Genomic DNA, 122,296 nt, shown 5'->3' with positions numbered 1-122,296 from the left:
CTCTGCTTTCCCTCCCCCACTGAGAAAGAGACCACGGCTAAACCCAGTCGGAGAAATGAGAGTATATTGTACAAGGAAACAGATTCTATGTAACACAACAAATACAGGTATTTTACAATATATACAGGAATATACAGCAAATGAACTCAACCAGAAACCAGACCCCCCACAGAGGGGGCTTCCCCCTGTGCCCCCTTCAACCCCCTACCTCCCTTCTCCCCCAAAAGAGGTAGAAGAAGAGACGAGGACAGTTAACAGGGCAGGAAAGGAATAAAGGCCTTGCACAGGAGTTAGTATCTTATCTTAGTTGGCCAGAATCCCAGAAGCAGATCCAGCCGAAAGGGACAGCGAAGGAAGGAAGACTGAGAGAAAGTTCCCAGCTCCCCCAGGTCCAATCTGACCTCCCACAATCCTACCAATGAAATTCGTTTAGAAAACCGAAATATTTTACAAACATTTAGCCAGTGTGCCCCTTCCTTAAAGGCACAGCGTCAAACGGCCACAACCACCACTCTCTGGGCTCGGATCTCCCGCCAGTGCCTAACTCATTGCAGTGTGCTCCCGTCCAAGCCATGGGCTGACAGCTTGGCCAGGAGTTTGCTGGGGGGGATGGTGTCAAAGGCCTTGCTGAGGTCCAGGTAGACTACATCCATAGGCCTCCCCACATCCACCAGGCAGGTCAACTGATCAAAGAAGGAGATCAGGTTGGTCAGGCATGACCTGCCCTTCCTAAATCCATGTTGGCTGGGCCTGATCCCTTGGCCATCCTCTAAGTGCTGTGTGATTGCACTCAAGATGACCTGTTCCATAATCTTGCCTGGCACTGAGGTCAGGCTGACAGGCCTATAATTCCCTGGCTCATCCAACTGGCCCTTCTTGTGGATGGGCACAACATTGGCCAGCTTCCAGTCCTCTGGAATGTCTCCAGTGAGCCAACACTGCTGAAAAATGATGGAGAGCAGCTTGGCCAGCACATCTGCCAGCTCACTCAGCACCCTAGGATGGATCCCATCTGGCCCCATGGACTTGTGGGGATCCAAGCGGCTGAGCAGATCTCCAACTACCCCATTCTGGAACAGAGGAAAACTATGCTGCTCCCTGGCTCCTTCTGCCAGCTTTGCAGGCCATCTGTCTGGAAGACATTCTGTCCTGCTAGAAAAAATTGAGGCAAAGGTGTTAAGTAACTCTGCCTTTTCCTCATCCTTTGTTACAACGTTCCCCTCCGTGTCCACCAAGGAGTGGAGGTTTTCCTTGCCCTTCCTCTTGCTATTAATGTATTTATAGAAGGACTTTTTGTTGTCCTTCACAGCAGAGGCCAGTCTAAGCTCCAAATGTGCTTTTGCCACCCTAATTTTCTTCCTACAAGACCTAGCAACATCCTTAAACTTTTCATGGGTTGCCTCACCTTTCTTCCAAAGATGATACACCCTCTTTTTTTCCCTTAGTTCTTTTAGAAGTTCATTACCCATCCAGGCTGGCCGTCTGCCCCAGCGCCTTATCTACCGGCACATTGGCACAGCCTGATCCTGCGCCTTCAAGAGTTCTTCCTTGAAGTAGGCCCAGCTCTCCTGGACCCCTTTGTTTTTAAGGGCTGTTTCCCAAGGAACCTTCTGAGTTAGTTCCTTGAGTAGCCTGAAGTCTGCCCTCTGGCAGTCCAGAGTGGAGGTCTTCTTGCTGCCCCTCTTAGCTTGACTAAATACTGAAAATTCAATTATCTCATGATCACTGGCCCCTAAACACCCTCTGACCACCACATCACCACCAGCCCTTCCCTGTTGGTGAAGAGGAGGTCAAGCATAACCTTACCCCTGGCAGGCTCATGCAGCACCTGGGATAAGAAGCTGTCCTCCATGCACTCTAAGAACCTCCTAGACTGTCTCCTCTCTGCTATGTTAAGATCCCAGCAGATGTCAGGCAGGTTGAAGCCGCCCATGAGAACAAGGTCAGGCAATCTTGAGACAGCCTTAAGCTGCCTATAGAATGACTTGTCAACATCTTCTTCCTGGCTGGGTGGTCTATAACAGACTCCAACCAGGATGTCAGCCCTGTTGGCCTTCCCTCTAGTTCTCACCCACAGGCACTCAACCTGATGATCCCTGATCTCGAGCTCAATGGCATCTAGTGCCTCCCTGATGTACAGGGCCGCCCTTCCACCCCTTCTTCCTTGCCTGTCTCTCCTGAAGAGCCTGTAGCCATCAATTGCAGCAGTCTGTGAGTTGTCCCACCACGTCTCTGTGATGGCAGCTACATCATAACTTTCCTGCTGCAGCAAGGCTTCCAGCTTCTCTTGTTTGTTGCCCATGCTTCGTGCATTAGTGTACAAGCACTTCAGCCGGGCTGCCGGTTTCACCTCTGGCTCTAGCTTATCACCCCCAAACTCCTGCCTGGGGGGACTGGTTTCAGCCCCTTCCCCCTTTGAATCTAGTTTAAATAATTCCAGTTGAATTCTTTCCACCGATTCCATTTTCATCACCCCTTCAGCACCTTCACATCAGCTGTGGCTGTGTATTTGATTCCTTCCCCTCTTAGCACAGACTTTTCAAATGTTATCACTTCCTCTTCTAAAACATCTGACAATCTAACTTTGTATTCAATTAAAGAGGGCAACAGGGTGAGTCTTTCCACCTAGGATTTGAACACCAGGAGAAATGTGCTTGTTCCAGAGTAAGCACTTAGCTCACCTAAAACCCTGGCCTTGGAGGGATTTTCAAAGGTGCTGTGTGTTGCACTTGTGTGATCCTGGAATTCAAATGGATACACTGTAGAGCCACAAGTCCTTTCTTAACCTCTATTCCCAATCCATGCTATTTTATGGTAGTGTTAATGATTGACCACACTTTCCCTCTTGCAGACAGTGGTTTCTGGTGGGAGGCAAGAAGGGAAGAAGTCAAACATGCTGGGCAAGACCACTCTGTAGAAAGAGACTTATAAGGATATGGGTTTTTAGTGTCTTTTAAGACTAAAACTGGCCAATGTGATCCCCATCCACAAGAAGGGTCATATGGAGGAACCTGGAAACTACATGCCAGGCAGCCTGACCTCAGTGCCAGGCAAGATTATGGAGCAGATTATCTTTGCGACATTGACTGCACACCTGAAGGATGGCCAAGGGCTCAGGTCCAGCCAACATGGATTTAGGAAGGGCAGGTCCTGCCTCTCCAACCTGATCTCCTTTGTCCATGATTTTGCCATCAAGAGAGACAAGGTGAAAGGTCCTACCACAGAGATCCAGTTTCTGGGAGTGCAGTGGCAGGATGGACGCCGACACATTCCAGTGGATGTGGTAAATAGAGTCTCTACCATGGCAAATCCCACGAACAAGCAAGAAACTCTACGTTTTTTGGGGATAGTGGGATTTTGGAGACTACACATTCCTGGATACAGTCAGATTGTGAAACCTCTGTATGATGTGACTCGAAAGAGGAACAGTTTCCACTGGGGACCTGAACAACAAGCAGCCTTTGACCAGATAAAGCAAGAAGTAGTTCAAGTAGTGGGTCTGGGACCTGTCCGAGATGGTCCAGACATCAAGAACATTTTGTGCACGGCTGCAGGTGACAATGGTCCAACCTGGTGCTTGTGGCAAAAAGCTCCAGGTGAGACACGTGGACGACCTCTTGGTTTCTGGAGTCGAGGTTACAGAGGTTCAGAGGCTAATTACACTCCAACAGAGAAAGAGATTCTAGCTGCCTATGAAGGAGTGAAAGCAGCTTCTGAAATGATTAGAACTGAATCACAACTTCTCCTAGCTCCCAGATTGCCAGTTTTGAATTGGATGTTCAAAGGCAAAGGTTCCACACCACATCATGCCACAGATTCCACCTGGTCTAAGTGGATGGCTCTGATAACACAGAGAGCTCAAATGGGAAATCTTGAAAGACCTGGTCTGGTGGAGGTGATCTCAAGTTGGCCTGAAGATGCCAGCTGTACCAAACGTCCAGAGGAGAGAGTAATTCGTGCTGAGGAAGCTCCTCTTTACAATGACCTTTCAGATGATGAGAAGAAATATGCTTTGTTCACAGACGGTTCCTGTCGTCTCGTCGGGAACAAGCGAAGGTGGAAGTCTGCAGTGTGGAGTCCGACACGCCGAGTTGCAGAGGCGAAGGATGGAGAAGGAGAATCCAGTCAGTTTGCAGAGGTAAAAGCTGTCCAGCTAGCTCTCGACGTAGCTGAAAGTGAGAGATGGCCAAAGCTTTATCTCTACACCGACTCATGGATGGTAACCAATGCTCTGTGGGGTTGGCTAAAGAACTGGAAGAAGAATGGCTGGCAGAGGAAAGGAAAACCCATCTGGGCAGCTGAACTGTGGCAAGACATTGCTGATCGAGTCGAGAGAACTCCAGTGAAAGTGAGACACATTGATGCTCACATTCCTAAGAGCAAAGCTACTGAAGAACAGCAGAGAAATTTAACTTTAACTGAAAGAGTTTAATTTCAGACTGTTGTGCAGCTACAACGCGCCCAAAGGAAGAATCCCTGAGGAATCTACAGTGCACGAACCCTGAGAACCCTGAGAGCCCTGAGTCAACTGAGAGTCCCTGTGTTCCTGTTTACCTTTTCTTCACTTCATCTGCGGAGAGACAAGCTGGTTTCCATTTTCCTATTTCCTGACTTTTTTGGACTTCTGAATCATCTACATCTGAGTATAGCCGGAACGGACTATGAACTTTGCTCACGAACTGTAAATATTGTTTCCGATTAGATGGACAGTGCGAACGACCAATGAAATTATTTAGAAGGGGTGGACAGCCAACCCTGCATCACCCAATAAGTGTGACCCGGACCTTCTGCTGAAACCACCCCTCGGACAGGTTTAGCCTCTCCTGAGGGCGAAAATACCCAAACAGTTTTACCTAACAGATTCTTTTCTCTAACAACAGGAACTCTATCCCCTTCTACTCTCCGTAGCAGATCTGATGTGCCGGTCCAGCTTGGTTCACTGAACCTCTACTATTCACCAGCCAGGTTGCTTGTGCTAAATGTTTCTCCCAGGTTCTCAAAGATCCACCTCCCATGGCTTTGAGAGTGGTCTTCAACAAACCGTTGTAGCGTTCGATCTTCCCTGCAGCTGGTGCATAGTAAGGAATGTGGAAAATCCACTCAATACCGTGCTCTTTTTCCCAGCTCTTTACAAGGTTGTTCTTGAAATGAGTTCCATTGTCTGACTCAATCCTCTCTGGAGTTCTGTGTCTCCACAGGATCTGTCTCTCCAGACCGAGAATGGTGTTGCGTGCAGTTGCGTGTGGAACTGCATAAGTTTCCAGCCATCCGGTGTTTGCCTCTACCATAGTAAGCACGTACTGCTTACCAGAATGAGAACGTGGTAGAGTGATGTAGTCAATCTGCCAGGCTTCACCATATCTGTACTTGGACCATCTGTCACTATACCACAAGGGCTTAATTCGCTTTGCCTGCTTAATAGCAGCACAAATGTCACAGTCATGGATGACTTGTGTGATAGCATCCATGGAAATGTCTATGGTAGCACACCATTTGGCCTCTTTGGATTCCAGCTCATACTGGAGTTCCATCATGTCTGGTACTGCTGCACTCATAGGTGGTGTTACTTCATTCAGGGCTTGGTAGTCCACTGTCAGACGCCAGTCTCCATTCGGCTTTCGCACAGGCCACACTGGACTGTTGAAAGGTGAATGAGTTTTGCTGATGACTTTCTGACTCTCCAACTGACGAATCAGATTCTGAATGGGCAACAAAGAGTCACGGTTGGTTCTGTATTGTCTGTGATGCACAGTCTGAGAAGCAACCGGCAATTTAATGTCCTGAATCTTGTGTTGTCCCACAACTGCAGATTCATCAGAAAGCTCAGGTCTAGCAGACAGCTTCAGCTTTTGTCCATCCATTTCTACAGAAGCTACTCCAAAAGCCCATTTGTGACCTTTAGGGTCCTTGAAACGCCCTTCTCTCAGAAAATCAATTCCCAAAAATACAAGGTGCATCAGGTCCGGTCACAACTGTATGCTTCTTCCACTGCTTACCAGTTAGACTTATATTAACCTCCACCTTACTTAACTCTTGAGATCCACCAGTGACTCCCAGAATACTTATAGACTCTGATCCCTGATAATTTGATGGCAATATGGTGCACTGAGCTCCTGTGTCAACCAAGGCCCTGTACTTCCGAAAGTGTGAAGTGCCAGGCCACTGGATGTACACATCCCAATAGATTCTGTTATCTGTATTACCCCTCTCCTCCCCCTGGCGGGAGGCAGGGCACCCCTAATTATGGGGAACATTTCCACAGGTGCAACGAGCACACTGTGCAGTGTTAGAACTGGAGCCACTGTTGGAGCTGTCATCGTTGTCCTGGGGAACTGTGGAAGTAACAGCTACCCTTCTGGTATTGCTACCCTGGGTTCTGCCACTTTGCAGTTCCCTCAGTCTCCTGAAAAGATTAGAAGTTGGTTGACCATCCCACCTGTTCATGTTCTCACCAAACTGATCACGCAGAGTTATCCAAATAGTCCTACGTGATTGCCTTGGTGGTCTGTTTTGGTTTGGCCTGTTTTGGAATGACCTCCTTGGAGGATGTCTATTCCTCACAGCTGAAACCTGCACCCACCTGGAGGAAGAATTGGAATTATCTCTTTGTGCCAATTGGTATATAGAATCTTTGATTTCATCCTTCAGCTCTCTCATGCAATCCTTTATCTCACTAGACAGAGCTTTAATGGCTGAAACCAAAGAAACACGTGTCATGCTATCATCCAATTGTTTTAGTTGATCAGTGAATTGGCCAACCATAGGAGGATCTCCACCATAATTTCTTGCCACAATTCTGCTTGCCAAAATGTTTGCATAATTGGAGGGAGCAAGTTTGATAAGCTTTTTAGCAAGACCAGCTGCCACAGGAATGTCATCAGGATTCAGAGTATCATGGTCACCATAGAGTATCTCTCTAATGGCAAACTCTCTCAGACGCTTAATTCCCTCATCTATGGTAGTCCAGGGCTTAGGATTCCATGGAAGGTCATCTCGGGAAGGGTATCTCAGAGAAACCGCCATTAAAAGGCGTATCCACAGATTAACCTTACCGAGAATCTTGGCTAGATGTCTATCTATTCCATTATCCTTTGAGAGAGTTCCTAGCTGAGCTGCTGACTTGTCTCCAACTGTTAGAGCTGGAGCACCTGTATCATAACACCTAGCAAGCCAAGATAGGATGGGCTCCTTATCTGCTCTGAGGTAATCTTTGCGGACATTGCGAATCTCCTCCCTCGGTGACGAGCATTCGGTGATGTCATCTTGCTCTCCATCTATCACATCTTCCTGAACCTTTTGTCCCCATAATCCTGCTGTCACTCTCCTAAGGACCTCTTTAAGCTGAAAAGCACCACTGCCAGCTGCTGTCTTAGCTGCATCTCCATCCTGTGATGATCTCAATAACTCAGCTATATCTCTAAGACAAATCTCTTCATCACCAGCAGGCCCTTTCCTAGCAGAGGTTCCCTCACCAGGATCATCCTGTCTAGCAGAGGTTCCCTCACCGGGATCAGCCTGTCTAGCAGAGGTTCCCTTACTGGGATCGGTCTCCTGCTCTTCTCCTCCATTAGCTCCACTAGCTCCTGGATCAGCTTTGGCCTTTCCACCTCTGGTCTTTAAGACTGCTACTTGTTTAACTGGAGCTGTGTTTGAATTTACAGCCATCCTGATAGAAGCTGACAGGTCCTGATCTAAACCAGCCGCTGTGGGGGCCCCTTCCGGTCCTGTCATGGCGGACGGAAATGACCTTGCCTCATTACCGGTCGCCATCTTGGGAATGGGAGCCGCCCCTGGCTGCTTGCCAAAGTCAGGGAGCGGAGCATTTAACGCAGCTTTTCCAATAGGTTTTGCTATTTTTCTAACTGACGACGCCCCTTCCTTGTCACTCGGGGACTCTGGGGCAGATTTAGAGGAACGCCTACGCTTTCTAGATTTTTGCTTAATCACAAAACATGGTCGAGAAACCTTTTTCTCTCTATGTAGAGCCCACAGCAGACACACAATAATTATCAGCAACAGCAGGATTACACCCATCAAATAAATCACCTTAAGATCCCAGCCAGCACTTAGAGTTACTCTTTGACCTCCTGAAGCGTTAAACTCCCTTATCTCGATCGGCAAAGTGGAAGATGTTCTATTGCCGTAATTAGTGAGCCGAAAAAAAACCTAAACAACGTTGATACAACAGCTGGATCCTATGCATAAACCACAAATAGATTTTACGCATTAAATATTTACCTATCTGGTCTAACATCAACCCGATGCAGTACCGGTAGACCAACATGCCACAGAACGAGAAGAATAAACGTTCTAAAACCCAGAGCACCTTCATTTTGTTTCTCCAGCTGAGACAAGCAATAAATCAACTTAATTACTTAATTACCCGGCCCCACGTTGGGCACCAATAAAAAAAGGAGTGTGATGGTTTGAAAGGAAAGGCTCTGCTTTCCCTCCCCCACTGAGAAAGAGACCACGGCTAAACCCAGTCGGAGAAATGAGAGTATATTTTACAAGGAAACAGATTATATGTAGCACAACAAATACAGGTATTTTACAATATATACAGGGATATACAGCAAATAAACTCAACCAGAAACCAGATCCCCCACAGAGGGGGTGTGGCCGTTTGACACTGTGCCTTTAAGAAAGGGGCACACTGGCTAAATGTTTATAAAATATTTTGGTATTCTAAATGAATTTCATTGGCCAAGGATTGTGGGAGGTCAGATTGGACCCGGGGGAGCTGGGAACTTTCTCTCAGTCTTCCTTCCTTCGCTGTCCCTTTCAGCTGGATCTGCTTCTGGGCTTCTTGCCAAGAGATAAGAACTAACTCCCTCCCTGTAACAGGCCTGTCCTCTTCTTCCCCTGTCCTGTTAACCGTCCACATGTCTTTTCTACCTCTTTTGGGGGAGAAGGGAGGTAGGGGGGTGAAGGGGGCACAGGGGGAAGCCCCCTCTGTGGGGGGTCTGGTTTCTGGTTGAGTTCATTTGCTGTATATTCCTGTATATATTGTAAAATACCTGTATTTGTTGTGTTACATAGAATCTGTTTCCTTGTAAAATATACTCTCATTTCTCTGACTGGGCTTAGCCGTGGTCTCTTTCTCAGTGGGGGAGGAAAAGCAGAGCCTTTCCTTTCAAACCACCACAGGGGGCTTCCCCCTGTGCCCCCTTCACCCCCCTACCTCCCTTCTCCCCCAATAGAGGTAGAAAAGAGATGTGGACGGTTAACAGGGCAGGAAAGGAAGAAAGGCCTGGCACAGGAGTTAGTATCTTATCTTAGTTGGCCAGTATCCCAGAAGCAGATCCAGCCGAGAGGGACAGCGAAGGAAGGAAGACTGAGAGAAAGTTCCCAGCTCCTCTGGGTCCAATCTCACCTCCCACCTCCTTGGCCAATGAAATTCATTTAGACTACCAAAATATTTTATAAACATTTAGCCAGTGTGCCCCTTTCTTAAAGGCACAGCGTCAAACGGCCTAGGATCAGGTGACCCATCTGGTGGATGTGGGGAGGCCTTTGGATGTAGTCTGCCTGGACTTCAGCAAGGCCTTTGACACCGTTCCCCACAGTAAACTGCTGGCTAAGCTGTCAGCCCCTGGCTTGGACAGCAACACTCTGTGCTGGGTTCGGAACTGGCTGGAGGGCTGAGCCCAGAGAGTGGTGGTGAATGGTGCCACATCCAGCTGGCGGCCAGTCACTAGTGGTGTCCACCAGGGATCAGTGCTGGGCCCCATCCTTTTTAATATCTTCACTGATAACCTGGATGAGGGGATTGAGTCAGTCATCAGCAAATTTGCAGATGACACCAAGTTGGGAGCAGATGTTGAGCAGTTAGAGGGCAGAAGGGCTCTGCAGAGGGACCTCGACCAACTGGACAGGTGGGCAGAGTCCAACAGGATGACATTCAACAAATCCAAATGCCAGGGGCTGCACTTTGGCCATAACCACCCCATGCAGAGCTACAGGCTGGGGTCAGAGTGGCTGGAGAGATGCCAAACAGAGAGGGACCTACGGGTGCTGATTGACAGCTGTCTAAACATGAGCCAGCAGTGTGCCCAGGTGGCCAAGAAGGCCAATGGCATCCTGGCCTGTATTAAGAATAGTGTGGCCAGCAGGAGCAGGGAAGTCATTGTGCCCCTGTACTCTGCACTGATTAGGCCACACCTTGAGTACTGTGTCCAGTTTTGGGCCCCTCAGTTCAAGAAGGACATTGAGATACTGGAAGGTGTCCAGAGAAGGGCCACGAGGCTGCGGAGGGGTCTGGAGCACAGCCCTGTGAGGAGAGGCTGAGGGAGCTGGGGTTGCTTAGCCTGGAGAAGAGGAGGCTCAGGGGACACCTCATTGCTCTCTACAACTACCTGAAGGGTGGTTGTAGCCAGGAGGGAGTTGGTCTCTTCTCTCAAGCAACCAGCACCAGAACAAGAGGACACAGTCTCAAGCTGTGCCAGGGCAAGTTTAGGCTCGAGGTGAGGAGAAAGTTCTTCACTGAGAGAGTCATTCGCCATTGGAATGTGATGCCCAGGGAGGTGGTGGAGTCACCATCCCTGGAGGTGCCATGGTCTAGTCATGAAGTCTGTGGTGACAGGTTGGACTCTGTGATACTGTAAAAGTTCGCAGCTGGCATTGGGTTGGAAGGAAGTCTCCAAGGGCATCTTGTCCAACCCCCTGCAGGCAGCAGGGACACCTCCAGCTAGAGCAGGCTGCACAGGGACACAGCAAGGCTGAGCTTGGATGTCTCCAAGGATGGGGCCTCAACCACCTCCCCGGGCAGCCTGTCCCAGTGTCTCCCCACCCTCACTGTGCAGAACTTCCTCCTGATGTCCAACCTAACTCTGCCCTGCTCCAGTTCTAAACTGTTGTTCCTCATTCTATCACTCCAAGTCCTTCTGAACAGTCCCCCCCAGCCTTCCTGCAGGTCCCCTGCAGATACTGCAATGCAGCTCTAAGGTCTCCCTGGAGCCTTCTCTTCTCCAGGCTGAACAGTCAAAAATTCTTCAGTGGGAGCTAGTAAGGTTGAGAAAGACCAGACCAAATAAAGTCTTCTAAAATAATCCAGATCTTACCTAAATACTTCAAATATTTCTTCTTGTTGTTTTTTTCCCTTGCATATTTGACATGGAAAAGGAGTATATATTGGTTCTGACTGTGGTATTGTGCAACCTATGACCTCCAGCCTTGAAACTATAAACTTTTTTTTTTGGTAATAGGATTGCCATAGGAAGGATGGTTGTGCTGGGAAAGACCACTGCTCTTGGTATTAGCTCTTGGCACTGCTAACAAGCATTGTTAGAGGATGGAGTGAAGCTAAAAGAGCAGGAGCTGTGGAAGAAACTCTCACTCAAGGTTCTGCTCAGTTTGCAAATTTTATTGTGCAGCATCTGCAGCACTTGGTAGTAAAGATCTCCTTTCCAGAACAAGCCAGACACAACATCCCATTGCCCCAACACCACAGTCCCAGAAGACAGGTTCTCCTCTGTCCCTGACTCCTTTCACCAATGAAAACCCAATCCAGCGACTGCTTTTTGTTATTTCCTTATCAGCAAAGTGCAAAGCAGGAAGAAAAGCCAGAGCATGACATGTCATGTAGCAATGAGTACAAAGAGTGAAGCCATTCCTACCAGGTTTTGCAACAAAAATGGGAGTATTCAGAGACCCGGATAGAGAAGCAAAGAGGCAGACATTCAGATTGGCTTCTCCAGGGAAGGAACCAGTCTTTTTTGTGTGTGTACCAGTTACTCTTGAGAACTCAGTCCCACTGAAACCCAGCACTCATTCTCCCTGCTGTAAATAACTGCAGGCTGCAGACACACAGTGTGGGCTTTGCTACTGAAAAAGGAGCACTTCCCCTTCTCTGTAGATTAGCTCCCTCATGACTTCCTGCAGCTCTGCTTTCTTCACTCCAGCCTTCTTTCTGTTTTGACATATCCCTGCTTATCCCAGTGGAAGAATCTCCCAAATCCAGGCAATGTAGCCGATGACCAAGCAAGAATTTTGGCTTGAGGTGATAGGAAACTTGGGTAGTTCTCTAGCATAGTGTCTTCTTTACACCAGGACCTCTTCACTCCTTCACACCTTTTTTCTCCTGATGTAGCAATGACTTGTCTCTCAAACACAAAAACCCAAACCAAAGCAAACCAACAAGCAACAACAAGAGACTGCAGGAGGCTCTGTGAGAGACAACTGTGGTCATCAGCTTCTCAAGAAAGCCCTACTTGCCCCTATACCCTGTACATTCTCTCAAGTTTGTTTGTGAGAGAAGGATACCAGAGAGAAGCATACCAGTTCTGTCTGCTGATAGCAAGGTATCTTCTTCCACTGGATTAAAGAGATGGACTCCTCATCTGGACTGAAACTCCTTCTTTGGGAAAGCTCAGCAGCACTGACTTGTCAGCAGGAACAGCTAACTTCCACGCAAAGCTCTGTCTTCTGCTCTCTCAGTCTCACAAGCGTGCTGGCCATCTGAATCTCCCACACTCACTTCCTCAGGTAACTTTGAAGGCCTGGGTTTGCTAAGGGAAAGAGCAGCTCCTTTGGTTTCAGTTTTCAGCTACTAATTTGCAGGGTCTGACAGAGATCTGATTTCTTTAGACATTATGTTTAACTCTTTCTGGTTTTTTCTGCAAAGGCTTACTTCAGCAGCTGGAGAGCACCACCAAGTGCATCTTGCACCCTGCACTGTAGATGAGTATTTTTTTGAACACACATTTGTGCTGTTTGTGGAATAATGGATTCTCTCTTGCTTGATAAGGCTTCCGGGCACTACAGTAACAAAAGATCAGGATGTGGAGTGAAGAGTTTGTTATTAAAGCCTAGTAACCACCATCATTGAGCAGTTCCTCTGTGGTAGGGCTGTTTGTCGCTTCTTCCCGCGGTAGTTCAGATGGTTGAACTCCTCCATGACCTGCAGCATGGTCTTTCCCTTGGTCTCTGGCAGCACCAGGAAGACAAAGATAGCCATGCACAGGCAGTATGTCAGGAAAATGATGAAACAGAAACTGCCAAGGCCTTCCTATAGCAAAAGAAAGAGACAAAAGGTCTTTATATACATGGAGTGTTTCTTTTTTTCTTATGGTATGGCCTTTCTGGGTTTGTAGTTGCTAAAAAAGCTTGGTCAGGGACCCAGCAGATGTTTGCTGCCACCATGGTGAGGTGAGTTAACTCTCCTGTTTTAAAGGAGGCAGGTCATGTGCTAAGCAGACATTGAAAGTCTTTGCCTGACAAGTCAGAGAAAGGCTGAGCTTCAGTTTACTCTTTCTTTCTGCTCCATCCTTCTCAGTGCTAGGCTGGGGAAAGGACATAGCACATTAGCTCTGTCCCTCCTCACAGTGCAAAACTGCAAGGGCTTTAGTTTCCTGCCACCTACTAGTGCTCTGTCACATCTCTGGGACTGCCCATTTCCTACATTAACCCCGAAGGAGATGCACATACAGGACAGGGAGGGGAAAGAAGGGAGCCCCTCATGACATCCAAATCACATCTGACAGTGTTGGTGCCTCTGTCACCGCTTCTGTTTGCCACAGTCACGCTCCAGCTGAGCGCAGAGTTAGCAGCACTTTGAGGGTTTGCTGTGCTTTCACTGGAGTAAAGAGGCCATCAAAAGTGCAGTTAGTTTGGCCTCTGTCCTTTGCATGAAGTGTTGAAAAAGAGAACCACGCTCTGGGCTCCAGAACCATGCTCTGATCCCCTCTGAACTGAAACCAAACAACCTACTTGCTTACCACAATGAAGGGGAACACAAATCCAAGGATGAAGAGTAGGATCCAGCCTACAATGCCATTAAAAACATAAGCAGCTGGTCTGTATGATTGAATAAATATTTCTGTGAGCAAGGGGCATAATACTCCAGCTGAAAAAAAAAAGTTAGAAAAAAAAAAAAAGGAAGTTCAGAAATTCTGCAAGGTGCTTCTGGAGCTTACACTTCAGATCACCACACAAATTAATGATTGCAACTGACCTGCAGATGTTTGAGGTGCTGCTTGGCTCTTCAGGAGGAAGGCATGTGGGAATGCAATGTGAAATGAAGTTTCAATGTGCAATGTGCTCTTGTGGCCAAGAAGGCCAATGCCATTCTGGGGTGTATTAGAAGGGTTGTGGTTAATAGGTTGAGAGAGGTTATCCTCCCCCTCTGCTCTGTCCTGTTGAGGCTACATCTCAACTATTGTGTCCAGTTCTGGGCCCCTCAGTTCAGGAAGGACCTCAGGGAACTGTATGAAAGAGTCCAGCACAGAGCCACAAAAACTATTAGGGGAGTGGAACATCTTCCTTATGAGAAGAGCTTGAGGGAGCTGAGGGCTCTGTAGCTTGGAACAGAGGAGCCTGAGGGCTGACCTCATTAATGTTTTGTGGTGGTTTAGGCTGGGTGCTGGCCCGCATGCCACTGCACAGACCACACCTGGGATGTCCCAAGGGGTGGGCCCAGTGCAGGGGGTGGTCACAGGAAACCAGGTATTCATTCCCATAATGCCCTGCTCCCCTATAATACATCAGTGCAGGGTCTTCACTTCCTCTTTCCTCCCTCACCAGTGCCTAAGTAAAATGGCTGAGCTGCCTCCATTGGGCCTGCCCAGGCCCAAGGCTGGGTTGTGGGGGGGAAAAGAGCTGGGGGGGAGGTTGGGCTTTGGGTGTACCCCCAGGTGGGGATATGGGGGGGTTTTTTGGATCTCTCTCTCTTTGTCACAGTGCTTGTGGTTTTCTGTAAAACTTTCATTGTTTTTCCACTTAAACTTTCCACCATTTTTTGCAGTCCGTTTGTCTGAGTCGTTATTTTTGCCCGTGGTGGGAGAAATTGGCCTCCCAAACCACGACATGTTTATAGAGATGTGCAGGGTGAGTGCCCAGAAGATGGAGCCAGGCTCTGCTGGGTGATGCCCAATGACAGCACAAAGGGCAATGGTGGAAGTTGAGGCATAGGAAGTTCCATGGAAACATGAAGAATTTTTCCCCTATGAGGGTGACAGAGCCCTGGAGCAGGCTGCACAGGGGGGTTGTGGAGTCTCCCTCTCTGGAGATATTCAAGACCTGCCTGGATGTGTTTCTGTGTGATCTGCTCTAGGTGATCCTGCTCAGGGGTTGGACTGGATGCTCCCTTGAGGTCCCTTCTAGCCCCTGGCATTCTGTGATTCTGTGAAGTTTTACCTCCTATCACAGCAAGGGAGTGGGGAACATCTGTCCTGCACTGAATCAGAAGCAGGGGGATTCATGCTAACTCTGGACCACTTATGCCTAGAACCTCTCCTAAAGGCTGTGGTGAAGAAAGAATATGTACATTAAACCATTCTAGCAGAAAATACCAACCTGGCCCAACACCAAAGCACATGATGAAAATAAAGATGAGTGCAGCAGAGCAGTATGGTACCCAGGAAAAGGAGTCCTGTGGTAGGAAACGGCAAGCAAACAAAATCAGAAATGAAAATAGTATTTATCCAGCTCCATCAGAAACATTTATCACTGCTAAGTATGTCAGTGCTTAAGCATACATCTGTTTACTGCCAGAAACTTCACAAGGAGATGAGAGTCTTGTCAGTGAGCATGGCTGTGTGAAGCCATGGACACGACTGGGAACAGACCTCTGTTAGTGTGATAATTACCCCAAGGATACTTCTGCTCCCACTAAGAAATTGATTTGAGGGGAAGGAAATAGGAATGGTATCTGCCATGTGATAACAGATGAGGACAGGACACATCTCTAACACCTGAGTGGGGTCTTACCTGTAGTGAAAGCGTGGTGGTGAGGAGCCCTAAAACCAAAGCCATAACTGTGTAGCTTCTCCACAGCAGGGTCTTCCTCCCTGCACGCTCAATCAGGAAGCCCTGCAACCAGGAGGACATATTGTCAGCTCCAAAGGAGGCAAGCTCTGGTGAGCTGCTCCAGTCAGGCATCTCTGGCTCTCTGCCCCCAGGCCGGGCATCTCTGGAGTCAGGGACTGGGATGTGGTACCTCTTCTGGAGAGTGAGTAAAGACATTGGGGGTGACAGAGCAGGACCAGGAGCTGCAGGGAGCAGGGGAAGGTGGGCAGCTGCAGGGCTGCCTGGAGAATTGCCTGGGCAGGGGAGGCCTGAGGTGGCACTCTGCAGGCAAAGGACAGCCAGGGAAGAGAAGCAAGGAGTAAATGCTTGCACTGGTAATGGCCATGAATCCTACAGCATGAGTTCCACTGAATAGTGGGCACAGGGACTGTCATCTGCCCTTCCTGCAGGAGGGAACTGGGAACTAGGACCGGCTCAGGGTGAGTGGTGATTTTGAGGGAGCAGCTTTCCTGTCCTCCAGGAAATGGAACATAAATGCTCATGTTCTCAGGGTGTGTGGAGACAATTCTGTGTGACCTCTGCTAAGTATTATGGTTGATTAGTTGTAGCAGTTTGATTCCTGAAGCTGCATTTCCAGCAGTCCTAAAGACTGACCTGAACCACATAGCACAGCAAAATGAAACTCAGCCGAGGATCCACTTACACACAGAACCGTGGTGAGGATCTCGGTGATCCCAACTCCCAGGGAGACATAGTGGGTTTGATCCGGGGGGATTCCAGCCTTGATGAAGATATTGTATGCATAAAAGTAAACCTAGAAAGCAGAGAAATGCATGAAGGCTGTACCCATCTGGACACATCTACACTAGCTTCTCTCTTTTGCTTTTCAACAGAGAAAAATTAATTTGGCCTAAAGAGAAAACCTCCTTGAAAACTATTCCTTGATGTTTTCATGAAGCTTATTTGTGCAGAACAGCTTTTATTAGCAGTTCTGTTTTGAACTCAGTAACGAAACAGACCTTTTCTTCTTCTTTTCTTTGCTCTTAGCATTGCCTTTGCCTTATGTTATAGGTTAGAATTCTGACATCTTTCACTTGTTTTAGTGAGCCCTTTGGGTGAGGAGCACACAGAAATGTAGACAGTACATGCTAACCAAATTATTGACATTATCTTTTTCAGTGATTTGGATCATGATTTTTTTTTTCCCCCTGGATTTAAGCACTCCCAAAGTGTAAGAAATCCCACTGTTAACATGCCCAGTTTCTTAAGGGTATAGTTCCTGCTGCAGTAGTGGGGACAGAAAGGTGTCTTGTGAATCCTGAAGTCTTTCTTATTTGCAAAATTCATCTGAATTTGGAAGCTTTTATGCTTTTGCTAAGAGTTCATTTTATATAATAACTGTTTCAACACTCATTACTACCTACTGAAACAGGGAGATCTCCACAGCAAAGGTGGCTATCAGTAACTGTCACATACATTACTGGGATGTTGTCATTGTCTATGCTCTGAGAAGGAGCAGAGTTCAAGAATGGAGAAAGAAACCCAAAGAGGTTAAAGGATGGAAATGCAGTGTCAGTGTTCGTTACAAAGCAGACTCAGTCTGTACTGGAATGGATGGGCAGTTTTGGGCAGGACATTCTGGAGTTCACATACCCAGGGGAGGTTGTGCTGCTCTCTAGTTGTTCTGTGTCTGAGATTTTATCGTATCCCCTCCCTTCTCTCATCATAACAGGGTAATCCATAGAGATGCCTTCAGATGCCACTTACTAAAACAGTTCTTGACCTGGCCTAGTTGGAGATGTCCCTGCTCATTGAAGGGAGGCTGGACAAAATGACCTTCAAGAGTCCTTTCAACCCAGTGCAATCTGTGATTCTATAACATATCCCAGGTTCAAACTTCCATGGGGAAAAAATGGCAATAAACTGTAACACCAGATCCCTCTCTACAGCCAGTGCTGCAGCCAGCATGGTACTGCTTGCTGCAGACCCAAGGATCTGTTAGCAATCTAGAAAGCAGGGAGAAGGAGCACACCAACCATGTTGGCACCAATTAACTGCATGCAGGAGGAGACCAGGAAGAGAGTGATGAGCTGCCAGCGGACAGATCGGTCACGAATCAGGTCACAAACACTCTTAGCTTCCTCCCCACAGATAGCTTCTTGCTCTGCCACCATGTCATCTATTTCGGCCTTGTGGTCACCATTACCCCAGAGCTGCTTCACAGCTGGAAGGAGAGGAAAAGAGAAGATGACTCCTTGTCCAGGCTCACCAGTGCAGACTTGACTTCAGAGCATTGTTTTCTGCCTTGCAGTGCCATATTTGAGCTTTGAGCTGTTTGCATGTGTGAACTTTCTAGAGACCTGGCTTTGAATTAGACACAGATCCAGTTCACTGCTGTTTTATGGATCTTTATGGGTGTATTTCATACACATAAATTTTTGACCTTACCTGTGGCCAATAGCTGCTTATGGGCTCTCAATGTAAATCACACCCTTACCAGTCCCTCCCCAAATATCTTGCTGCTAAAGGTGCAGTTCTAGGGCACACATTAAAATGCAGAGAGGGAAACACCTCCTGCATCAAAAAATAAGTCTCCATGCACAGAGTTTTTCTCTTTGATAGCTAAAACCCCTCAATGGCTGTTTCTCTGCTGATGTCAGCAGTTGCTGTCAAGGTTACTGAAGAACTGCAATGTTACAGATAGGGCATGGCAGGACAGAGCATCTGTGACCGTTTTAGGCTGTGCCTTTAAGAAAGGGACAGTTGCTGGAACACTTTGGCTTGATGTTTTGGTGAAGACAATGAAAACATGATATTCTAAATTAATTTCATTGGTAGATAGGTAAAATGCAACTTTAAGTTTTAGTTCTGTTTGAGTCTCAGTCAGTTCAGTTCTCTCTCTTTTTCTGCCTGTTTCTCTGCTTCTCTTTGAGCAACAGCTGCAGGACAGAGCTGACCTTGAATAACAGATAAGAAAAAATAATTCTTTTATGCGCTTTGAGCTAACAGAATTTTCCTCCTTGATAATTACCTTTTCTCTCTCAAACCCCTTTTTGGGAAAAAAGGGAGGAAGGGGGAGAGAGGGGGTACGGGGAGGGGAACCCTCCTCTGGCAGGAGGAGGGAGTTTTGTTCTGTGTTACTTTCTTTGTTGTATACTTCTGTATATATTGTAAATACTGTATATTGTGTATATATTCACTGCACCTCATCCTGCTTGTAAATATAGCTCATATCCATTTTGCTTCTCCGACTGAGTTAGTTGTGTTTTCTTTGTGGGGGAGGGAGAACTGAACTTTCTCTCACCACCACAGCATTCCTTTCTTAGAGCCAGAAAGTGCCATATCCACACCCCCACTCATCAGGGCAGAGTCTGGGGTGGTGGAAATACAGGCTCTATGTACGCATGTCCCTGGGAGGGTCCTGGCAGAGGGCAAGGGAAATACTAGTGCCAAGAGAGCACCAGTATGAAACCAGAGGAGGCTGTCTTTCATTAAACCTGAAGGTGGGTTGAGAGCTGATCTTTTTCCCAACTCCATCTCTTTTCCAGCCTTTACTGTTTTCCACAGACCAAAGCTTTGTGGTCCATGTCCTTACCTTTGAGGCATGCCTCCTTGTCCTTTTTGTCAATGAGCAGGTAGCGAGGAGAGTCTGGGAAGAAGGGGAGGGTGAGAAGCTGAATGAGGGCAGGAATTGCGTTGGTTGCCATGAGAACAGGCCAGAGATCATCTACTCCGAGAACCTCCCTGAAACAAAACCAGAGCTGAGCAACCATGCAGCTCTCACCCAGGAATCTCCAGCATTTCTCAGCCTAGAAAGTCTCAAGGGGAGCAGAAGGGAGAGCAGCACAAGAATTGTTGTTGCCACCTGTTGCTCAGTGGTGAGCACAGCAAGGCTGGCTGCATCCTCCTGCCACAGCTGAAGGCCCACAGGAATGAACACTGTCCTGGCACAAGGGCTGAGGAAAGAACCTGTGGTGGCTTATCCCTCTGCTTCTGAGCCAAAGGGTGCCCAAGTTACAATGAGGACATTATCCAGGGGTAATGAGTCTGGCACTGACTGCCCCAAACAGCAGCTGCTGTGTTTCCTAATGAGAACTATCTTTGAAACAGGACAGGCAGAAGAAACCTGTGCACAAAGAACCTGTGCTGGAGGCAATGAATCCACCATAGCTTTCAGGTTGTGTGTGTGTGCTCAAGGAGAGGATGTGCCAGCCTGTGTGCATGCTCAAGAAAGTTTGGATGAATCTGATATTCCCTGATATGCCTAAAAGAATGGCAACTACAGGCCATTTCTTAGAAAAGATGGATTTCTTTCAACCCACTGAAATCTATTCAGGTCTTTTATTCTCTGTATCTCAGTCTGTCCTCATTAGGAAGCAATGTTGTTCTCCAGGACTAAATATTTTATGTGATTTCTGTTTGCCAAGCCTTTAAGTCCAGCATCTGGGCTGAGCTAATTCAGCCTGGCTGCTTAGGGTGCCCTGAAAGGAACTGCACGTTTGCCTGCCCATAGGCTTGCCCTGATGTCTGCACAACTTTTAATAACAGACTGCCTGAAATGGGTCTCATAGCCACTTACTTGAGCCCCAGAGCAAACCCTGCAAGCTTCCCAATGGCAATGGCAGTCGAAGCTGTTATGGCAGTGAGCCCCCGGAGCTTCTGTGGGGCACATTCCCCAGCATACATCAGGTGGATGTTCAGACCTAAACCTGCAAGGGACAAGTGACTGTTAGGGCAATTCAAACATTATGAGGAGACAGTCCTGGGCACAGCATATTGGGTTAGGCTCTGAGACACATTTTTTATCATGCCGAGTGCGTGTGTGTCTGCCTGACAGGAAGCATGTGCCTAGCACCGTGGCCTTTTGGCTGAGGGTTGCCCTAAGCAGGTGCGTTCCCTGGGATGTCTGCTCCTCAGCAGGCTGGCCTTCTCTTGCAGTATTTCCTACAGACACATGTACAGGATCACAGGATGCTAGGGGCTGAAAGGGACCACCAGAGATCATCAAGTCTAACTCCCCTGCCAGAGCAGGACCATAGAATCCAGCACAGGTCACACAGGAATTCATCCAGATGTGGCTGGAAAGTCTTCAGAGCAGGAGACTCCACAACCTCTTTGGGCAGCCTGTTCCAGTGCTCTGTGACCCTCACAGTGAAGAAGTTCCTTCTTATGTTGAGGTGGAACTTCCTGTGCTGGAGTTTCCATTCACTACCCCTTGTCCTATCACAGGGTGCAGGTGAGCAGAGACTGCTCTGCCCCTCCCTCTTGACCCCCAGCCCTCAGATATTGATAAACATTTATTAAATCCCCTCTCAGCCTTCTCCTCTCCAGACTAACCACCCCCAGGGCTCTCAGCCTCTCCTCATCAGGCAGTGCTCAGTCCCTTCAGCATCCTTGTAGCCCTCCCTTGGGCTCTCTCCAGCAGATCCCTGTCCCTCTTGAGCTGGGGAGCCCAGCACTGGATGCAATACCCCAGGTGAGGTCTCCGCAGGGCAGAGTAGTGGGAGAGGAGAACCTCCCTGGATCTGCTGGACACACTCCTCTTAAGACACCCCAGGATCCCTTTGGCCATACAGAACTGCTGGAGCTCCCCGTAATCTCAGGATATGCATTTCAGTGTCCCCACAGGATGCCACATGCCCTATTTTGTGCTTGAGACCAACAAGTTAACAAATGCTATACATTCCATTTGCTCAGTGAATGGATATTTATCCTCTCAATAGACTTTCCCCTCCCTCCCCCCGCCCCCAGTTAGTATAGTATGACCTTTATCCAACTGCTCAGGGATCAAAACCACTGGCAGAATGTAGCCTCCTGAGGGGTCTGAAATTAGAAGTGCCCAGCTAGAAAACCATTCCCTTGCCTGTGTTATGGAAGGCAGTATCAGCAAGCAGGAATAGAATAGAATAGAATAGAATAGAATAGAATAGAATAGAATAGAATAGAATAGAATAGAATAGAATAGAATAGAATAGAATAGAATAGACCAGGTTGGAAGAGACCGTCAAGATCATCGCGTCCAAGCCATCACTCAACACCATCTAATCAACTAAACCATGGCACCAAGCACCCCATCAAGACTCCTCCTAAACACCTCCAGGGATGGTGACTCCACCACCTCCCTGGGCAGCACATTCCAATAGCAAATCATAGAGAGAGTCCCTATGAAGAATTTCTTCCTCATAGAATCATAGAATCATAGAATCATAGAATCAACAAGGTTGGAAAAGACCTCAAAGATCATCAAGTCCAACCTGTCACCCAGGACCTCATGACTACTAGACCATGGCTCCAAGTGCTATGTCCAATCCCCTTTTGAACACCTCTAGGGATGGTGACTCCACCATCTCCCTGGGCAGCACATTCCAACAGCTAACAACTCTCTGTGAAGAACTTCCTCCTCATCTCCAGCCTAAACCTCCCCTGACACAGCTTGAGACTGTGTCCTCTTGTTCTGGTGCCGGTTGCCTGGGAGAAGAGACCAACCCCTTCCTGGCTCCAACCTCCCTTCAGGTAGTTGTAAACAGCAATAAGGTCTCCCCTGGGCCTCCTCTTCTCCAGGCTAAACAATCCCAGCTCCTTCAGCCTCTCCTCGTAGGGCTTGTGCTCAAGGCCTCTCCCCAGCCTCATTGCCCTTCTCTGGACACCTTCAAGAGTCTCAAAGAGACTCAAGAGAGGCATGAGGTGAAGTTTGCAATAGGCTACAAAAGTAAGATGCGAAGTGACAAAGTCTGAAAATATCCAGCCTAAACCTCCCCTGGCACAGCTTGAGGCTGTGTCCTCTTGTTCTGGTGCTGGTTGCCTGGGAGAAGAGACCAACCCCCACCTGGCTACAACCTCCCTTCAGGGAGCTGTAGAGAGCAAGAAGGTCTCCCCTGAGCCTCCTCTTCTGCAGGCTAAGCAACCCCAGCTCCCTCAGCCTCTCCTCACAGGGCTGTGCTCCAAACCCCTCCTCAGCTTTGTTGCCCTTCTCTGGACACCTTCCAGCAACTCAACAGCTTTCCTAAACTGAGGGGCCCAGAACTGGACACAAGAGCAGCAACAAGAGATCAGCTTTCTGTAGAGTGAGTGTGGTGGGTTAAAGTTTGCCATTCCCATTAACTAAGCATGACCAGCAAGCTGTATTTACAAAGCAAAAACTACATTCTGCAATGGAATGCAATGAATATGTAGAAAATATTCAGCATTTACAATATTATACAGGTATTTACAATCAGAAAACAGCATGTAAACCCCCTGGGGAAAATTACCAGGGAAGCTGCTCCACTGCCTCCCTCAAAACCTCCCAAATCCCCTTGTACCAAAAGAGAGAGAGAAGCTGGAAGAAAGTAGTGTTAGTCTTATCTCAATGTCAGAAACGTTATCCTCCCAGCAGAGCAACCACACCAGAGAGAAAAGAAGGAATGGGGATGAAAATAAAATGTGAAAGATTGTTAGGGTACCTCTGTGTCCATCCCACACATTCTGGCCAAGGAAATTCATTTAGAATAATCTGTTACTTTCCTTTTTACACCCAACTGTCAATTATTTGTATTTTTCTACTTTTCTGCTTGAAATCTGCAGCTAATTTTTAAAGGCATAGCCTAAAACTGCCACAGTAAGCCTGCTCCCCTGACATATTGAGTGGTTCTTGGCCTTTTCACAATTCAGCAGCACTTTTGGAGTGAGAAATGGAGGTGTCACACAGGATTAATGTAACTGTGTTTGTGTTTTCTTGCTGGGTTAAAAGTGTGTTCAGCAGCCAGGCCCTCTGCAGACTTCAGCAAAATGCATGGTCCATACCCTCAAGTCTGGTGAATCCTTGTGACCCTCAGACACTGTTCACCCAACTGTTTAATGCCATAGCTAGGAATGATACCTTACCCCCACACACTCCAGAAAACAATCTTCCAGCAATGATCATCTCAAAGGAGCCACACAGCCGGCTGAGTCCCATCAGAGCTGCGCTCAGTAGAGCAGGGATGTTGGCAAAGAGCATGGCCTTCTTCCTGGAATCCATTTAAACTCATGTGAGCATAAACATTGCCCAGGTGTCAGGCACAGCCTAACAGGAGTGGCACAAATGGTACCATGCTACAAAAGCTCTCTGCCAGCTTCTGAGATTAGCTGCAGTGAAGGAAATGGGAATGGGGAAACTTTGTCATGGACTGATAAATTAGTTGAAGATTTTGATGCCTCTAGTGGAGCTGATATCTATGCTGAAGAACAAGATTCATGAGTGGTTGGTTGAGAAACTGACTTTAGAGTGCATGTGCTCCTTGAGTTAATTCTTTGGACTGGGTTCACTTACTGGGGAGAGGGAAGGATTTTCTGCATGGTCACTGGCAGATTTTGCTACCCAGTTTCTGTACCAGACTGTTCTGAAGCAGTGCTGGGCTGCTCACAGTGCCACTTTATAAGCAGCCTTTCTCCCAGGACACAGCCACTTATTTTTGCAGCTGTGGGTGTAAACAGAAAGCTGTATGTAATCATTGTTCCTACCTTCCAAATCTAACAGACAAATAGCCAGCAAACAGGGAGCCTAGAAGTCCACCGATGCTATAAATGGACACCACGAAGGACCACATCAAAGTAATCACATCCTCACGGGGGGAGGAGCCATACCTCTGCAGCCAGGTCTCACGGATGAAGTTTTTGATGTACTGAAAAAAACCCAACAGAAACCAATGGACTCAGTCAACATGTTTGTGCAGAGGCACACCTCTTTGACTTCTCTTACCTACTTACAGCCTATTGCAGTACCTTTCTGTCAACACCTTGGTTGAAATCTTAGCCCCCAGTGAAACCGAAGGGGGTTCTGCCACTAACATCCCTGGAGTTAATGTTTTAGCAACAAGGTGCAATGAATAAATCAATGAATAAATGCAGCACTATTAAACAGCAACTCTGAGTGCTGCTAAGAGAGTGGCAGGTTGGTCTTCCGTTTATGTGCTAAACACTGATTGTTTTGCCACCTTCTTCCCGACCATTCCTGTACCTCTGCCTCCCATCCTGTCTGATGCCTTGAGTGAAATCCAAGTTTGACTTCAGCTGACTTCAGTGAGATCTGGATTTGTTCCTCAAGGTAGCCCATAGTGGAGTCTGTCTGACCTACTCTTTGTAACTTCCATGGCATTCTCAGTCTTGATGAGGTGTCCCAATCTGGTACTAGCATGATCTCAGTGTCCTTGGCACCATTTAGGATGGACCAACACCTTCCCTAATTTTCCAGCTGCAGGTATTCGTGCTTACTTCAGCTCTAAAGCTACAGTTCTTCCCTTTCCTATTACACCTCACAATGGCTTAGACCTAGTCTCTGTGGCCAAGCACATGCTTCAAGGCACTGCCTGAGCACTGGAAAGAGGAGGATGTCTTGTGAGCAATCCAACTCAGTAAGGGTTTGGCTGTCTTTACAGACCCCATTCATCTTCCCCTTTCCAGTTCTGTCACATCACACAGATGTGAGAACCCAGTGAAACACAAGAGCAATAGCAGCTACTCTTAGAACCAACTAACCAGGGCAAGTCTAGTTTTAAGAGCATTAATTGTAAAGTTAGTGATTTAATCTAGAGGCAGGAATGTATGAGGACACTGAAATCCACCTTAGTAGCTCAGGTTTTTGAGTTGGCCATGCTTACCTCAGCAGGAGAGTTGATAATGGAGATCTGCAATCCATATTGGGAAGCTCCACCGATGCCCAGGACAACAACCAGGAGTAGGAGATTGTAGCTCATTTTCTGACAGGAGTTTAAAATAGCAAACAAAGCTGGTACAACTATTCAGACATGCCCCCAGCTGCCCTGTTTTCCCTCCAGCACCTCTAACAGCTTGGGCAATGCCATGCACCTGCCTCTAAGACCAAGAAGCCAGCACACGGTGCAATAGAAGACCACAGCTACTAAAGCACAGGACATTGAGAAATTCAAGGAGAGACAAAGCTCACAGCTGTTTCCAGAAGCCAGTTACACACTTCAGTGCTTCTGTCTTCAGCTCTGGCAGTCTTAATCTGCACTATCACAGGGTAACTGGTTGTGGGAGCATGGTGTATTGTGCAGCTATTGTGGGCACGATTTCCATCTGTTTGTCCTTCCTCCTCCTCCTCTACCACTTGTTTGCTCACCTAGATGAATATTTTGCTCAGTGACTTGGCTGAGACTAGATAAACTTTTGGCAATGGAAGGGCATTCCTAGTTTCCCTTTCTTAGAACTGTATCTGAGAGCAGCCCTCCCCCCCCCCCACTCCCCCACCCACCCCCCCACCCCCCCGCAAGCAGTGCTGTGGTACCTGCGTAGCCCATCCCTCCCACTCCCACCTCTCTCTATTACTGCGTGTCCTAGCACTGTTCTGCCCAGCAAGGATGGCACAATGCTGCACATTTATCTCTAGAACAGACTGTGTTCAAAGGCACTGCTGAACAGGGGCAAGCTGATTTCTGGTCAGATAAATGCCATTGTTTGAACCAGCAACAAATTTAGGCATGCCGCAACCTCGCTGGCTTCAAAGGAGTCAGCTCTGACTAAATTTGGTATTTGGCACATTTCCTATGTTAAATGACAACAGCCTCATGTTTGTCAGCTCACTAGGAAGCAATGAGAGTCAGAGACTCCCCTGCTAGACATCACTGTTACCCTGTGTGCCACACAGCAGCGTGGACCTCCCCATCAGCAAGAGAATCAGCAAGCCCTGTTCTGAGTGCAAATGTTGCTTTGCACCTGCAGCAAGTCCCTTACTGTCGTCCCTACTCTGTACTACAACACCACTGCTCACATTTCCTCCTGCATCCCATGGCTGACTTTTCCAGTCTTGTAGATTTTAAATGCAAGAAGATTCTTTTAAACTTAATGTTAATCTAAAATTGCTTGTTAAAACATGTCTGGGTTTCTTTTTGCTTTGGTACCCATTCCTGTGCTTCCTTGCCTGGAAAGAATTGTTTTCCATCCCTCAGTGTTTACGTCTTTCAGGTAGTTTGTTATTCATAATTCTTTTATTCTGGAGGTCTTTTTCAGTCTGACAGCCCTCCTCCATCTATTATAGAATCATAGAATCATGGAATCAGTCAGGGTTGGAAGAGACCACAAGGATCATCTAGTTCCAACCCCCCTGCCATGGGCAGGGACACCCCACACTAGATCAGGCTGGCCAGAGCCTCATCCAGCCTGGTCTTAAACACCTCCAGGGACGGGGCCCCAACCACCTCCCTGGACAACCCATTCCAGGGCTTCACCACTCTCATGGGGAAGAACTTCTTCCTCGCATCCAACCTGAATCTCCCCACCTCCAGCTTCATTCCATTCCCCCTAGTCCTATCACTACCTGAACTGTGCAGCTTTTCTTTGTTGTTGTGCTCTGCCCCCTCCCTGGAAGTGTTCAAGGCCAGGTTGGATGAGGCCTGGAGCAACTTGGGCTAGTGGAAGGTGTGCCTGCCTGTGGCAGAGTGGGGTGGAACTAGATGGTCTTTAAGGTCCCTTCCAACCTAAACCATTTTATGAATCTATGACTCTTCCCCTGTTGTGTATCAGTCATTGAATGTAAATGTGCCCTTGAATCCAGCTTGCTTTGCTCTTCAAAAACAATTCCTTGCAAGATATTTGCTATCTTTCAGATATGACCTCATACTACTATTTTAACCACATCTCTGATTGATTTTTATTTCTGAACTTAATTTGTGCCACAGGTCTTTTAGAATAGCACAAGGGGGTGGGGGGAATGTGCTGCAAAAATTCTAGGTGGGGGAGAAGATAAACATACACCAACTTGCAGGCAAAGGTGGTCATCTCCACTTGCAGGCTTCCCTGATGCTTTCTTTGGTAATTTTGGGAAAGTTACTCTATCTAGAGAGCAAAAGGAGCCTGAGATAATATTCCAACACATCATTTCCTTCTTTCTTAGTGTTTACATGTGTTTTGGGATGAAATCCTTGGTGTTTGGTTTGCCATTATGGAGCTGGTTACTGATGAAGCTGTGGATCATTTTGGTGAGTTGTGCATCCATGCCAGGTCACTAAGGAAGAAAAACTCCAGAAGCAGCTGACACAGAGTAAGAGCTGCAGGAATAATGGACAATTAAAAAGGCACTGATGGAAGTCAAAGTCCAGGGGGACTGGTGCAAACTAGAGTGGACTGGATTGGACAGCCCAAGTCATAGGCTGAGTAATCAGTTACCACATTTAAGGGAAAAGTCCCTCCTCCTTTGAGCAGCAAAGCCCTCTGAAGCCTGACTTGCCAAGCACAGCGATTCAACTCTTTAATGATGGGATCAATTGGCACTTCCAGGGCAACAGTCACGGCCTGTTTGTTCCGAATCTGCGTCCCTATGACATAGAGTAGACATTAGGAAAGAAGAATGGAGTCCTGACTGTTAAATAAAAAAATTACATCTTTACTTTTACCCTCAGTTCTCAAAAGGCCTCTTAACTGAGCAGTATCCAAGATGGTTCTGTTAAGAGGCTTTTACAAGTTATTCAAAAAGCCTGGGGGAAATTCCTTCTGCTGAGTGGCTGCACTTGGTGATTCCCCAGGCTAGGATGCTGTTGTCTTCAGTATCTGGAAGAATCCCAACCCCAGCTGTGTTGGAAGTGAGAAGTGGCTTGTGCAGATGAGCATTGGCTCAAGACAGCAGCAATAGTTTTTGTCTCTGGTGTTAATGGTGCCTTGAGTGCTGGGTTCAGTTTTGGGGCCTTCACTACAAGAACAACATTGAGGTCCTGGAGCAGGTCCAGAGAAGGGCAACAAAGCTGGGGAAGGGTCTGGAGAAATGATCTTGTAAGGAGTGGCTGAGGGAACTCGAGTTGCTTAGTCTTCATAAGAGAAGGCTGAGGGGAGACCTCACTGCTCTCTGCAACTCCCTGAAAGGAGGTTGGAGTGAGGTGGGGGCCATTCTCTTGTCCCTATTAGCAATTGACAGGACAAGAGGAAATGGCCTCAGGTTGCACCAGGAGAGGTTTAGGTTGGATAATAGAAGGGCTCTCAAACACTGGCACAGGCTCCCCCAGGGAGGTGGTTGAATCCCCATCCCTGGAGGTGTTTAAAAGATGAAAGCGATGTGGTGCTGAGGGTCATGGTTTAGCACCAGCCTTGGTAATGATTCCATGATTATATTATTTGATTCTAAACATTAATATGAACTATGAGTCTCTAAGGATCACCTTTCCAGGTGTATTTTTGCCTCACACTTCACATGGTAAGAAAGCTGACCTGAACAAGTGTCATCTGTTTTTTTAAAGTTGGAGGTGTTTTAATTCACTAACAATTAACCAACTTGTTAAATGCGCCAATTACAATGTAACCAATGAGACCAATTAAAATATAACCACTGTTCATCTTTGCTTAATCAGTGTAAAACCACACCTGATTTCAGGCCATAATGAGAAAAACTGCTGGAATTAGTGTTTGCTGACACCATGCACTCAAGGGCCGGCTCAGAGTCAGGAAGTCAGGTAAGGCTGTACCATTTCTGACCAGGCTTGTTTCATCCTGCCAGGTGTCACAGCCGCTGTCCTGCCAGGGTTCTGGGGAAAAGGCATGACAGTGCTGACTCATGGAAGCAGGCACAAAGCTGGTCACAGTGAGGACCTCTGAACACAGAAGGACTTCTCTCAGTTTCAGTCAATTCTTCTCTGACCTGTATGTCCCAGCAGCCTCTCCCTCTGCTCAGGTGGTCTCTTCAATCCATCCTCTGCTTCCTGCCTGTGTCTTCTCTACTGCCTTGTCTTCTTTGCTCCAGTTCTGTCTCCTGTCCTTCTCTGAACTTCACCAAAGGAATGTCAGAGTATTTTGATAGCATCATGATGATATCAGCACTTTTTGCTTGGACTGTGTTTTACTCTTTCATAGAATCATAGAGTTGTTAGGGTTGGAGGGACTTCAAGAATTATCTAGTTCCAACCCTCCTGCCATGGGCAGGGACACCTCACACCAGATCAGGTTGCTCAGAGCCACATCCAGCTTGGCCTTAAAACCCTCCAGGGATGAGGCTTCCACCACCTCCTTGGGCAACCTGTTCCAGTGTCTCACCACCCTCATGCTGAAGAATTTCTTCTATCTGGTCTTCAGCACTCTCTCCAAACTATAGAAAATAAAAGTACTTCTGCAATTCCCATCTCCATGGACTCTTAAATCCCACATATTTCAAGATCTCAGTGTTGTTCAGGAACAGAGACACCTGCTCTTGCCCATGTCTGTATATGAATGCCCTCTAAAATAGCAACCATCACAATGAACACAAGTTTAGTTTTATTTTTCCTACATCATAAACCTTAGGTAGTGGAAGAGAGTTCTTGTGCAGGCTCCTCTTCTGAGAAGGAGATCTGGAAAACACACTCTGGAAACATTTGCAGTCCTGCAAATGTGCATCAAAAATGATGTCTTGTTTTCCTTTTTTGTGATGTAGCTTTAAAAGAGACTTCAGTTACTTATTTGGCAAATCTCCACCTTCTTCTTTGCTGTAACCAGCAGCAGTGTTGGGACTTCCACACAAACAAAGCCAAAAGAAAAGAGGTGGCTTAGTTATGATTTTTTTGAAAAGAAACTTCAGCAGTCAAGCCAGTGCCTGTGCAAGGCAGCAGCAGATGAGGAGTGAGGCCCTGCTCACCTAAAAAGAATCACTGCCACATCTGGATCCTTTCCAAGATGGAGACAAGAAGCAGAGAATGTTCTGCTGCGAGTTTCATCTCCACCTCCAAACTACACTGCTGCCAGGGCAGCTCCTCACCACACCTTAACCTCAGCAGGGTGCAGGCATGACACCATACAAAACACAGCAGTGAAAGCAGCACAAGCTGGGCTGCAGAATTACTTGTGGTTTGCAACGCAGGACTGGCAGCCGACAAACAAGGCACGAAGAAAACCAGCCCAGAAAAAAATGAGTCTGCAAAACAATGCCCAAAAGTCAGTTGTACAATAAGCCACTTAGCAGCTTTCTTCCTAATCCGTGTCACATGTTTTTTATAGCTGAAAATAATGAACTGCTTGCCATTGCTCAACAAGCAGGGGTCTATCTGAAATCACTTAATAACAGAAACAACAGGGAGCACCAAGACAAGGCACTGAGAATTTCATCTGCTGTCTGAAAGCAGAACTTAATTGCATTAATTTCTGTGCTAGACAGCCCAGATTTGGGAGCAAGGGAAGAAAATCTTCTGAGAAGGATGTGATTGTTTGGGTGGAAGAAAGAAGAGGTTTGCTGCAGCATTGTGTGGTATTGTTTGAGGCTAAGAGAACTAGGCATCCTTCTGTCACTCTCTAATATGAATTTAAAGGTCTTCATGTGTTATTTAGCACTAAAAACAGATCATGAGGCCTTTGCTGCCATTTACCAGTTCAAGTATATCTTTCCACGGTGAACTCCAGAGCAGTATCTTCTCCCTAACCCTACTTCTCTCTTAGCGTCCCTGCAAGACAAGATAGCCACAGCTGAATTTTCCCCCAGATGCCATCCTTCTGTTCTCCTACAGGGGGGTGGATTTGATTTCTTCAGGGCCTTTATAAAACCCTGCACGGCTCTGAGCGCTGAGGTTCCGCTTGTTGAATTCCTCTGAGATTTCCAGGAAGGACTTCCCCTTTGTCTCAGGAAGGAAAAACCCAACATAGAGTGCAGTACAGATGCAGACCACAAGGAATGGGATGTAGCAGAAATGAGCTAGAGTTTTCTGAGGAGGAGGAAAAAAACAACAACACAGTGTTGGTGACATTCGGTACAATGCTAAACAGGCCTCTGACCCTGGCACCTGCAGCGACTAACTTCACAGTATTGCTGTGGACCCTGGTGAGGGCCTCACATGTCTGGTCCCCAGCACAGCTTGGGGGATTTGTTATAGCCAGAATGGCTCAGAATGGGTTGTGGAGTTCTGTTCCCTTTTGTTTCAGGAATTACCTCAGGGGATGGTGCTAGAGCCCGGCCATGGGGAATTACATCACATCTCTAGTCCCAGCTGTTCTCAGCTGAAGATAGAGGAGGAACAGCAGTCATCCATGCCCCAAATTAATCTGCTTCCAGCCTCACATCCAGAAATCACTGCAGGGAACATGGAGGAAGTTTGTGACCACTTTCCTCATACAGATCCCTGTCTTGGCACTGCTATCTTGCTGTGTGTCTGGACCTTGTGATACTCCAGGCCCTTTCTCTTTTCCTGGTCACTATCAAAGCCTCTTTCTTGCAGAAAACACTAGAGAGCTGCTTTGCCCTAGGAACCCACCACAATGAATGGAAAGGCTGTTCCAACCAGAAATAGGTTGAACCAGAGCAGAGCGCCACAGATCATGTAAGCAGCTGGCCGGGACATTTGGTCAAAAACCTCTGTGGGCAGAACTCCTGTCACACCAGCTGGAAAGAGAAATGCCAACAGAGTCAATAATGTTGTTGACATTGTATTAAAAACAAGAGAACATGTGATAAAAGGCAATCCCAACATGCAATATATGAGAACAGCAAATTATTAGCTAGGAAATTATTCTGACTAGTCAGCAATGCCAGAACAAAGAGTAATAGAGACCAACTGCAGCAGGGAAGAGCTGAAGGTTACATGTTAAGGTCTGGCTGCTTATTTGAACTCTGTCATGTCAGAATGAGCTTCTGGGAAATGTTTTGTAAACCACATTATTCTCAACAGGACCCAGCTGTGAGAGTATCTTGTAATTAATTCATTCCTATGACACTGTAGGGACTGGGACAAGAAATTACTGCCAACTCATGTGGCAATTTGGTGCTTTTCTTACCTGGCTTCCTTCAAACCCACGTAAAAGAAGAGAGCCTCCCACATACCCACATAGCTGCACAGACACAGCCTGTGTACTGCTCCCACAACCACACAAACTAAGGGATTCTACCACAACAATGCATGTTATCAGCTAAAAAATGGATGTGGAAATTGTTCTTCCAGGTATCAATGAGTAAATGATGTAGCCATCAGCCTCTGGGGTTAAAGTGAAGCATTAGAAATGCTGCTCTACCACCCTAAAAGGTTGGGCAGAAAACCACAACCTCACCCATTTAAGACAAGAATCACCTGGAAGAGCCATCAGGAGATGGAGAAACGGCATAGAGAATGGCATAGGCTGTCCCTGCACAACACTGACTTACCAGGGGCATGCAAGCCCCCTGGGAACCGCTGGCAGAAATTGCCTTATTGCTTTGAGCATGCTGTGGCTAAGGAGGGCCTCAGAGTTTCCAGAACCCAAAAGTTTCAGGGAAAGCACTGAGGGAACTGACCTGGTCCGATTCCAAAGCTCAGGATATAGGCGAAAATGCAGGCCATGCTGAGATAAGGCATCCAGCTGATCTGAGTCTACAGCCACAGAGACCAACAGAAAGCCAGTGAGGGCACTTACACTGACCTGCTCCCACTAAACAGCCCAGGCATACAAAAGGCAAAGCCCAACTCCACTGCACTAAAACAGCCCAGTGGAGTTTGTTACCTGCTGGCTCAGAGCAACCATGAAGACAATGGCCCATCCTGCCATGAAGAGGTATCCACCCAGGAGCAGTGGCCTCCGACCTGCATAGTCTATAATCATGTTCTGCACAGAGCAACACAGTGACACAAAGCAGATCTTTAACTTGTGCTGACATTTCCCATTTGCTTCCTCTTCCCATTTCAAAACACCTGCCTAACTTGTTCTACTACTACTTTATGGATGTTATCCACTTCTCAGCAAAAGAAGGATGGAACACTGACACAGGTTGCCCAGGGCGGTGGTTGAGGTCCCCTCCCTGGGGATATTCGCGGTAAGGCTTGATGAGGTTCAGAGCAACCTGATCTAGTTGTGGATGTTCCTGCTGACTCTGGGGAGGTCAGACTGGATGAGCTTTGGAGGTCCCATCCAGCCTGGACCATCCTGTGATTCTATAAGGAAAAGTCAAAGGAAAGAGTCTGCTGGCAGGAGTCAGGTAGGGATGGTGTTCAGGAGAGGTGAGAATGTCCCAGCTGCAGCCAAAACTCTGCCACTATCTATAGTGACACAAAGCAAGAGTTGTGGGGTTTGGAGATTTCAGACAGTAGTGATGGTGCAGTGTCTGGCAAAACAATGTTTCAGCACTGGTTAGGCCACACCATGAGTACTGTGTCCAGTTCTGGGCCACTCAGTTTAGGAAAGATGTTGACGTGCTAGAACATGTCTAGAGAAGGGCAACAAAGCTGGGGAGGGGTCTGAAGCACAGCCCTGTAAGGAGAGGCTGAGGGAGCTGGAGTTGCTTAGCCTGGAGAAGAGGAGGCTCAGGGGAGACCTGAAGGGAGGTTATAGCCAGGTGGGGATTGGTCTCTTCTCCCAGGCAACCAGCACCAGAACAAGAGGACACAGTCTCAAGCTGCCCCAGGGGAGCTTTAGGCTGGATGTTAGGAAGAAGTTCTTCCCAGAAAGAGAGATTGGCCATTGCATTGAAATGTGATGCCCAGGGAGGTGGTGGAGTCACCATCACTGGAGGTGTTTATGAAGACACTTGAAGGGGTGCTTGGTGCCATGGTTTAGTTGATTAGATAGTGTTGGATGATAGGCTGGACATGATGATCTCAAGGTCTCTTCCAACCTATTCTATTCTAAAACACCTCTGCATTAACCTGTCTGGACACGAGTGCTGAGAACCTGCCTGGCTGCTGGGCACAAAAGGCTTCTTTGGCAGGGAAAGCAAAGAAAAGCTCAAATCTAAGAGCCTCCTTGGAGTCAGAAAGTGCATGAAGAGTCTCACACAAGTGACAGAGGTGATGAGCTCACAGCTCCCCGTGCCGATTACAACATATGGGATGGTGTCCGGGGGAATGCCGGCCTCCTTGAACACGTACGCCGCATAGAAGTACATCTGGGGAGAAGAGAGGAGAAAGCAGTGAGGGGAAACATCTGACAACACAGCCCACTGCTGTTCCTGAAGGACCACCCAGAGAATGACTCACCTGCTGCCATACAGACTGCTTTGACAGTGCTCACAGAATCAACCAGGTTGGAAGAGACCTCCAAGATCATCAAGTCCAACCAATCACCCAACTCTAACCAATCAACCAGACCATGGCACTAAGTGCCTCATCCAGGTTTTCCCTAAACACCTCCAGGGATGCCGACCCCACAACCTCTCTGGGCAGCCCATTCCAATGGGCAATCTTTCTTTCTGTGAAGAACTTCTTTCTAAGATCAAGCCTAAACTTCCCCCTGCACAGCTTGTGACTGTGTCCTCTTGTTCTCTTGCTGGCTTCCTGGGAGAAGAGACCAAACCCCACCTGGCTACAACCACCCTCCCAACCTTGCCTCAAGGACAGGCATACTTTGGCAACCCAGCAGCTGAGGCTTGGAGATGTCCCTAGGCAGAGCAGACCACTACAGATCCCTCTGCTGCAGCAGGAGTGCTGCCAAGAGCCTGCAGTCACCCAGCACTGCTGCTGGCTGCTCACCGAGTCGTTCCCACACAGCTGCATGGCACTGCTCAGCACAACGATGCTCAGTAGCTGCCGCCTCAGAGACTGGTTCTGGAAGAGCTCCCAAGGGTTCTTTGCTCTCTGGCCTTTAACAGCAGCCTTCTCAGCAAGCATCTCTTCCAGCTCTGCACTCAGGTCACTATTGCCTCTGAGCTTCTGCAGTGCTGCAAGGACAAGAGAACCTCTTATCCCCTGAACTTTACCTTCAGTTTGCCTGCTCTGCAGGGTGAAGGATTGAGCAGCAACTGGTGGCTACAGGAAACTGTGTGGCAAAGTCTGTGATTGTGGTGGTACCTTCACAGAGATGGTGTAGCTGCCTGAAGGATTTGGAGGGAAAGGTGTGCAAATCCTTCACCATTGTTTGACAAGAGAATATTTCCAACCAGTGCCATTTAGGCAGCTGTGCTTCTGACTCAGATCTCAAGTGGCTTCTCTGGGAAATGCAGGCAATTAAGATGTTCTTGGTAGGCAGCACATTTTTCCCAGAAGCTAATTCCAGCCACTCAGTATACAGGGATTTGTATGCTGCAAATCTAAGCAAATCTTTTAATATGAATTGGCTTCAGATGTGGTCATGAGCTCTTCAACCAGCAGCTATTTCACTTCAGAGTTACAAAACATATTTGCCATTGTGGACACCAGTCCCACCTTTCAACTGTCATCCTTTTATAGGAAGATCCTTTCACTTACCAAAATAGATCACAAATATTTAAGATTCTGGAAAGTTCTTTAGTTTGGAAGGGGGAAGTGACTGTATCTGGAACTTGGCACAACCCTTCCTACATTTCAGACTTTGGGCACCATTCTCAAAATGCTGGGGAACAAAAGCAGGATGCAAACCAAGCATTCAGAAGGACCAGGAGTGTTTATCCAGACACACACCCAGCCACTACCTGCTGCATCATCTACAGCAATTCCAAACACTGATGGTACCACCTATTTTGTACAGACCAGATAAGGTCCTCTGCTCCAGAAACACACTATCCATGGAAGCAGTGCCATGGGGATTAAAGCTTTTATGTTCAGCTAAGGCTGACAGAGTCAACAAAGAGAATACTTGTGTTGGAAAGAAGTCTACATTTCAATCTGCTTTGGGCTGAATACACTGGAGTGAACGTTGAAAATATGCAGTTAACCCTCCTGTGGTTTACCTGCCCAGTCAGGAGATCTCAGATGCTCAGTGAGAGGCTCTCAGGCACCCTAAACTCACCAGAGATGCAGGATTCCTCATCTCCACGGTCAATCAAGAGATATCTGGGACTTTCAGGGAGCCAAGGCAGAGCTGTGAGCTGGATCAGGGCAGGCACCACATTGCTAGCTAAAAGGAATGGCCAGCTCTCCTCTCCTCCTAGGAGCTCCCTAGAGAGAAAGAGAGAGAGAGAAAGAGAGAGAGAGAGAAAGAGAGAGAGAGAGAGAAAGAGAGAGAGAGAGAGAAAGAGAGAGAGAGAGAGAAAGAGAGAGAGAGAGAGAAAGAGAGAGAGAGAGAGAGACAGAGAGAGAGAGAGAAAGAGAGAGAGAGAGAGAGAGAGAGAGAGAGAGAGAGAGAGAGAGAGAGAGAGAGAGAGAGAGAGAGAGAGAGAGAAAGAGAGAGAGAGAGAGAGAAAGAGAGAGAGAGAGAAAGAGAGAGAGAGAGAGAGAAAGAGAGAAAGAGAGAGAGAGAGAGAGAGAGAGAGAGAGAGAGAGAGAGAGAGAGATAGAGAGAAAGAGAGAGAGAGAGAAAGAGAGAGAGAGAGAAAGAGAGAGAGAGAGAAAGAGAGAGAGAGAGAAAGAGAGAGAGAGAGAAAGAGAGAGAGAGAGAAAGAAAGAAAATAAACCCAACAGAATTCCCACAGCACATTTTATGACCTGGCAAGAGCCCAGCAGCCTCTGCTGCACATGGGCACTGGAAAAGAAAGGAGAGAGGTGGTAAAGAAAAGGAAACACAAAACACCGGGGAGGGGCGTATTAAGTAAGTATAAATTTGGCTTCTTGCTCTACATTACCTGAGTCCAACAACCTGCCCCAGCACCAAGCCCAGGGCTGTAAACGATGCAGATGTCAAGGCCACAGCTCCTCTGAGCTTCTTTGGGGCACTTTCTGCCAGATACATGGGCTGAACGTTCATGCTGACACCTGGGCAAGGCAGACAGATACTGACCTCAGCTTGCAGCTTGCAGATGAGGACTAATGCAGTCACAGAAGCATAGAATGTTAGGGGTTGGAAGAGACCTCCAGAGATTGAATCCAGCCCCACTGCTAAAGCAGGACCACCTAGGGCAGATCACACAGGAACACAACCAGGTGGGTTTTGAACATCTCCAGAGAAGGAGACTCCTCCTGAGGTTGCCAGCTGGACTCTTGTGTTGTGGACCATGTAATGGCTCATCTAACAGTGCTTATGATTTACCCAGAGCCTCAGTTTCACTCTCACTATTATCTACTCTCACTATTATCTACTAAACAGCCATTTCCATACTCCTAAGTGGCAGTGGATAATGAAACTGAAAGCTGCCAGGGCCTCAGGCTGGTGGTCTTCTCAGCACCAAATCCAAGGTTAGAAAAGAAGTTTCCATCCTGTCCCTCATTTTGAGGGGATGATCATGTATTAAAACATTTGTGTACACTTCTTAGGAAGAAGGGTGGTGAGATTCTGGAACAGGCTGCCCAGGGAGGCTGTGGATGCCTCCTCCCTGGAGGTGTTCAAAGTCAGGTTGGATGAGGCAAAGTCTAGCTGAGAGGCATCCCTGCCCATGCTGGGGAGGTTGGAGCAGATGATCTCTGAGGTCCTGTCCAACCTGAGCCATTCTGGGATGATTCTATGAATCATTTTTTCCTTGGATGAATTTCTAAACACTTCAATGTTGGTGCTTAGGCTGGTGAGTGAGTGACTGGCAACATTCCTAGAGGCAGATGGGGGTGGATATTCAGCTCATTTTCTCCCTAAGCTCCCCTCCCTGTGTGCAGAGGACCCACAGACACCCTCTTGTGTATTACACAAAACACCTGCCTGGGTCTGCCTTACAAACAGCCCTTGGAAGCAAAGTGTGACACCTGTGTGGACATTCATGGACACACCCGTGCTCAGACCTGCTGCTGCATGCCTTAGATCAATCCTGGTTTAACCTATCCTGTTTCTAACTGCTGCTTGGTGTCACATTTGTCCTGTTCTGTTTCTCATGTCACCATACCTGCATTCACACCAGTAAAAAACCTGCTCAGCATAACCATTTCAAAGGACTTTGCCATCCGGCTGAATCCAGACAAGATTGCAGCTACGATCACAAAGACATTGTTCAGCAGCAGGGACATCTTCCTGCAGAGAGAAAAGAGACAGTGCTGAGGGTCAGGTTTGGTTACCAGGGAAAACATTTCACCTGGCAGATCCAACCTGCCATGCCTGGTAGCCCAGGGTGGGCTGCTCAGCTCGGCCACAGCCTGGTTCCTCAAAGCCCTCTGTGAAGGCTCTGTGTGCAGACGGCAGATCAGCAGCTTTGGTGTCTCATTCTGAAAACAGGAATGAGCATCAAGGATCTGCATGGCTGATGCAATGAGAGTCATCTCCAGCTACCAGCACAACCATAGGGTGTCCCTGCAGTGCTGCCTTTAGACACTGAAGGCATCGTACAGCCCTCACCCAGATTTCCTGGCTCTCCACTCAGAGTTTCCCTTTGGAGTGAAGTATTGCTTCAGAAAATTGTGTGTGTCTGGGGCTGAAAAGGAGAATTTGTTGAAGCAGGCATTCTCATGTAATGGTAGGAGCCTTAGGAAGCTTGTGTCAGAAAGTTTGTGTCCCCCAGCAGGAATTTCTGTCCAAAACCATGAATTAAAAAAAGAGAGCTCTCTACTGACCCATAACAGCCAGTAATTCCCTCTGCTCCCAGCTCACTGCCCCATCTACCTCTCACAAGTCAGGCCTCTGGTCTCTCATTCATGCTGGGCTATAGGGGTATATTCCAAAGCACTACAAGGGGACATCTCTAAACTTTTCAGGAGATAAGGAAACCAAATCCTTTCCAGATCTTCACAACTATGAAACAAGTGAGCCATGGGAGACAGAACTCCAGCCCCAACCCCAGACCTGATGCCTGCTTCATCATACAGGAAGAACCAACCAAAGTGATAGTACACAAAGGAAGATTCTGAGGTGAAGGGAGGCAAAATCTAATATCCTATTAGCTTCTGTTAGTAAATGTAAGTGGCTTGGGGTAGAGCTGTGCATGAAAGATAAGTGAGGAGAGGTGTTTTCCAGAGACTCAAGCATGGGAGGTGGGGAAGGGGGAAAAGCAGCTGTAATGGTTTAACTTCCTGAAATATTTCAGCCAAAAAGGTGGATACACAACCTGTGGGGCATGAGGACCTGCTCTTTGTAAACCCCTTCTGTTTCTCCTGTGTCCTTCCTATCAATTCCCACAGCTCATTTGGAAGAAAAAATCCCTGGCCTGTTCTGTCATAATTTCCTATTTCAAAGGGTGGCAGAAAACTGGGGACAAAAGTGGTGGTGATTCTGGAGATGGCTCCTGTGCTATGAATCCTTGTACACTGCAGCTGGGGCAGAGAACGATGTGAGGTAACATGGGGAAAAGAACAACTCCCCGTGGGGTTTGGAGGCATGAAATGATGCCACAGGTGGCTTCTCCCTGCAAATCCATATCCCTCTTACCTTCCCAGCATGATGGCCATGGGACCAGCAACAACAGCCCCGGTGAGTCCTCCCAGAGGGTATGCAGAAACAGTGAAAGACCACAGCAGCAGGATCATGTTGCTCTCCAGGGGAACGCCTGTGCGCTCCAGCCAGGTTTCATTCATGAATGTCTGGATGTACTGGGAGGGAAGGACAGTGCTGCATGACCACCACACAAGAGATGAATGACACTGAAAAATGTAAAGGCTTCCAGATCAGTGCATCTGTGACTCTGTTCCTGCCTCCAAACCTTTGGTTGAAAAAGGGCCTCCAGTTCTTAGCTGTGTTTTTAAGAGTGTACAGCTGTGGCTGTTGCAAAGTTGTGCTTGGTTTGTCTCTGTCTGTAGCTCTCTTGGATCGTTTAAATCTATTTCATGGGCCCAACTTTGAATTGAAGGGGAAAAGTCCTTTTCAAAGGATGCAGGGTGGAAAATGTTCAAATTAGAGTTGCTAATCCAACTGAACCAAAGCTTTTGAATAAATTGTGACACTAGGTCCTGCTCAAGGGTAGCTCTTGGCAACTTCAGATGTGAGTTATGCATAGGGAACAATACATCCTTCCCACCTCAGCCTCAGTATTAGCAGACTGTGTGTTTTCAGTGGCAGAACACTGTTTCTGGCCAGGGTGAGGACACTAAGGAAGTGTCCATCTCAGGAGGAGGCTCTCAGACCAGCAGTACTTACTGAAGTTGGAGCATTGATGATGGAGATGTTGTAACCATACTGGAAAGTGCCTCCAATCCCAGCAGCACATATTGTCAGGATCAGGATCTTGCTCTGAAGCTTAAGAAGATGGACAGAAAATGTGTAGCTTCTTTGCACAGAATGAAATGGCTTAACAGACATTTGGGCCATTCCTACTTGGAGAGAATCATAGAATCAACAAGGTTGGAAAAGACCTCAAAGATCATCAAGTCCAACCTGTCACCCAGGACCTCATGACTACTAGACCATGGCTCCAAGTGCTATGTCCAATCCCCTTTTGAACACCTCTAGGGATGGTGACTCCACCATCTCCCTGGGCAGCACATTCCAACAGCTAACAACTCTCTGTGAAGAACTTCCTCCTCATCTCCAGCCTAAACCTCCCCTGACACAGCTTGAGACTGTGTCCTCTTGTTCTGGTGCCGGTTGCCTGGGAGAAGAGACCAACCCCTTCCTGGCTCCAACCTCCCTTCAGGTAGTTGTAAACAGCAATAAGGTCTCCCCTGGGCCTCCTCTTCTCCAGGCTAAACAATCCCAGCTCCTTCAGCCTCTCCTCGTAGGGCTTGTGCTCAAGGCCTCTCCCCAGCCTCATTGCCCTTCTCTGGACACCTTCAAGAGTCTCAAAGAGACTCAAGAGAGGCATGAGGTGAAGTTTGCAATAGGCTACAAAAGTAAGATGCGAAGTGACAAAGTCTGAAAAATCCCTTCAGATTGGTAAATTTGCTCTCCACAGCAGAGTAGTGCTAAAAACTCATTGCCATCCACAGGGAACTTGGGGCAAAGGTCTGCCAGTGTCCTTGGTCAGCTCTATATGCTGACACAAAGCAAGTGCAAACCCAGTAACCGCTGGTCAGGACTGGTGTGGGAGCTGCAGTTAGTTCAATTCACTATGAAACTCTATACTCACAGGATGAGCTATTCAAGAAGCATTGCCAAGCTTTGATGACTTCTGCCTCATTTCTAGTTAAGCTCTACTGGATACACCTTCTCTGTGCCATGGGGGAGCTTCCCATGGCTGTGTATATCCAGTGCCTTTCTGCTTCACTGATGTTATTTCTCCTACCTTTCCATGGTAAGGACACAGGTTTCAGTTCAAACCAGAGTGTCTTTCCTGTGCTGCTTCTCATGTGCAGAGCAGACAAGGTTAAATGCTGAACTTCCTCATGACACAGCTACTCCTACATGTTCTTGTGTTTAGCAGTCTGTAATTGTGTCAGCAACCAGAATTTTTTCTGCATCTTCAGTATTACTATACAGGTAAAATAAGTGACAGATGTGGTGCTCTACCACATTCTGGCCTCCCTGAGGTCATTTCTCCATCACTACTGCCCATGCTTGTATTGCTAATACCACTGCTGTGCCTTCAGAAGCAGGGGCAGGAGAATGGGGATGCTTTCATGGTACGAAAGGGAGGTCTCTTGACTTCAAGAAGGCTGTAGAATAGGCTGTCCTGGCCAGCACAGTATGGCAGCTGACTGGCAGGCTTGTGAGCAAAACAATGCCTCTTGTTTCCTGTCACAGTAGGATGTCCTCAATGCTACAGTGTGAGTGCAGCAGAACCACACTGGGGTGAACTGTGGAGAGCCAGGGGGGATGCTGTGCAGAAAATGGCTAAGCAGTCTGACTGATCTGTCCTCCTCTGTGGTGATGTTTGTAAGACTCAAGTCACTCTCATCACTTCTGCCTAGACACTTTCTTGTGTGGCTCTGCCTTCCAACTGACCTGCAGATCCCACAAAGGAGCACAGCTGAGTGGCAGCAGCTGAGAGCCTTCATGTTCCCCTGACCATCAGCCAACTTCCTTTCCTTGCTGCAGCCACAACTCCCGGTTGCTGCTCCTCTTTCTATGTCCCCCCCACCCTCCTTGTCAATTCATGCTTATTTTGTGCCTCTCCTTTGCTTTCCCCATCTGACTGTGAGATCCTTTGTCTGGCAAGCTGCACTCTGATGGTGTCCTTGGACTGGGAGCACTGTTCCATGGCTCAAGACCTCTCTGAGATTGCTAAAGGCCTCTGGCTTTTAGCCTGGCAGCTCCTGCACAATACTGTGGTTGGTCCAGGGCCAGGATGGCCTTTGCCAGCCTCCTGCTTGCAAACCCCTGCCAGTGGGACAGCTCTGTGGGTGACGTGAGTTGGCCATTCTCCAGTTAGTAAAGGGCACCTCAGGCTAGACTGTTTTTTGCTACATGTATATGACCCTAGTAACCCTGAGAATAACTTAAGAGAAACCAAGGCTAGGGAGCTCTTTCTGCTCTACCTGGTCATTTTCTTCTTACAAAGCCACCTACCAAAGAAAAGGAAAGTTTGCTCTTGTCTTGCTACAGCTCTAAAATCACAGCTTCAAATGATCTTAGATTTTTTTCCTTTTCTCAAAACCTTTTATTATAGATAGCTTCCACATCAACCTGAGAAAGGACCCTCTCCCAGGATACAAATGAAGCCAGGCTGTTCCAACTCTGCAGCAAGAAGAGGCTGAGCTCTCTCCTGTCCCAGTAAGAAGCAGGTTCATTTTGCTTGCATTCCCTTGGCTACACTACTGCTTGTTACTGAGACCTGAGCCAGGATTGTGCACCTGCTGCCTCTGCTCTTCCCAGTTATTCTGCTTCTCCAAGTGAAAGGGATTTCTTCACCTTACGACAGCACATTTCTTTTTCAGTCACACTCCCTACTAACTCTTGCTCATTTCCCTGCTTTCATCATAGAGTACACCCCCTGTCAGGTCCTGCATCACTGAGCCCACTGGCCATGGGCTAAAGGAAACTGCTTGGTTTCTCCCTTCAGGAGCCACCAGACAGTTCTGTGCTCAGAGCAGAGCTGTATTTACAGGATGCCTTTCCCAAACCTTCCTCAACACCTGGCTTCTGCACCACTGTCCCAGCCACTGTGGTGGCACAGCCAGGAGAGCCATCACTCTGTCAGCTTTAGCCCAAGGACACTCTGCAAGAACCTGGCAGTACTTCCACAGCCTTACAGAAATGCAAATTCAAAAGCATGAGCAGTCAGCAATAATAGTAAAAGAGATGATTTTTACCAGTCTCTGCAGCTTGGTCATTCTCTTTGGTAGGTTTCCCTCTGTCTGCCAAAGCCTCTGGCACTCTCAGCCGTGCTCTGAAGGATTATTTAAATCTCCAGCCTAGGAATGTGTATTTAGTCACCCATTACATTGGGATAAGACACTTGACTTGGCAGGTGTTTTGCCAGCTCATTTACATTCTCAAAATAGGGCTGCACCTTCACTAGCAATTCAGCCTCAGCCCTTTTGTTCAAGGTACCTGACAGCCTGGGGAAATGATTCTGCTACAGCCAGAGCTGTCTAAAGCCTCTCAAGGGCCAAAATGGTTAAACTCCCTCGCCAGGAGCCTGGCACAGTTGCCCACTGGTGCTTGTCTAATTGTGATCAGAACAGCAGCAGATTACAGCTTTCTTTCTCACTGTATTTGCCCTGGAACTAAATTTAGGGTCTGAAAGACAAACCAAACTATTTCTCTTAGTCCTGTCAGTGACAGGAATGGACAAACCCCAAACCTTTCAAATGTCCTTTCACTGCCCTCCTGTGTGTGTCCTGGTGACACAGAGGCAGTGCAGCTGCTACTGACAAGGGGCTGGGCACTGATGTACAGGGGCTGCAGTCCTGCTCCCTCCTCAGAGCCTGGCACAGAGCAAACAGCAACACTGCCAGCACTCAGGTTTTTCACCCAACAATTACCTCTGACCTTCATGTCACAGGAGGCAGAGGGCTGTGCTTACATGTGCTGACACCTCTGCTGTGAGCCCATGCTGAGGGAGCTGGGGGTGTTCAGCCTGGAGAACCTTAGAGCTGTCTGTCAGTAGCTGAAGGGATCCTGCAGAAAGGCTGCAGAGAGACTTCTGCTGAGGGTGTCTGGAGACAGGACAAAGGGGAAGGGTTTGAAGCTGAGGCAGAGCAGGGTTAGACTGGAGCTGAGGAAGAAGTTCTTCAATGTGAGGGTGGTGAGACTCTGGCACAGGCTGCCCAGGGAAGCTGTGACTGCCTCCTCCCTGGGGGTGTTCAAGGCCAGGTTGGATGAGGCTTTGAGCAGCTGAGTCTAGTTGGGAGGTGTCCCTGCCCATGGCAGGGAGGTTGGACTAGAGGTCGCTGAGGTCTCTTCCAACCCATCCCTTTCTATGGATCTATGATTCCATGATGATTCTATGACTTTTTGCTTCCAAAGTGCACAGTACATACTACACCACAGGGGAGGTTCTCCTGCTCTCTGATCATCTTTGGGGCCTCCTCTGGACCCACTCCAGCAGGCCCTCTCTTGTGTTGAGGGCTCCAAAGCTAGACACAGCAGTGAGGGCAGAGGGGCAGAATCCCCTCTCTCATCTGCTGGCCACGCTGCTTTTGCTGCAGTCAGGATGCAGTCTGCCCTCAGCCTCCTCTCTCCAGACTGAACACCCCCCAGCTCCCTCAGCCGCTCCTTGACCAATGATCTCCAAACCCCCCCTCCAGCCTCCTTGCTCTTCTCTGGACATACTCCAAGACCTCAGAGTCTTGTACCTTTGCTGGGGCTCAGTAGAATTTTCTAGACTTGATACTGGTATGAGTTGCCTTGTTTCATAAAATGTTTTCATTCCAATCCTTGGGTCTCCTCCTCTCCCCAGTCCCCTTTCTCTGCTGGGGAGGTGTGAAAGAGCTGCTGGTAGGTATCTGGAGGACAGGAGTTCTCCAGGCCTTCAGACCATTAGTGCTGAAGGTTTTCTGTGCCACAGATGTTTATTTGGCTGTTTTCTTCGCAGAACACCTCATATACACTCAGCTGTCAGAAAAACACCAATGGTCCACTTCATTTGGTGTTCTTGAAGGTGCGCATCACTGATCAAGTTGTTTCTTCAAACCACCAGGCTGCTGGGGGGTTTCCTTTTCTGAGCACTGAGCTCATGGGCATCTTTGTCCTAGCAGAACTGTGAGGCTGGGCAGCCAGCAAACCTCACACCAAGTCACCTGCCAGGAGCTGCAGTGCAGCCTCCAGCTGGGAGGACAAGAGAAAGGGATTGGTCTTGTTGCTGACCCAGGCTCAGGTGCAATGCAGGGCTCCAAACTCCATCGCTCTCTCACAAAACGACCTGGAAGAGGAAGGTGGCCATAGCAACACCAACCTGAGGCAATGGCAGCAGAGGGTGGTCTCTTTATTCTCAGCTGGCCGAGGATTTCGCTGCTGTTGTAGTTTTACTTCCACCTTTTCTCTCTCAGCAAAGTATGTGAGAGGCTGACTGCTATAAAAGGATCTCAGCTCCAGCCTTCTCCCTCTGCTGATCACAACCCTCTGCCACCCTCAGCATCTGACTGCTAGCAGAGACACCTCACATTCAGGAACCTCACTGCACTGCCAGGTACCAGCCACCTCCCTCCAGCTCTTAAGAACCACCAAGACTCCACCCCCTGCACTCAAACTCAGGCTTGGGCTGTGCTTTGATCTCCTCCAAGCAGCTCAAATTCCTGACTTGGGTTTTCTTTAGCCCAGGTTCAGGATCTTCAAAGTCTAAGCCCAGACCTCTTCCTATAATTCAAGGTTTATTAAGATGCTGTTCTTTACATGAGACAACCCTGCCTGGCAGGATGCTCTGCTCTTCCAGTTCTGGTGGATGAATACATCCCAGATGCACAAAAAAAAGGGTAACTCACACTTTGACCTCCCTCAAAAATACACAGCAGTGCTTCCATCCTGTCAGGCACAGTTCCTGTTTCTTTCAAAAATAAATATTTATACACAAAAAGGATGAGATTTCAGAGTACTACAGCATCAAAAACCATCCTGCCATCAGCACAAGTGCCTTTGCCATGTCCACTCAGGAGAACCAGGTGGACATCAGTACAAGCATGGTGGAAAAGTCCTCTTCTCTTCATCAGCTGCCACAGTCCTTCCCTGCAGAACCCACAGCACTCCCATCACAGCTCCCCTGCACTCTTTCAGGCCTTGGACTGGGGCTGCTCAGTCTCCTTTTGTGATCAAGTCCTCGATGTAAGCATCCAGTTCATCATCTGTGTTGATATCAATGTCCTGAAACCAAAGGCACAGGAAACAGCAGTGAAAAGTGCATCTTGAATCACAGCACTTGTGAGAGTCATAAGATAGAGCAGTGCAGAATCCTCTGCAACATCTGCCCTGGGCAGCCTCATCTGCAGTGGTGGAGGTGACCATCCGCCTGTGTTCAGCACTTCTGAGGCCACACCTCAAGTGCTGTGTTCAGCTCTGGGCCCCTCACTCCAGGAAGGACATTGAGGGGCTGGCGAGTGTCCAGAGAAGGGGAGCAAGGCTGGAGAAGGGCCTGGAGCACCTGGGCTATGAGGAGGGGCTGAGAGGGTTCAGGCTGGAGAAGAGGAGGCTGAGGGAGACCTCATTGCTCTCTACAGCTTCCTGAAGGGAGGTTGGAACGAGGAGGGAGCAGCCTCTCCTTGGTGTCAAGTGACAGGAGCAGAGGAAACGATTTCAAGCTGCAGCAGGGAAGGCTTAGGCTGGATCTCAGGAAATATTTCTGCACTGGAAGGGTTCTCAAACCTTGGAACAGGCTGCCCAGGGCAGTGCTGGAGTCACCATTCCTGGAGGGGTTCAAGCTGCTTTGGAGCTGGTGCTGAGGGACCTGATTTAGTGGCGACCTTTCAGGGGCCTGAGTCTGCAAGATGTTGCTGCTTGTGGGGAGGCTCTGGTCTTTTGCAGCCCTTTCTCACTCACCTCCTGCACTTTCTGCAGAAGAGCCACGATATTAGTCCTCAGCTTGTGCAGTTTCTCCTCTGTTTCCTTCAGCTTCCTCTCTGAGTTGTGGAGGCTTTCTTCACAGGCCTTGGCCCGGGCATCAGCACGGGTCTGGTATGAATTGCAGAGGTTCTGCAGACCTACCTCATACTGTTTGAAATACTCTTTCTGCAGAAGACAAAACACAGCAGATGACACCTTAAGAAGCAGAGAACCACAGAATTATTGAGGCTAGAGTAGACCTCTGAGATCATCAAGTCCAGCCTATGACCCAACACCAACACATTGCCCTAGACCATGCCACTAAGTGCTACACATCCAATCTTCCCTTAGACACCTCCAGGAACAGCGATTCCACCACCTCCCTGGGCAGCCCAGTCCAGTGTCTGGTTGCCCTTTCCATCAGGAAGTGCCTCCTAACATCCAACCTAACCCTGATTTTGCACCAGCAGGCTGCACACCTGCCCTAAGAATGGAATGTTTGGGAGGGGTGGGGGGCGTAGAAAAACCCAAAACTTCCTTTTCTAGGAATAGTGAACTCACCAAGGGAAATGCCAAGAGCCCTTCTGAGCTCATGGAACTCAGCTCCTTCTTGGAGATGGGGAAATTCGGAGGCAAGAAGTACCTCAAGCAGTTCCTGTACGGGACAGAAGGAGAGGGTTGGAGTTTAAAAGGCTAAAGGAAGCAGAGTGCAGCAGCTCCCAAGGACTGCAGAGAACCCACCGAAGGATCTGCACTAACAAGTCCACTGTTTCTTGGCTGCTGCTGGGACCAGTGGTGTCTGGCTCAATTCTGACACAGTCCAAGGTAGAAGGTTCAGCCACAACAATCTCCTCTTCCTGCTGCGTGTCTGGAGCCTGGTACTCAGGAGAGGGAGGCTTCATCAACCTCACATCCTCACTGCCCTTCTCTACCCTGAAAAACAAACCACAGTTCAGATACCTGCACTGGCCACACATGCAGCACTGTCAGCACAACCTGTGCCCAGCTGCCCCTCGGAGACCTCTAGATGAGACCACAGCTGCCTCCACAGGAACATCACATGGGCAGACTGTATGAAGACACAGGAAGGGACCTCCAGAGAGCACTCAGCCCAACCCCCTGCCAGAGCAGGGGCACCCAGGGCAGGGCACCCAGGAATACATCCGGAGGGGTTGGAAGGGCTCCAGAGAAGGAGACTCCACAACCTCTCTGGGCAGCCTGTTCCAAGCCTCCAGCACCCTCACATGAAACAAGTTTTTCCTCATGGTCAAGGTGGAACTTCCTGGGTCCCAGCTCATCCCCGTGGCTCCTCCTCCTGCTCCCCAGCTCATGCCCATTTGCCAAGCTGGTTCCTTATGCAGCTGCACAGCCCTGAGCACACACAGGCACTGCATCTATGGGCAGGACCTGCCTTCCTGGCAGCACAGAGGGGGCCTGCAGAGAGCAGCAGCTGGAGATAGTTACCAGCGGTCCCTGGGGGTGGTGTCTGTGGGGACGTAGTCAAACTTCACCTTCCAGCGCACCACCTGCCGGCTCAGCTCCACCGCCGTGACGCGGCCGGTGAACCACTCCTTGTTCACACGCACCTCCACATGCAGCCCCTTGTCTGCAAGGACAACCACAGCCAAGGCCTTCAGATGCTGTAGGGCACATTCTGCATCACCTCTGGACACAGACATCCTCAGCAGGCAGCAAACCTGAACCTCCGACAGGTCCTTCAAAGTGGCTCAGGTTGGAAGGGACCTCGGAGAGCATCTGCTCCAAACTCCCTGCCCTGGGCAGGGACACCTCTCAGTTAGACTCAGCTGCTCAAGGCCTCATCCAACCTGGCCTTGAACACCCCCAGGGAGGAAGCATCCACAGCTTCTCTGGGCAGTCTATTCCAGAGTCTCACCACCCCCACATTGAAGAACTTCTTCCTCAGCTCCAGTCTAACCCTGCTCTGCCTCAGCTTCAAACCCTTCCCCCTTGGTCTGTCTCTAGACACCCTTAGGAAAACTCTCTGCAGCCCTCCTGCAGGATCCCTTCAGCTATTGGAAGGTCCCCCCACAGTCTTCTCTTCTCCAGGCTGAACTCCCCCAGCTCCCTCAGCCTGTGAGATAGCAGAGCTGCTCCAGCCCTTGGATTGCCTTAGCCTATTCTGGACTCACTCCAACAGCTCTGTGCCCTTCTCATGCTGGGGACACCACTGTCACACAGTTCACTGCTCAAGAAACACCAAGGAAACTGTAGCCTTTCCAAACTGAAGATTTCTCCTGCACTCTGGGCTGTCTGACATGGGCTTTGCGGGCTCATGTTGGCCACTAGGACAAGTGCCACATGTTCCTAGAGGGTCACTTTTCAAATGGCTCCTTGAGAACCAGCTGAAAGAATGCCTTGCTCTGGCAGAAGGTGCAACACCACCCTGGCTATCAGCTTCCACAGCTTCACAGATGGCTGTGTGTTGGAAGGAACCCTCTAAGAGCATCTTGTCCAACCCCCCTGCACAACTGCCTCTTGGCTAATCAAGAGTTTCCTGGCTAAAATGCCTCATGCAAGTTAATCCCCTCAGGGTTTGGGATCCAAGTTTACAGTGATCCTCATTTTCAAAAAGCTCCTTAATGAAACTAAACAGGAAGCAGTGAGTCTGGTTCTGCAACAGGTCTGTGCCCCTCTGTTAGAGGCAGCTCAAGGGTTCATTTCTCACCTTTCTGAGCTTTCTTCAGTTCTGCCAGCTCTTCTTCCCCAGCACTGTCTGTGAGCTGTGAGCAGAGAGAGCTCAGATTAGCTGCCTCCCACCGAGATCAGCAACACTTGACAGACACCTCCTGCTGGGAAGCCCCCTGCACTCTCACCTCCACTACCACCTCACTGGAGCCTCTCCTGTCTCCTTTCACTGCTGCAAATTTGCCTCGTTTTGTCTTCTCCTTCTTGTGCTCTCCTTCCTCCTCAGACTCATCCTCTGTGGGGTTCCAGGTCCTTTTCTGAGTGGTTGAGGCCTGTGGGAAGCAGAGAAGCTCTGTTAACTCCAGCATGCTGCCAACCAAAATCTTCTGCCAAGGTACATAAAAAAAAACCAAACCAAACCAAATCAGACCAAACCCTCTCAGCATCCTCTGCTGTGAGCACAAACTGAGGGAGCTGAGCTTGTTCAGCCTGGAGAAGAGAAGGCTCCAGGAAGACCTTAGAGCTGCATTGCAGTATCTGCAGGGGACCTACAGGAAGGCTGGGGATGGACTGTTCGGAAGGGGCTGAGGGGATAGGTTTGGAGCTGGAGCAGGGCAGAGTTAGGTTGGACATCAGGAAGAAGTTCTGCACAGTGAGGGTGGGGAGACACTGGGACAGGCTGCCCAGGGAGGTGGTTGAGGCCCCATCCCTGGAGACATCCAAGCTCAGCCTTGCTGTGTCCCTGTGCAGCCTGCTCTAGCTGGAGGTGTCCCTGCTGCCTGCAGGGGCTTGGACAAGATGACCTTGGAGGCTCCCTTCCAGCCCTTACTTACTGTGAGCAGGTAAGATTCTATCCTGGCAAGTCTCACCTGTTTGACAGGGGTAGATTTCTTTAGTGCTGGCACCTTGGCAGCTCTTGGACTAGATGCCTCCCGTGAGCTTTTGGGGTTCTGCAGGCCCCCAGCTGCTGGCTTTGCTGCAGTGCCTGTTTTGCTCAGAGTTTTTAAAGTGCTGTTGCACTTGCCAGCTGTCACAGCCTGCTGCTGCAGCCTGGAAGTGCTGGCCTCCTCCTTGGAGGGCATGTTTGCCACTTTGGGAGTGCTGAGACTTGGCCAAGCTGAAGAGCTCTTTTTCAGCTGACTGCTGGACTTGGAAAGAGGTGAAGATGATGGCGGTCTGCTGGGAGCATTCTTGATTACATCAGGTAGAGGAGGAGATCGGGGGCGCTGGGGTCGGGTCTGGGACTGGGTGCTCTGAAATCAAAGCGGGCACAGTGAGAGGAAGGATGTAGGAGCTGGAGCACTGCTGTTGAGGGCACAGGAGAGGGCAGAACCTGCAGAATTTATCCCATTTACCTCCCCTGCTGGCCGTGTGGTCACTTCCAGGGGCAGCTTCTTCAGGTCAGCTGGAGATCGAATGGGGGTGGTTTTCTGTGAAAGAAAGAAGCAAACAGAAGGTCAGCAAAGGCCATCTCCAAAAGCTGCCAGGGCTTGCTTCCACCCAGGCCAGCAAACAGCTTTCTAGTTTAAACATACTCCAAGAAGGTATCTTCTGTGTCCTGCAGAAGAGATTCTTTCACCCCCACACTTGCAGTCCCTCCCCTTCTCCTAGCAGGAAATTAACTGCAAGCTGCGATGCTTGGGTTTTGCTATGAAGACCACCTCTGCCTCCTGAAGGAGCACAAGTGGCACGAGAGGCTGAGCCAGATGTGACTTGGCATCAGCCATTTGGCAATAGCAGGACCCTCAACCCTGCTGTGCTTAGCTGGAGGCAACCAGATTCACCTGCAGAGCTTCCAGCTTCTGCTGCTGCTGCCGGATCTTCTCTGTCAGTTGTTTCTGCTTTTCCTCCTGTGACTTCAGGTCTTTCTTCAGAGTTCCCAGGGGGACCTTCTGCTTCTGCTCTGGAGCCTCACATCTAGCATCAAGGGAATGCAAGACAACCTCACAGCAACCACAGCAGAGCCTGCACTCAGACACACAGCACTGTCCCAGTATCCAACCCAGTAATCCCTGTGAGGTAATTGTGGAGAGTGATGAGGTCTCCCCTCAGCCTCCTCTTCTCCAGACTAAACAACCCCAGTTCCCTCAAGCTGCTCCACACAGGACTTGTCTTCAAGGCCCTTCTGCAGCTTAGTTGCTCTTCACCAGCTTGGCTGCTCCTCTTTTCTCCAGGAGCAGGTGACCAGAACTACAAACTGAAATGCTGTGCAGTCAGGGTGCAGGGGAGGCTTTGCATGAACTGCTCCTTACCTGTCCTGTTCAGGGTCAGGGTTCATGGAGCACACCCAGCTGTCAGGGTAGTTCTTCTCCACTGAACTCAGCTGGAAAGGGAGAGTCCTCCACTTCAGACACACATCTGTCAGACAAACAGTTTGCAAGTCAGAAATCCACAGTCTGAGCCACAAAACCATTGTTTTTTCCTCTCTCCACAGCACTTCCCAAGCCCATTTAACACCCAAGGACCCACTAACTGCCAATGTGCATCCAGCTACAATAAGCCTAAGTGGCCAAAGAATCCAACTGAGACAGCCAGACAGAGTCAGTGCTTCCTTCATGCTCTCAAAATGCTTGAAGGAAGACCTCAGATGCTGAATACAAAGAACCTAAAGCCTAGCATGAACTGATACTAGAGGCCCTCAGACTCACTGCTGCAATGCCAGCACTTCCAAAGCAGTCCTGCAATCCCTGCTCATCTCAGAAGTCTCTTACTGACAGCAGCACAAAACAAGGCAGAAATTTAAACACACACACATAAAAGAACATCATCATCTCATCTATTTTAGATGGACCTGCAAGACTAATCTGACTTCCCATCAACAGCTTTTACAGGACTACCCCAAGTTCTGCCAAGGAAATGCAAACATTCTTCAGTCAGGTTCTAGAAGGTTGTCAACAGCAGAGGACAAGAAGAACAGCAGGAACCCTCCTCCTCAGGAGAATTCAGGAAGGACTGGAGAAGGCCACCAAGGCAGGAGAGCTCAACAACACAATGCCACAGGAGTTCCCTCACATCCCTTGCTGCAGCCTCATCCCCAAGTCCTGTGGGGGGGAAATGAGGTGAAGGGAGTTTGGTGTCCCTCTGCAAAGACACAAAGTGGCTGTGTTGAGATCTCCTTCACCCAGAGAAGGGCTTGGTCAGAGCTATCCAGAGATGCACAGCAAAGAACCTGCATTCAAGTTGGAAGTCAGCTGCATGCTTCCCTTTCTGTGCTCACACCTAGCACTGAGGAGAAGGCCCAGAGCAGCAGAATGCCAATGACTTGGCCACCTTCCATTGCCTGTGAGAGTTTCAGCTCTTCACTGCAACACTGAGCTAGGTGGCTTTGGCCAGTTCCAGCTCATCTGACATTCCCAAGCCCATTCTCAACACCCCTGCTGGCCACAGCTCAGCCATTCTAGATCAGGTTGGCCAGGCTGGATGTGGCTCTGAGCAACCTGATCTAGTGTGAGGTGTCCCTGCTCATGGCAGGGGGATTGCAACTGGATGATCCTAGAGGTCCCTTCCAATCCTGACAATTCGATCTCTGACTCCATGAGGGCACCTGAAGAACATCACAGTCAGCAAACTGTGCAGGAAAGGAACTTCAAGCAGAGATGTCCAAGCGTGCCACCAAGAGCAGACAAAGATGGGACAGGGGTTTTCCTGAGGTTTTCCTGTGGCAGGGAATCCCCAGGGCAGTGGAAAGACCCAAGAGGAGACAGCAGCTCTTGCAGGAGAGGCTACAGAGGTGTGGGCAGTGCCAGGGCTACAGTGACTACACACATGCCTGTAAAGGAAAGCCCCTGGAGAGCAGCAGCACCAAGAAGAGAGTGATGGGCATCCACCCAGCAGACAACCACAGCCCCTCCAGCTCTGCACCCACCATGACTGCTGCAGCTGGCCAGGCAGATCTCCAGTGGGAACAGGCAGCCCCTCAGGCACCAGGCCGCAGTGTGTGCCCTGCTCTCACACTGGTACAGGATGGCAGCAGCGGAGCTCCTGTGGGAGATACACCCAGGTGGAGGAACTCCTCCGCTCAGTGACAGGGCTCCAGGAAGACAGGAGGGTTGAGAAGCAGCAGGGAGTGCAAGAGAGACACTGAGCACTGCAAGCACAGCCCTGACTTCCCTGGCACAAGGCCCAGAAGGCAGTCAAGACTCGTAACAAAGGAGGACTCCCTCAGCTCTCTCCCACTGCCTGGTTCAGTTGGAGGTGTCCCTGCTGCCTGCAAGGGGTTGGACAAGATGACTTTGGAGGGTCCCTTCCAACCCCAAGCAGACTGTGAAGCTGTGAACACAGAGCTGAAGGAGAGGGGGCAATGGTGGCAAGTTGCTGCCCAGCACAGCAGGTGTGGCCTCTCAGCAACAACCCCACCTGCCCAGGGCCCCTGTGGGGCAGGGACCAGGCCCTGTGAGTGGAACCCAATGACGAGGACAAAGCTGCTCTGGCTTCAAAGTGCTACTGGGGTGAAGGCAGACTTTTACCTGTGTCAAAACTGCATCCACACAGGGAAAAACAGAGCACTGAGAGCACCCTCAGCAGGTTGGGTGATGGCACCACGCTGTGTGCTGCAGGGGACTCACTTGAGGGCACGGATGGCATCCAGAAGGGTCTTGACAGACTTGAGAAGTGAGGCAGTGCCAACAGCAGGAGGGTCAGCAAGTCACAGGGCAAGGTCCAGCAGCTGGCTCAGGCCAAGTCCAGGCACAAATCCAAGCTGGGTGCAGAGGGGGCTGAGAGCAGCCCTGAAGAAAGAGGCTTGGGGTTGTTGGTTGCTGAGCAGCTCCCCAGCAGCCAGCAGTGCCCTCAGGCAGCTGTTGGAGAGAGTTCAGAGGACGCCACAAAGATGATCCAAGGGCTGATCAGCTCTGCTGTGAGGACAGGCTGAGGGAGCTCTGGATGTTCAGCCTGGAGAAGAGAAGACTCCAGGGGGACCTTAGAGCTGCCTTCCAGTACCTGAAGGGACCCTGCAGGAAAGCCAGGAAGGGACTTTTGACAAGGACTGGGAGTGACAGGACAAGGGGCAATGGATAAAAGCTGGAGGAGGGCAGATAGAGACTGGAGATGAGGAAGGAATTCTTGATAGCAAGGGTGAGGAGACACTGGAACAGGATGCCCTGAGAGCCTGTGGCTGCCCCCTCCCTGGTGGTGTTCAGGGCCAGGCTGGATGAGGCCTTGAGCAACCTAGGCTGGTGGGAGGTGTCCCTGCCCTTGGCAGGGGAATTGGAACTGGAGAATCTTTAAGGTCCCTTAAGCAACCAGGTCTACCTGAACAGCATCGCTGCAACTAGGGAAGGCACCTTGCTGGACTTGTTAGAAGAAATTGTGGAAGATGTGAAGGCTGGAGGCCACCTTGGGCATAGTGATCATGCAGTGAGGTCTCCAGTTGCTGGGGATTCAAGGAGGGGAGACTCAGCAGAGCTGCCACCTTGGACATTCACGATGGCAGACTTTGACCTGTTTAGGAATCTGGTTGCCAGTCCCTGAGACAGTCCTGAAGGGCCAAGGAGTCCAGGCAGGGTGGACATTGTTCAAGAAGGAAGTCTTAAAAGAACAGAACATACCCATGAGCAAAAATGAGCCAGTGGGGCAGAAGAGCAGCTTTGGCCTGAGCTCAGGAAGAAAAGGAAACTCTATGGCCTGTGGAAGAAGGGGGATGGCACTCAGGAGGACTACAGGGACGTGCAGGGGGTAAAAATTAGGAAGGTCAAAGCCCAGCTAGAACTTCCTCTGGCTGCTGCTGTAAAAGACAGTTCCAAAGGTTTCTACAAATGTATGGAGAGCAAAAGGAGAAGTGAAGAGAATCTCCATCCTCCATTGGATGTGGGCAGAGACACAGTGACCAAGGCTGAGGGAGTGAATGCATCCATTCCCTCCAGCAGTCCTGGCCAAGAGAACAGGTCCCAGCAGAGAGGCAAACCTGACACAGAAGCACTGGGAAGAGGACATAGGGAAGTAGAGAGCTGCCAGTAAGACCTTGGTGCTGGGGAAAGCCACGGAGCAGGTCATCCTGAGTGCCATCACGAGCCATGGACAGGCCCAGTCAGCAGGAGCTCACGAAGGGCAAGTCCTGCTTGATGGATCTGATCTCCCTCTATGGCAAGGTGAGCAGCTAAGCAGATGAGGGGAAGGCTGTCTGTGTCAGCCTTGAATTCAGTAAAGCCTTTGACACTGATTCCCACAGCATCCTGCTGCAGAACCTGGCTGCCCATGGCTTGGGTGGGCACAGGCTTTGTTGGGTCAAGAACTGGCTGATGGCCAGGCCCAGAGAGTGGTGGGGGATGTTCCCCCTGCATTGGGTATGGAGAGGCCATGCCTTGAATCCTGGGGTCCATTCTGGGCCCCTCATTCCCAGAAGGACATTGAGGGCTGGAGCAGATCCAGAGAAGGGCAACAAAGCTGGGGAAGGTCTGGAGAACAGGGCTGGGGAGGAGCAGCTGAGGCACCTGGGGGTGTTTGGCTGGAGAAAAGGAGGATGAGGGGCACATCACCTCACATTCTACTAGTTTCTGCAAGGAGGCTGCAGTGAGGCTAGGGTTGGCCTCTTCTCCCAAGTAACCAGCAATAGGGTAAGAGGAAATGGCCTCAATTTGTGCCAGAGGAGGTTTAGGTTGGACATGAGGAACAATTTCTTCCCCTTGAGGGTAGTCAAGGCCTAGCCTAGGCTGCCCAGAGCGGTGGTGGAGTGCCCATCCCTGGAGGTATTTAAAAGCCACAGAGATGTGATGCTGAGGGCCATGGTTCAGTGGTGATCTATCAGTGGTGGACTCATGGTTGGGCTGGGTGATCCTCAAGGCCTGTTCCAACCTAAATGATTCTATGATTCAAACTAAACTCCTAGAAGAAGTCAAGCCCTAGAAAGGAGAAACGATAGCACCACTCATCTCACAGCTCCTACCATTCAGCTGCTGCCCAGAAGCCCCTTCCTTCCCCCCTCCTCTGGAAGGGTCAAGCCTGCTGAGCACTGCCAGGTGTGCTGGCCTGGGCCAGGTGGGACTCACCACACTGGATGGTGGTTGGGATCTCCATGGCTCGCCGGCGTCTGTAGCGCAGCTCACAGGAGGGAGGCTGGTTCCAGTTTGCTGACAAATAACCAAACTCATCCCAAAACTTGACGATGCTTCTCTGGGCTGGGAAACAAACAAAGCCCTGCTCAGCATGGAGGCATCACCACAGAGATCACAGTGTGCCAGGGCTTGGAAAGGACCTCCAGAGAGCATCCAGTCCAAGCCCCCTGCCAGAGCAGGGGCACCCAGGGCAGGGCAGCCAGGAACCCATCCAGGGGGGTTGGAAAGGCTCCAGAGCAGGAGACTCCACAGCCTCTCTGGGCAGCCTGCTCCAGGCCTCCAGCACCCTCACACCAAACAAGTTTCTCCTCATGCTGAGGTGGAACTTCTTGACTTCCTGCTCATTCCTGTGGATCCTTGTTCTGTCCTTGGGCACCACCAACCAGAGTCTGGCACCTTCATCCTGATCCCCACCCCTCAGACACTGATAGACATTGATCAGGTTTCCGCTCCTCTCTAGTCTGAACAGCCCCAGGGCCCTCAGCCTTTCTCCACAGGAGAACCACCTGCACTCTTGGCTGCCCTTCCCCTTAGCTGCCCACCCCCCACCAAGGCTTCCTCCCCCCAGCCTTAGGAATTGTGAATCTCTATTACCTATGGCAACATCCTTCCAATACTGAACCAAATGTTCTCCCATGGCCTTCAGCAAGTGTCGATACTCTTTGGCATCAGCAAAGTCTTGTTTGTTGTGGGTTGGCTCCAGAACCAAATAGGGCACATCCACCACACCCACCACTCCACCACATGCCCTGCAAGATGGACATAGACCATTAAGCTACCCCAGGCTAGGGATCAGGAAAATAATACTGAGTAGCATTGGAACTAGCAGGTCACACGGACACTGATCACCCACTGCTGCTGCAGCAGAACTGGCTGCATTTTAGTCCACAGATTGGGTTGGGTTGGAAGGCACCTAGAAGGTCATCCAGTTCTACCCCCCCTTCCACTAGCCCAAAGTCTCATTCAGCCTGGCCTTGAACATCTCCAGGGAGAGAGGACACAGTCTCAAGCTGTACCAGGGGAAGTTTAGGCTTGAGGTAAGGAGAAAGTTCTTCACAGAGAGAGTTGTTAAACGTTGGAATGTGCTGACAGGGAGGTGGTGGAGTCACCATCCCTGGAGGTGTTCAGGAGGGGATTGGATGTGGCACTTGGTGCCATGATTTAGTAGTCACGAGTGGACAGGTTGGACTTGATGATCTTTGAAGTCTTTTCCCACCTTATTGATTCTATGATATCCACAACCTCCCTGGGCAACCTGTTGCAGTGTCTCACTACCCTCACTATCAAGAATTTCTTCCTCATCTCCAGTCCCAGTCTGCCCTCCTCCAGCATTGTCCCTCATCCTGTCACTCCCAGCCCTTAACCAAAGTCCCTCCCCAGCTCTCCTGGAGCCCCTTCAGGCACTGGAAGGCTGTTCTAAGGTCTCCCTGGAGCCTTCTCCAGGCTGAACAGCCCCAACTCTCCCAGCCTGCCCTCACGGGGTAGGTTCTCCAGCCTTTGAATCATTTTCATAGCCTCCTTGGGGCCTGCTCCAGCAGCTCTGTGTCCCTCATTGCTGGGGGCCCCAGAACTGGAGGTAGTGCTGCAGGTAGGGTCTCAGCAGAGCAGAGGGGCAGAATACCCTCCCTGTGCTGCTGCTCCCTGTGCTTTAAGTTCTGCACAGCCTGGGCTCTGAGGAACATGCAAGGCTGAAGCAAAAGACTGCTGAAAAAGCTGCAGGACTCACATGCCACCCTCCAGCTGCGGCCCCACCTTCTCATACATCTTGATGAGCCTGCTGCAGTTGTAGATGAACATCCCATCCAGTTCGCGCCGCTCGATGTTCACCCCAAAGATGAAGTTCAGCTCTTTGGGCTCCCTCAGTGCCCTGCAAAGTGATGAACAGAGCCTCAGAGATGGGTAGGAATGCAAGCAGCTGTTTGCTGCTGTTACGCAGAGGCTATGGAAATCCCTGGATGGGTCCTGGAGGCTGCCGGTCTAAAAACCACCATGCAGTGTAGCTAGACATGGACCACAGAATGGCTCAGCTTGGAAAGGACCTCAGAGACCACCCACTGCAACCCCCTGCCCTGGGCAGGGACTCCTCTCAGCTAGACTCAGCTGCTCAAGGCCTCATCCAACCTGGCCTTGAACACCCCCAGGGAGGAGGCAGCAACAGCCTTCCTGGGCAGCCTCTTCCAGAGTCTCACCACCCTCACACTGAAGAACTTCTTCCTCAGCTCCAGTCTAACCCTGCTCTACCTCAGCTTCAAACCCTTCCCCCTTGGCCTGTCTCCAGACACCCTCAGGAAAAGTTTCTCTGCAGCCTTCCTGTAGGATCCCTTCAGGTACTGGCAGGCAGCTCTAAGGTTCCCCTGGAGCCTTCTCTTCTCCAGGCTGAACACCCCCAGCTCCCTCAGCCTGCGCTCACAACAGAGCTGCTCCAACCCTTGGATCATCTTTGTGGCCTCTCTGGCCTTATCCCAGCAGCTCTGTGTCCTTCTCATGCTGGGGACACCAGAGCTGGAGGCAGGATTGGAGGTGAGGTCTCAGCAGGAACAGATCCAAGGGGCAGAACCCCCTTCTCCTCTCCTGCTGGCCCATACTCCTCTGGCTGCAGCCCAGCACACAGCTGCTTGTTGGGCTGCAGGAGAACACTCCTGGGGAGCTGCTCAGCAACCAACAACCCCAAGCCTCTTTCTTCAGGGCTGCTCTCAGCCCTCTCTGCACCCATCCTGGATTTGTGCCTGGGCTGGCCTGAGCCAGCTGCTGGACCTTGCCTTGTGACTTGCTGACCCTCCTGCCGTTAGCACTGCCTCACTTCTCAAGCCTGTCAAGACCCCTCTGGATGCCATCCCTGCCCTCAAGTGAGTCCCCTGCAGCACACAGCTTGGTGCCATCACCCAACCTGCTGAGGGTGCTGCCAGGGCCACTGCCCTGTTTTTCCCCTCCATCAGAGCTCTGAGCCAGCTCCACTCACCGCTGCTTTGCCTCCTTGATCCTCTTCTTCACATCAGCCTCCCGGCGCAGGGTTATGGCTGAGTTCTGGGCTTGGCGCAGCGTCACCTGCAGTGGGGCACCACACACCTCAGGGGCTGCTGGCACATCCACCACATCAACTCACTTCTGTGGCTTCTTTGCCCCACTTCAAGAAGCTCAAAATGTTTGAATTGCAAAGAATCCAGGAATGGTGGAGGGTGATGATCAGCAGCCTTTGCACATAAGGCAGCACTTGCTGCTGGGTTGTTCCAGCTGCTTGCATAGAATCCGTGGGCATCTGGGTACCTTGTCACCATCAGCTGCCAATAGGAAGCTCAGTGATTTCGGCTGGTGTCTCTTGCTGACCCACCTGGTGCCCCCTGCAAGCCCTCCAACCACCCAGCAGCAGGCCTTGCCCCCATCAAGAGCCACAACCCCAACAGAAGGAAGCAAACAGCCCCAGGCCAGTACTCCCTGTCAAATGCTTCAGTCAGCTGGGAAAGCAAAGAAGGGGAAAGAGCTCAGAAGCAGCTACATTTATTCCTTACCCAATCCCCCACATTTCCCTGGCCTGTTCTGCAGAAGCTGACATCAAGCAGACCACCTGGGGCCCCAAGGTTGCCTTCCCACCCAGCAGGCTGTGGGCAGGGGAATGTCAGGACACTTTCCACTTGGGCTGGAAACCATCTGCAGACATGGAAGCCTGTCCAGTGGTGCTGAGCCCAGAGAGCTGCCTGAATGCTGCTTGCAAGTCATTGCCCCATCCCAAAGCACCTCAGAGATGCCCAAGCAGAAGGCTCACCCTGGACTCCCGCGTGAGGTCCCCTCCCAGGCGCAGCTCAAGTGCTCGGGCCTTGCTCTCTGCCTCTCGAGCCTTCTCCTCAGCTGCAATACAGGCAAAAGGGTCAGGGCAGCAGCTCAGCATAGACAGCATCTCACCAGGCAGCCATTCCAGGAAACTCATTCCCAGAGAGCCTGAGCTGGACTCTGGACTGGCATGGACATGGATACAAAGGTAACACCAAAAGGTTTGGAACTGGAGCAGGGCAGGTTTAGGTTGGACATCAGAAGAAAGCGGGGGGAGTCACTAGAACAGGCTGCCCAGGGAGGTGGTTGAGACCCCATCCCTGGAGACATCCAAGCTCAGCCTTGCTGTGTCCTTGTAGAGCCTGCTCTAGCTGGAGTTGTCCCTGCTGCCTGCAGGGGCTTGGACAAAATGCCCTTGGAGGCTCCCTTCCAGCCTAATGCCAGGACTGATTTCCTGAGCAACCACACACAGAATGAAGCAATTTCAGTTCATACCCAGCAAGGCAGCAGCCTCTCCCAGCCTTCACCACAGCAAAGCCAGGCCCCACAGACACTTCCCAGACTCACCTATCCTGGCCACGTGCTCTGCTTTCTTCACCTCCTGCTCTGCACGGGTCTTGAACCGGTTGGAAGTGTATTTGTACATCCTGTGGAGACCAAAACTTAGCAATCAGCAAACTCAGCACTAAGATCAAACCAAGATTTCATCAATGTAGGAGAGAATAAGGTCTCCATGTGTAACTCTACTTGGCCATTGTGGCCAAGAATGCCAGTGGCATCCTGGGGTGGATTAGAAAGGGGGTGGTGAGTAGGTCAAGAGAAGTTCTCCTCCCCCTTTACTCTGCCCTGAATATTGTGTCCAGTTTTGGGCTCCTCAGTTCAAGAGGGACCTCAGGGAACTGCTTGAGAGAGTCCATCCCAGAGCCACAGAGCTGCTGCAGGCAGTGGAACATCTCCCTGTGAGGCCAGGCTGAGGGAGCTGGAGCTTGGACTGGGAGCAGAGCAGTCTGAGTGCTGCCCTCATTGCTGGTGATAAAGATATGCAGGGCTGGAGCCAGGCTCTGCTCAGGGATGTGCAAGGACAGCACAAGGGGCACTGGGGGCAAGCTGGAGCAGAGGAGGTACCGCAGGGACAGAAGGGAAAACTTTGTCACTGTGAGGGTGCTGGAGGCATGCAGCAGGCTGCCCAGAGAGGTTGTGGAGTCTCCTTCTCTGGAGACTTTCCAGCCCCCCCCGTATGTGGTCCTGGATGCCCCTGCGCTGGCAGGGTGTTGGATTGAATGCTCTGTGGAGGCCCCTTCCAAGCCCTAACACTCTGATTTAGAAGCAGCAGTATCTTCACTGCTCTGAAAGGGAGCCAGACTGCGCCAGCCACTGCTGTGCCTTCCCAGAGTCAGATTTTCCACTCCCAAGCTGTTTCTTCCATCCCGTCACCACCACACCCCACTCCCTTCTGCTGTGGCTCTGTGGCTTCACCATGGTGTTACACACCCCACAGAGCACAAAGCCCAAAGCTTTGCTGCCCCTGGTGCCTGTAGACCATGGCTGCCACACTGACCTTGGCTTGTAGAGGCAGCAGGAGAGGCGTTTGGTTTGGACCTTGTGCCCGTTGATGAAGATCCTCATCCGGGGATCGATGTAGAGCACGGCGGCGTAGGCGCGGAAGGAGCGGCGCTCCGGCTTCCTGCAAGGGAGGCAGGCTCAGACACTCAGCACTCTGCTCAGCACCTCCTGCCAGCAGACAGCACACATCCTCCCAGGCTGGCCCACGCAGCCCAGAGATCACTCCAGCAGTTCACCCCTGGAGTAGCTCTTCAGTCAGGCTTCACCCTGGAATCTTCTTCAGTTGTCTTCCTATTTCCTTTGTAGTTTTTGTCCCTTCCTTCCTGTCCAACCATGAAGGGCCATGACGTGCTCTGCTCTGGGGAGACCTGCCCTGCAGGGCTGTGCCCAGATATGGGACCCCCAACACTGGAAGCACAGGGACCTGCTGGAGAGGATCCAGAGAAGGCCACAAAGATGATCAGAGGGCTGGAGAGTCTCCCGTATGGGGACAGGATGGGAGAGTTGGGGCTGCTCAGCCTGCAGAAGAGAAGACTCCAGGGAGACCTTAGAGCTGCATTGCAATATCTGCAGGGGACATACAGGAAGGCTGGGGGGGGGCCGGTATGCTGTTCATCAGAAGGCTTGGAACTGGAGCAGTTCTGCACAGCGAGGGTGGGGAGACACTGGACAGGCTGCCCGGGGAAGTGGTTGAGGTTCCAACCTGGAGACATCCAAGCTCAGCCTTGCTGTGTCTCTGTGCAGCCTGCTCTAGCTGGAGGTGTCCCTGCTGCCTGCAGGGGCTTGGACAAGATACCCTTGGAGGCTCCCTTCCGGCCCAATGCCAGCTGTGACTCTGAACTCAGCACACCCTCAGCTCTCCCTCTGCTCACTCTCAGCATATCCTTCTGCCTTTGCTGCAGGAAGTCCAGGAGCTGCCTCTCTTCCCAGGAAGCCTCCATCTAGCCCCACCCATGCTACTGGCTGGAGGAGGCTGACCTGTGCAGCTCCTTCACCTTGTGCAGCCCAGTTTGAAAGCAGCAGAGGCTTGTGAGCAGCTGTTGTGCTGACAAAAACATCCTGGGTGAGAGGAGAAAATGAAACCTACAGCTGAGGGCTGCTTTATTTTAGGTGCCTAAAGGAGAGCATTGAGTTTGTTCCTCTAAGATGAGCCAAGGCACTCAGAGCCAACACACAACCTGTGGGCTGCTTGCATCCAGGAATTCCAAACTGCTAAAGAAAAAAACCCAAATATCTTCTCAGTTCCCCAGTGCCCTGCTGAAAGAGAAGCTGCAGGCAGCTGTGCCCAAGCCCTGGGGGCGCTAACAGCCTTCATACTCACGTTCCCTCTGGGGGTGTCCCTGCCATCTGGATGTCTCGGGGGTCAGAAGTCACATCCAGCTCTGGCTCTCCGTTGTCCATCAGTTTGAGGTTAAAGATGATCACCAAGGTGCCTGAGCAAGGAAGAAGGTTGATCAGGAGAAGCCCAGCCCCAGGCCCAACACCCTGCCCCTCCTGCCCAGCACTGCCCACATGTACCTTTGTCCCCACGGATCTTGCTGAACTGCTCCATCACCTCCTGCTCTGATTTGAAAGGGGAGTACTTATAGATGAGCTCTGTCTCGATGGCAAACTTCTCCATGTTGTCAGTCAGGGGTTCCCGGCTCCGCGCCTTCCAGGTGGGCAAGGGAACGATGACCTGCAGGTACCAGGGGACCAAGAGTGACTCAGGCTCCCCAGCTCCAGCCAGCTCCTTCTGCACATCCTGCCCCAGCAATCTACCCCCTTCCAGCAGCCCCCTAAGTTACTGCAAAAGGTCCTTTTCAGTCCTCTGCACAGCTTGAGGACCCTTCTTTGCCAGCCTCCTGCAACTTCTAGTCCTAAACTGCCTCATTCAAAGAATCACAGAATAGGTTGGGTTGGAAGGGACCCAAAAGAGCATCCAGTGCCAACCCCCTGCTGTGGGCAGGGACACCTCCCACCAGCCCAGCTTGCTCATCCAGCCTGGCCTTGAACACCTCCAGGGAGGGGGTGGCCACAGCCTCCCAGGGCAACCTGTGCCAGAGTCTCCTCAACCTCACTGGAAAGAAACCAAAGGGATAAAAAAAACATTAAAAAAATCAAAATCTTTGCTGACTTGGTGAAGACTCACAAGTGCAGCCCCAAGGGAAAACAGACACTGCTGCCACCAGAAGGGCAACCACCACCCAACACTCTGCTACCAGCAGAGCTGGGGCAGCTGAGCTGAGCCAGCAGCCAGCACAGCAGTTCAAAGCACAGAGCAAACCTCATCGATGCCTTCCTCCTCGTGGAAGGTCCTGGAGAGCAGCAGGCAGGTGATGCTGTTGTCCTTCTTTGTGAAGAGGATGAAGTCCTTCCCGATCCGCATGGAGCCCCTAGGCACAGACCACAGCCTGCCTGTCCCACCTGAGCCACAGCACTTACACATTCACATAAGAGCTTGGGTGGGAAGGGACCCTAAAGAGCAGCCAGTGCCAACACCCTGCCATGGGCAGGGACACCTCCCACTAGCCTAAGTTGCTCAAGGCAACATGGAACAGCTGGAGAGGGTCCAGAGGAAGCCACCAAGATGATCTGAGAGAGAACCTCTGCTATGGGGACAGGCTGGGAGAGTTGGGGCTGTTCAGCCCGGAGAAGAGCAGGCTCCAGGGAGACCTCAGAGCAGCTTTCCAGTACTTGAAGGGGCTCCAGGAGAGCCAGGGAGGGACTTTTGACAAGGGCTGGGAATGCCAGGATAAGGGGCAATGGTTTGAAGCTTGAGAATGTGCTCCAGCCCTTGGATCATCTTTGTGGCCTCTCTGGCCTTACCCCAGCAGCTCTGTGTCCTTCTCATGCTGGGGACACCAGAGCTGGAGGCAGGATTGGAGGTGAGGTCTCAGCAAGAACAGAGCCCACTCTCCTCTGGCTGCAGCCCAGCACATAGCTGCCTGCTGGGCTGCATGAGGGCACTGCTGCCTCTTTCTTCAGGGCTGCTCTCAGCCCTCTCTGCACCCATCCTGGATTTGTGCCTGGGCTGGCCTGAGCCAGCTGCTGGACCTTGCCCTGTGACTTGCTGACCCTCCTGCAGTTAGCACTGCCTCACTTCTCAAGCCTGTCAAGACCCCTCTGGATGCCATCCCTGCCCTCAAGTGAGTCCCCTGCAGCACACAGCTTGGTGCCATCACCCAACCTGCTGAGGGTGCTGCCAGGGCCACTGCCCAGATGTTAAACAGCCCTGTGTGAAGAACCACAACAGATATCTACCAAACCACTGTGGGTTTGTTTAGATTGCAGTTGTTTGGGGCTCTTTCCTAAACCAGGATGCACCCCTCCAAGCCCTCCCCCCCCCCTCTTCCTGCCCTGCCCCTCCCAGCCTGGCTCTGTTGTACCTACGATTTCAAGCCATTCCCATACTGCCCAATCTGGGTGGACTCGGTGGAGCGCTTGGCTGACTTCCCAAACTGAATGACACTGGCAGCTTCACCTGCAACAAGAGACAGGGAGCACAAGAGAGTGGGTTTAACAGACAGACAGCTTTGAGACAGTTTCTTTCCCCACTGGAAGGAGCACAGGAAGACTAGAGCATGAAACAGGCCAAAAGTCCAAGGCAAAGACTCTCTTCCTGAAGTTCTACCAAACAGCCCTAGAAGATAGTCTGCTCTGCCAAGACCTCACCTCCAATCCTGTCTCCAGCTCTGGTGAGAAGGACACAGAGCTGCTGGGGTGAGGCCAGAGGAGGCCACAAAGATGATCCAAGGGCTGAAGCAGCTCTGCTGTGAGTACAGGCTGAGGGAGCTGGGGGTGTTCAGCTTGGAGAGGAGAAGGCTCCAGGGGGATCTTAATGCTGCCTGAAGGGATCCTGCAGGAAGGCTGCAGAGAGACTTTTACCGAGGGTGTCTAGAGACAGGACAAGGGGGAATGGTTTGGAGCTGAGGTAGAGCAGGGTCAGACTGGAGCTGAGGAAGAAGTTCTTCAGTGTGAGGGTGGTGAGACTCTGGAAGAGGCTGCCCAGGAAGGCTGTGGCTGCCTCCTCCCTGGGGGTGTTCAAGGCCAGGCCTGAGCAATCTGGTCCAGTGGGAGGTGTCCCTGCTCATGGGGGTTGCAACTGGATGATCTCATTCTAGGATTCCCTGCCTCAACCCAGGATTGGCAGCAGGCTGAGGCCCTGCAGAGCTAGCTGGAGGGGGGAGCAGTGTCCTGTGCTCCCTTCTCACAGCTTGTGGATGCATTAGAGGGCTCTCATTGTTGTTGGCCTTCCTGCTGAGGCACTTCCTCTTCCTTGGACCTGCATTTTTACCTCTCCCAGTGACCTCTATGGGGAAATGATTCTCCTGGGGAAAGGAGAACAACTGTTTCATGCTAGGGATGATGTTGAAAGGCCCTTGAACAACAGAACTAAAACAGACACAGATAGGCTCTGACTTGTAAACCCAGCCGGGCCTTTCACTTTGCCCTTTGTTAATTAAACACCGATAATAGCTGCCTTTTCACCCCCAGCCCTCTTCCTGGCAGCAGCCCAGCAAGCTGCTGTGGAAATTTGCTTCTGTCTCAGCAGAGGAGTTGTTGAGGGTAAACAGCAGTTGGTCAGGATAAACATCACCTTCTCTTCATGGCACTGAGATGAAGCTCAATCCTTGTCCTGACTTCAGGACCTTCTTCACAGTGCTGACCTCTGCCCTACTGCCAGTGCTTGGGAGGTTGTGCTGTGCAGAGCTGTGCTGGGTTACACCCACCCTGGGGGAGAGCTGCGACAGCCCTGCTTCCCCAGGGGGAAAAAAGAAATCTGATCCAGGTGAACAGAGGGGGACTTGGGTTTCCCTCTCCCAGGAGGGGTCCCCCGGGTCAAGTCTATTCCACTCGCCCTTCCTGCCCAGCAAGCCTATAAAAAGGAAGATGCTGCAGCCAGTTGTCTCTCTTTGCCTCACCTGTTCAAAGGGACCAACAAGCCACAGCCAGCCTCCTGGTTCTTCCACGTGGTCAGGCCTGGTCTTTCCCTACTGCATCCACATTTTCTCTAAGACTGAAATCCACATACCTCGAGGGAGATACAAGGCCATCCAAGTTTGGTTTTGTGTATTTTCCTATTCATCCTTAGTCCCTACCCTTGGTACTGCTGTAGAGATAGATTTGGTTAAAGAATTTACTTCTACTTCCAAAACAACTCCAGATTATTTTTTAGTAGATTTACCTCCTCCTCTTTTCCCCTACCCCACCTTTTTTTTTTCTTTTCTTTCTCTCCTCTTTCCTTTTCAGGAATAAGGGGAGGGAGGGAAGGAGGGATGGCAGGAGAGGAATTCTCAGCTTGCTACCATCTGAGCTCTTAACACTCCAGTTAAGGCTCAAACCACTACAGGTGGCCCAGGAGATGTTTTGATTTATGAGCATGGCAATAATTGTGGTAGACAAAGCAGACCACAGCATGCCAGGGGCTGGAAGAGACCTCCAGAAAGTGTTCAGTCCAACCTCCCTGCCAGAACAAGGGCAGCCAGGGCAGGGCACACAGGAACACATCAAGGCGGGGTTGGAAAGTCTCCAGAGCAGGAGACTCCACAACCTCTCTGGGCAGCCTGCTCCAGGCCTCCAGCACCCTCACACCAAACACTCCACAGCAGAGCTGTTCCAGGCCCTTCATCATCCTCACAGCCCCTGTTCCCTTCTTCATCCTCACAGCCTCTGCTGGACTCCCTCCAGCAGGTCTCTGTCTCTCCTGAACTGAGGAACCCAGAAGTGGACACAGTATTGCATGGGTGGTCTCAGCAGGGCCAAGTTGTCTTATATTTGAGACCTGGGTAAGGATAGTCATGATGATGAAGTTATCATGAAAGCTCCTCCTCCCCTGCTACCTCCTTCCTCCTCCCACCATGGCTGTGTTCACTTTCAGCCTGGTCTGAACAAGGGTCCCTACTAGGACTCTCTTGCTGTACAAAAAGTTGAATCAAAAACTGTTTTGAAGAAACCTTTCAGAAGCCTACAAAAGGTTGAAAAGCAACTCCCTGCAGCACTGCCTCCCCCACGAAAGGTGAGCAGCTGCTTTAGCTCTCAGTGCTGGCTGTCCAAAACCACCCTGCAGAGGTTGTTCACTCTGAGCAGAGAAACAAAGGATGATGCCCAGCAGCTGGGACTGCCTGGGCAGGAAGGAAGCCTCTGCTCCAAGCTTTGCTGGCATTGGGAGATTCTTCGCCTCCACACCAGAATCCAGGCACACAGAGATGATTTGTTTTCCATGTGTTTAGTTGCAGCTCTAGAGGGAGTCTCACTCCAGGCTATTTTAGTTGCAGTGTTGTTGTTGTGTCGCGTCTCACAGTGGCTGGATTCTGAAAACCAGCAAAAAGGGAGGGGGAACGAGGATCCGTGCCAGGGAGAGAGGGGAGAAACAACAATCTGCAGGAACTCACCACTCAGGAGGGCAGATGTGTCTTCAGAGCCCAAGGAAAGGCATCAAGGGCACAAATAAAAACTTTCATAACAAGAAACACAGAATGGTTCAGGTTGGAAGGGACCTCAGAGAGCATCTACTGCAGCCTCCATGGGCAGGGACACCTCTCAACTCAACTTGGCTGCTGAAGGCCTCATCCAGCTCAAGCCATTAAGATAAAACCTCAGTTTGATACTGCAGTGTCACTTCCTGCCACTTACTGGAATCCATTCCTGACCCATCATCCAGAAAGCACAGCATGAATCCACCTCGCAGCTCTTCCTGGCGCTCTGCAAGAGAACAGCAACCTCACTGCCCCCACAAGGCCAAGCCCAAGATGCCACCAAATCCAACCAGCAACCACAAGTAACACAAACAGGACTTCCACAGCCCCAGCACAGCTAAGGTGGGAGAGTGAGCAGCAGGTTTTCACAGATTTCATTGGCTTGGAAGGGAGCCTCCAAGGGCATATTGTCCAAGCCCCTGCAGGCCGCAGGGACACAGCAAGGCTGAGCTTGGATGTCTCCAGGGATGGAGCCTCAACCACCTCCCTATGCAGCCTGTCCCAGTGTCTCCCCACCCTCCCTGTTAAGGATTCCTGCCTTACCTGCTGACATGAAGACAGCAGCAGGGACTTACCAGTGTAAATGTCAATCCTCGTGGCATCTGCATCTCTGCAAAGCAACAAAACCCAGAATCAGCACCCAGGGGTGGAGCAGGAATGAAGCTAAGAGTCCATGCAGATGGAACAACTCCCAGCATGAAGTGGCTGAACAGACCAAGACCTTAAATCTATCTCCTGCCTTCTACCACATTTCCCTTTTCTGGGATTCACTCCAACTTCCCTTGTCAGGAACAGCACTCCCCCCACCCAGGGGTAGATGTGGAGGTAAAAGAGGACCAAGGGCAATATTCAGACTAAACTACAGTCAGGTGTTCTAGTTGGCTGTTTTTCATCGTCTGCTAGAAGTGAAGGTTGTTCAAAATCAGACAAAGCTAATTAAAGCTAAACTAATTGGCCCTGGCCTGCAGGCAGCCTCGGGTACGTACCTGGCATTATCGACAAGCTCAGCAAGGGCACCAAAAAGGAACTCATGGGTGGTCCTGCAAGGGAACACAGTAGCAGTGACACTGACCATGGACACACAGACAACACCAGGAATCCAAACTGCCTTTGAAACACATCCAATACATGGATCCAAATGGGCTGGGTTGGAAGGGACCTTCAAGAAAATCTAGTGTCAAACCCCTGCCATGGGCAGGGACACCTCCCACCAGCCCAGCTTGCTCAAGGCCTCATCCAGCCTGGCCCTGAACACCTCCAGGGAGGAGACATCCACAGCCTCCCTGGGCAACCTGTGCCAGTGTCTCCTCACCCTCACTCTGAAGAGTTTCTTCCTCAGCTCCAGTCTCAAACTCCGCTACTCAAGCTTCAAACCATTGTTCCTCATCCTGGCACTCCCAGCCCTTGTCAAAAGTCCTTCCCCAGCTTTCCTAGAGCCCCTTCAGCTACTGCAAGGCTGCTCTAAGGTCTCCATGAAGCCTTCTCTTCTCCAGGCTGAACAGCCCCAGCTCTCCCAGCCTGTCCCCATAGCAGAGGTTCTCCAGCCCTCTGATCATCTTCATGGCCTCCTCTGGGCCCTCTCCATCAGGTCTATGTCTGGGGGGTCCCAGAACTGGAGGCAGCGCTGCAGATGAGGTCTGAGCAGAGCAGAGCAGAGGGGCAGAATCCCCTCCCTGTGCCGCTGCACTCCCTGCTCTGGCTGCAGCTCAGCACACAGCTACCTGCTGGGCTGCCAGTGACCATTGCTGGCTCCTGGGGAGTTTGTCACCAACTGACACCCTCAAGGCCTTCTCCTCCAGGCTGCTCTCAAGCTGCTCCTCACCCAGCCTGGATTTGAGCCTGGGATTGCCCTGACCCAGCTGCAAGACCTTGCCTTTGGCCTTGTTTAGGTTGGCTTGGGCCAACTCTGTGTCTCCAATATTGAGGTCTGGCACTGACTGCAGATTAGACTTTGCTGTCCAGCAGGGGCAGATCCACAGCAGATCAGCTGCCCTGTGAAGAGTCTAAATCAATAAACAGCTGGTCTTAAAACTATCACATGGGAAACTGACACAGCAGAGGAAAGTCTCAAGCTCATCAGCCAGCCTGTGATCAGTCACCAGCTCATACCATGATCCTTCACCACACTGCCAGCTCTCTTCATGGCAATCAAACCCTCTGAACCTGGGTGGTCAGCATTGTGCACAAGGTGCATCTTCCCCAGGCACATATTCACTTGTGCAGTTTTTTTTCTGACAGCAAAAAAGCTTCCAGAGCCTGAGGGATGTCCAGCAGCTGCAACTGCTCCTAATCCAGAGACAGTTTCACAGCTGGCATTGGGTTGCAAGGGACCTCCAAAGGGCATCTTGCCCAACCTCCCTGCAGGCAGCAGGGACACCTCCAAACAGAGCAGGCTGCGCAGGGACACAGCAAGGCTGGAACAAGTCTTCTACCAAAACTGTGCCACATCAGCTTCCAAACTCAACACCAAAATCCAGGCAGGTATCACTCTGGCACAAGCTCCAAAGCCATCTTTGATTTCCAGCCTCTCAACTGCCACCCCTGAGAAGCAGAGCTTCTTTGAAAGCCATTGGCTCATAGAATATCAAAATGGGTTGGAAAGGACCTTCAAGATTATCCAGTTTCAACCCCCTTCAGATCCATCTTCAATGTGGTGACACCTAACCCATCCACACAGCTGTAACCAGCCTGGAAACACAGCAGCTTGCCAGGTGACCAGGAGAGCCACACTCATTGTGAGTGAACATCTACCAGAAGCAGAACCTCCTGTGCTCACACTGGCAGTGAAACCTTGCTGCAATCAAGGGAAATCCACTCCAGCTGCTTCACAGAATCCTAGAACAGCTTAGCCTGAAAGGGACATCAGAGGCCATCAACTCCACCCTCCCTGCCATGGGCATCTCCCAGCTAGACCTGGCCTTATCCAGCATGGCCTTCACAGTATCACAGTACCACCAAGGTTGGAAGAGACCTCAAGGATCATCGAGTCCAACCTGTCACCACAGACCTCATGACTACACCATGGCACCAAGTGCCACATCCAATCCTCTCTTGAACACCTCCAGGGATGGTGACTCCACCACCTCCCTGAGCAGCACATTCCAATGACATGACTTTCTCAGTGAAGGACTTTCTCCTCACCTCGAGCCTAAACTTCCCCTGGTGCAGCTTGAGACTGTGTCCCCTTGTTCTGGTGCTGGTTGCCTGGGAGAAGAGACCAGCCCCTTCCTGGCTACAACCACCCTTCAGGTAGTTGTAGAGGGCAATGAGGTCTACCTCCAGGTGTTCCACAACCTCTCTGGGCAGCCTGTTCCAGAGTCTCACCACCCTCACACTGAAGAACTTCTTCCTCAGCTCCAGTCTAACCCTGCTCTACCTCAGCTTCAAACCCTTCCCCCTTGTCCTGTCCCCAGACCCCCTCAGCAAAAGTCTCTCTGCAGCCTTCCTGCAGGATCCCTTCAGGTCCTGCCAGGCAGCCCTGAGGTCCTCCTGGAGCCTTCTCTTCTCCAGGCTGAACACCCCCAGCTCCCTCAGCCTGTGCTCACAGCAGAGCTGCTCCAGCCCTAGGATCATCTTTGTGGCCTCCTCTGGCCTTACCCCAGGAGCTCTGTGTCCTTCTCATGCTGGGGACACCAGAGCTGCAGGAAGGATTTGAGGTGAGGTCTCAGCAGGGCAGAGCCAAGGGACAGAATCCCCTCCCCTGCCCACAGTCCTCTGGCTGCAGACCAGGACATAGCACAGAAGCAAAGCTGATGCTGTGAGCACCTCTTAGAGAATCCTCCCTGTCTGAAGCCTGTCTCACTGCTGATCCTGCAGCCTCATTCCCAATGAACCACATCAGGCTATTTTTGTTCTGAAGGAGGCCATGTTGAGGGAAATGTTTGAGCTTGGCATCTGTCAGGAATGAGAGCAATCCCCTCAGTGCTGCTGTACTCAACTTCAGGCACAAGAAGAAAGAGGAGAGGTGGGGAGGTGGTGGTCTGTCACTCCCAGCATTCCCCAAGTCCACCCTCCTGTCATTTTTTAAGTGTATCTGACTGACCTTCTTCCACTCCAGCTCAATTCATCAGGACAATTCTAGGTCCAGGAAAACCCCACAACCCTGCAAGCTAAACCCTACCTCCTGTTAGAAGACAACTTCAGCTTCTCAGCTTTTCCTTCAATTTCACAGATTCACAGAATGGTTTGGGTTGGAAGGGACCTTGAAGATCATCCAATTCCTGCCTATAGGCAGGGACACCTCCCCCCAGCCCAGGTTGCTCAAGGTCTCATCCAGCCTGGCTTTGAACACCTCCAGGGAGGGGACACCCACAGTCTCCCTGGGCAACCTGTTCTAGTGTCTCCCCACCCTCACACTATGGAATTTCTTCCTCACCTCCAGTCTCAGTCTGCTCTCCTCCAGCTTCAATCCACTGCCCCTTGTCCTGTCACTCCCAGCCCTTGTCAGAAGTCCCTCTCCAGTTTTCTAGTATTTAGGTATTCCAAATATGCAAAACCAAGATGGTTGTGGCTCAGGGGTGGTTTGTGTGATCTTCTCAATAAATACCTTCGGAAGCATCTTAAAAGTTGCAGCATTTAAGGAAAACCTCAGTGAAGGCCAGCAGGTAGCTCTGGAAGTCACCAAAACAAGGCCAAGGCCAAGGCACTTGCTTACACCACAGGGATCCTCATTCTAAGGTCTAAAAGAACTGTCACAGGGGAGCACAGAATGGTTTAGATCACAAGGAACCTTCAAGGTCACCTAGCCCACCTCTGCTGCACTCAGCAGGAACATCTGCACCTAGAGGAGGTTGCTCAGAGCCACAACCAACCTCACCTGGAATAGTTCCAGGCACAGGGCACTGTGGTGGTTTCAGGCTATGCTTTTAAAATTTAGTTACAGATTTTGAGCAGAAAAGCAGACAAATATAAATAAATCACTACTGGGCATAGAAAGGAGAGCAAAATCTTATTCCAAAACAAATTCACTGGATGAATATCTAGAATCCAAACAATTCTTTCTCTTCTCTCCTGATCTCTGCTGTTTTGCTTTGCCCAGGAGAGGTTAACCTGCTTGTTGGCTGGCCTTGGCTGAGCTGTTCAGTTAAGTCTAACCCAATGCTTTTTCTCTGCTTCTCTCTCTCTTATGGGACAGGGAGGGGGGTAGTGGAATGCTCTCTGACCAGGGGGCTTTTCATGTTGTTTGCCAATTATAAATATCTGCATAATATTGCAACTCCTGAACATTTTGTGCATGTTGATTGCATTCCATTGTAGAGTGTAGCTTTGCTTGTACATAAACCTTCATTTGCTTCTAAATGAGTTGGTCTGGGAAAGTTAATGCTGGGAGGAAACTTCAACCCACCACAGGCATCTATCTCCCACCTCTCTGGGCAACCTGAAGCAGGCTCTCCCCACCCTCAGTGTCAAAGATTTCTCCCTTCTCTACAGGCTGAGCCTCCCTGTTTGAGTCCAAACCATCACTCCTTGTTCTGGCACAAGAGGCCCTGCTCAGAAGTCTGTCCCTCAACTATTCAGCAAGAAGATCATCTGGAGAGCTTGCAGGAGCAGAGCTGGGGTATTTTTATTCTGGAGATAGGGCAACTGAAGTGACTCAGCTGGGGGCTGCAGAATTGGCCAGCAGATGTGGGCATTTTAAGGAACTACAGAAAAGATCTGCTGCAGGTCCTCCAGCTCAGGGAGAAGATCCCCTGGCTGCTAGGAATCACTTCAGGCTGAGCACTCTGCCTCAGCCAGATCACAGCTTTTGCTAAGAGAGCCTTTAAAAATGAGGGAAGAAGAAGAATTCATCAGCTAGGAGGCTGACCTTGACCTGTAGCTTCAAAACTTTCTATCTCCATGACTATGAGAACATCCAGAGCACTGAGGTGCCTCAGCAAGAGAAAAAACACAGCATGGTAGGGGTTGGAAGGGACCTCCAGACAGTCCAACCTCCCTGCCAGAGCAGGGGCACCCAGGAACACATCTGGGGGGGGCTGGAAAGGCTCCAGAGCAGGAGACTCCACAACCCCTCTGGGCAGCCTGCTACAGGCCTCCAGCACACTCATACCAAACAACTTTCTCCTCATGTTGGGTCCCAGCTCATCCCTGTTGTTCCTTATCCTGTCCCTGGGCACCACCAACCAGAGCCTGACACCTTCATCCTGATCCCCACCCCTCAGCTATTGATAGACATTGATCAGGTTCCCTCTCAGCCTTCTCCTCTCCAGACTAAACAGCCCCAGGGGAGATGTCCAAAAGACAAGAAGCTCCACTATGGTGAGACCTATGTAAGGCTTGCAGGAGTTATCTTCTTTGTTGTTGTTGGGGTTTTTTGTTTGTTGGTTTTGGGTTTTTTTGTTTTGTGAGGGGAGGAGAGCAGTTATCATGGATTTGGTCTGTGATGTTGGCTTGTAAATATTAAAGAATCACACAGCGTATCTTTGGTTGGCTCATCCAGTCCAATGCTCTGACCCAGCACTGCAGGGTCACCACTAAACCAGGTCCTTCAGCTCAAGATCCTTGAATCCCTCCAGGGATGGTGACTCTAGTACTGCCCTGGGCAGCCTGTTCCAAGTTTTGAGATCCCGTCTAGTGAAGAAATATTTCCTGAGATCCAGCCTGAGCCTCCCTTGGTGCTGCTTGCAGCCATTTCCTCTGGTCCTGTCCTTTGCTACCAAGGAGCAGAGGCTGTCCCCTCCTCACTGTAACCTCCCTTCAGGGAGCTGCAGAGAGCAATGAGCCTCCTCAGCCTCCTCTTCTCCAGCCTGAACACTCCCAGCTCCCTCAGCCTTCTGTTGTCTCCATTCCCATTCTTAAGGAAGCAGCTGGATTAGGCACTGCTCTCCAGAATCTCAAAAGGCTCTTTCTTCACTCCTGATGGGCAAAAAAGCCCTGGCTTGGGCTTATTCACACATTGCACTGGGCTGAAAGGGAGCCTCCAAGGGCATTTTGTCCAAACCCCTGCAAGGCAGCAGGGACACCTCCAGCTAGAGCAGGCTGCACAGGGACACAGCAAGGCTGAGCTTGGATGTCTCCAGGGATGGGGCCTCAACCACCTCCCCAGGCAGCCTGCCCCAGTGTCTCCCCACCCTCACTGTGCACAGAACTTTCTCCTGATGGCCAACCTAACTCTGCCCTGCTCCAGCTCCAAACCATTGTCCTGGTCCTATCCCCTCAGCCCCTTCTGAACAGCCTTCCTGTAGGTCCCCTGAAGATATTGCAGTGCAGCTCTAAGGTCTCCCTGGAGCCTTCTCTTCTCCAGGCTGAACAGCCCCAGTTCTTCCCAGCCAGTCTTCTTCAGAGGTGCTCCAGCCCTCTGATCATCTTCATGGTATTCAACGGTATCAGCTTCCAGCTCCTGCCAACCCTTCCCTAATGCAGTTGCTCATTGCAGCTGTGGAGCACAGCAGAAGTAGAGCAGCAGTGCAGGCAACATGAAGGACCTTTTACACTTCAAGGCAGTGACACACCAGCCTCTTCTGCAACACAGGCAGTATCTTCTTGTGAGAACAGCCAGACCTGTGGTGTCCTGTAGGGAAACACTGACAGAGCTCTGCCATATGGTCCTCTAGTCCATAAAGGATTTGTTTTCTGCAGCTGGACATGAGAATTTCACAAGTCAGCTTCAGAGCTGTCCATCATCTTCAGGCACAAGATAGATTACTCCCAGGCACCTGCTACCAACCAAGCCAGAGTGAAGCCACAGGGCACAGACCCTAGGCTAACACCAGGCTGGTGCCTTAGCTTCCTGATCCTGAAAGGGATCACAATGCTCTTGGTCTATGAGACTGCTCTTAGCTGCTCTTGAAGTCATATCTTGTGTACCAACAACCACTCAGGCCTACTTTGAAACCAGCTCTTCCATTTTTCTGCGCATCAGAAGCCTGTAGAATTCTGCAGACCACTGCAAGTCCTTCAGCTTGTCTTCACACACAAGAAGAAATCTGAAGGAGGAGCTTCTGTTTGATCTCTTTTTCTCTTTGTGCTCACAGAAGGAGTCAACTCTTCCACAACTCTTCCACAGACAGATCAAAATGAAGGGATGCCAAGGATGCCTCACAGTGGCTCTTCCAGGATGTTTCAACCACAAACTCCTGCTTTAAACTCTTTGTGTGGCACTACTCATGGCTTAAATGCAATAGACAGGTCTCAGATGTGTGCTTGACCCTGCCAAGAAGCGTTTCCTGGTGGTGCTTCCTTCCCATTTCCATGCAGGCGCTATGAAGCATCCCATTGGAAATGGAGAGTTGGTCAGGAGGTTTTATTTCCAGATGCTTGGGGTTCAAAGGGACCTGTGGAGATCATCCGGTCCAGTCCCCGATTTGAGGGGTTTTGTGAAGGTCATGTTTATGTCCAGTTGGTAACACAGCAGCATGTGGCCTCCTGCTCACTCCTCCAACCACCAGGTGGGGTGGGGAGAACCAGAAGAAAAAAGTAAGAAAACTCATGGGCTGAGATAAGGACAGTTTAATAGGACAGCAAAGTGAAAGGAGAAACAAGAACAACAGAAGCACAAGATGGTAGCGGTTGGAAGAGCACTCCAGGGATCACCCAGTCCAACCTCCCTGCCAGAGCAGGGGCACCCAGGGCAGGGCACACAGGAACACATCCAGGGGGGCTGGAAAGACTCCAGAGCAGGAGACTCCACAACCTCTCTGGGCAGCCTGCTGCAGGCCTCCAGCACCCTCACACCAAACAACTTTCTCCTCATGTTGGGTCCCAGCTCATCCCTGTTGTTCCTTATCCTGTCCCTGGGCACCACCAACCAGAGCCTGGCACCTTCATCCTGATCCCCACCCCTTAGATATTGATAGATATCAATCAGGTTCCCTCTCAGCCTTCTCCTCACCAGACTAAACAGCCCCAAGGGAGATGTCCAAAAGACAAGAAGCTCCACTATGGTGAGCCCTATGTAAGGCTTGCAGGAGTTATTTTCTTTTTCTTTTATTTGTTGTTGCTCTCCTGATCTTAAGGTGGAGCTTCCTGACTTCCAGTTTGTACCCTTGTTCTTTGTCCTATTGCTGGGCACCACCAGAGCCTGACACCTTCATCCTGACCCCCACCCCTCAGATATTGATAGACATTGATAGATCCCCTCTCAGCTGTCTCCTCTCCAGACTAAACAGCCCCAGGTCCTTCCTCATAAGAGGTGCTCCCTATAAGAGAAAATACAAAGCAAGTGATGCACAATGGAACTGCTCAGCATCCCAGAACCCGTCCCTGCTCAGGGTCAGCCATCCTGGCTGTGTCCCCTGCCAGCTTCTTGTGAAAATTAACTCTGTCTCCGATGAACCCAGGACACATCAGCGACATGCAAAGGCCAGAGCAGCCTCCAGAAGCCGATCAGAATAAGGCCCTAATCCTACCTGACCTGCACAAAGGGCACAAGAGGAACGAGATGCCGCCGAGCATTAGCAGCTGCAGCCGGCACTTTGGCGGCTCCCGAGGGATGCAGCCCTGAGTACAAGGCTGCTCGAGAGACTCCGCCTGCCTCCTTCCCTAAGTGCCCCGGTTCCTCCGAGGCCAGCGGCTGCGCCGTGACAGCCCCGCCCGTGCCTGGCACACGAGGCGCGCGGCGCACGCGGAGGCCGGCGGGGGGCGGCTCTGTCCCGCGGGGCCGACACATCCGCACTCACTCACCGGCCCCAGCGGCGGGGGGAAAAGGGGGAGGGGGAGGGGAGCAGGCTGCCGCACCGCCCCGGCCCGGTACTCACGAGTTCGTGTGCAGGTACTCGAAGGTGAGTTGGGCCCGGTTCAAGCTGCTGTAATTGGCCAAGGCCATGGCGGCGGCCGGGCCCAGGCTGTGCTCCGCGTGCGGCGGCGGCGGTCCCGTACACCTCGAGGCCTCCCCGCCTGCCACTCCACCGCTGCCGGCCACTGCTCCCACCGGGAGGCTAGCGGCGTACGCGGGGGGTTGAGAAAGGTCCTGCCAAGCCACGAACGCCCCCGGCCGCCGCGGGGATGGCTCGGCGCCGGCGCCTCCACCGCAGTCGCGGCCGTGATCTCGCTCTGCCGCTAGCCGCCGCCGCCGCCACCCCTCGCCCGGCGGGGCGGGGCCGAGTCGCTCGTCGCCCATTGGCCGGGCCGCTGCACGTGACGAGAGGGCCATGGCGCGGGCCGCTGCGGCATCTCCGCGGCCGCGTGACGGGCGCGCTCGGGCGGTGGGAGACAGGCGCGAGCGGATGCGTGAGGCGCGCGCGGAGCTCCGGGGCCGTGGGCCCCGCCCCCTGACCCGGGCTCCGCCCCCTGACCCGGGCTCCGCCCCGCGGCGAGTCTCTCCGAGCCGAGGCCCTCCAAGCCAAGCCGCGCCGTAACCGGCCGAGCCGCAGAGGTCGCCAGCTGCTGGGAGCTGCGTCCGGTGTGCGTGTCCTGAGGAACTCCCTCCGGAACGGCGGGGCCTGGCCCGGTGCCTCTCCTGCTGCGAGAGGCGGATGCGGCGGGCGGGGCTCGGCGAATCCACCGGACGGTAAACGTGGGGCGGAGCTGGGTAGAGTGGGGGAAGCTTCCTTGTCCTGCGGAGTCGCCGGTGTGGCGGCTGCGGCTTTGGGGGCTGGATGCAGCAGCTGCGGCGGGGACGCAGCTGCACGGAGCCATCTCACCGCGGCAAGCCGTCCGGAGACTGTCGGTCCCCGGCCCGCGGGAGCGTGTGCGGACCTCAGCAGCTGGAGACTCCGGGGAGCCTGAGAAGAGGCTGAAGCAGCGCCTGCGACCCAGCTGTTGGCACAGAGCGGGAATGTGAAGCCATGTCTGTTCGCGCCGCGGTCTGGTTCTTTGCTTCCCGTTGCGGTCTGCAGGCACTGAGCGCAGCGGAGCTGCTCTCGTGGCCTGCACACACCTCGGCCCCTCCGAGCCACAGCCTGAGCCTGGCGGTCGTGAAGCCGGAGAGACTGTTGGAGGCTTGAGTTGCCCGGTGGAAACGATCTCGAATTCTCCTGATGCAGACTTCAAAACGGGATGGGTGCACCTCCGGTACCTTGGATAAGACATTCAGGATCCACCTTCTGAAGGAACTCCGAGAACCTCAGAGCTGCCTTCCAATAGCTGAAGGAAAGCTGCAGAAAGACTCCAGAGGGATTTTTCCTATGGGTGTCTGAGACAGGCCAAGGGGGAATGGTTTGAAGCTGAGGCAGAGCAGGGTCAGACTGGAGCTGAGGAAGAAGTTCAGTGTGAAAGTGGTGAGACTCTGGAATGGGTTTCCCAGAGAGGCTGTGGCTGTCTCCTCCCTGGGGGTTTTCAAGACCAGGTTGAATGAGGCCTTGAGCAGCTGAGTGTAGTTGAGAGGTGTCCCTGCCCATGGCATGGGGGTTGAAGCAACCTAAGGGGGGGGTCCCTTCCAACCTGAGCCATTCTAGGCTCCTATGAAATAACCTAGTCCCTGAGACCAGCACAGGGATTCATTACATGGAGGTGCCTGTCTCGTGCAGAGAAATGTCTCAGAGTTTCTTGGGCAGGAGGTGACTTTCAGAGTCGACTCAATACAGAGGAATGCAAGCTATGAAGTCCCTGGCTTTTACTAGTCAGGAGTTCTGCCTTATTGTGGCCTGGGGTAGACTTGTTCCTTGTGCTCACAGCCACGTCTGTCCCACCCTCTGTCAGTCATGTCAAGGAGCAGAGGGATTGGCTGACCGAATGCAAGAGAGTCATGAAGTAAGACCTCTCTTTATGGAAGTAGTTTCCCCCCCCATGTTGGGAAACTTAAATCCTGATGACACCAAGCTGCATGGTCTGGTTGACACTCTGGAGGAAAGAGATCCATCCAGAGGGACTTGGACAGGCTGCAGAGTGTATGCCCAACCTCATGGAATTCAACAAGGCCAAGGGCAAGGTCCTGCAGCTGGTTTGGAGCAATCCCAAGCAGAAGACCAGGCTGGGTGAGGAGAGGCTAGAGAGCAGCCTGAAGGAGAAGGCCTTGGGGGTGTCAGTTGGTGACAAAGTCCCCAGGAGCCAGCAATGGTCACTGGCAGCCCAGCAGGTAGCTGTGTGCTGAGCTGCATCCAGAGCAGGGAGAACAGCAGCACAGGGAGGGGATTCTGCCCCACTGCTTTGCTCTGCTCAGACCCCACCTGCAGCACTGCCTCCAGTTCTGGGGCTCCCAGCACAAGAAGGACCTGGAGCTGATGGAGAGGGTCCAGAGGATGCCACAAAGGTGATGCAAGGGCTGGAGCACGTGATGGATGTGCCTAACACGTGCAGCTGAAGGCAGTTTAGTTTGGCAAGCTTGCAAACACCCAAAGGCCTGATCTTGCAGTAAGAAGCTCATAGAAATCTCATGTGCAAGAGCCTCTTGGAAGCAGATTGAGCAATGATACAAATTAAGAGATGAACAGCAAGAGAATGAACAACAGCATGAACACATTGGTACAGAATGTGCTGGGGAAGTGCTAGGATGGCAATAAGGCTCCACACGTTCTTCCCATCTCTTGGCAATAGATGGCTGCTCCTCTAATGTTCTTCATCTGTGGAGTCATTCAAAAACCTGCCTGGATGCCATACTGTGCAACCTGCTCCAGCAGGGCACCCACAGCAACTTGTCCAGAAGCACAATGCCCAGGGTGGGTTGGAAGCTCTGCAGAGCAGGAGACTCCACAACCTCTCTGGGCAGCCTGCTTCAGGCCTCCAGCAGCCTCACACCAAATTTCACCTCCTGTTCAGATGGAACCTCCTGGGTTCCAGTTTGTGCCCATTGCCCCTTTTCCTGTCCCTGGGCACCCCTGAGCAGAATCTGGCCTCAGCCTCTTGCCCCCCACAGCTCCTTTAGCTGTTGCTGAGCATTGCTCAGATTCCCTTGCTCTTCTCCAGGCTCTCAGCTCCAGGATTCTCAGCCATTGCTCCTCACAGAGCTGCTCCAGGGCCCTCAGCAGCTTCCCAGCCTCCCCTGGACTCTCTCCAGCAGTTCTCTTGTCTCTCCTGAACTCTGAGAAGCCCAGGACTAGACCCAGTTCTTCAGATGTGGCCTCCTTAGTGTGGAAGAGGAGAACCTTCCTCAACATGCTGGCCATACTCTTCTTGATGCACTCCAGGAGACCATTGCTTGCTGACCCCCAGCATTCCCAGGTCCTTCTCCATGAAGCTGCTTCCCAGCAGGTCCCTCCTCACCTGTCCTGCTGCAGGGGGTTGTTCTTCCCCAGGTGCAGGACCCTACATTTGTCCTTGTTGAACCTCAGGAGGTTCCTCTCCCCGGACTGTCCAGGCTGTGCAGATCTTGCTGAATGGCAGTGTGGGGGCCTTGGAACAAGGAGTGGGGCAGCCTCTTATCCCTGGTGGCAAGGGACAGGTCCAGAGGAAATGGTTCCAAGCAGCACCAGGGGAAGCTCAGGCTGGATCTCAGGAAATATTTCTGCACTGCAAGGGTTCTCAAACCTTGAAACAGCCACTCCCTGCCCAGCCTGGATTTGTGCTTGGGATTGCCCTGACCTAGCTGCAGGAGCTTGCACTTGGCCTTGCTGAATTGCATGAGGTTGACTTGGGCCCACATGCCCCAAGTTCCTCTGGATGGCATCCTTACCCTCCAGCACATCAACCATGATGATCTTGGAGGTCTCTTCCCACTGAATCAATTCCCCATCCTGACTCCAAAGCCTGCATGGGGAAGCTGCCTGGGAAAGAAGGGAACTACTTCTGCACCAGGAATGACTCTGGGCTTTAGTACATTGCATTCTCAAATATTTATTTCAATGTTTTTATTTTATTTGAAGGGAAAATGTTAGAACTGGCCAATATCCCCCAGAATCTAAATATTTAGCTCTAAGGCAGTGCTCCCTTGCCCTGCTCCCAAAGATCCCATTCCTTCCCTGTGACACAGTTCAGGCTCTGCCCACAACAAGGACTTCCCCCCACTCTGTTTACATCTGACCAAGGCTTTAATCCAAGCCCTGTCCCAGCAAGGGGGAGAAAAGACAATTTACCCTTGGATCATGCTGGAAAAGGCTTTTCTGCTGCCTTTTCCACTGAGAATGAGCACTCACAGAATGGCTTATGCTGGAAAGGATCTTGGAGAGCATTTACTCTAACTCGAGGCCTCATCCAGCCTGGCCCTGAATACCTCCAGGGAGAGGGCAGCCACAGCCTCCCTGGGCAACCTGTGCCAGTGTCTCACCACCCTCACTGGAAAGAATTTCCTCTTCTTCTCCAGTCTCAGCCTGCCCTCCTCCAGCTTCAAACCATTGTTCCTCATCCTGGCACTCCCAGCCCTTGTCCAAAGTCCCTCCCCACCTCTCCTGGAGCCCCTTCAGATAGTGGAAGGCTACTCTAAGGTCTCCCTGGAGCCTTCTCTTCTCCAGGCTGAACAGCCCCAACTCTCCCAGCCTGTCCCCACAGGGGAGGTTCTCCAGCCCTCTGTGGCCTTCTCTGGGTGCTCTCCAACAGCTCCCTATGTTGTGTTGATGGCTACAGATCTGGAGGCAGTGCTGCAGATTGGGTCTCAGCAGAGCAGAGCCAGAGGGGCAAAATCCCCTCCCTGTGCTGCTGCCCACACATGAAGATGCAAATCCACCCCTCCCTTATCTCTAAGGACCACCCAGTGCTTACCCAGGTTCAATACTGCCTCCCATTCCCGACCTCTGGTGGTAAGAGCTGGACTCTTTTCAGCCCCTTTGTGGTGCCAGAGCGCTGGCTGGTGCTGGGGCAGGGCATTCACACTGCCATTAGCAAGACACCCTCCCAGCAATCCAGGGCTGAGCACTTCTGCTCACAAGACTGCCTTCCTCGAAGCTCCTTCAGGGCTTTGTCCTGGGAAGCATCCTGGTCAGCTGTCCCACAGGAGCAGGACACTCCTGCTGAGCAGTGTCCCTCATCAGTAAATTTGCTGATGACACCAAGCTGGGGGCAGGAGTTGATCTGCTGGAGGGTAGAGAGGCTCTGCAGAGGGACCTCTACAGGCTGGACAGATGGGCAGAGTCCAACAGCATGAGATTTAACACATCCAAGTGCCAGGTTCTGCACATTGGCCACAACAACCCCATGCAGAGCTACAGGCTGGGATCAGAGTGGCTGAGAGCTGCCAAACAGAGAGGGACCTGGGGGTGCTGATTGACAGCTGCCTAAACATGAGCCAGCAGTGTGCCCAGGTGGCCAAGAGGGCCAATGGCATCCTGACCTGCATCAGGAATAGTGTGGTCAGCAGGAGCAGGGAGGTCATTCTGCCCCTGTACACTGCACTGGTTAGGCCGCACCTCGAGTACTGTGTCCAGTTCTGGGCCCCTCAGTTTAGGAAGGAGGTTGACTTGCTGGAACGAGTCCAGAGAAGGGCAACAAAGTTGGTGAGGGGTTTGGAACATAAGCCCTACGAGGAGAGGCTGAGGGAGCTGGGGTTGCTTAGCCTGGAGAAGAGGAGGCTCAGGGGTGACCTTATTACTCTCTACAACTACCTGAAGGGAGGTTGTAGACAGACGGATGTTGGTCTCTTCTCCCAGGCAGCCAGTACCAGAACAAGAGGACACAGTCTCAGGCTGCGCCAGGGGAGGTTCATGCTAGATGTTAGGAAAAAGTTCTATACAGAGAGAGTGATTGCCCATTGGAATGGGCTGCCTGGGGAGGTGGTGGAGTCGCCATCACTGGAGGTTTTCAGGAGGAGACTTGATGGGGTGCTTGGTGCCGTGGGTTAGTTGTTTGGGTGGTGTTGGATTGGTTGATGGGTTGGACGCGATGATCTTGAAGGTCTCTTCCAACCTGGTTTATTCTAGGTATTCTATGAAGCCCAGTGCTCCAGAAGCGGTGCCACCTGTGCCAAAGCAGAGGGAAAACAAGGCTCTCCCAAGGCTCTTTGGAGAGCCTTAAGGAGATGTTCACAGGGACAACCCCCCCAGTGTGGCAACCAAGCCATACTCCCTGCTCCTCACCAGCCTGTGGGCTCCTGGCAAGGGCACCTTGGCCCTGGCAAGTGTCTCCTTCCCTGCAGCCGGTGCAGGTGGGACACTGGAGGCTCAGATTTTGTCCCCCATTGTCCCATCTTCTTCCCATGTGTGCTCTTCCCATCTTCCAGCATTAGAAGGACACAGAGCTGCTGGAGTGAGGCCAGAGAGGCCACAAAGATGATCCTAGGGCTGGAGCAGCTCTGCTGTGAGGACAGGCTGAGGGACCTGGGGGTGTTCAGCCTGGAGAGGAGAAGACTCCAGGTGGACCTTAGAGCTGCCTGGCAGGACCTGAAGGATCCTGCAGGAAGGCTGCAGAGAGACTTCTGCTGAGGGTGTCTGGGGACAGGCCAAGGGGGAAGGGTTTGAAGCTGAGGTAGAGCAGGGTCAGACTGGAGCTGAGGAAGAAGTTCTTCAGTGTGAGGGTGGTGAGACTCTGGAGCAGGTTGCCGAGGGAGGCTGTGGCTGCCTTTTCCCTGGGGGTGTTCACGGCCAAGTTGGATGAGGCCTTAAGTGTCCTTGCCCATGGCAGGGTAGTCTGAAAAGCTGATTCCTTGGCTCCCCCTCAGCATCCAGATGGTGGGGAAAACAAAACAAAACAAAACAAAAAAAAACCCACCCAAAGTACCCAGCACCACCACAAATGCTGACTGCTGTGCAAGGTCCTTGGACTTGCAAGTAGCTGCTGTGAGGTCCTCTGAGATGCCCCTGGTGTATTTGGGGGTGCCTGGGGGCTTAGGAGTGAGTTACCAAGTGTGGCATCTTCCCTGAACCTCCATCCTTTTTGCAAACTCTTCCTTTCTTGGCCACAGCAGATCTCAGCATTGTGATTTATAGACTCCAGAGGTGGCCCAAAAAGGGAAAAAATAGCTGTGTTCAGTCAGTGTGACAAAGAAAGTGGCAAGGCTGCGGGGGATGTGGTGTGCTGGGCAGGGAGAGGTCACCTCTTAGGAATGTCTCTGCCTCTGGACATACTGAAGCAGCTTCCCTCCCAGTCACACACAGCCCGGGCATCCTGTAAGCTCCCAGAGCTGAGGCTGCAGCCTCCCTCTGGGCTTGAAGCACCAAGGTCTTTCACCCCAGCTCCAAGCAGGGCTCCTGGGATGGCCAAGAGCTGCAGCCACCCTGGGCTCTTCTTTCCACAGCCTCTCTGGGGTGAAGCAGACTCAGCTGAGTCCTTGTGGGGGTGACCTGGGAGGGTCACAACCCTTCAGAGGAAGGAGGGTGACCAGTGACATTCAGGGGGCTGGGCAGGTCAGAGGGGGACGCTGCAGCCCAGCAGTGGCTGTGCAGAGTCTGTGGCAAGCTCAGATGCCAATGATGCAGGGAGCAAAGCCACAGAGTGCCTCTACAGGCAGCCAGCAGTGCAGCCAGGCCAGGCTCCAGGAGCAGATCCGTCCAGAAATGCCAAAGTACAGCTGGAACAGGAGGTGTCTGCTCTTCCTCACAGCCTGGCAGCCTTGCTGGTGGGGCAGATGCTGACCCCAAAGCCCTCCCCGTTCTCAAGCACTCCCATCCTGGCCCACTGCCAGGCTGCAGCCTTGGGGACCCTGTTCTGAGCAGATGCTAGTTCCACTCCAGCCTCTCTTCAAGCTGCCACTTCTGCCAGCAGACACAGAGTCCTGGCTGCAGCTATGTTGGGCACTGTGGGGTGCTGTGCAGTGCCATGGTGCATGCCTGGGCTGCTGCACTGCTGGGAATTGATGGTGAGAATCAGGGAATTACAGGATGTAAGGGGCTGGAAGGGACCTCCAGGGATCATCCAGCCCAACCCCCCTGCCAGAGCCGGGTCACCCAGCACCCAGGTGGGCCTTGAAGGTCTCCAGAGCAGGAGACTCCACAACCTCTCTGGGCAGCCTGCTCCAGGCCTCCAGCACCCTCACACCAAACAAGTTCCTTCTCATGTTGAGGTGGAACCTCCTGGGTTCCAGTTTGTATCTGTTGCCCCTTGTCCTATCACAGACACCACTAAAAAGAGCCTGGCCCCTTCTGGACACCCATCCTGCAGAGACTCACAAGCATTAAGAAGATACACAGTCTCACAGTATAACTAAGGTTGGAAGAGACCCCAAGGATCATCAAGTCCAACCTGTCCCAACAGACCTCACGACTAGACCATGGCACCAAGTGCCACATCCAATCCCCCCTTGAACACCTCCAGGGACGGTGACTCCACCACCTCCCTGGGTAGCACATTCCAATGACGAACGACTCGCTCGGTGAAGAACTTTCTCCTCACTTCGAGCCTAAACCTCCCCTGGCACAGCTTGAGTCTGTGTCCCCTTGTTCTGGTGCTGGTTGCCTGGGAGAAGAGACCAACCCCCTCCTGTCTACAACCTCCTTTCAGGTAGTTGTAGAGGGCAATGAGGTCACCGCTGAGCCTCCTCTTCTCCAGGCTAAACAACCCCAGCTCCCTCAGCCTCTCCTCACAGGGCTGTGCTCAAGGCCTCTCCCCAGCCTTGTTGCCCTTCTCTGGACACCTTCAAGTGTCTCGATGTCCTTCTTAAACTGAGGGGCCCAGAACTGGACACAGGACTCAAGGTGCAGCCTAACCAATGCAGAGTACAGGGGCACAATGACCTCCCTGCTCCTGCTGGCCACACTATTCCTAATGCAGGCCAGGATGCCATTGGCCCTCTTGGCTGCCTGGGCACACTGCTGGCTCATGTTTAGGCAGCTGTCAATCAGCACCCCCAGGTCCCTCTCTGTTTGGCAGCTCTCAGCCACTCTGCCCCCAGCCTGTAGCTCTGCATGGGGTTACTGTGGCCAAAGTGCAGCACCTGGCACTTGGATTTGTTGAATGCCATCCTGTTGGCCTCTGCCCATCTCTCCAGTCGGTCGAGGTCCCTCTGCAGAGCCTCTCTACCCTCCAGCAGATCAACTCCTGCTCCCAGCTTGGTGTCATCTGCAAACTTGCTGATGACTGACTCAACCCCCTCATCCAGATCATCAGTGAAGTTGTTAAAGAGGATGGGGCCCAGCACTGATCCCTGGGGCACACCACTGGTGCCTGGCTGCCAGCTGGCTGTGGCACCATTCACCACCACTCTCTGGGCTCAGCCTCCAGCCAGTTCCTAACCCAGCACAGAGTGTTGCTGTCCCAGCCAGGGGCTGACAGCTTAGCCAGCAGTTTACTGTGGGGGACGGTGTCAAAGGCCTTGCTGAAGTCCAGGCAGACTACATCCACAGCCTGCCCCACATTCACCAGGCAGTCACCTGGGCATAGAAGGAGATCAGGTTGGAGAGGCAGGACCTGCCCTTCCTAAATCCATGTTGGCTGGACCTGAGCCCTTGGCCATCCTTCAGGTGCAGTTATTGCCCCCAGGATAATCTGCTCCATCACTTTCCCTGGCACTGAGGTCAGGCTGACAGGCCTATAATTCCCTGGCTCATCCAATCGGCCCTTCTTGTGGATGGGCACAACATTGGCCAGCTTCCAGTCCTCTGGAATGTCTCCAGTGAGCCAACACTGCTGAAAAATGATGGAGAGCAGCTTGGCCAGCACATCTGCCAGCTCTCTCAGCACCCTAGGATGGATCCCATCCGGTCCCATGGATTTGTGGGGTGTCCAAGTGGCTCAGCAGGTCCCCAACTAATTCCTCATGGATTTCTGGGGCATCACACTGCTCCCCGACCCTATTGCCCAGCTCAGGAGGCCACTCATCCTGGACTCCTACCTTGCTGTTAAACATTGAGGCAGAGAAGGCGTTCAGGACCTCAGCCTTTGCCTCGTCATCAGTCACCGTGTTCCCCTCCAGGTCCAGTCAGGAGTGCAGGTTCTTCTTGCCCTTCTTTTCAGTGTTGATATATTTGTAACAATGCTTTTTGTTGTCTCTCACAGAGGTGTTCAGCTTCAGTTCCAGCTGGGCCTTTGCCTCTCTCATTTTATTCCTACACAATCTAACCACTTCCTTGAACACACCTGGAGAAGCCTTCCCCTCCTTCCAAAGGTAATACAGCCTCTTTTTTTCCCTTCAATCCTCCAGGAGCTGCTTGCTCACCCAGGCCCCGAGCCTTCCCCTGGGCTCACCTTTCTGCACATGGGCACTGCCAGTTCCTGTGCCTGCAAGAGCTCCTGTTTGAAGCAGCTCCAACCCTCCTGGACCCCTCGGTTCATGAGGGTTGGTACCCAAGGAACTTTGCAAATAAGTTTCTTAAAGAGGCTGAAGTTTGCCCTCCTGCAGTCCAAGGTGAAGGTTCTGTTGGTGCTCCTCTCTATCTCCCTGCAGATTGAAAACTTCCCTATCTCGTGGTCACTGCACCCTAGGCAGCCTCCCACGGTCACATCTCCCACCAGCCCTTCCCTACTGGAGAGCAGCAAGTCAAGCAGAGCCTGGCCCCTGGGAGGCTCACTTAACAGCTGCAGCAGGAAGCAATCCTCTATCCGCTCCAGGAATCTTCTGGACTGCCTTCTCTCTGCTGAATTAAGTTCCCAGCAGATATCTGGCAGGTTGAAGTCCCCCACGAGGACAAGATCTGATGATCTTGAAACAACCTCCAGTTGTTTGTAGAATAATTCATCAACCTCCTCATCCTGGTTGGGTGGTCTGTAACAGACTCCAACCAGGATGTCAGATTTGTTGGGCTGCCCTCTGATTTTAACCCACAGGCTCTCAGTTCCCTCATCTTCCACCTCAAGTTCTGAGGCAGAAAGTGTCTCCCTAATATACAAAGCCACCCCTCCTCCTCTCCTCCCTTGCCTATCCCTCCTAAAGAGCCTGTAGCCCCCCAGTGCAGCACTCCAACTGTGCCTGTTGTCCCACCACGTTTCTGAGATGGTGACTATATCATAGTCACCCTGGTGGATTAGGACCTCCAGCTCCTCTTGCTTATTGCCCAGGCTGCCTGCATTGGTGTGCATGCACTGCAGCTGGGCTCACCACCTCTCGACTGACCCTACCTTGTGCCCTACTCTTACCTCTGCAGAGGGACCGATGTCTTCACCCACCCCCTTCAGACCTAGTTTAAAGCCCTCCTAATGAGCCCTGCCAACTCTAGTGCTAGGACTCTCTTGCCCCTCTCCTTCCTGGGTGCACAGGGCACTATGGATTTGTGGGCAAGAGGTGCCCAGGGAGCAGTCACTGCAGTAGGAGCAGGTTGAGGCTTCCATGGTAGATGTGAGGTTGCAGGACAGATCCTGCTGGGGCTGTGCTGGCTCCTTTGGTAGGGCAGGGAGCAGGAGAGGCTGTGCTAGCTTCACAGGATCCCCAGGGGACTCAGCACAAGGCAAGGGCCAAAGGTGAGCAGAGGGAAAAATCCAGGCAATGGACTCACTCAGCTGGGGCTTAACCCCTTCCAGCCAGGGCTGTAGCCCCTGCAGCAAGCCCTGAGCTGCACCACACTGCTGGCTGCCCCCACGTGTGCCTGTGCAGCACACGACCCTCTGCTGCAGAAGGCTTAAACCAGGACCTGCAGAGGTGCCCTGTGCAGCCTGAGCCCCCCGACCATGGCACCAGTGCAGAGACAAGCCCCTGGCACAGCACAGTGTGTGGCAACATTTGGCTGGCCCTCACTCTGCAGCATGCCAGAGCCACTTGCCACCCACACCCAGCCTTGGGCCAAGGTGCCCACACTCATGTGGGCAGCATGAGCAGTCTGGAGACAGATGTACAAAGCTGCCCCTTCCTCGTGTGCAGGCACAGAGATACAGCCCTGGAGACCCACACCTGAGGCACAACACCTGGGGCACACAGCTCCTAGCTCACAGAGAAGCACGCAGTACTTTCTGCATGCTGTTGCCATCTGTGCCAGCCAGGCATGGCAGCTGGAGTCAGAATCACAGCATGCCAGGGCTTGGAAGGGACCTCCAGAGAGCATCCAGTCCAACCCCTGTCAGAGCAGGGGCAGCCAGGGCAGGGCATACAGGAACACATCCAGGGGGAGTGGGGCTGGAAAGGCTCCAGAGCAGGAGACTCCACAACCTCCCTGGGCAGTCTGCTCCTGGCCTCCAGCACCCTCACACCAAACTACTTTGGTGGAACCTCCTGGGTCCCAGCTCATCCCTGTGGTTCTTTGTCCTGCCCCTGGGCACCACCAACCAGTGCTTGGCACCTTCCTCCTCACCCCCACCCCTCAGATATTGATGGATATTAATCAGGTCCCCTCTCGGCCTTCTCCTCTCCAGACTCAACAGCCTCTGGGCTCTTAGCCTTTCTCCACAGCAGAGCCGTTCCAAGCCCTTCATCATCCTCACAGTCTCTATTGGACTTTCTCCATCAGGTTTCTGTCTCTCTGGAACTGGGGAGCCCAGAACTGGACAGAGTATTGCAGGGGTGGTCTGAGCAGGGCAGAGCAGAGGGGGACAAATCCTGTGCCCACACCAGCATTGCTCCTTCTTGGGCGGTGTGGTGCCCCAGAAGTGAGGCCTTCCTTGTCACACATCTCCTTACCAGCTCAGGTGATGCAGAGCTCCCCAGGGCAGGCAGGAGGCTGCCTGGTGCCAGAAGCAGGATGTGAGGAATCCATCGCACCTGCTGCTCCCTGGCTGCCAGCAGGACATGAGTCACACCTGAGAAATGGGGACACAAGTGACCTGTCTTGGACCAGTGGCAGCAGCTCTGTGCAGGCAGATGGCCTCCATGGCTGTGCTGCTGTCCTCTCCCACCCCTGCCTGCACTCCTTGTCCCACCACTTCACACCCACCCTGGATGTGCCCCCTGGCCACCCACTCTGCCCTGCCCAGCCTCCATCCACATCCCAGTGGGTGAGCTGAGGGCAGCCCACTCCCATGTTCTGCCACATCTGTGGCGCAGGGCTGAGGGGTAGCCTTCCAGCCCCCCTCAGCTCCTACTGCTCTGGCATGTCTTCATGCCAGCCTCAGCACTAACACAGCTACATGGTGTCCAGGGACCTGCTGTCTGTCCAGGAAGACCTTGGCACATCCTCACATCCAGGAATCCCCAGGAGGGAGAGGGGAAGGACAAGGCACAGAAGCCTGGGAGTCAGAGATGCTGCTGCCTTGTCCTGGTGCCTGAGCACTACTAGGGTCCTCTGCCATGGGGTGCCCTGGGAAGCAGTTGTGAAAGCCCTGACATGAGCCAGCATGATGTCATGTTTGTAACAGCCTGGTGCTCCTTGGCAGCTGCCCTGTTGTCAACAGGTAGAGGAGTGGCAGTGTCAGGCTGATGCATGCTCACCATGGGCAGTGAAGCCAAGAGCTACCCTCCTCCTCCTCCCCAAGCATGTCCAGCTGCTTTTGTCAGCCAAGGGTGGTCACTGGCCCAAGCATCCCCACGGAGTGCCAGGTCCCTTCTGCCTAGGATTAGCCAGGCCCAGCCAATTGGTGATCCTGGGAGTGGTGGTCACAGGGCGTTGGGTGTGAGGAGAGCAAGCGCAGCACAGAGCTGTGGGTGTCAGATGTTCCCAGAGGGAAAAGGATGAGGCCCCAAAAGCTTCTGCATGCTCCTGAAGCAGGCAGAAGGAGGGAGAAAGAGAAGGATCCTGGGACCCTTCTTTCTGCTGCCAGGGCTCCAGCAGCCTTAATAGCCCTGTGCTGCCAGCAGGTCTGTGCTGCCAGGGTGGCACTGGCAGGGCAGCTCCTTCGTCTGTGCCTCTCTGTTGGCATGCCCAGGGGAAAGGCCACAGGCTCAAACCAGAATGAATTCTCCTTGCCTGGCACTGCAGCCAGGTCCCTACCCTGGTCTGCATGGTCTCACTCTGAGTCAGCCCAGTCCCCAGGCTGGCATCCCTGGTATTTAACATCATGCTTAGCATCTTCCAATGGACCCAAAAGGACTCAGCCTCCTACCCTTGCTGGGGAGGAACCAGTCGCCCCTGTGCCTGCCCAGGCTCCTGCTGACTAATACAGGTTTGTGCCATTTGCTGGGCACTCTGCCCACCTGCTGCCCTGTGCTTGCTGCACCCGGGTGAGATCACACCTTCAGGTGCCAAGGTGCTGGGCACCAGCCCCGTACCCTCCCTGCTCTCATCATAGCCAGACCCAGAGCCAATCCCTGTGCTCCCTCAGGGATTTCTAACTCCCCTGTCTGCTCCACTTTGCGGGGCAGCAGGGGGTCTGCTTCCCGAGGCTGCTTCGGGCTGGCTGCAGGCTCCCTGGGGAGCCCCAGCCAGCACTGCCTGGAGCAAAGCAGAGCTGTAGGCTCCCTGCTGCACCAGCCTTGTGAGGATCTGAGTCATTCCCTGGGGTGAGTGAGACCAGGAGAGGTGCAGGCGTGCGGGAGCAGGAGAAACGCTGCTGCGTGTGCTGAGAACTGTGCATCCCAGGCTGCTCTAGCAGCAAGGCTCAGCGTGCCAGGGGGGCTGGGCAGAAAGCCCAGCACAGAGTCACAGAACATACCCGTCTGGAAGAGACTTCCAAGCTCATCCAGTCCAACCCAACACCCATTTTAGGGTCAATCCTAGACCAGGTCCCTCAGCACCAACTCCACAGCTGCTTAAACCCCTCCAGGGATGGTGACTGCAGCACTGCCCTGGGCAGCCTGTTCCAAGGCTTGAGTACCCTTCCAGTGCTGCCGGGGTGCGACCCTCCGGCGGCACCGCCAGGCTTGGTCCGCACCCGCAGCAGCGTCCCTGGGCCCCGTGCAGGACGGGTGGGAGCACGGCCCCCGAGCTTCGGCAGCACCGGGACTGCAGCAGACACCGGAACCGTGTCCACTCCTGGCGGCGGCGGGCCCAGTGTGAGGGGCCGGGGCCCGGCGGGGCCGGGGGCGGTCTCGGCGCCAAGAGCCAATGGCGACGGCGGCGGCGGGCGGGGCCGGGCGCGGGAAGCGGCGGATCGGGTCGGGCCGGGCCGGGCGGAGTGGGATTGGTGTCGCATCGCACCGGCCGCCCTTTGTTGTGTGGCCGCCGCGGAGCCCGGGACCGGCGGCAGCGGCAGAAATGTCCCAGGAGAAGCTGCTCGGCATGGACGAGGGCGCCCTGCGCAAGCTGGTGAGAGGCTCTGGGGAGAGCGGCGCCGTGCATGCCCGCTGGTGCTGCCTCGGTTCCCCGTGCCCCGACAAGCCGGGAGCCGCGGAGACCGTCCTGGGCACGGGCGGAACGGGCAGCCGGGCTCCGGTCCGGCGGCTGAGCGGTACCGGGGCCCCGTCTGAGGCCCCGCAGGCAGCGGGGATGCTGCTGCGGCGTGCGTTTGGGGGGATCCCGGGCGGAGCTGCTGCGGGGTTTGTCTGGGGGGATCCCCGGCAAGCGGCACCTGGAGGGGCCCGAGCTGGCCTAGGTCGGAGCTTCGGGCACGGGTGATCTGCAACAAAACCTCTGTCGCACCCCAGTGACTCCGGAGCCTCCGGCCCTGCCGCTCTGTCTCTCTGCTCGCCCCTGCGCCCAGGCTGTGCCATCTGTCCCTTGGCTCCATCTCTCTGGGCCGGGGGGGTCCCGCCTGAGGCATTTCCTGCCGCTCGCTCGTTACCTGCTTGCCACTCTCCGGGTGCCAGCTGCCATCCGGCTCGCGCTCTGCTCCCGCGCTGCCCGCGGGCTGGCTCCGTGCCATGCGCTGCTCCCCGGGCTCGGTGCCCGAATGACTGGGCGGCAGCTGCTGGAGCAACGTCCGAGTCGCTTCCCTGCCCGGTTCGTTCCCCTTGGAGTAAGAGCCGGAGCCGAGCCTTGGCCTCGCCGCTACCGGGGCCGGGTGTCGGGCTGGCGGGGGACGTGTCCCAGATGTGGGACTCTGGGTGCCAGGCTCTGACCTGCTCGGCCAGGGCTCTTGTGCCCGGCAGCTGTCCAGCTCTGGGTAGCGCTGCCACCTTTCCTCCAGCCCCAGGGCACTGCAGGATGGTGGCTGGGGTTCGCTGGGTGCCCCGGCGCTGGGATGCTTGCAGCAGGAAGCCGCCGCAGCCGGGAAGGCCTCGTCCGCGGGAACAGGAAAGGGTCGGGGTGCCCGGCAGCGGCGGGAAGCGGGAGCTGTGCCAGGCCATGGGCAGGCATCGGGACGGGGGCTGCGCTGCCCTGCCGGAGCCTCCTGAAGTGCCACCTTCAGCCTGCGCTGGGCGAGGACGGGCAGAGCTCCCCCTTGCTTGTGGGCTTAGAAGCCCAACCGCTCTCCGTGGGATGGCACTAGAGACAACAGGGTCCCGGGAGGTGTGGGTATGGGCAGTCTGGGTTTGCTCCCTGCCCCACCGGTGCGCTAGTGCTGTCCCAGCTGAGGTCTCGGGGCTGAGATGAAACTCACGTGGGTGGGGTGTGGGTCTGGGGAGTTGAATCTTACCCACGCAGCTTTGTCTTTGACCTGCTGGGGCTTTGCATCCCCAGAGCACCCTGCTCGTACTTGAGTCTCCCTGTGCCCGTGTGGCGTGGGCTGGGGAAAGCCTGTTCCGAGCTGACGTGAGGCAGTGCAGGAATTATTTTTCTGGTTAGGTTTTGGCTGCGCTGGGCTGGAAGAGGATTATTAGTCCATATAAGGCAAAACTGCCTCTCCCACCGCTTCCTCCCAGCTCTTCTGCTCTGAACTGTTTCTTCTCCTCCTTTCTTCCAGCGAGTGAGACCTTAGCAGCCGCGTGTGATGTCCCTGGGGTTCCTGGAAGAAGGAGGTTGGGGGCACTGGAGTAGGTCCCTGCAGTCCCTCACTGGGACTGCTGCAGTGCTGGCCGGGCTGGGAGCTGCTGTGGAACCTCTACCCACTGTGTCCCTCTCACAGGCATCCGTGTAGTTCCCTTCCCAGCTGCCTGCTGGGACTCCAGCCCCAGCAAAGCCAGCTGGGATGAACTTGTGGTGCAGCAGCACCAAGAGGTGACCAGGACTTGGAGGAGCTGTGGGGAACAGGGTGGGTGCTGCTGCAGGGTGACCCTTAGCTGGATGTCTGAAAGCTGGGGGTTGTTTGAGTACACAAGGTTGTGCTGAACTCCAGGCTGTTGTCTGCTGACCCTGGGCTGGGAAATGCTTCCCTCTCCTGGCCCCTCCAGGTCTCAGCCTGGTTAATTGGACAGGCAGGATGCAAGTCCCCTTGCAGGCAGGGGCAGGGCAGGCTTGAGCTAGGAAAGTCACATCCAAGAGGTCACCTTCTTGCACCCGGTGGCCTTTGGGAAGGGCTTCAGTGGCCCTGAGGAACATTGCATCCATCACCCAGCTGTCCTCCCTGCTGTCTTCTGCCTGGGAGGCAGCCTCACTGCCTGTTGCTCCTTCCAAAGGTGGCAGTGAAGCTTGTTGGCTGCACGAGGTGCTTGATGTGCCTGGCTCCTGCGCCCAGAGCAGTTTCCCTGTGGCCAGGTTCCAGCCTCCCAAGTGCTCTGAGCTCAGCTGCTTCAGGAGGCCAGAGGGAGGGAGGGAGGGATGGATTCAGGGCTAATTACAGCCTGTGTGAAGGAGCATTGCCGGGCTTGGGCATCATCGGGAAGTAGCCCACGGGTGCCTTGCCAGCACTCTTTTCACAGAGCTGGTCTGAGCGTGTGCCAGGGAGGGGTTTGCTTGTAACCAGCAATTTGCTGCTGGCTAGGCAGGGCCAGCGCAGCTCTGGCACGTGCTGGTTCTTGGGCCTGCCCATGCTGGCAGCGCTGGTTGTGCCCTGCCCACCCTCTGGCTCCAGCTGCGGTTTCCAGCACATTGCCCTTTGCCACTGGTCACAGAGCCTCCAAAGCCACTCATTTTCTCATTCCAGCTGACGTGGGCTTGGGACCAGGCTCTTTATCCTGCCTTGCTGTTGATCTTCCTCCTGTGCCTTCTGGGACTGGGCACAGGTCAGGTCCCAGCTAAAGCCTCCTGGTCAGGGCAGACCTGTCTTGTGCAGCACATGGATGCCAGGTTGTCCTCTGCTCCAAGGGTCCTGTCATGTTTTCCAACACTTCTGGGTTCTGGAGTTGCTGCCCACCCCACACCCCCACTGTTACCCTGACCCAGCTGCCAGAACTGAGCTATCTGGAGATCAGCAAGCAGGGGCCAGAAGGAGGACCTGGGAGACTGCAGACCTGTCAGTCTGCCCTCGGTGCCAGGGAGGGTCATGGAGCAGGTTATCTTGAGTGCCATTGTGAAGCACGTGCAGGGCAACCAGATGAGAAGGCCCAGTCAGCATGAGCTCATGAAGGGCAGGTCCTGCTGGGCAAACCTGATCTCACTCTAGAGCGAGGTGAGCTGCTCAGTGGATGTGGGAAAGGCTGTGGATGTTGTTTACCTTGACTCCAGTGAAGCTTTTGTTACAGTTTCCCACAGCATCCTGCTGTAGAACCTGGCTGCCCATGGTTTTGCTGGGTGGGTGCTTGACTGGAGTGGTGGGGAAATGGAGCTAGGTCCAGCTGGTGGTCAGTCACCAGTGGTGTCCCCCAGGGCTCCTGCTGGGGCCAGTCATGTTTAACATCTTTATCAATTATCTGGGCGAGGGCATCCGGGCGCCCTCAGGCAGTTTGCAGATGGCATTAACCTGGGTGGCAGTGTTGATCTGCTGGAGGGCAGGAGGCTCTGCAGAGGGCTCTGACCAGGCTGGATCCATGGGTCGATGCCAATGGGATGAGGTTTAACAAACCCAAAGGCTGGGTCCAGCACTTGGGGCACAACAACCCCATTGATGCTCCAGGCTGGGGGCAGAAGGGCTGGGAACTGCCCAGCAGCAAAGGGCCTGGGGGTTGACAGCAGCTGAAGATGAACCAGTAGTGCCCAGGTGGCCAAGAAAGCCACCAGCAGCCTGGCCTGGATCAGCAATGGTGTGGGCAGCAGGAGCAGGGCAGTGATGGTGCCCCTGGACTGGGTGCTGGTGAAGCCACACCTCCAATCCTGGAGTCAGTTCTGGGCCCTCACTCAAAGAAGGACATTGAGGGCTGGAGCAGGTCCAGAGAGTTGGAGAAGGGTCTGGAGAACAGGGCTGGGGAGGAGCAGCTGAGGGACCTGGGGGTGTTTGGCTGGAGAAAAGGAGGCTGAGGGGAGACCTCATTGCTCTCTACAGCTCCCTGAGGAGGTTGGAGTGAGGCTGGGGTTGGTCTCTTCTCCCAAGTCACCATCAATAGGATGAGAGGAAATGACATCAAGTTGTGCCAAGGGAGGTTTAGATTGGAGATGAGGAAAAACTTCTTTGTTGCAGGAGCGGTGAGGGATTGACACAAACTGCCCTGGGAGGTGGTGGAGGCCCCATCCCTGGAGGTGTTCCAGAACCCTGTGGCCATGGCACTTGGAGACATGGTTTGGTGGCCATGGTGGTGCTGGGTTGGTGGTGGTTGGACTGGATGCTCTTGGAGGGCTTTTCCAACCCAAACTATTCTGTGATTCTGTGATCTACTGCCAGTAGCTTATCTAGGGACAGAGCAGGGCTGCAGCCTCCCAGCGTGCAGGGAAGAGTTTTTCTGTCCTCAAGGCCTTTCCAGGGCTGCAGGCAGAGCCATGCTTGATGCGGGAGCCTCTGCCTCTTGTTTTGGGTTGTTCCAGGCTCCCTCACTCTCCCAGCCCATTGCTGCCACCCCACAGATGGTGGTGCTGGGCTCCCTGTCAGGCCTGGTGCAGATGGGGACTGGGAGGCTCAGGCTGCTTTCCTCCCCAGCATGCCCCCTGCCTGGCAGCACAGCAGCTCCTGTTCTTCCTGCCCACTGCCTTTCTCTTGCATCAGCAGAGGTGCCAGCTCCAGAGAAGAGCCCAGGGAGCTTCAGGCCTCAGCTCCAGGCTCATGCTGCTGTGGGATGCCATAAGCACCTGCAGTGTGCTGGGAGGTATGGCACTGCCAGCTGGCATGGCGGGGGCCTGCAGAGTGAGAAGCATCACCCCAGCTGCAAGTGGCTCTCCCCAGTGGCAGGAATCCTCAGCACTGGGCTGGCCCAGAGCTGGCTGCCCTGCTGGTCGGTGATGCTCCTGGCTGAAGGACCACAGCTTTGGCCATGGCTGGGCTGCTGTGTGGCACCTCTATGCCCGCTGGCTTCACCAGCATGGAAGTGTACCCTGGTGGTCCCCAGACTGAGCGGGGAGTGCAAAGGAGGATGGCTTGGCTGGAGGCTCTGTGCAGAGAGGTTTGTGCCCCTAGGCTGTGGTTTGGGAACCTCAGCTCTGCTCAGCCCGGGGGTCATACTGCAGTAGAAGCTGGAGGCCTGGTGGATGGGCTGGGGGTGGGCTGGGGGTGGCTCACGGGGCGGCTCACGGGGCTGGAAGGGAGGGGCCTGATGCTCTTGTCCTGCGGCCAGCCGCAGCTGTGAGCATGCCAGGGCTTGGCACTGCCAAGCTGCTCTGGGGCATGGGGATCTATTTTTAACAAGCTCCATGGGAAATGTCCTCCTGGGTTCCCAGTGGTGGGTCAGCCCCCAGGTCCCGCAGCAAGGCAGGGGGAGGGCAGTGGGGCCCTGCCTGGCTTTTCCCTGCAGGTCTGGCTGCCTTCTACCCGCCTTGGGGAGCAACCTGTGCGTGGCCCCCTCAAAACATTGGGGCTGGTGGCAGAGCTAGGGCTCTGCACCTGGTCTGGAAGACGGGAAGCATCTCTGGGTGCCCATGCCAGGTCCTAATGGGTAGCATTGGGTGGGGCGAGAAGCACCCATGAGATGCTCTTGGAGGAGCTGGGGTGGGGGTTCATGGCTGTGCTTCCCCCACAGAGGGTTGGACTTTGATAACTCATGGGTTTGGCTCCAAGAGCCACCTGCCATACCCTAGTGCTGAGTGAGGGTGGAGAGGGCCGCAGTGGGGCTGGCTGGAACCCTTCCTCAGTGAATTACTAGGACCCTCCTAACCAGCACCTCTGGAGGGTGCAGGGGTGGTAGGGGGACAGACTCTCCTGTCCCGCTCACTGCTGCAGGGGCTGACGTGGGTGGGGGGGCTTGTCCTGTGCTGCTGCCATGAGGGGGCAGGGTTGCAGGGATCCAACCCTTGGCGGGGCTACACAGACCACACATGGCCCCATCTCCTCACCCCTTCTATGCCTGGAGCTCATGGTGCCACTGTGGCAGTCCCAACAACCCGCTCCCGGGGGGGGGGCTGTGCCCACCGCCTGCAGGGTCGGGCAGTGCCAGGCAGCGTGTGCCATGCGCGTGGGCACCGCCGGACAGGCAGCCCCATTGTATGCTGCGTGGGCAGCCTGGCCAAGGGTGGCACTGGGGGAGAGCACAGGGGCCAGAGCCAGCGCTGAGCCCTGCCCTGTCCCACCCAGCTGGAGGCGACGGTGGACCTGGCTGAGCGGCGCCAGATCCGCTCGGCCATCAGGGAGCTGCAGCGGCAGGAGCTGGAGTGGGACGAGGAGGCACTGGCGTCCAAGCGGTTCCGAGTGGAGCGCGGCAGCCACCGGCAGGACGACAAAGAGAACTGGCCACGGTGGGTGCAGCGTGGGGCTGGGGGGCTGCCCACCCTCTGCCCGGCCCCCCTGTGGCTTGGGCAGGTTTGGATGGGAGCAGCCCAGGCACTGTGCGGCTTGGCACAGTTCGGGGGCGGGGGCGGAAGGAGTGTGCCCATTGGCCTGAGTTTGCCAGCTGCCCACGAGGGCACTTTGCTCCCCAAGAGCACCCACGGCAGCTCCTGGCTGGCTGCTCTCCCCCTTGTGCAGGTCCCGGCGCCTGGAGGAGGAGCAGCAGATGGCCCTGGCCGCCCTGTCCCGGCAGCTTGAAGCCATCACCGACGTGGAGGAGCTGACCAAGCTGGTGAGCCAGTGGGGCCGGGACGTGCGGGGGGCCGGGGCGTGCGGGGGGCCGCCGCTGTGCCAGGGTAACCCTGCTCTGCTTCCCCGGCAGCTGCGGGCAGCGGGCGAGTACGAGGAGCGCAAACTGATCCGAGCTGCTATCCGCAAGCTGCGGGCGGAAGAGATCGAAGGTGAGGCACTGTCTGTGCCCCGGGGGCAGCTCTCCTGGGGAGCCTGGTGGGCTGTGGGCAGCTGGCTGCTGCCTGAACACCTTCCTGAGTGCCGCCTTTGCCCTCCCCTGCAGCCGCGGCACTGGCTGTGAACGCGCAGAGCAGGCACGGGGTCGGCAGCGAACGCCCCGCTGAGCCCGGGGAGGAGGAGAGCGCCCGCAGGGACGACGCCAGAGCACCAGCCCCGGCTGCCAGGGAGAAGAGCAGCCAGCGGGCCGATACCGAGCTGCCAGCCCCGGCTGGCCACAGGGAGAGCCATGGAGAGGGCACTGCCAAACCCCTGGCCGCAGGCAGCAGTGGAGAGCACGGCCAACAGGACGACACAGAGCCTGGCCGTGAGGAGAGCAGCTACGGGAGTGCTGCAGAGCTGCCCCCTGCCCAGGAGCACAAGGGCTCTGCGGTGAGTGTGGAGGGTGCTGCGGAACAGGCAGGGCCACCAATGATCTCCTGTCCCTTCCCTTGGGCTCCTGTGCCAGCCTGCCTGCGCACAAGTCCATGGGGTAGGTGGAGTTGGGATCTCTGTGGACACACCTGGGCTGTGCCAGCATGCTCCCAGCAGTGGTGGGTTGGGCTGGGGGGCTCAGCTATGGGTGTCTCTAGTCCTCTCCCTGAGGTGTGGGTGCTGTAGCTGAGCTGTCTGCACTCCTCTCCCCAAGCTGGGTGTTCCTGGTAGGAGCTCCAGGACTTGCTTTGGAGTAAGGCTGCTGCCTGCTAGTTGTAGTGAGAGCTGTGGATGGGGGAAGGAGGAGCTGGTGGGCAGGGCTGGAAGGAACAAGGGCAGGCTTGGGGTTTCCTCTGCAGTGGCAATGACATTCCATAGGGCACTGTGGCTCTGCTGGTGGCAGGGGATCCATGCAGACACCATGCCCGCTGTGGGAGGGGGTGGGGAGGAGGTGGGTACCAGCACAGCTGGGCAGGAAGGCATGAGTGCCTGCACCTGCCTCTGCTCAGCCCAGCTTCCCCCTCTGCCTGCCCTGGGGCTGTGGCAAGAAGCTGCAGGAGGGATGTGGCCCTGTGCCACCTTTCAGCAATGCCTGCCTTCCCCATGTGGATGTGCTGGCAGCCTGCCTCTGATCCTGGCTGTGCTGGGACATCTGAGCAGCCAACAGGGTTGTCCCCACTCTCTCTGGCTGATTAGTCCAAACCTGAGGGCATTTCCCTTAAACAGCAGCTGCAGGTGTGCCTGGATTTGGGTCCTGGTTCCTCTGTGCCCCCTCAGGGGTTAGTCCCTTTGGGCCTTCCCCTGTCCTGGAGTCACATCAGCACCTGTGCCCATGCAGTGCTCCTAGAGGCACTGGTACAACCAGGACTGGCACACTGCATGCTGGCTGGTGACAGCAGGACAGCCTGGCCCTGCTCAGGAGGGTGTTAGGGGCACACTGGTAAGCTGTGTGTGGTCCTGCATCCAGGGCATCCCATGGCTCACTGAGCAGAGCTGCTGGTGCCATAGGCAGGGACAGGGGGATACAAAACTGGGTGCTTCCTGCCTCATGGAGCCCCAAGGTGCCTGGGCTGGGGGGCATAAGGGAGCATGGGCACTGGGTAGGGAGGGGCTGTCTCTCCTCCCAGCTTCTAGCTGGACAGTGTCCTAAGGGCAGAGGCCACAGAGGGATGCAAGAGCGAACTCCTTGTTCCAAGCCCTGGTACTTATCAGCCCCAGGAGGCAGCAGGGTGTGGGGATGCTACTTGCCCCCCATCCAGCCTCCTGCAGTGACCCCTGTGCAGAAGGTGGCTTGTCCCTCCCTGGCAGGATGGAAGCAGAGACCTGGGTGGCATAAGAAGAGGCCACAGTGCCTGGCCAGATGAGGGAGCAAGGATGATTCAGGGTGATACAGGCCAACACTGCTCTCCCCAGGCCCATGAGCCAGATGAGATGGTGGAGCAGGAGCATGGCCCAGCTGGGATGCAGGAGTTACACAGACAGCCTACAGGAGACCTTCAGAAACCCAGTACCCAGGGTGAGTCCCCACAAAAGCCCTGTCCAGGAGCATTCCCAGGGCTGGAGCAGCACCAGAGCCAGCTGTGGGCAGGGGTGGGAGGAGGAAGAGGGCAGCGTGGTGTCTGCCAGTGGTGCGGGCAAGGGAGCCAGGTGGCTGGTGGGGCTGTGGGAGCAGGGATGCTCTGCAGGCAGCCACAGGCTTTCCCCACCCAGAGCCTCTTCTTTCTCCCCACAGCCACAGTCTCGGGGACCCTTGTGGTCCTGGAGTTGCAGCCAGCCCCAGAGCTTGGCCCAGAACCTGAAGATGGTGGCAAGGAGCTGGAGCAGGACCAGCCACGCCCCCTGGGCACTGCCCAGCCCAAAGGGCAGAATCAGACAGCCTGGAAAGAAGGCAGCCTGGGCAGCTCTGCCGCTGCCCGGGAGCCCACGGAGGGACAAAGCCACCAGGCTGAGCAGCTGCCCAGTGCTGGTAGCCAGAGCAGCCAGGTACAGAGGCTGGCAGAGGCTGGGGCCCTGCTGCCCCAGGGGCTGGTGGTCCTGTGGATGCAGGCAGTGTGGTGGGGGTGTGTGTGCCCCCCCAGCTGAGTGCTGTGCCCCTTTCTCTCCGTGCAGCTCAGTGTCAGGGTGTGCAGCCAAGTGGTGGGGCCGGCCGGCCGGCGTGGGGAGCTGCCTGTGGGTAAGTGCAGCCCCACAGGGAGGCAGTGCTGGGGCTGTGCTCCCCCCCCAGTGCTGCCCAGGGGGTGCCCCCCGCTGTCCCCCTGCCCTGCAGCACGCGCAGCCAGCAGCGTGGGGAGCAGAGCTGTCCCTGGGGACCTGACTCCAGCCCACAGAGGCTGAGGCAGGAATGTGTGGGCAGGATGTGGCCAGGCCACCCCTAGCCAGGGGCCGTTTGCTGCTCAGCTGTGTGGTGGTGGTGGTGGTTGTCCCGACCCCGGCTGGGTGCCCAGGGAGTGGGGTGCCAGGCTGGCTATTCACCAAGTGCCCCAGCTGCAGGCTGGGCAGCAGGAGGGCCATGAAAGGGAATGGGTGGCGGCAGCAAACCCAGGCCTTTTGCATTCTTTGTCCCAATAAGGCCAGGAGCCCTGCGCCAGCTGGCCCTGACCCCCCTCCGGGGCTGCACTCGCTGGCCCGGCCAGGGCTCAGCACCCTCAGGGTCCTCCCTGCAGTGTTGAGGGATGGCAGCGGTCACCAGCTGTCATTTTTCTGCTGCTGGGGAAAACATCCCTACAGCTGTGCCCTGTGCTGGGGGGGGAGCCCAGAAAGCATCTCTCTGCCCCCCCCAGGGTCAGAGTTCACACTTGAAGCCACCCTTGCAGGTGGAGGTCCCCTCCCTCAAATAGGCACTAGCAGTCTGCTGGCTCTTGGGAAGGCAGAACCCCTGGGGAGATGCTGGAGGGGGTGGGCTGCAGTGTGGCACAGCCCCAGGGCAGAGGGAAACATGCAGGACCCGACCCTCCTTGCCTCACTTTGGGGCTCAAATCTGGGTGCCAGGGAAGGGCCGAGACCCCAGCTTGGACATCACTGATTCTGGCCCCAGGCCAAAGCGCTGCCTGTTCAGTGCCCACCTGCACCCTGGGTGCTTCCTGGGTGGAGGCTGAGCCCCTGGACCCCCTTGCCTTCTCCAGAAGTAGTGCTGGGCTGGCCCTGGTCTGCCAGGGCCTGGTGGATGCAGAGGTGATCCTGATCTTTCAGCGTCCATCCCAGACCCCAGTCTCTGTGGCATGCCTTGGTACTGCAGTGCCAGCTGCCCAGGCTGCAAAAGCAGTCTACAAGTTTGGCACTACCCCCTGGGGGGTGTGGGGTGACAGGGTGGGGGGACCCTGGCGTGTGCTGTGCCAGAGGGGGGGTGGGGGATGGCAACAGCAGCCTGTACCCGTGCTCACCCTGCCTCCCTTGTCCTCTTCCTTGCATCTCTGCCCTGCCACCCGCCAAGTGTCAGTGCTCACCCCAGGGACCCCAGCTCGGCTCGGTACTCACCGCAGGGAGCAGGAGTCCTCCTCCAGCCGGCACCCTGCTGGCTGCACTGGTAAGGTCCCAGCCACAGCTGCCTCTGCTCTCTGCTCTTCGGTGGCAGGAGATCCTCGGTGCAGCCTGGGCAGGCATGGCAGGAGTCCTGTGCTAGTAGCACGCTGCTGGCTGCCCACAGCTGCCTGCCCACCTGCTTTCTTGCCCCCTGTCTGGAATCTGCACAAGCAACCAGGCCTCAGCCAGGAGCAAAGGGGCAAAAGCTCTATGGGGCAGCAGCCAGCCTGGGGGATACAGCATGTGTGGGCAAGAACCTGGAGGCAAGGGGTGGCATCCTGCATCGTGTGGGCACCCTGGGGGTGGGAAGCATGCGTGGTGGGGCACTCCGGGATGGGGAGGCAGCATGCATCATCGAGGGCACCCCCGTGGGCTGCATGTATGCTGGATCCAAAGAGGGACGTGCAGCATGTGTGGCAGAGCCACCCGTGGGTCACTGCAGCCCTGCTGACCCTGCTGACCCTTGTCCCCTACAGAGCCAAGCCCCTCCGCAGCCCCGACGCGGGCGGCCTCGGTGCGGGAGCGCGCCCAGCGCTTTACCCCGGCGGGCCCGGGGCCGGCACTCGGCGCCGCGACGGCAACGGCCGGCCCGGCGGGGGCGGGCGGCTCGGGGGGGCGGGCCGGGGCCGGCCAATGGCAGCGGGAGCCCCGCACGGCCCCGCCGGGCCCCGCTCAAAACGCACGGGGCGGCAGCGGCAGAGGTGCAGAGCAGCGCCCGGCCCCGGTCTGTGCGGGTCCCCGTCCCGGTCCTAGCCCCGGCCCCGATCTCGACGGCATGAAGACCTACTTCACCATCGAGATCAAGGATGGGCGCGTTCAGCCTCTCACACCCCGCGTCGTGGCCGCCCCCGGCCAGCGGGCAGGTGGGCGCCGGGCTGGGGTACCCACGGGAGGGGCGGGATGGGATGGGAGGAGGAGGAGGATGGGCAGCACAGGTGGCGTCCATCGGGAGACCAGTTGGGAACAATGGGCAGAGGACACTCGTTGCACAGATGGGATAGGGAAGCTGGGCACTGCAGGCAACTGGGCACCACAGGGCACGAGTGGTCATCAGGGAGGTGAGGCTGAGAAAGGTGGACAGAAGGGTACCCGCGGGGGAGGCAGCCACCATGGGGGCCATGAGTGCCAGCAAGCAGGCACAGGCAGGGCCACAAGCACTGTGGTACAACAGTGGCATCACAGTGCTCCTGATGGGATGACACGAGTGGTCTGGCAGTGGAGCAAATGGCTGCTGGTGGGCAGCTGGGCACTAACAGGGGCATGGGCAGCAGTGAGCAGGTGGAAAACAGCAGGCAGGTGGGTAGCTGTAGGCCAGACAGGCACTGAGAGGACACAAGAGCGGCAGTGGCATTTGGGTGCTGACAGCTTGGAGGCTGAGCCATGGGCACTGCCAGAAAAGCAGAGGCTGAGGGCAGGAGCATGTCTGGCAGCCCTCTCACCCTTTGGCAGCAGTGTGTAGCCTGCTCAGGGCAGCTCAGTCCTGGAAGGCTTTCTGGAACCTATGGTCTGTCCCCATCCCCACTGCTCTGCCACCGTTGTGCCCAGAGTCCCTGCCCAGCACCCACCTTGTCCTGTCCCCACAGCCCTGCCTCATCCTCTGCCCCATGTTCATGCTCCTTGCCACTGACCTGCTGTTCCTGGGAGGTCCACACTGTCCTGCTGTGTCCCATCCCTGCTGCTGGCTGGCGTCTGGTTCAATGCTGCTCCTTACCCAGCCCTGCCTGGCACACAGATGGAGCCAGCTCAGGATGGTCCTGCAGCCACCCCCTCATGCCAGGGGGCCTTGGCTCCAGATAAAGCACTGTAGAAAATACCTTTCCCTGGGGAGGAATAGGAGGAAAGAAAGCCAGAGTGGTGAGGGGGAGCTTGGCTTCTGTGTCCCCTGGCTGCCCCAGAGGCTTCCCCCTGAGCCCAGAGATAAGTGCCCACCACAAAGGCAGGCTACATGCAGCGGGCAGGCAGCCCAGACAGAGCCACCTGCCAGGCAAAAGGCTGAGCTGAGCTTAGGGACAAACCCCTTGTGCCTTTTGCTACCCTTGCAGAGGTGACCCTGGGGCTGCGGAACACCCCCATCCGCATCACCACAGTCCCCAGCGGTGCCCCCACTGTCTGCACCATCAGCAGCATCAGCACCAATGTCACCAAGGTGAGTGTCCAGAAGGGCTGGTACCATGCAGCTGTGTCCCATTTGGGCACAGTTTGGGAGGGCTCCTGGATGTGGAGTTGGGAGTGTTGGCTGGGGTGGGCAGGTTGGTGCTGGCAGGAGCTCTGGCAGATGTCTGGATGAGTTTTTCTCTCCGGGGTCTGTGCCCTGACGCACAGCCCTGGCAGCTCCATGAGACCCCTGCACCCTGGGCTGTGCCCTCTGCATGCAGATGCTTGCAGGGTTGGGGTAGGGATAGGTTCAGGAAGCCTTTTATTTGTCTCCTATTTTAAACACCCTTTAGGGTGGCAGAAACTCGGGGGGGGTGGAACTCATTGTTTTCCCTCCTGGCAATGGAGCACACCTGTGCCACTGGAGAGCCTGCTGGGGGGAGGGGGTGGAAGTTCCTGAGGGTCCCTGACCCAATCTGGAGTTACAAGATGAAGTTTTGCCTCCTCCTGCTTTGTAATCCTGAGCTGGCAGCAGAGCAGCAGCCCATGGACTGGGATTAATTCTTGGATACAACTGGGAAAAAAAACAAAAAAAAAATCCTTTTGCTGTGTTTTGAGGGGAGAGTGGGGTGCAGCCCCCTCCCCCCCCTCAGGTGCTGGAGGTGGCTGGGCTGGGTGTGCCTAGGGAGCAGCCCCCGTGCCTGCAGCCCTTGAAGTGCTTTTATCTGCTCCTGGCCATCTAGGGTAATGTGAGGCGCTGTGCACGCAGCCTTGGCAGCAGCTGGGATGTCAAGTGTGGTGCTGCCTCTCTGGAGGCCCTGCATGTGCCCAGCTCACCCCACTGCCTCTGCAGGCATGGCACTGGCCCCGGCCGAGGTGCTGTTCATGGATGATAGAGTGGTTTGGGGTAGAAAAGACCTTAAAGGTCATCCAGTTCCAACCCCCTTGCCATGGGCTCACTCCAACCTTGGCTCTGCCCTCACCAGGGTGAAGCTGGCAGTGCCCAGCAGCCAGCAGGCTCTGCTGCCCGTGGGCAGAGGGGGCACTTCCTGGCGCTAATGCGCTTGGGCAGGCTTGGCTTGAGCACCCTGTCGGCTCTCATTAAGGTATTAGTGGCACTGCCCGGTAAGGGGGGGAGGGGGGGATTGGGACCCATCAGCTGCCTGGCTGGAGACACAGCCTCCAGGTGTGCTCCTGGGGGGCAGGCGAGAAGGAGGAGGTGGCAGCGGTGCTGGCAGCCCTGCCAGGTAGGGCTGGGTTGGAGGGAGCAGAGGGGTGCAGCAGCAGGTCCTCTCACTGGCAGAGTGCTGTCCGTGCCCCTTGGGTACGGACCTGCTCCCCTTGGGGCATTCAGCAGGCAGCGTGGGAGAATGGATGGAGGCCCCCCAACAAATCATGGCTGGTGGCTGCCTCAGCCTGGGGGTGGAGATGGCATAGCATTGGGGGTGACGTCGGCCAGAGGAGGGAGGGCACTCGAGCACAAGGGTGTGAGGGTGGGCCCTGGCCTGGAGCAGGGCAGTAGTCTGGGGCAGATCCCCTATGAGGCCCCAACTGCTGTGCCCCATCAGCCCTCCCGGCCCAGCCTGGCATCAAGGGCACTGGGAGCCACCCAGGGCTCGAGGCTGCCCCTCACTGAGCCACCTGGTTCTGGAGCTAGAAATGCTGCCAGTTGTTGGTGCCTTGCCTCAGCACCCCTGTACGGGACCCCTGGCCACCGCGCCAAGAATAGCCCAGCAGGCGCGGAGCCGAGCCGGGCCGGGCCGGCCTCCAGCCGGGGGTGGTGCCCCCGACGCCCCTATAAAGGACAGAGGACAGCTGAGCAGGGCTCGCCGCAGCCATGCCGGGGGTCGGCATGGAGGGTCTGGTGCAGGCCGGGGCGGCCGAGCTGGCCGAGCTGCGGCGGGAGCTGGGAGCTTTTCGGGGGGTGGTGGAAGGGCAGCTGGAGCAGGCGTTGCGGCTGGTGGAGCCCCTGGCACGGACGCTCCAGGCGCTGGAAGAGGAGCACCTGGAGCTGCGGGCAGAGCTGGCGTGCCTGGGCCGCCGCCTCGACCTGTTGGTGCCGCAGCTAGCGCCGCAGGAGTGCCCCGGGGAGGACCTCAGCACCCTCTTTCTGGAAGCACAGGACCCTTGCGCCCACTTTAAGGGCACGGAGGAGCCCGGCGGCCCCATGGCCCACCCGCCCGCTTTCTCCAGCACTCGCCAGCAATCGACCCTGCAGCTCTCCCGGAGCAACAGCGCCGTGAGCGCAGGCAGCCCTGCCCCGCGGCAGCCCCCGGAGGCGGGCGGGCAGGAGGGGAGCACTGCACCACAGGGCTCCCAGCGACCCCAAGGATGTCAGGAGCCGAAACAAAGACCCTGGCACGAGGTGGGACTGTGGGCATGGCGTAGAGGGGCGACGCAGTGGCGCTGGGGTCTACCACCGTTCGGGCTGGCTGCTGTCGGGGGCGGGGGGCGAGTGGGAGATCAGCGCCTGCCTGCTCCGCATTGCCGGCGTGCCGGAGGCTGCTCGCAGCTGTCCTGCCCCCGCCTGCCCCCAGCAGCGGCGGGGCACAGGTGGTGGCACGGATGCATGCGGCCAGCGTTACCTCCTGTGCTATGGACCGGGTGCCAGGCTGGGGTGGCAGGGCGCAGGCTGGGGCCAGGTGTGCGGCGGGGCTGTGCTTCGGCCCCGGGCTGGCACCTCCCTGCTGCCTCCCTGCTGCCTCCCTGCCCTATTCCGGGCCTGGCCTGCTGCCTGCCGCGCATTGCTGGGGGGTCGTGCTGAAAGGGACTTGGTGTTCTGGTCGTGCTCCGGCTGCAGGGGCCGAGCTGGCCTGGGTCCCGCGCTGGGATGCGGGGGAAGCTCTTGGATCTCCTGCGCAAGCTCTTCCCTCCGCTAAGTCCCTTAATGCCCTAGCAATCGATCCTGCTGCTGATGGCACGCACTGGCTGTGCTAGTACCTTGCCCATGCTGCTGGGCACCAGGTACTGCCCAACCTGGGAGCACCTGGGCAGCCCCTACCTGCTGAAATGTCCTGGCAGGCTGTGGTGATGAGGGTGGAGAACGTTTGGGGGCATTCTGGCAGCCACACTCTGAGTGGGTCCAGAGGCTACCACGCCCTCCTGGGGCAGGGGTGCTGCGGTGGAGGAGGCTGTGCTCTCCTCCCTGCTTGGGTCGCCGCAGATGCCTGCAGCCTCCCACAGGCTGTGAGCTCTTGCATCGCATGTGGCACATCATCTTCAGCGGCCCTGGCACTGGGCAAAACTCAGGGCAATGTGGGGCTTGATGCCTGAGCAGTGTGGGGGTGTGGGAAAGCCAGGATGGCTGAGCTGGGCTGGTGGGGGTTCATCTGCACAGTGCTTTCTCTGTAGATGGAGCCAGAGGTGGTGGTGGAGCAGCACCAGGTGCCAAGGCTAGAGCCAGAGATGCCCAATGGCATGGAGAAGGTCCAGGCAAGGGAGCTGGAGAGAAGGAACAAGCTGAACATCGAGGAGCTGAACAGGATTGAGGATGAAGATGTTCTGGATAAGATGGTACCTCCTCTACTGCTGGGCTTGTGGGGAAGGGTGAGGGGCACCCCAAGGTGGTGGTAGAGGGATGATGCCTACCTGGGTTTCCTGCAGCTGGATCAGACGACGGAGTTTGAGGAGCGGCGCCTGATCCGAAATGCCATGCGAGAGCTGCGCCAGCGCAAGCGAGGTACTGGCCCTGGCACTATGGGTGAAGTTGGCAGGGTGCTGGAGTGGGGCTGGCCAGCTGTGGTGGAGCAGGAGGCACTTGGCAGGTCTTCTGCTGCACCCCTGGCTGTGCTAGGCCGAGGACGTCATCCACCCCACAAAGCAGTTCTGGCCTGGCAGCAGCCAGCAGGACCCCCATGTGTGGCAAGGACCATGGCTGCTGTACCCATCCCCAGCTGCTGATGCCATCTCCCTCCTGTGCTCGCAGACCAGCGGGAGAAGGAGCGGGACCAGCGGCTGCAGGAGATGAGGAGCCAGGCTGTGGTGGGCAGGACCGGCACTGCCACCGAGACCACCACCACGCAGAGCTCCCAGTCTGCCGACGGCTCAGCACACAGCACCATCACCAAGACCGAGCGCCTCGTGCAGTCCAGTACGAGCTGGCTTGGGGGTGCCCAGGCCTCGCTTGCCCAGCAGAGGTGGCATGCTTGCCCCCTGGGAGGCTGGGCACTGTTTCCTGGGGCTGTGCCATTGCAGCTCCTCTTGGCTGCTCTTGCTCCTTTTCCTGGCTCTGGCTCCTCTCTGCTGGGCACAGGAGAGGGGGTCAGGGCTGAGGTTTGCTGTGTCTCCTGTGGCTTAGCCCAGAGCTTGTCTGGGGATCTTTAAGGGATTTGCTCTGGTGATTTCCTATCCAGCTCTGCCATTGAGGTGGCAGGAGCCTTGTGTGGACACTAAGCCTGTCTCCTGTCCTCAAACTTCTCCAGTCCTGGGGAGGCTGAGGGATGCTCCAGCTCCCTGCTGCTTCTGCACTGGCCTCTGCTCAGCCTGGGGGGCACATGCCATCTGTTCCCTCCTCTGCCTGCCCTGCCCATGGTTCTGCCTGCCCTACCTGTGGCTTTGCCTTCTGGGGCTTCTTCCTGTTGCACTATGTGGCTGAAAGGGGGCTTGGCAGCAGTGAGCATTGGTGAATGCCACTGCCTCCTGGTACCAGCTGATTCCCCTGTCTCATTGCCTTGCCCTCTGCAGGTGATGGCACCAAGACCTCCCGTACCACAACCATGGAGTCAAGCTATGTGAAGAGATCAGACAGTAAGAGCTTTGTACTACCTTTTCCCCACAGCATCCTCTGGGTCTAACCCCAGGGGCATTGCTGCTGCCCAGCCATTGCTGCCTGTGGCAGAAGCACAGCCCCCAGCCTGCCTGGTGCCATTTCCCTTGGCTCCTGCCCAAGGTCTCTCTCTTTTTCTCTCTGCAGCTGGCAACAGCACCTTTGTTCAAACCAAGTCGTCCTACAGTTCCTCTTCCAAGAAGACAGGCAGGTGAGTGGGGGGTGCCTCCCCTGGGCCAGCCCCAAACAGTCCCTGTCAGCCATCTGCTTTCATAAACCCTCTCTGTGTAGCTTGTGGGGATGTCTCCAAAGCCTCCTGGTCCTTGGGGCACACTTTCTGTCTCTGGTGGTCCCCACGTGTGCCTCCATGGGCACATAGATGTGTCTGCCAGCAGGGAACCTCAAGCCACTCCTCTTCTGCCCCAGCAGTACAGAAGTCTCCAAAGTGTGGTGCCTGGTGATGGGCTGAGGCCACCTTGTGCCCTTCCCTGGGCTGCCTGCAGGCCCTCTTAGGTTTGTCTGTGTCTCCCCCAGTATCTTTGACCGTGAGGATGAGAGTGCCTCCAGGCAGAGCAGCCTGGCTGCCCTGGAGCGCCGCCAGGCCGAGAAGAAGAAGGAGCTGATGAAAGCTCAGAGCCTCCCCAAGACATCAGCTTCCCAGGCTCGCAAGGCCATGATGGAGAAGCTGCAGAAAGAGGGTGGAAGGTGAGGCTGGGCTGGGGGCAGGATAGCTGCAGGGGGGTGTGTGTGACATATTTTAACATCTCCCCTCCTCTCCCCTGCCACCACAGCTCTCCCGGCCCTGCAGCGGCGCGCGGCGCGGTGCAGCGCTCCTCCAGCTGTGGCGTGCCCAATGCCAACAGCATCAAGCAGATGTTGCTGGACTGGTGCAGAGCCAAGACCCGGGGCTACGAGGTGAGTGCCACCCTCCTCTCCCCGTGCTGTGCCCTAGGGGCTGGTGGCTCAGGCCCTGCTGACTCTCTGTCCCCCGGCAGCACGTGGACATCCAGAACTTCTCGTCCAGCTGGAGCGATGGCATGGCCTTCTGTGCCCTGGTTCACAACTTCTTCCCTGACGCCTTCGACTACAGCCAGCTGTCACCCCAGAACCGCCGACACAACTTCGAGGTGGCCTTCTCCTCCGCAGAGTATGTAGCTCCCCTGCCCTCCAGTGGGCTCCGTGGCAGCTCTCCTGCTTGCTGCCAAGGGGTGGTGGTGCTGGAGGTGGGTGCCTGGTGGCATCGCTCCTCCCCGCCTGATGCAGAGGCCACAGCGCCAGGGGAAAAGTGGAGGCTGTGTGGATGCAGCCAGCGCGGCCCAGTGTTGATGTGGTGAGGGGAGGTGTGAGGGGCTGGGCTTCCTGGGTGGCAGAGCAGCTGAAAGGCAGGGCAGCAGCCCCTCAAGCACACCCAGCCACAGGCAGTGTGTCCTATGCTGGGGTGCCAGGCGTGGGATGGCAGCCCCTGGGGAGCTGAGGGCAGAGTTTGTCCATGCCAGGTGCCTCCTGTCACAGTCCATAGGGGCTCAAACACCATCGCAGCTTCTCCAGTCTTTTCCCTTCCCCTTTTGCTTCTGGTTTTCCTGGGTGCTGAGAGATGGGAGTGCATCCAGCTGAAGGGCTGGCAGCCAGCCCCTCTCTCCTTCCTTCTGTCTCTCTTCCACCCACTCCTACTCCCAGCCAGCAGCCTGCCCAGAGGCAGGGCCAGGCCGGTGGGAGTCCCACTCAGAGTGGTGGCTTGAGCTGGGAGCTCGCAGGAGCTCCCCGGGTGCCGTGGTGCTGTTTGGTGGAGCAAGAAGTGGGCCACGTGCCTGGCTCTTGGCACTCCTCTTAATGGACTTTTTGCCTTAATTGGGGAACCGGTGCGTGGACTTGAGAGAGCCATCGATCTCTCGGGCCTGGAAGCCAGGTGGCCTCTCGTCCTTCCTCCTCCAGCTCTTGTGAGCATCCTCTCCCGAGCTTCCTGCACCAGGGCTGTGCCATGCGGTTCCAAGCAGAGCTGGGCAGGAGGGCTGGGCTCGCCCCCACCATCCTCCCGGCAGCTCTATATCAGGGCTCTATAGAGTGCCGCTCTGCTCTGGAACCAGCTCCCCGAGCACCTGGCACCAGAACACCTCACTCCTCCTCCTCCTCTTCCATCTGTCCTTCCCTCTGGACCTCACGCCTCTCCACGCCACTCACCTGCTCTCCCCTCTCCCTTGCTTGTGCCCCCCGCGCTCCCCAAACCTCACTGAATGGCCTCGGTGCGGTGGTGCCTGGAGCCTCCCCGTCCCTGCATCACGCTCCCCACCCTCTCTCCCCCAGAGCATGCGAGAGCAGAGCAGCATCTGCCCGGCAGGGCGGGGAGGGGTGGGAACTGCATTGATCTGTGTCTCTTTGTTTTCTTTCTTCCTCCCCTCCCCCAACTGGGCTGTGGTCACTGGCTTGCCCCTCTCTCTCCCTGCCCCCAGGAAGCACGCAGACTGTCCGCAGTTGCTGGACGTGGAGGACATGGTCCGGATGCGCGAGCCGGATTGGAAGTGTGTGTACACATACATTCAGGAATTCTATCGCTGCCTGGTCCAGAAGGGGCTGGTAAAAACCAAAAAGTCGTAGCCCATTTTCACCCCCCCAGGAGCGATGGTGAGAACCTTCCCCTCCAAATAATCTGCCCGCACCCCGCTGCCTGGCTGCTTGCCCCGGGGAGCAGCCGCCACGGCTAGGGAAGAGGCTGGGGGATGCCAGTGGGTGCCGCGGGCAGCGGCGGCTGGAGGGGCCGAGCTGCGGCCAGGACGGGGATAGAGGCAGCCAGGTGGCCTCTGAACCCACAGTATAACAGCTGCGGGGCTTTGTTGGGAGAGGGGGAGGCCGTGTCAGCCCAGGGGGCTGTCGGTTCTGCAGCCACAGGGAGAGGGCAGCAGCAGGAGCTGAGCCGCAGCTGCTCTTCCCTCCCTGTGGGCTGAGCTAGATGCAGGATTAGGTGCTGGGGTCCCGCTCCGGGTTGCCGTGTGGCAGAGTGAGCCCCAGCAGTGCTGGTGGGTGCAGGTGAACCCCCCCAGCAATGCCCCAGTGCTGCTGCTGCTTGCGCCTTCTTCACCCCCACCCCCGCCCGGGGTGTGCAGGAGCTGCTGACCCCAGCTAGAAGGGGAGGCTGCAGCCCCTGCGGTGGAAGCCAGGCGTGGGCATGGGGGCCCTGCCCACGAGGTGCTGCTTGCTCATATATGGGCAAGAGTGGGGAGCCTGGAAAGTGTGACTCAAGGCTTGGGTCCTGCCTCGTCTTGCAGTGTTTGTGCCTGTCTTCAGGGGCATCCCAGCTGGCACTGGAGCTGCTGCTCCCCCAGGCTCCAGGCACCAGCAGCACACCGGCGCCCAAACAATGGCTTTATAAGGGCAGAGTTGCTCTCCTTGCACTGCTCTTGCTTTGCCGTCAGACCTGGAGCCAGAGGTAGCAGTGAAAGAGCCTCTGGAGGTCGGGCTGGGATCTTCCTAAGGCCCTGAGCGTGGCCCACCCCCACCGCAGGGTGGCTGAATCCAGGATGTGGGCTTGGAGCCCATCGCCTGCAGCACAGCAGAAGCTTCCTGTGAGAGTTGGGACAGGGGCTGGGAGCAGGGTAACAGCAGACCTCTTGAGCTGGGGAGGCTCTCTCCTCTCCTTGGCCCTGGTGTTTCCCAGGGGGCTGGCACCAGCTGGTGGTCCCTTCGCAGCTGTGCTGGGCTATGCTGTGCTGGGGGTGCTGAGGTGTGCAGCAAGGTTACTGCAGCCTGGGTAGGTGAGAGGACTCAGGGGAGTGTTGTGTGGCAGCTTGGGGTTCAGATGTTCTTTGTGCTCAGAGCTGTCCAGTGCCCCTTGTCACTGGGGTAGAACCCCTGCCCAAGGGTGGTCCCAGTGCCAGAGCAGCTGGGCCAGCCATGCAGTGAGGGCTGCCAGCCTGCAGCCCTTGTTGTGCCTGGGCACTCATGGTTATGTTGGACATTATCAACAGCAGCCTGGGGTACTCAGCACTCTGTCCTCTGGTGAGTGCTGGCATCTACCACACTGCCTGACAAAGGCGCAGGGACCTGGGTAGGGCTTCTGCACCTGCTCACCAGCCCCCAGCAGAAAGGTGAGAGGATGGAAGTGGCCTCTGCTCCTCTGAGGATGGAAGTGGCCTCTGTTCCTCCATGCCCTGCTCACTGGTGCAGTGACACCATACAGTGAGCACCAGCCATACTGCAGCCCCTGCAAGCTGATTCTGCCATGGCTGCCCAAGTGCCCTCCGCTGGGGAAGAGGCATGGCACCTGTAGCCCAGGGAGCTGTTTGGGTGCTGCTGGCAGGGTGAGAGCTGGTCTGCTTCCCCTTTGGTAGGGTGGCAGAAGCTAGGGTGAAGACAGCGATGTAGCCATGGCTGCTCTACCAGCATCCCTCCAAGCTTGGCAGCTGCTGGAGCAGGGCCCTACACAGACCCCAGGCTGGGAGGTCATAGGCACAGGCCAGTCCTGAGCTAGTTGAAACTAGGCAGTGCCCACCCCTCCAGTTGTGCTGTGCCTGAGGCTGGCACCTCCTCTGGGCTCCAGTCCAGGACAGGTGTAGGAACTATGTTGGCAGAGCTTAGGGGAAGGCAGGAGAGCAGGGCCAGAGCCTGCAGCAGAAATAAGGAGCAGTGTGTGATGAGGACCCCCCCACACACACACACGTCTGCCTGGAGCAGCTGGTGGAGTTGGGGGGCAGGGGAGACACAGCACAGATATGTGGCCAGGCACGTAGGTCTTGCCCCACAATGCACTGGCATCAGCTGCAGGAGGAGCTGGGTGCACATAGCCTGAGCAGGGGCTGACTGCCAGCACCAAAAGCTGGGGCAGAGAGCACCAGTGTGGCAGGGGCTGCAGGCAGGCAGTCCCATTTGCAGGTATCTTGTGCCCTTTCCCAGTGCCAGGAGTAGCAGGGACCGTCGGTACTATGGGGGCAGGCAGAAACCGAACCGGGGCTGAGGGCACTAGTGCCCAACACCAGCAAGCCCTGGGTGGCATGGGGTCCCCCCAGGTCTCAGCCCCTGGGGCGGGGCAGCCCAGGCAGGGGCGGTGCTGATGGCTTCATCTCTGCAGGATGCTGGCGGACTGCGTTCCCCTGGTGGAGGTAGAGGATATGATGATCATGGGGAAGAAGCCGGATGCCAAGTGTGTCTTCACCTACGTGCAGTCCCTCTACAACCACCTGCGGCGCCACGAGCTGCGCATGAGGCAGAAGGAGTGCTAGGAGCCTGCACTGCTGCCCCCTGCCCTCGGGGCTGCTGGCAGCCAGGGGAGCTGCCTGCCCCAGGAAGGGCCGGGGGGCACATGGGACTGGGAATGAAATGGGGTTCTGCCACCGGGGCAACTCCATGCCTCTACCACCCTGGCTCTCCCTCTGCCCCAGCCAGCTGTAGGCAGGCACTGCTCAGGACGCTCCCCCAGCTTGGCTTTGCCTGCCCTGCTTCCCTCTGTTAAGTTATTTGTTCTCCAGGAGTTCTCTGGCCCCAAGGGCAGAACCTGGGGGGAGGGATTGGACACACCTGTGCCCTCAGGCCTGGGACTGGTATGGCTTGGTGGTGAAGCAGGGTTGTTCAGCCCAGCCTGGGCCACAAGTGGTTGGCCCCCTGCAAGGAAGCCCTTCTGCCCACCTTGGTGCCACCTCCCTGGGGAGAGTTCCACAGCCCCCTACCGACACCCTGCTTCCTACCACACACGTGCACCCTGTAAGTGGGCTGTGGAGATGGCAGGGAGACAGGGGGAAGTAGGGGGCACAAGGAAGGGCTGGGATAGCAGCCCCTGCTCTCCTGCCAGCTCAGGGCACCCCGTGCTCCACACCACTCACCCCTCCAGCACTGTCCGTATGCCTGCACTGCCACCTACCAACACCAGCCAGACAATAAAGGTTTATTCTACAGGGTCATGCCTCGGCTCCTGCTCCTTGGCCACACTGCTGCTCCCACTACAGTGGATGCCACAGTGCCCAGAGGCTGCTGGCAGTCCTGGCTGCAGCCCCACTGCTCACCTGGGCAGGGGGAGATGCACTGCAGGTGCTGCTTCTGCTCAAGGAAGATGCTCAGAGCCAAGGGGCACCATCAATGCCCTACCCTGACCACAGGTGGTTGTTTCACTGCCCCCACCAGGGAGGAGACCCCAGGCTGTGCAAAACCAGGTCTGCAGATACCACAGCTGCATTCTGATGCTTTTCCCAGCCAAGAGCCAGGGATCCCTGCTGGGAGAGCACAGCCTCTGGGCTTTGGCTCTGCACTTTGGGACCCTCTCCTGGCTCACATCCACTCCCCTGTGCCCCACCAGAGCAGCTCATCCTGAGCTGTGGTGCCTCACCTCCATCATGCCAGGGAGAGAGTGGCACAGGAAGAGCATGGTTGGTGTGTGGGACATTTGTTGGCTCACCAGTGGTGGCTGTGAACCTGCCACCCCTTCCCTCCTCTGGGACACTCTGGTCCTGCCAGTGCTCTGCACAGAGCAGTGCAGGATGTGCCCCACTGAACCCTCCCTGGAAGGATGATGCAGTGCAGCTGATCCTGTGCAAAGGCTTTACTGGGGAGTTGGTATGAGACAACCCTGCTAAGCTGTGAAGCCATCCCCTCCCTGGGAGCAGCTCTCCTACCTCCTGGACTTAGCACATCTACTCTCAGCACCTTGGGCTTTCTGCTGAGTGCTTCATCCTGTCCCATGCAGGTAGGGAGCTGCCACCCAGCACTGGGATTCAGCCACACCTCGAAGCATGGCAAGGGAGCACAAGGAGCCCTGCTCCTCTCAGCCAGCCAGGGAGGCTGGGCTGCAGGGGAGGGAGGGCCATGACAGGCACACAGGACCCCTGGAATGTCCACAACGCCTGGGAAGCCCCTGCTCAAGGCTTGAGGTGCTCAAAGCATCTTTGGAGCAGAGGCTACATGGCACTGAGCAACAGCTGAGGGGGCACCTTTGCCACCTGGCAGCACTGTGCCCAGCTGCTCCCTCACCTTTATCCCAGGTGCTGGGTACTGGCTGCAGCACCCCTTGCTACAGGTCGGGGTGTTCTTCCTTCTCCTGTTCAGGTGGGGTCCTGCTGTCAGCGCCAGGGGCTGGGGCAGACAGGAGGGTAGGCAGAGGCCTGGCAGGGGCAAACTGGAACTCCTCAGGCACAGGGGCGTCGGGCGCCTCCTTGCGGTAGAAGCCCAGCTCCTGCACCAGCTGATTGATCTCGTCCCGGGTCATGTCGCTCAGGGGGATTCTCTGCACACAGACAGGGATTGCAGCCTGGCACCCAGTGGGGCACTGACTCCCCCAGGTCCTGCTGTGCTGCCCACTCACCTCCAGCTCCTCGTATCGGTAGCTGAGGAGCACAAGCTCGGGGTCAGCACCGGGCAGGTGTTTCAACTCCAGGTTATGGCTGGGTGATGGGCTAAGGGCCGAACAGTACTGGGTAGGCCCATGCAGCCCTCCTGTCCCATCCTGTTCTCTGTCACATCCCACTCCCTCCCACTGCAACACATCTCATCCCCTGTCCCATCTCCCCCTCCACCATACCCCATTCTGTCCTGTCCTCTTGTCCTCCATCTCATCCTATTCCATCAATCCTTCAACCATCCTGTCTTATACCCCCCATCCTCCATCCCCTCCTATCCCTCATCCTGTCTCACTGTCCACCACTGCATTCACTCCAGTCCTCCATCCCACATAGTCCTGCCTTGTCCTGTCCCATCCTCTATCCCTGTCCTATTCTGCCCCCATCCACCCCCATCCCATCCTACCCTACTCCCACACCCCATCCCATATCCCATCATGTCCCAGACTATATCCAATTCCATCTCATCCTGCACCATCCCGTATGCCGTCCTGCCCTCATACTGTCCTGTCCCCTATCCCGTCCCACTCCCATCCCAATCCATTTCCTGTCCCCTCCGCATCCCGTCCTGTCCTCTGTTCCATCCCATCCCGCCGACATCCCATCCCTTCCCGCCCCTATCCCGTCCTATCCCCCCTCGTCCCGCCCCCATCCCATCCCATCCCACCACACGTCCCGTCCGACTCCCGTCCCATCCCATCTCCCAAGCTCAGCATGCAGTCCGGCAGGGTGCGGCGCCACTCGGGGCAGGGGCCGCGGCGGGTACTAGAGGGGGATGTCCTGGGTGACGAAAGCCTTCACCTGAGGGCAACAGCGGACGGCACGGCTCAGCGGCGGCCCCGGCCCCGGCCCCGGCCGGCCCCCGCCCCCACCCACGACACCTACCTCCCTCAGGCGGTTCAGCCGTCACCCGCCGCAGGTCTGCAGGGAAGAGACACTCCGTCAGCGCGCCGCGTCCCCGTGGGCTCCGCGACCCCCGCCCCTCCTGACCCGCGCTCACCTCCACCTTGCCCCGGGCCAGGCCCCGCAGCTCGGCTCGGCGGCGGGAGGGTTCCGGGTCGCTCCCCGCCGCCAGCAGCGGCGCCGCCAGCAGCAGCAGCAGGAGCGGCGCCACCCGAGGCATCCCGCAGCCGCCACCGCCGCGCGTCCTGCTGCCGCCGCCACGTCACGGCCTCGCGCGGGGGGGGAGGGGAGGAGAGGGGTGGCGCGGGGAACACCTCCCCGCCACGGCCACGCGCATACACAGCGCGCAAGCAGCCCCAGTGTGAGTAGACGGATCACGCTAACGCACAGGATGATGGCAATGTGCTTTATTCTGGCGCCAGGGAACAGAGGACTAGTGTCCAAAGCACTGTTCCACTGAGCCAACAATTTTAAGCAGCATTTATACAGTTTTGGATACAACTTCTTATCATACAAATTTTCATTCTCAGCAGTAACCTTGAAGATCATGGGATAAGTATCTTCAAAACACATTCCACAGCATTACATGAAATTCTACAGATACTCGTTGCTAAGCACAATTCTTATCTGGCATTAGGAGTTGCCATGTCTTACAATATTGCTACATAAAGACCACAGTACGTACAAAGTACTGCAAAGTTCAGTGCAGATTGATGTATAACTATCATAAATAACTAAGTGTTCTGGTTTCACAGACTTGATTACAAAACATTTCTCATGTTAACATTTCTCAACATTTCCCCCCTTTGAAAATATTTCACTATCAATAAGTGCAAGTATTTTCACTACAAGCTACTATTACTATCTGAAGTTACAATAAGCCCACCAAAAAAAATTCAATAAACCCCGTAACACAAAGATAACAACCGAGGGTAAATAAACATTAACAGAGAGTTAAGTATAACGAATCCGACGTGGTTTCCATATGTGCATGAATTTTCTGGTGATGAGTCTCTTCTATCCATCCTTCACATTGAAGTGGTGGCTAGGTAGGAGGGCGGGTCAGTTGATGGTGGGCAAAGTTTCCTTGTCAGGGCTTTGATCATCGTAGTATTTCTGACAGAATTTTGCATAATCCTTTTCTTAATGTACAGGTAGACACAGCAAATGATTAACAGTATTAAACAAATTACAATTACACTTTCAAGCAAGGATTTAACCCATTCAGAAATATGAAGGCCCAGTCCATAAATTTTACCGACCCGACTGGCTTCTTCCTCTTTTTCTTCAGCCTCATCTTCCTCTTCAATTACCTTAAGTTTGCCAATATCCTTTTCTACTGCTTCAGTAACATTAGGAATATGAATACAGCAGTGATCAATTTGATTTCTTAATAGTCCACAAACCCTGTGTTCTTTGGCTAAGACCAAGTCTAAAGCCAATCTATTTTGTAGGGTCATTTTCATTGTAGCCTGTAGCTGGATATTCAGCTCCCTAAATCCATCTTTTGTAACTCTTGCTAGTCTCTCTACTTGACCTGTAAGGCTAAATATCATTTCCCTATTCCTATAAGATGCTATTGGAGCAAACATAGATTCTAAAGCCCAACTAAACTTGACACTGGAGGATGGCTCATGCCATTCTTCCCCATTATCGTCTTTTAACTCTCGTCTTCTCCTGGTTAGCCTAGACATATGTATTGGGGACTGTTTCCGTAGAGGACACAGAGTCGGGAGTCCTAAGGTAATTTCCGTCACTGGTCCGTCTAATGGGAAGTGCGTCATCCGGGTTCCATCACTCTTTACCCATACAAAGGCTGCTGGAGACTTAACGGTCGAGGTGCAATCGAGGTTCACATTTCCTAATCTGTCCTTCAATTTACCTAAGTTTTGTTTATATCCTCTACAGGCACAGCCGGACTGTATCACTAGTGCCAATGGCAGGAGCTTTCTAATGACGGGGTCTGCTGAATCACAAGTATAAACTGGCTACAGTTCCCAAACTGTTCCTTTTCCATCAAATGTTGTGTTGCCGTTTTAGTTTTAGAGACGCTATTGGTATCATTTTGCGTGCCAACCCACTTAACACACCAGGGGGTGGTTTCCATATATGAAACCTTTTGAATTATACTTGTCCCCCAAATGCCATTCCAATCCTTCTTTATTGTTGTATTCTGCTGTTGACATTGCCATTCAACTCCATTTTCTGTTACTTTTTCAGGGACCCACTCATAACGAGATATAATACATTTCCTTTTTCCTAATTCTCCTTTACCTGCTTGTAACCAGCTAATAAATTCTCCAGCTATTCCATTTTGTTTAAGACAGTCCTGTCTTGTCAGCTGGTGAATAGACTTTTCAGAATGGTTTTTATTATTTGCCTAGGTTTTGCGACTCGCTCACATCTGTTTTGTTTCCCTCAATTTCCAGAAGGGGTGATGTTAAGATCCCCCACAAAATCGGATCCCCGGCTGCCTGTGGGAAAGGCAGGCAAGCTGTAATACTGCTCAAATTCCTAAGATTTGCAAAGTCTCGTATTAAACCTAACAATAAATTTTCTTTCTGCTCGTTGGCTTGTTTTAATTCTCTCTTCCTACGATATTGATTTTGTTGAATCACCTCTACATTAATTGATCCATAGCCCCATAGCCCCATCCTCCTTATGTTCATGTATGCACTGATACTGACCTTTATCTTTCTCAGAGATATCATAAATTATTAAGTCCATCCCTCTTCCCTTATTTACAGATTGGAAATCATATTTCCCTTTTCCCCCTTCCAACAGAATTTGACTTTGAGTATTGATTTTAACCCATTGAACTTCATTAGGACTTGTGAGATCACAAGTCGTGATGATATTCATACCTGGAACAGCCTTATAACGATTGTGCCGTTCTTTGAGTCCATAGCCATAACCCGTGCGATCTTGTAGAAAGCGCTGCCCATAATCAGCCTCCTTACCAGAGCGCACAATGCACCTATATTCACCTGTGTCTCCCAAAGCTGGAGTAACAAATTCTAAAAAGGTAATTCCCCAATGTCTGACATTTCTATTAGTGTGGACCGTAACATGAACTCTACTTGC

At 53.9% G+C, this 122,296-nt stretch overlaps 5 protein-coding genes across 9 annotated transcripts; 1 reads left to right on the top strand and 4 right to left on the bottom strand.

Moving 5' to 3' along the window:
* Positions 1–12,718: 12,718 nt before the first annotated feature.
* Positions 12,719–25,483, bottom strand: LOC104309520 (solute carrier family 2, facilitated glucose transporter member 11). The gene is made up of 11 exons (XM_009910847.2): positions 25,365–25,483; positions 24,229–24,389; positions 23,611–23,735; positions 20,327–20,456; positions 19,343–19,491; positions 17,784–17,971; positions 16,451–16,561; positions 15,709–15,810; positions 15,295–15,370; positions 13,719–13,846; positions 12,719–13,009 (listed from the first exon to the last, which is right to left on the bottom strand). Exons 1-11 carry the CDS (start codon positions 25,458–25,460, stop codon positions 12,803–12,805), a joined length of 1,473 nt encoding a protein of 490 aa, XP_009909149.1. The 5' UTR covers positions 25,461–25,483; the 3' UTR covers positions 12,719–12,802.
* Positions 25,484–30,912: 5,429 nt separating this feature from the next.
* Positions 30,913–43,833, bottom strand: LOC104309523 (solute carrier family 2, facilitated glucose transporter member 11). Its single transcript, XM_009910851.2, has 12 exons — positions 43,518–43,833; positions 40,468–40,566; positions 39,763–39,923; positions 38,291–38,415; positions 37,106–37,235; positions 36,334–36,482; positions 35,100–35,287; positions 34,406–34,516; positions 33,139–33,240; positions 32,933–33,008; positions 31,920–32,047; positions 30,913–31,373 (listed from the first exon to the last, which is right to left on the bottom strand). The coding sequence occupies exons 1-12, from the start codon at positions 43,536–43,538 to the stop codon at positions 31,173–31,175; spliced, it is 1,491 nt and encodes a 496-aa protein (XP_009909153.2). The 5' UTR covers positions 43,539–43,833; the 3' UTR covers positions 30,913–31,172.
* A 1,788-nt stretch (positions 43,834–45,621) lies between these two features.
* Positions 45,622–78,489, bottom strand: MORC2 (MORC family CW-type zinc finger 2). Of its 5 annotated transcripts, XM_054172835.1 has the most exons (26): positions 78,358–78,489; positions 69,649–69,702; positions 69,238–69,272; positions 68,820–68,888; positions 65,577–65,667; positions 64,471–64,579; positions 63,723–63,882; positions 63,526–63,637; positions 62,200–62,325; positions 61,209–61,288; positions 60,637–60,719; positions 59,836–59,921; positions 58,603–58,743; positions 57,471–57,625; positions 56,811–56,939; positions 52,080–52,185; positions 51,612–51,744; positions 51,183–51,257; positions 50,697–51,080; positions 50,016–50,159; positions 49,868–49,922; positions 48,646–48,787; positions 47,923–48,114; positions 47,743–47,836; positions 47,179–47,367; positions 45,622–46,506 (listed from the first exon to the last, which is right to left on the bottom strand). In XM_054172835.1, the coding sequence occupies exons 1-26, from the start codon at positions 78,423–78,425 to the stop codon at positions 46,438–46,440; spliced, it is 3,081 nt and encodes a 1,026-aa protein (XP_054028810.1). In that variant the 5' UTR covers positions 78,426–78,489; the 3' UTR covers positions 45,622–46,437. The 5 variants fall into 5 exon arrangements, with proteins under 5 accessions (XP_054028810.1, XP_054028806.1, XP_054028807.1 ...); XM_054172831.1 differs by lacking the exon at positions 65,577–65,667; XM_054172832.1 differs by lacking the exons at positions 65,577–65,667; positions 78,358–78,489 and having other exon boundaries at positions 69,649–69,814.
* A 14,754-nt stretch (positions 78,490–93,243) lies between these two features.
* Positions 93,244–116,879, top strand: SMTN (smoothelin). The gene is made up of 21 exons (XM_054172862.1): positions 93,244–93,381; positions 99,485–99,645; positions 99,875–99,968; positions 100,059–100,137; positions 100,251–100,576; positions 102,032–102,134; positions 102,728–102,791; positions 103,741–104,141; positions 104,614–105,000; positions 106,180–106,283; positions 108,051–108,596; positions 109,583–109,744; positions 109,835–109,910; positions 110,157–110,321; positions 110,915–110,977; positions 111,144–111,207; positions 111,531–111,701; positions 111,788–111,911; positions 111,992–112,143; positions 113,444–113,512; positions 116,056–116,879. Exons 1-21 carry the CDS (start codon positions 93,331–93,333, stop codon positions 116,204–116,206), a joined length of 3,513 nt encoding a protein of 1,170 aa, XP_054028837.1. The 5' UTR covers positions 93,244–93,330; the 3' UTR covers positions 116,207–116,879.
* Positions 116,880–117,520: 641 nt separating this feature from the next.
* Positions 117,521–119,432, bottom strand: SELENOM (selenoprotein M). Its single transcript, XM_054172861.1, has 5 exons — positions 119,310–119,432; positions 119,195–119,230; positions 119,076–119,110; positions 118,276–118,354; positions 117,521–118,197 (listed from the first exon to the last, which is right to left on the bottom strand). The coding sequence occupies exons 1-5, from the start codon at positions 119,430–119,432 to the stop codon at positions 117,985–117,987; spliced, it is 486 nt and encodes a 161-aa protein (XP_054028836.1). The 3' UTR covers positions 117,521–117,984.
* Positions 119,433–122,296: the final 2,864 nt, after the last annotated feature.

The sequence above is a fragment of the Dryobates pubescens genome, chromosome 25, assembly GCF_014839835.1.
Source record: "Dryobates pubescens isolate bDryPub1 chromosome 25, bDryPub1.pri, whole genome shotgun sequence".
NCBI classification, from domain to species: Eukaryota; Metazoa; Chordata; class Aves; order Piciformes; family Picidae; genus Dryobates; species Dryobates pubescens.
The sequence above is the reverse complement of the archived record's forward strand: the minus strand, read 5'-3'. Positions and strand labels throughout refer to the sequence as shown.

Excerpts from the sequence above, each read along its gene's own strand:
- LOC104309520 (XM_009910847.2), bottom strand. The coding sequence starts at position 25,460 with ATGAGCTACAATCTCCTACTCCTGGTTGTTGTCCTGGGCATCGGTGGA. Across the intron at positions 16,562-17,783 it reads AGTTAATTGGTGCCAACATG|GTTTACTTTTATGCATACAA; the intron begins GTTGGTGTGCTC and ends TCTGCTTTCTAG. Across the intron at positions 13,010-13,718 it reads TTGTGTTCCCCTTCATTGTG|GAAGGCCTTGGCAGTTTCTG; the intron begins GTAAGCAAGTAG and ends CTTTTGCTATAG.
- LOC104309523 (XM_009910851.2), bottom strand. The coding sequence starts at position 43,538 with ATGACCAAGCTGCAGAGACTG. Across the intron at positions 34,517-35,099 it reads AGCTGTGTGGGAACGACTCG|ATGTACTTCTATGCGGCGTA; the intron begins GTGAGCAGCCAG and ends TCTTCTCCCCAG. Across the intron at positions 32,048-32,932 it reads GAGCTTTGGAATCGGACCAG|CTGGTGTGACAGGAGTTCTG; the intron begins GTCAGTTCCCTC and ends TTCTCTTTCCAG.
- MORC2 (XM_054172835.1), bottom strand. The coding sequence starts at position 78,425 with ATGGCCTTGGCCAATTACAGCAGCTTGAACCGGGCCCAACTCACCTTC. Across the intron at positions 56,940-57,470 it reads TTGGAAGGATGTTGCCATAG|CCCAGAGAAGCATCGTCAAG; the intron begins GTAATAGAGATT and ends TTTGTTTCCCAG. Across the intron at positions 51,258-51,611 it reads AGAAGCTGGAAGCTCTGCAG|AAAACCACCCCCATTCGATC; the intron begins GTGAATCTGGTT and ends TTTCTTTCACAG.
- SMTN (XM_054172862.1), top strand. The coding sequence starts at position 93,331 with ATGTCCCAGGAGAAGCTGCTCGGCATGGACGAGGGCGCCCTGCGCAAG. Across the intron at positions 102,135-102,727 it reads TCAGAAACCCAGTACCCAGG|CTCAGTGTCAGGGTGTGCAG; the intron begins GTGAGTCCCCAC and ends CTCTCCGTGCAG. Across the intron at positions 108,597-109,582 it reads AACAAAGACCCTGGCACGAG|ATGGAGCCAGAGGTGGTGGT; the intron begins GTGGGACTGTGG and ends CTTTCTCTGTAG.